At 40.5% G+C, this 144,179-nt stretch overlaps 6 protein-coding genes across 12 annotated transcripts; 2 read left to right on the forward strand and 4 right to left on the reverse strand.

Annotated features, from left to right (window-relative positions):
• Positions 1–18,778: 18,778 nt before the first annotated feature.
• Positions 18,779–40,360, reverse strand: LOC120544696 (protein sprouty homolog 3). Its single transcript, XM_039778641.1, has 2 exons — positions 39,469–40,360; positions 18,779–21,589 (listed from the first exon to the last, which is right to left on the reverse strand). The coding sequence occupies exon 2, from the start codon at positions 21,501–21,503 to the stop codon at positions 20,583–20,585; it is 921 nt and encodes a 306-aa protein (XP_039634575.1). The 5' UTR covers positions 21,504–21,589; positions 39,469–40,360; the 3' UTR covers positions 18,779–20,582.
• Positions 40,361–58,311: 17,951 nt separating this feature from the next.
• Positions 58,312–90,002, reverse strand: pof1b (POF1B actin binding protein). 2 transcript variants are annotated; one of them, XM_039777715.1, is made up of 13 exons: positions 89,315–90,002; positions 86,131–86,208; positions 73,047–73,306; positions 71,968–72,001; positions 71,050–71,130; positions 70,802–70,894; positions 69,421–69,534; positions 68,599–68,751; positions 67,359–67,478; positions 66,372–66,503; positions 64,931–65,004; positions 64,252–64,366; positions 58,312–62,303 (listed from the first exon to the last, which is right to left on the reverse strand). In XM_039777715.1, the coding sequence occupies exons 1-13, from the start codon at positions 89,723–89,725 to the stop codon at positions 62,298–62,300; spliced, it is 1,671 nt and encodes a 556-aa protein (XP_039633649.1). In that variant the 5' UTR covers positions 89,726–90,002; the 3' UTR covers positions 58,312–62,297. The 2 variants fall into 2 exon arrangements, with proteins under 2 accessions (XP_039633649.1, XP_039633648.1); XM_039777714.1 differs by having other exon boundaries at positions 58,312–62,348.
• Positions 90,003–91,229: 1,227 nt separating this feature from the next.
• Positions 91,230–105,037, forward strand: LOC120544113 (putative monooxygenase p33MONOX). Its single transcript, XM_039777685.1, has 8 exons — positions 91,230–91,392; positions 96,675–96,740; positions 98,616–98,791; positions 99,540–99,654; positions 101,282–101,409; positions 101,494–101,597; positions 101,787–101,944; positions 104,451–105,037. Exons 2-8 carry the CDS (start codon positions 96,716–96,718, stop codon positions 104,663–104,665), a joined length of 921 nt encoding a protein of 306 aa, XP_039633619.1. The 5' UTR covers positions 91,230–91,392; positions 96,675–96,715; the 3' UTR covers positions 104,666–105,037.
• Positions 105,038–111,302: 6,265 nt separating this feature from the next.
• Positions 111,303–119,130, reverse strand: LOC120544437 (rho GTPase-activating protein 22-like). Its single transcript, XM_039778174.1, has 9 exons — positions 119,046–119,130; positions 116,628–116,741; positions 116,161–116,368; positions 115,927–116,059; positions 114,622–114,695; positions 113,904–114,025; positions 113,594–113,828; positions 112,123–113,109; positions 111,303–112,000 (listed from the first exon to the last, which is right to left on the reverse strand). The coding sequence occupies exons 1-9, from the start codon at positions 119,095–119,097 to the stop codon at positions 111,760–111,762; spliced, it is 2,166 nt and encodes a 721-aa protein (XP_039634108.1). The 5' UTR covers positions 119,098–119,130; the 3' UTR covers positions 111,303–111,759.
• Positions 119,131–126,593: 7,463 nt separating this feature from the next.
• On the forward strand, positions 126,594–143,689 carry LOC120575591 (dual specificity protein kinase CLK4-like). 6 transcript variants are annotated; one of them, XR_005642016.1, is made up of 13 exons: positions 126,594–126,965; positions 131,670–131,764; positions 132,376–132,535; positions 133,489–133,555; positions 134,320–134,433; positions 134,589–134,755; positions 135,924–136,024; positions 136,203–136,332; positions 136,418–136,500; positions 136,585–136,664; positions 137,347–137,437; positions 137,510–137,720; positions 143,641–143,689. XR_005642016.1 is itself a non-coding variant. In XM_039826388.1 (13 exons), the coding sequence occupies exons 2-13, from the start codon at positions 131,202–131,204 to the stop codon at positions 137,663–137,665; spliced, it is 1,281 nt and encodes a 426-aa protein (XP_039682322.1). In that variant the 5' UTR covers positions 126,595–126,965; positions 131,127–131,201; the 3' UTR covers positions 137,666–138,001. The 6 variants fall into 6 exon arrangements, 5 of the variants coding, with proteins under 5 accessions (XP_039682319.1, XP_039682320.1, XP_039682322.1 ...); XM_039826388.1 differs by lacking the exon at positions 143,641–143,689 and adding an exon at positions 131,127–131,238 and having other exon boundaries at positions 126,595–126,965; positions 137,510–138,001; XM_039826389.1 differs by lacking the exons at positions 126,594–126,965; positions 143,641–143,689 and adding exons at positions 130,606–130,722; positions 131,127–131,238 and having other exon boundaries at positions 137,510–138,001.
• Positions 141,603–143,546, reverse strand: LOC120575592 (glucose-dependent insulinotropic receptor). Its single transcript, XM_039826390.1, has 2 exons — positions 142,574–143,546; positions 141,603–142,328 (listed from the first exon to the last, which is right to left on the reverse strand). Exons 1-2 carry the CDS (start codon positions 143,139–143,141, stop codon positions 141,637–141,639), a joined length of 1,260 nt encoding a protein of 419 aa, XP_039682324.1. The 5' UTR covers positions 143,142–143,546; the 3' UTR covers positions 141,603–141,636.
• Positions 143,690–144,179: the final 490 nt, after the last annotated feature.

Consider the following 144,179-nt stretch of genomic DNA (forward strand, 5'->3'; position numbering starts at 1 on the left):
GTCCGGTACCTTCTCCTGCACTTCTCTATTTTATTTCCTTACCTGTTCTCTTTTGCTAATTTTAGATCCTTTATTTCCCCCCGTTGCCTCCTCTTTTCCACCTCTACCACTTTTAATTTCCCCATTAATTGCTTTCCCTTCCTCTTCTACCCGATCCTTTCCTGTACTCCACTACTTCCTCCGTTCCTCCGACTCATTTCCATTGGTCCTCCATTGAAGTCTCCTTCAGCAGAGGAAGTGCATGTCCTTCTGATTCTTCTCCTCTTCCTCACCCTTGGCGTCCTCCTCCTCCCCCCTCAACCCCCCAGAACTCATTGTAGAAAGTAGAGCATCTGTTTATTATTAATGATGGCAGCTCTGTGGGAAATGGAGGCAGGAAACTAAACTTGTGTGCCCTTTTAGTTTTACAGAAGACCTGGGACCTCTGGCACTAAGATTAATCTTTAACTAATCAGATGGAACAAATCTTAAATGTGTGCCTCTTAAAATCTATATTGGTTGTGCTCTGGCTACTTCTGAATACATTGTACCTTGTGTTATGCTGGCTTTATGCATGGGGGACATTATTATGTTGAAACAGGAATGGGTCTTCCCCAAACTGCTGGAAAGCCTGCTGAAAACACACTATTGTCAAAAATGATGTTGAACATTGGCATTAAGGGGCCTGGACCAAACCAGGAAAAACCCCGATCAAAGGTGCACAAGGGTATGTGTCCATATACTTTTTGCCAGATATTGTAAGTTATGGATGTCCTGTCTAAATGGACGCTATTAGTTTCTGTAATTAGTGTGAGAAAAGGTCTGTTTTTACAGACTTACATTTCCACAGGTGTTGATCGACTGGATACGTTTACTGGTTATTTCTTGACTCTTTGATTTAACTTTGAATTTTTGTGCTTGTTTACAGTTTTACGGGGAGTTGGAGTAAATTCTAGTATTCACATGACAATAATACTATATAGGCTACACCACAGACCGGAGGTTGTCGCTTGACATATACAGCGCTCAGTAGATGAATAATAATTTGATTATGATTCAAATAATTTATGTGAAAATGTAATCAGCTAAAAAAAAGTAACAACTGGGCTTAAAACCCCAAAATGACCCCACAGCAGTCAGCTTGGTACAGTGATTGGCCGGTGTTTCAACTACTGCGCATGTTCTGTTTTTTCTTCACGTCTTCCAAACCTGAGCATGAAATAAGCATTGGACTATTGTTTTCCAGGACTGTTTAAAGTCAAGATGCATCTGTCAATCACTTTCACGGACTTGTGGCTGAGTTGCACGTGTTTTTTATTTCCTGGACACGTCACGGAGATGCGGTTAGCATCGTGGACCAGAGAGGTAATGCTGCGTTCAGAGACATCGGAAAAACTTTTTCCGAGTGAAAACGTCAGCATTAACGTCACTTCCTGTGGGAATCAGAGGTGGGAAACTCGGGCTAGATTTTGCTAACCGAGTTCCCCAGTTGGTGACGCATTGTTGACAACTGACGTTTGATGGAGGTGACTTTGGTTCACTGAACATATTTCAATTACAATAAACTGTTTATTGTGGACAAATGCCTCTGCCAAGAAACATACACAGACATGTTTCAAATGACCCATAAATAGGCCCATGTATAAAAAAACAACACATTATCCGTGTCCTTTCCCGTTCGTTGTCCTGCAGATAACACAAACAAACACCTGTCCATGTGCTGTTTCTATGCTCGCATAAGAAAACAGCAGCAAATCTTTTGTTATTGTGGCCTCCATGTTTTCACACACCTGATGCTGTCATGCAACAAGTTGTTATGCCAAACGCCAATATAACAGAAGAAGAAGAACACGCATCCCGACTATGTGAACGCAGGCAGTCGGAAAAACAACGTAATCACGGAGGCGGTCCCTGTTATTCCCAGGTGGCATGAACGCAGCATAAGACATTTCATGGCACTTAGTGATGACACAGCTGCAAATACTTCGGCCGTTGTTGCTTAAACCAAACAGATAGTAGTAATAGTCATTACCTCTGCTGAAACAATTGATTATAGTCAATGACAGAAATAATGTTTTGACGACTGATTAATTGTGTGGGTCATTTATCAGCACAAATGCCAAATATTTACTGTTTCCAGCTGTGAGGAATTGCTGGTCTTCATTTGTTTTGACTTTTGAACTTTTGAAAGTATGGTTGATTTAAAGAACAAAGAGAAAAGACAAATAGTGATGGGCATTGGCCACTATTTTACCGACTAAATGATTCACCGAAAGTAATCAACTGATTGATAGCCTAATTAAAAAAAAGTAGTGAGTCTGTGTTTGTGACATGACCTACCTAACATGTTGTGATTAGCATTCAAACAACAGTCTTGAGTTGTTGTTATGCTATGGTGTTGTTTATCTGGCTCCCATGTCAGTGTTTTCATGTGTAGGTCAATGTTTTCATGTGTAGCCTATGTTATTGAGTACCAATCATAAAAGAGACCAACACACGAATACAGATATGGGGTGACAGTGGGTGCTGTAGTTGGTGTGTAAGCATTGTTGTGTGTGCATCCAGAAGTTTGTGTGTCCTCTGGGAGAGATATGTAGAGTGAGATTGTCACTATATAAAACGTAGACACTAGCAGGTTGTTTGAGCTTAGGGCTGTTATAAGAGGAAGGCTATTTGTGTCAAATTAGTCATATGTCATGGACCTGTGGCTGGACACTGACAGCTTACAGTGTGATGTGCTTTACTGTTGTGGTTTTGTTGTTTGCAGCCTGCAATATCTTAAATGTACTGTACCCTGTTACAACTTCAAGCCTTTGGGCTAATAGAATGGGGAAATATTAAATTGATATATGAAAAACATAGATATGAAAACATATCTTGACATATTCACATGTGAAAAAGAGGACTAAAATCAGACCAAAACAGACAATTTAGACAGTCAGACTTTTGTTTATTATCATAATTGATGAGTATTTCTGTTCCATCTGATGTTCTCATCTAAACATTTCTTAAAACTATGCGGTTTAGAAAGTTCTTATTTTTCAGCTTGTTAAGCAGTTAAACACAAAGGTTGTGGGTTCTAATCCTTTGTGGATCTTTAAAAATATAATTTGTTGGTTAATGTAATTGAAAAAACAGTTTGGTGGCCATCATGTCTCAATACCACAAGAGGGAGCTACAACCTCACAAAACATTTACGCTTTTCTTCTTTCAGCTGTAGTAACTGAGAATGTGTGTGTGTGTGTGTGTGTGTGTGTGTGTGTGTGTGTGTGTGTGTGTGTGTGTGTGTGTGTGTGTGTGTGTGTGTGTGTGTGTGTGTGTGTGTGTGTGTGTGTGTGTGTGTGAGACACACAGAAAAGATTCCCACACTCTTTTTGCTCCCTGACAAAACACTGTGGGAAGAGAAGGAAGTGTCTGTGTGTTTCCAGTAATTTAATTAAAAAGGGATATGGCAGTTTTTCAGTGTAGGACAACAGGGACTACTTTTTGGTCGTGGTGGTGTTAAGCTGAAAGTTATTGGTTATTGTGAGGTAATTTGGCATTTTTTCCATTTTGTGGATCCAAAAACATTGTCTGCTGTTTGGTGCTGGCAGGTAGTGTACAGTGGGTTTATCAGAGCTTTTCCATTTAAAACTGCTGCCTGCTGGAAATGACACTGCTTGTCTAGACGATATTTATCATCTCAGTGAGATGCTTGAAACTAGGTCTGCACGATATTTAGTTTCATCGTCTACATCGCAGAACGTTGCGATGTTGACGCTAAAACTTTTTTGCTGCTTGATAGACAAGTAAACTTTCACCGTTCTCCTTTTACATGATCGTTACTGGCGACCCTTCCCCTTTAAGACAGGTAGCCGTGTGGTCGGCGTGTGTATGTGACGTAAAGTAATGCCACGTTCTATTTACTCAGAAACTCGGAAGCCGGAACTGGGAATGACGTCATACCCGAGTTGAATGCGTTTTATTTAAAAGTCGGATTTTCATTAGGCTCGTTCGAGATAAACTGCGCCTCGCCTGTAAAGTGGACGAGAGCAGGCAGCAGCAGCCGGGGGCGGTGACGAAAATCCGTTCTCAAGTCAGACAGTTTTCCAGCCGTTTCCAGCAGCCTTCAGGCTGAACAGGAAGTGACAGAAACACTATGGTACACAGTCTCCAGTTGTTTTTATTATGACAGAGTAGCTGTCAAAATGCTTTACATGCAATCTGTTGCTGATTTTAATTAACAACACACTGTAAATGATCCATAGTCTGAACAGATTTAGTCTCTCTGACTTCTAAACATAACTATCAGCCACACAACATGTGTTCTGTACAGAATAAGCTTTTAAATCAGACAAATCACAGTTAAAATCCCTCCATTTCAAAATCAATAAAAAGTTTATATAAAGCGTCATCATGTTGAGTCGATTCTGAACCAATCAGCTGTTAGATCACCTGATAGGCCGGCGTTTCCCAGCATGCCCTGGGTCCGCCTGGGTCTTGCAGTCGGTGGACAAGGGGGTAAGCTTCGCTTCAGAACTCGAGCCATCTATGGCGCCATTTTGTTGCTACCTGGCCATCACCTCCTGTTAGCATTCCGCTGACCGCCATTTTTTTTTTTACGTCACTTGACTGCGAATAACTTTACATCTGAAGCGTTTAAAGACTCTATTTGTCTGTTGTTTATTTCTAAAGAAACACAACAATGTATAAAAGGCTCCATTACCTTGTACCTCACGTTATGGCTCCGTAGCAGACGTTTTTGTAAAAATAGGCTAACGATTGTGTCACATAGTAGAGGAATTACCGTATAGTACAGGATAAGCTTGCAGGCAGTTTGGCTTACATGAGCTGTTTAGGATTAATTACTAATGTTAACTAGCATTTTCGTTAGCAATAATTATCCTGTGCCCATGTTATCTCCTTACATATACGTACACTCTCCGTCTTTGTGAGATTGGGAATGATTGAGATTTTGCTACCAGAAGACTTCCAACTTTCAGACACGTTGCTCACGGCTCTAAAAACTGCGGCCGCCTTGATCTCGTGAGATTATCGTTGTCCACTTGTGCAAGACGGGATCAAGTCGGACACAAATCTAACCGGCATGCATTGGGCGCCGATCGCCGGTGCTCAATTCTGCGCAGACCTGGCTCATCTTGAACGAGCCTAATGTTTTCATTAGCTCTAGCCCGGTTAGCTATTGTTAGCAATACCAGTTGATAACAACGCATTACGCCGTTTTTTTGTGCATGCAAACAGCATGCAACATGTCCACAGATAGAAGTTGGACATGCCTGTGTGAACGACTGATTTAGTGACACAAATAAGACAGAAGTGCTTATAACTTTATGTTACTGCAGCTTTCACAACTGTTGATACAGGGGGCAGCCATGTTGGATTTTGAACTCGGGCTACTGCGAGGTTGTCCGAGTTCCAAGCTCGGAAATCCGAATTCAGGGGGCGTGTTTCCGACTTTGACCTCGGAAAATCCGGGTTCCGAGGTAAATAGAACGCGGCATTAGTCCGACGGGGTTTATTGTTATGTAGAAAAGTACCGCGGCAGCTGCTGCTGACACAGTGATGCACATACTTTACCATGGGTAGTGAAGCTACAGTACTCAGTGTTTTATGTTCGCTGCAAAGACAGAATAAATCACCTGATTAATGCAACGTTATCACAACATCTCCCAGCCATTTTTCATTGCATAAAACTGCTACCAGCCAGGCTAAAGCTAATATAGTTAGCCCAAAGAAACAAGTTGTCTGTCCCAACTAACGTTATGGTTCGGAGCCGTTCGAAAACTAATCTACAACAGCAGTCTGTTTATGATATAATGTTATTTACACTGATTTAAGTGTTTTTGGATACACAGTTTGTTGCTAGTGTGTGACATGCAGGTCTGCATGCACAGCAAACCACCAGTCACAATCAATGTTGATCAATTTATCAAACAAACAAGCAGGCCCCGCTAGTCGACCACAACCTGAAATTTAGAGGAAGCAACATGCATGCATTATTACTATCATTCACTTTAGCCTGGATTGATAGTATTAGGCTATTTGAATACAATGGTGTTACATCAGTCAACCATTGTATTTAACCATCTAATTTCCGTCTCCAAAATCACTTCAGAAGAGTAGTCACAGCGCTTACTTGCTTTGGTGTTTGTAAAGCATTAAAGTTCAACAAAGAAGGGTTCACATAAGAAAAGTTCCTTTTTCATTTTTATTTTTTATGTAGATGCACTCCCCTACAAAATCACCACAGTAGTCGAGAATGATTTAGTATTTCCAAATAGAGCTATTTATGTAATCTTGTAAAAATTAGTCTTTTTTTCATATCACAATATATATTACATGAAAAAAAACAAAATATTGCAATGTCAGTTTTTTTCCAATATCATGCAGGCCTACTTGAAACATTTGGTGATTATAACTAACAGAATAAAATAGGCAATGAAAAGATCTCTCAGGTAATTTCAGACAAGCCTGTGTGTGCTGGACCAGTGACGTGTGTGTGTGTTTGCACTGTGACCTTCCTTTCCTGTGAAGGCAGCAGGCAGTCCGTTACCCAGGGTCCTTGGCTGGGCCAGCTGTCAGGGCCTATGTCCAGTGTTATCCAGCTCAGAGTGTGGGAATGTGAGAACCCCAGTTCGTCCCAGAAGGCTCACTAATATTTGACAACAGACCACCCTTTCTCATCCTGCTTCCTGGACCAAGTGGCTAAATATAATACATCCATGGCCGTGGATTTCCTGCCCTGTCCCAAAATATAGAGCCAAAAAACTGCACTGACATCAAGCATGTTCTTTCTTGGATTTTACTTCCCAAGTCGCTCATTCTCATTCTCATGTTATTTTACATTGATGGCATTTCAGTCATTCTCCCAGTTAAACTTTTATTCATATCAATAATTCAACCTCATCAACATTATAGTTTTCAATCAGAAACTTCAGTATTTGAATCAAGAAGCTTGTGAAAAATAATGTGTGCGAAATTTAGAAGGCTACACCTGCTATATCAATGTGTCAGATACATACAGTACTTAATCAACATTTAGGTTGCGGCTGGGACTCACGATTCAATCCCCATTCAGAGGGCTACAATCATAGACTGGATAAAATATGGATATAGCCTTTGTCACCCACAGGTTTCTAAAGTGAAAAAATTAAACTCAAAGTGGGCGGCTGCCGGTGGCTCCGGCCATCGCCATCTCGGCAATGCCTACGTCGGCTAATCCAAAAATGGGCAAAGAGGTGGAACGTGGATGGGGCTGAGGCAGGCTGAATGAAGCCTAGTCTATGCTTGCCTCCTGTGATGGCAGCCACCTGTCACTCAAAGCGGATAGCCCTCAATTATGCAGAATTTTAAGCCTGAATAAGAGCTTTGAGTTGGTCCAATTGTTCAGCCATAAGGAGCCTAGAGCCCGGTCTTACAAAATTGTTACAGGCGATCATTGACGATTATTGACTTTTTTGCATCGATACATAATCTTTTAATAGAGCATCTAAGAAACGCTACATTTAGTTAAATATAAGTATGGATCGGGATTGGGCCAAAAAACTTGTTCCCTAAATACTGTACATCTTAGTTAAATATTTTTCGACTCAGACCTTGTCACATCTGAATTTTGGCAGCTGGACACTAAAGTGAAAATACTGAAACTTGTAACAGTGAGAGGCACAACATTATGATTCTATATGGATATAAATGACTATGGTACATAATCATTTATCAAAATGTGTGTAATCAGGTTGCTTGGCGTGCAAATGTTATCACAGATAGGACTGATATATTCATGCTTAATTAATTTTTTTTATGTCCTTCGTTTATGAAGCTTCTTTATAGTTATGTTTTGCCTCTAAGTTCCAAGTTTTTATGCTTTGTGGCTGTAAATATACGAAGGCCAAACCCAACCCGCATGGCTGGCTGGCTGGCTGGCTGGCTGGCTGGCTGGCTGGCTGAGTACACACAGCACTTAACCCCATCGCTGAATACCACACCACCACCACCATCAGAAGCAGCAGCAGGCCATTACTGTTCAGGAAATATGCTGAATTATTCAATATCACTTCCTCTCTGCATTCTCTACAGTATGCACGGAGTCTATTGAGTGTGTGTGTGTGAGTTTGTGTGTGTGTGTGTGTGTGTTTCCTGGTCATGACCTACATTAGGTTGTCTGCTTCTGCACACACGATTACAAGAAAACTGAAGTTAACTGAGTTAAATGTCTAGTCTTCAACTTTAAGAAATCCTGTTTTGTACCATTGATGTGGCATAAAGCATTTTGCATATCTTTTTTTGTTACATATAGATTTCTTCTGCATTTTTGCATTTTGAACTGTTCGAAAAAACATATTGACGTGCGAATTGATCGCACGAAAAAAAACATCCCCAGTGTGTAAAGACCTTAAGTTGTGAGTAATGGTCCATCAACATTATATAGTACAATATTAATAACGGAGTGTATCAGTAATATTAAGCTTGGATTACATGTGCAACAAATTACACCACAAAGGTGAAACAGAAACTTTCTACCTGAGAGAGCATCAAGTTACTCTTTAACTATGTCCTAGTTGCCATGCACAATTTTTGTAGAAAGGGAAAAATAAAAAATAAAAAAGTGTTTGGCGATAGGGTTGACAAAATATCATGATGTTGTCATCGGTCTAAACTAAAGAGGGAAAGACTTTAGTGCATGTTTTCAAGTTTCATAGACACTTTGGAAAAAGAATCAAGCAGCTTGTTCATTCGAAATTGGAGGAGTCAAAACACACCCACATAAAATGCGATTTCCTGGCATTGGTTTGTTATCCAGGTATGAAATTTCATGTCAACATCTGTCTCCTCCTACTCATAAACTCTTGTGTTTTGGGGGTTTTTTCGTTTGAGATCCAGTTTCTTAACAAACCACACCACATTTTGGTATTTCTCTCACTTGACCAAATAAAACCAACTTAAGAAGTCTCAAATGTGCCTTTTTATAAAGTGGGTGGGAACATTTTTGAACCAAATGGTTTATCTTTGTCCTTGAAACCCAGCTGCACGTCTGACCGGACGCCAAGTTCTCATTTTGACCACTGGGTCAGCAACAAACATCCGCAAAAATTAATCAACAGCTAATGCTGGTTTTAATTGATGTTATACAAAGATTTTGATGCTATTTTCTCACCTAATTCCACATAAATGACATGATCTGAATGGGAACGCAGTTCTTGTGAATTGCTCGAGTGAGAAAAAGCTGAAGACAGGACAGGGGACGAAAGAATGAGTGTGGGAGGGTGGGATGGATGGATGTGAATTCCAGAGAGCAAGGAGAGGAGTTTTGTCATCCCAGCAGCAGAAACAGGAAGTGAGCTAAAACCTCTCTCCTGACCTTTTGACCCCTGCAGATAACATTCCCACCCTCCCCCATCTCTGCAGCTGTGTGAAGCCCTCCCTCGCTCCCTGGATCTGTCTCTTTTACTAGTTTCCTGTACGCAAGTCCAACTCCATGAATCCCCACTGCTCACAGTCACAGTTTATGCATTTCTTGTTTCTCTTAACTGATGATCTGAAACGGCATTGCCAAAGTGGTTCACAAAATGACTAGCCTATATAAACCAGAAAGTATTCTCACATTGCCCGTAACAGCAGCTATTGGATGGACGTTGGTACCAGTCTCAAAAAGCCTGTATTGGTTGGGGCCTACTGATATTAGCATTTAGCTCAAATTGCTGCTGTGCCAAAGTACAGCCTCACAGACAGTGTTAAAGACTTGGCGACTTTTGTGCTAGACTTTTCAGACCTTCTGAGCGACTTTATTTCTAAAAACGTGACTTGCACAATGACATCGCTGATATGCAAATGAGTGTATGTCTTCGACTTTTAGCAACTTGGAGCTAGTGCCAGCTGCTTTGTTTGGGAAAGAGATGGCTACACTGGTCACAGAATCGATAGCATGGATGTAGACTGAGCAACTTGCACTAGCTGTATGTGTTGTGTTGCTGTGTTTGCTTTTTTGTTGGACATTTGAAGATGATCTTTGATGTACACTCAGTTGCACTTACGGTTTTACTATTTTAGAGAGTTGTTGATTTAACTTTTATCTGTAAGTTAGTTGGTTACCATCCGAGAAATCCTGGCACTGTTCCTAGCTAACAGGTCATCAAACTGGGCACTGGTGAGCCTCAGGTAGCGCTGGAAGTGGCAGTCATCCAGACGCAATTCCTGTAGAAGGTGGTGAAATTCACAGAGCTGTGTGCGCCTCCGGATGATGTTATGAACCCAGACATGCGTTTAGTGTTCCAACATATCTGGGAATTCCACGACAGGTACAAAGAGGCAATAGTGGTTATTTTGGCCATGGTTGATGAATGAAAGAAACGTTGTTGGTATCTACACCGGCGCATCTTGTGAATAATGCAAATAAACACAAATTATCCTGCGGTCAAACTTGCAAGAGTAACGCAAGGTGAAAATCTGCTTTGCCTTTGGAGTAATCACAGCATATGACTGCCGTTCATTCTAAATTTATTTTCTGGGGCTATTAAGTTTAGGAAGTTATTGATTTACAATAACCCATTTAAAGTCACATTTACTTCCTGCCGTATCACTTATTTGACTGAAACCATGTGTGTGAGGTTGGAAAGACTCACAATTCACCCTGCTGAAGTGTCCTTGAGCAAGACACTGAATCCCTCCTAAGCCCCTGACCTCTGACCTTCTTTCATTTGTGTTACTGTGTTTCTTTTGCTTGACCAGTGACAGCTATGAACCATAGTGTTGAGTGCGTGTGAGGCCAATCTCACTTTACTCCGTGACGGTACTCACTGACAGCACAGCTCTAGTATCATCTGTGTAAACACAGAAGAATAGATGGAGCAGATTTTGGAGTGATTGACAGCTGTATGGGTGTTTGATGGACAGGCAGTTTTGTTCCAGAGTGGCTGTGGGACCAACTCCCAGGGTGCACCAGGACAGCGCCTGTATTGAAACAAGGGCCACAGTGAAGATGCACAAGTTTTCGAGGGTGGGGAGGGGGGGCGGCGGCTTCTCACCTCTGGACGCCTACAGCTTTAACAGCGGGGTCAGAGGTCACGGCTGGAAGTGGCATCACTCATCAGCCTGTCTCATCTCTGGAAGGGAGGAAGAGAGAGCTTCTTTTAGTAAATTAAATTACACTTGTGTGTTTCTCATAGTTTGACTTAACAAACATTTGAAGATGTACCAGTCGGCAAGATGGATGTTCACAATAATGTCAGTCTGAACTCTAATGAACATATTCAACAGAAATCAAAATAGACTTATATGGGATATGGGACCGGTTGTGCTAGGGATGCCACGGTTTTCCCACCGGACATTTTACAAGAAAAAATATTTTTAGATTGGGTTTAAATCTGAAATATTGCCAAATAGGTCCTTTTGCTTTTCGCTTTGACACCATATCATTCGGCATCCTCTTGTCAGTCAACTCTCCATCTGAACACGGCACATGATTGGTGAAACCTGACTCCTGCGTCTCCGATGCTGCTGCTGTACAGGGCAGACACTTTTCAGTGTATAATGATTCCACGGGGTGCAGCTGTGCCGCGGTCCGGCTGGGTTTTGTTCCTCGTCCTCCGCACGACATCATACCACACTGGGAGCATTTCAGAAGCATGGGCGCTGATACACGAAACGGGTTTTATTTCTATAAAAAAGAAGAAGAAGAAACAATGGTGGGGGTTTTGGGCAAGTAATGTAATCGGTGTATGTGGCAAGCCTAGTCAGTGCTGTTCAAAACACCAAATGAAGCTCAGCGTAAATTCTTAAAGGAAGACTTCATTCACTTTTCCATCACTCATAATGATAAGCTGTTTCACGGTACGTCACTTGTCAGTAGTAATCAGAACAGCTGTGTTGTTGTTGTTAGTTAAACCAATCAGGGTCGACCATTTGTCGACGAGCCTATCACAGCTTGATACCCTGCTTTAAATCTGCTCTCTCTTCCACGGTTGGCAGTTGTCGTTTCAGGAAATAGAGGCGCTCCGCCTCCTCCCCTTCTGCCACCGGTGGTCACTCGACCTGGCTGGGTTGCATCTCGGCTTGGCTGTTGATGGTCCCTCTATTTATCTCCACCACCAGTGTCTGGACTCCATCAGGGGATTTGTTTGGGGTCCTTAAACCCTTTAGGATATTTGGGTTCGATGGAGTCCAATCTCCAGAGACTCGTACATTTACATGTTGTATGTACAATAAATATGTTCATAATTGCAAAGAAGTCTCTCCTGATTGAATTGCAGATCTAGATTATTAAATGTCTCTTTAGATGTACATACCGTACCCATTGCACTAGATGGGTCAGTGGTCAGAGAGAAGGTGGCCATGGACAGTAGTTTACCTGCAGCAGGTAACTGCAAAGCCCAAAACAAAGGTAAGCAACATGGACGTTTACACACAACAGTTGGCAGTCGAAATGAACGAGCAACCTTCTGTGCACAGGGCCAGCTGTCAGGCTACCAGGTCAGCACTCACATATCAAAGCCCAGAGCTGGTGAATGGGTTTATTGGTAAAAGCTTGCTATGGGAAACATGCATGCATTATTTATTTTCTCTATCACACTTTTAACACATGCACACACACACACACACACACACACATACACTGTCTTCTGAGTGTTTGTGTGTCGCAAAAGACAGAGAAAGTGTGTGTGTTCATTTTCTTGAGTATATTTGCACTTTTATCTGTGCCTTTGCTCATGTATGTACACATGAGTACATAGCATCGTGTGCTGTGGCGCTCTGGCTCCAGAGGGAAGTGTGTGAGGGTGGAAGATGCTAAGAGCTCTGCTTTAATGCACTCTGATTTGAGATGATGAACATAAAGGTTGTTTTTCTTTTTCTCCAATTCTGCACATACACACACACACACACACACAAACACACACACTTATACGTCTCATTTCTATTCCTTTTATAATCTCTCCCTCTCTTTCCTCATCTCTTTTCTCTTGTATGTACATAAAAAAAAACAACACACACACACACACACACACACACACACAACACACACACACACACACACACACACACACACACATCTGTATTCACTGCTCTGGGAAGCCATTAGTGTGACCCAGCCTTGATTACTTATTAATGGGCCCAACAGAGTAGAGTGAGGCGAGGCGAGTACCAGGGGGCCTCATTTATAAAACTGTTGTTTGACTTCACCCAGATCTCACCACAGTTGATTTTATCATTTCTTACAATGTCAGCAAGAAAATACAATTGAGTTATTCCATAGTATTAAACAATGGCTAATTACTGGGGATCTGTTGGAGATAATGTAGAAATGTTTTAATTTGGTTAAGTAGTTGTAATGTGGGAGAAGTTATTTCAGGTGTCCAGGTTGCGTAGACATTGTTAGGTGACTGTCAGTTGGAGCACTTTAAAGGCTTGGATGTACATGGAACATCAGTACAAAAGATGAAAACTGTGTGAAACAATACCTGTTTTCTGTTTTGTTTTTTTAATAAAAAGTCAAAGCTACAAGCCTGTGGACTTCTATGTCAACTATGACTTCCAAGTAGCATTTCAGTGAGAAACAAAAAAATTCTCAAATCAGTTCACTTTCAGATTCTGCAACATAAAAATCTCCCCTGCTGTCTTGAAAGCATTTTCTCCATACATAGGCGGCTATTGTAAAAGAGACTTCTTAAAACTTGTGGAAAGAACACCCAGACCTCGAAACAAGGTTGATTACTACTCTCTGTATCATGAATGGCTGAGAAGGTGTCCAAGTAGAGATACACAAATGTAAATGTGCAACGGAGAAAATGTTTTTGCAGCATTCTCCGCATGAGCAATTTTCATTGTGATTAATGGGTGCCATCTTGGAGTTTAATGATATGTCCATGTTGTGACAAGGGCGCGTAATGAATGACCACATGAATTTCCCCTTGTGGGATTATAAAGTTTACCTTGACCATGACCTTGTTTGAACTCAGTATGCCCACTATGCCAGCTGCCATAGACGGTGTTGGCCGGTTACACATGACTTGGTAACAGGGATTACTTTTTCTTTCAGAATCATGTAGTGTACGAGATGACAGTTTGAAATTCAATAATTTCATTACAGTTTCTAATCCCAGTATCACTCTATTACTTTAACAATTAGAGGGTCGGGTTGTCTTACTGGAAGTGGGGGGTTGAAATCTGTTTTCAGGGGACTTAGACTGCTGTGGAACGTTTGCTTAGTCCGTTCATTTATGCTTCTGCGTAAAATCTACGCTGTAGCTACGTACGTAGATCTGTGGAGACACGGACCCTATGCCGGAACCTACTCTGTAGCCTGACGTGCACCTCTCGAAAACTGTAACTACACGTCGCAGCGATGCACGTCGTTTGGCCATGGCTTAGTAGTGTTGCATTTCCCCCTACTCATTTCCTGGTTGTCCTTCTCCACAAATAACATGAAATCAAGGAGAGGGTTAACTTGTCCTGCTACAGACTTCCCAGGGGAGACACTTTGTTTCTCTCACTATGACTCTAGAGTCGGTACTTGCTACTGCCGAAGCTTATCGCCGTCACTCTCTCACTCGCTCAACCACACACACAAACACACACACACACACACACACACACACACAGGCCCTGCAATTTTCCTAAAGAGATTGACACACACACACACACACCAATGCACAAGTTTAAACTTCAGGCCACTTGCGAAGGCTACGGTGAAAGCTCTGCGTGGAGCATCCGCAGAACCATAAATCACGCTATAGCCTCCACAAGAAGAGGAGAATTGTGACTCCAGGTAACAAGAAATTTGTCGTTTAAGTCAAAGTTGTCTTGTGTACATGTTGCATCTTCTTAGCTGGCATGCTAACATTAGCCAACGAGGAGGGTGCGTGAACCCCGTAGCATCACTGTGAGGATGGGACTCTACATGCCGTGCAGTCACCAGACCTAATCTAGCTGTATATGGTCAATTGGTGGCCCACTTTCATTAGGCCTATTATTTAAATAAACATAAAGCTAATGTCAAGTCAGCAGATACTCACAACAAAATCTGTTTGGAACATCCCAATAATGAAGTGAACCTGCATTTATTTAATTTTTCACATTTAAACAACATAGAAGATGGCTTTGGATTATATTCATGTATCAAATAAATACTGTGTCACTTTAATGATGATGAGATAGAACAATTGTGAGTTAAATCAGTCAAAGCACACGTTTGTTCCGTTTGGAAACTCCTTTTTATTGGTTCATCTTTAGCCAGGAGGTTAGCAGCAGCCACACCACACCGAGAGGAACAAATAAACCAAATCAAAAGACAAACAACAACATCGGTGCTCATCATCTCCTCTGACCACTGTAAAATAAATACTTCACTCATCAACGCCATCCTCATGATTATTGTTACCGCTATTGTTGCAACCATTTAAATAAATATCCATGAAGCAATATCAGCAATGAAAGAGAAAGTGTGAATGCATATTGTTCCATGTATAATATATTCATTTTAGATAGATTTCTATATATATTTGTTCCATATACTCTCCTTAAATTCTTTTACAACATACAAGATGCCAATTTGTACCAAAAGCGACGCTTGCTAAGACACAGCAGGAGAAGGTGAATGGTTATAGTGGCAGCCTGCGTACATACAGCATCAGACAGGTTCCTGACACGAGCTCCGGTTCTGAGGGAGGAATGTCAGAAACATTTGGAAATATTTAGGAAATCTTGGAATTAAAATATCTATATATTGGAACACTTTATTTATACATACAGATACACACGGTGTAGTCAGCCGTGAGGTGTGGAAGTTGCACACCATGTAATACCTGCCATTGAAAGAGTTTTTGTCACAAGTCCTATAGCAATAGATGTCCTTCATTTCCCCTATATCTTGTTAAGATACATGATATTTTAATTTAATTTATTGATGCCACATGCAACTTTCTTCATGATCTAGCAACTAGCTCCCTATTCAGCTGCAAATGTTTTAGCCCATCATTTTAATTTGGATCATTTTAAAATGTAAAAGAAATGTTTTTTGGTAAGTAAAAAGAATTTACTTGTGATATTTAGATATAAACAATATAAAACAGTTTAAGATCAACATAAAATCTCCTTTGAAGAATCACTAATTTAAAATGAGAATGATTGGAAGTGGATTTGCCTGCTACCCCACAATGCACTGCTTGGGCCACTCTGTGTGTATCTGTAGTACATACAAAACATTGCATACTAAAAAAGTTTATGATCAGACAACTGTAAATATTTAAAAGCTACTCTGAATATGGATGAAACTAAAATGGTTAAAACATATGCAACAGTTTCCTCTGTAACGTCATCCAGCTCAGACAGAAAAGTGTGTGTGTGTGTGTGTGTGTGTGTGTGTGTGTGTGTGTGTGTGTGTGTGTGTGTGTGTGTGTGTGTGTGTGTGTGTGTGTGTGTGTGTGTGTGTGTGTGTGGCCATGGCCACAGTAATGCAGTTACATTTTGAAGGTTTTCTGTTCACATTATTGTTTTCAATCACCACAACAATAGAAATATGTTTGTTTCCTCTATCAGGCAGACCAGTTGAACCAGCAGTGTCTGCACATGGCCACCAAGTAGTTTTCTGCTGCTTTTGAAGCGTTTTGTCATTCACAGAGCATGCATGCAGGATAGGATGTGCCAGTGAATGATCAAAAATGGCTCCCATGACAAGCTTCCATCAGCCTTTTGGGAAAGCTTAGTTTCTCCCTTTTTCTACACTGGCATTTTCCAATGCATCCACTCGTTCTGCTTTTGGTGGTTGAAAATGCTGACTTGTGGATGAAAAGTGAACATGTGTGAAAATTAGTTTTTAAATTCATCAGCATTAATGGGGACATTATGCCAACCTAGGTGATTTGTGTTATATATTATGATTTTGGTTGTCAATACTTCTAATAATAATGTCATAAGTAACACTAAAAGTGGAGAAATTTGCAACAATAAAAAGAAAAAGAAAAAAAGACACATTAAAATTGATTGTCCTACCCAGTTGCCAACCTATCTATCAAAGTGAAACCAGCGAGTACAGAAACATTTGGGGCCACATTCACACATCATGAAAACAAACAGCAAAACATTTCTTCACTAAGTCATGCTTATCGTTTAACTTACTATTTGCCTGAATTAAAAAAAATATTTAGGTTGTGATATTGTGACTAATGTTATGTGAGAATAATTATTAGAGAAATCCTAATTTGTTGTCTATTTGTTTGCTTTCAGGCCAGCAGAAAGAACAAGGATGATCATAGCTTAGCTTTTGATACTTGATGCCAAAGATGTATTTTGTCTCAAAAAGTATTCAAAAAGGTTCAAAACCAAGCAATAATACTGAGCTTTACTAAGGGATGTAGCAATGAATTGATGCAGCATTTTCCGAAGTCCTTGTGATCAATTCAACTATTGGGGCATCCCTGACAGCAAACATTGAACAGTAAATAATTAAATGTTCACTATAATGGAAAACAGCCGTTATAATATCAATCTCATAGAAACAAAATAAAGCAGAATAAAAATAGTTATACAGTTAATAGCCCATATTTACATATAAAAATATAGCAAAGTAACATTTAACAAATCAGGTCAGTGTGTGTGTGTGTGTGCATATAGGTGACGGACTCCGACACACACACACACACACACACACACACACACACACACACACACACACACACACACACACACACAGAAAAGTCCATATGCATCCAAACATGACCACACACATGCTTAAAAACATGTACAGTACATGCATACAGACACGCATACACCTGTTGTTTTATCAGCTTTTTCTTCATAGAAGAGCCATGCGCTGTTGTTGCATCAACGTTTTACATACAAATTTAACTGTGTACCTGAATTGCTGAATAAGTTCAGTCGAAGCGAGGAAAGTCATGTTAACCCAAAAAAAAGGGAAGTCCTACTCCTTTCTTTCAAACATGCGTGGTCTCCATTTGACTTAATAGCGACAGCAACATCCTCTCTTTCCTCTTTTCTTTTCCTCTATCAAAACCTCCTCTTCTTTCTCTTTCCTCCCAGCATCCCTCTCTCCCAATCAGCTGTCCATCTGCCAAACACCACAACTTCACTCATCCTGTCCCCTCACTTCCCTCCCTCCCACGCTCTATTCTTCTCCGGCCCATTAAAAGCTATCATGAAGCTAATTGCCTGTTTGATCAACTCTCTATGGACCAGGAACTGGAGGACTTTAGCCCTCTGAGCGTAGGAGGAGAGACGGACGAGGCAGAAGGGATAGATGGGTGTGTGGGGAAAACGTGCCTCTTGTTAGATGGCTTTCGTTAGTTGGGTTAGTTTGTAATTGTATTTCTTTTGTGTTGTACCTTTTTTAAAAGCTCCTTAGATTAGGGCTACGATAATTTATCACGATTACTTGTTGACTTCTGGAAAGATGTTGCAATTATTTAACTTAAAAAACAGTGGAAAAAGTTAAATAAATCAACAGTAAAAAAAACACATACAACTGTGAAATTTGCCTTAATGCTTTTTCTATTTAAACTTTATTTTTTCATTCAGAACACAAGAGAAAATAAGAGTTTACTTGCGAAAAAGAATGAGCTGAATAATTGTTTTTCTCGATTATTCTGTTTTTGTAATCATTGGGAGCCGAAATCATAATCACGATTACATTTTGATTAATTGCACAGCCCTACCTTAGGATGCACTTACTTGAAGGTATCTACATAAGAGTGACATGACACACACATTATAAACAAGTCATAAACGTTTATGACATAATACTTATTTTAGTAAGTGTCATTCGGTTTTTGTTATGACAGTTTATGGTTAGGGTTAGGGTTAGAGTTAGGGTTAGGGTTCATGTGTCATGACTGTGTCATGGTAGTGTTGTGTGTTCAGGACAGTGTCATGTCACTCTTATGTAGATACCTTCAAGTCAAGTGTTATTTTTCCAATTTCTGCAAAATACCAAGAGCAGCCACTGATTTTTTAGTCGGTCTTAGTGGCTCAGAAGTCCTCCAGACTACCCCTAACACCCGAGACTTACAGGAACTGGTTTTTAATGCTAAAAAAAGCTTAGCAAATTACACTCACATGACCATTATTTTCTTCTTTTTTTCTAATAACTCAACTGGTTAGGGGCTATTTAGCCTTAAGAAGTTGTGTGAATGTGGCCCCTGGATCAAAATCTCCTCCCTTTAGTGTAAGTAGAAGTAAGTTCTCCCAAGTGTAACTTTATACAACGAAAATAATTGATTTAGCTACTGCACCTCTGTGCCAACATTCCTTTTGCTTGGGAACGTCTTTACTTTAACGATGCTATCGTTCGTTAACGTATCGTGCTGTTTTCTCACCATAAGTCGTTCTGGATCAAGGTACTAACTGACTGCCTGAATGAGAGTGAGACACAAAGATGGTTCAGAGAAAACAGCATTTGATGATAGATTGGAGGAGAGTGGATTAAATGTTGTCGAGGATAAGGAGAGAAGGATGGAGGTGGCGGCAGTGAAGGAGGTCGGTCAGAGGAGGGAGGTTGGCGACAGACTGACTTCGGGAGGAAACCTGACCAGACCCTCGGCTCCACTGAAGCAGCCGTGCTAAAAATAAGACAAGGGAGGCTTCTTCTGCTGACAGAACAACATACATACAGCTTCTACATACACAGGTTGTTTTACAGTAGGAGGACACACACACACACACACACACACACACACACACACACACACACACACACACACATACTGCCTAGTGACAATGGATGCACCCTCCCTCCGGTTAAATTATCACCCATTCAGCTCTTGGCTGCTAGGGAAAACATTGTCCATCTACCTCACAGTGCTTTTCCTTTACAAATGAGCTTAATAGCATTTAAATTCACTCAGCTTGCACAGTGCATGGCCCCTTTGTTGGTGTCAAACTGTTGATGTGTTACAAGTGTCTTTGTTCTCACTTTATGCCTTGGTGCTTTGCTCCCAGTCCCAGTCAGATATGCACCGTGGCACAACATTGTTTTCTTCATTCATTCATGATCTTATAGCTTTTGTGGAGTTTTCTGAATGCCATTGTGGTCTAAGTCCTCAATCTCTCATGCTTCTTCTGATTATCTCTTTGTAGAGGACAGAAACCTTGTTGGCATAGACCATCCACATCGCCACAGGCATCTTTCCTTTCTGATTTGGTCCATCGCCCATATCTGTGCTCTGTGCATTCTCTTTGCAGAGGGTGGGGAGGAACGAGGTTCAACAATACGTAAGTAGATTTTACACGCCCAGATTGCACCACAGAATGCGGAGAGAGGTGATTTCTGTCTGGAAGTCATGGTTAAGGTTGAAGGGCAGTCCAGCAAAACACGACAGCTTCTTCGTCCAGATGAGTTTTTGTTTTAGGCTATGAAGTCTTCAACATGAACAGGCACAGTAAAGCTTTGGTCCCTCCTGAGCTGGAGATAAAGTAAATTCAAGGTACATTAGGTGAACAACACTTTATGGTTGGTTGGTTGGTTGGCTTGTCGAATGTAGGTAGGTGGGTCACAATGGCATTGTCGTCACAATGTCAGCTGCGGCACAGTTGATTGGCGACAGCGTTGCTTTGGCGACAGCTGAGGGGAAGTGGATTTACCTGGCCCCCATCTAGACCTGTCATAACGGCTTCTCCAGGGCCTTGCTGCGGAGCGAGGGATGACCAGGGTTAGGGTTGGAGGCGGAGATCTTGCGGCACACAGTGTTGGTGTTGCTGCACCTGCAGCCAGGGCGCGTGGTGCGGTCGTGGGCACACTGGCACAGGGCAAGGCACAGCCTGGCAGGGGGGTAGCAGCAGAGGCATGGCAGGCAGAGCGCCAGCAGCCCCATGGTGCCCCAGCGGGCACAAGCGTGGGCTGGAGCACAGGAGCATGGCCGGTCAGCACAGTTATCGTCGTCATCCTGGGCGGAGCAGTGGTAGAACAGGCCTTTAACACAGCACAAGCAGGTGCCATACTCCACAGCACTTTCAGCAGAGCACAGACAGCGCTGTCCACAGGCCCAACAGGAAGGCAGGCGGCGGGGGGCGCAGCACTCTTGGCACTTACAGCGACCACACCGCTCGCAGATGAACGAATGAAGGCCCAGCTCAGCCTCGTCATCTGTCAGGCCTTTACCCAATGAAGCATCAGGCTTGAGTTCTCCTTTAGGCTGAGAACGGACCACCGAACCAAGGCCAGAGTGAGATGGTGTCAAACCTGCCAGTAGCCGCTGGTCGGAAGCTGCACTGGTCCGTGACATGGAAGAGCTTATGGTACTGGAACGGCTCAGGTGGGACAGGTGAGCGTGCTGCTGCTGACTTTGGCTGCGAGGCAGGGCTGAGTGGAAGGAAGCCTGGGGGTAGTGGGGGTATACTCCATTAGGGTAACGGTCATCATGGGCATAGAAAAATCCGGACTGGGATGCCGGTTCCAGCGCCACGGGCCTCTCCACATAGTCATTGTTGGCCCGTATGGCACGTATCTGGTCGAGCGACAGCACTGGGACCTCTTGGAGGTCCAGCCCATCCAGCTCTATCCTGAAGGAATGAGCAGGGTCCATCCTGGTACGCCAGGCTGGGTGGCACCACGGCTGCAGGCCGGGGCTGCGGCAAGGTGCTCCCAACACTCACGGCACATCAGATAAACCTGCAAACAAAGAGAGAAAAGAAGGGGGTTAGTGATGATGAATTTAACTTTCAAGGATTCCATCATGAAATTGCAACTTGTCGTTTATCAGACAAACCTGGTATTATACAGACAAATGCAAGTTTTTTTTTCATTTTATTGCAACTAGCACAACTAGGGCTGCTTTTGTAAACTGTGTATATTCATCCACCTATTATTTGTTTATATGGACAGCTAAAGGAAACATCTTTAAAATCTACAAGCCTTTTTGTCTCATTGTAAGGTTACAGCAGTGAGGAAAATTACCCTTGAATTCCCTCAGAATCCAGACCTAGCACTCTTATGCCACATATATGTTTATAACTATATAATATAGTTTATTATATTATAATATGATTTTGATGAACATAATTGTTATAATGTATTAATCATTTACTGTCTAAAATCTCAAAAGATTTTGAAAAGTCCCAGAGGAGCCTAAATTCTGTAAATTATTTATTTTATGTGACAGTCTGGAAATACTAAGATATTTAATTAACAACAATATGCATCCAATGCAAGGATCCAGTGAATGTTTTTCCATTTTGTACTGTAATTATAATCTGGAACTTTTTGTGTTCACACAAAATTTACATTTATATATCTACTCTTTATTCTCTCTCCAAATGATACGAGAACAATTCAGGCTATACTGTATTCTGTGTTCTCTTTTCCATGAAAAATTTTCCATTTGCTGTGGTAAACACATCCTTTGGTACACAGGAACTGATGGTCTACAACAGAATTTTTTTTTGCCTATTTAGCATGGAAACCAAAGCCACAATTGCTATACACCAAGAAGTACCACCTACAGAAAGTCAAACTGCATCAGCAGAAAACCCAAGTAGGAACTCGTAGTCCTGCCCAGTGTTTGATTGACAGATGAGCTCTGAGAATAGAGCACACAAACACTGAATGCTGTAGGCAAAGAGGTTCACCACATAAAATTTTACTTTTCTTGAAATAAGTGGGGAAAAAATAGAAATATTAACATCTTACCAAATAATCATTGAGTCATTGATTTGTGCCAACAACTCTTAGCATTATAATAATGGTTATTATGTGCTATTAACCAATAAAAGCATTGCTGCTTTCAGGGAAGAACTACATCAAGTAACTAAAGTGTAATACAACTTAAGAATTTTGCCTTGGTTATTGGCAGAGAGGGGACACCACATTAAATGCAGCAAACAGTAGCCTATTACTTTCCAAATATTTAAGCAGCACTTGATTAAAGATGGATTTTGGCAGCACAGCTTCCACTCAACCATCAGCCGTGTCATCATGACCACTGAGGTTCTCCACTGCTCAGACTTCCTCTATTATTAGCCTGCCAGAGCCAAAGAACCATGAGGTCCACACTGTAATTTAGCATCTGTTGAACACAGCTGCTGCTGCCACGGAGGAAACCCACCTGCAGACAGAGAGCCTGGCAGCGTCACCAAGCAGTTACAAAGACCATAGAAGAACTGTAAAGTCACAGGTGTAATTGCAAAACAAATGTTATATAAATATTAAATCAATAAATATAAATCAACAGGTTTAGTTCACGTTAAAGGCTTTGTAAGTTCGCTCAAGCACTGTATATAGATCAGTCCTATTCCGCAAATAATTTTTTATGTGGTTCCAACCAAGCAGCAGCCATGGCTAAATGCTGAAGCTAGTAGAGAGATGCCTTAAGATGTGGTTTCTTCAATGGCTACCAATATCTATAGCTTTATAAAAAAAAAAAAAGTTGCACTATTTCTTGAAAGATGATGTTTGAGAATGTTTGAGAATCATTCGTAAAACTTGAACTGAAATCTGAAAGCATTAGGGCTAATGAGAAAAATTAAGTTTGGCTGTGCTAAGTTGCTACGGTATAAGCTAAATAAAGCTGCCCATATATGAAAAAAATAGGTGGAGCAATATACACAAGGTTATCTCTCTGCAGTGCAATGTAGAGCATTGTGTACTCATTGTAATGCTGAGTGAGACTGCAGTTAAATGCTTAATACGGTAAAAATAAGCAAAAAAGTAAATTAAATAAAAGGTCCGAGTCAAGTTGAATATGCAGCTGATTTGATTTCCTGCTCAGACATCAGATGAGCCCTGAATGAAAAGACTCAGAAAACACAGAGACAGAACACTAGAAAAAAAGAAGAAGAAAAAGCTGACTTGATATCCCTTGATCACTTTGGAAGGAAAATGGGTGTTTTTTTTTATTTGTATGTATGATAAAGACTGTAGAAACCCAACCAACATGTACAAATACTGTACAGTCATATACACACACATACTGTACATGCTCAGCTATACATGCACAAAGAAACTGCAGTCATGCCAAGTGGCCAAGGGGGATAGATAGCTGGCTTGCTCCTCACATGGTGCCGGTCCTCTCAGAGAGTAATGAGGCCAAATGGAAACGCATTAAAAGCAGCTCAGATCATGAGATTAGATGAAGGAGGGAGGTAAGGGGGAGCAGTGTCCACGTGAATACAGAGACATCCATAATACACTGTTAATGTATCAAAGATTTTCTGTCCAGATTCATGTTTTACAAATTGTTTTCTTGTGGTTCACATCTACACTGACCTGCCCTAACAAAAGAGGGTTGAGTCTAGATGGTAACTATAGATTTGTGCAAACTCTTGCAAGAAACCCCCTCCCCCCCAACCAACATTTTTTGTAACTTTCTAATCCAACATTCACACCCACCTCACACAGCTGTAAACACTTTCCTCAGACGTGGTCGGATGGCACATCTACAAACTAGTTTCTTTTGACCAGGATCTGACCTTTTAGACCATTGTGCTTCTCTTCCAGAGCTTAGCCGCTTAATTTATTCCCTTCTTGCTTCCTGTTGAGATGGAATTATTGTCCTGCAAAGTGTGTCTGCAGATCTACACAGATATAGGGGTTGTGGGAAACTAAAGGTCACAGAAAAAAGAACATGCAAAAAAGAAACTTTGTGAATGTCTTTGAACAACACCTGTGCATGCAGCCCAGAGAAGCATCTTCTAGCCCTAAATCATGGCTAATCCTCTGCTGATGATGAAATGAGACACTTAATCAGTTTACTTTGTGCTTTTGCTGGTAATTGCTACTGGTTCACCTTTTCAGGAAAAAAAAATCTTCTGCCAATGTTTTGTTTTGTAATAAACAAAGCCCAGAATCACTAACTTTCGCCCGCAGAATAGTGTAAAATGTGTTATTGACACCAATTTACGTAAAGGTCGATTAATAATCCCAGTGTATTATCACCATGGTATGTGCAGCTAAACAGTTAAATACAGACAGAAGAAAAAAGACAAGCAAGTGGCCTCAGGAAAATGCAGTGGAAAGGCAATAAGAGGGGAGCGGACAGAAGGGATGGGGGACGTGGATGAAACCCAAGAATGGCAATCCATCACTTGTAGGGAAGGAGAGGTGATTAGCAAGGCGGACCATAGAAACAAAAATAAAACAAAAACAAAAAAACGTCTTCCTTTTCTCCAGGCTTTCCAAGGAGAGTCTTTTGAACAAAGCCTGAGCATAAAGGTGCTCTGCCCTACAGTGTCTCTCTGTATCTATCACTCAGTCCCCTCCTTCCAGAGGTCCTGCTATAAAGGAGCAGATAAGAAGGCCCAGGCTGGTTAGATGAGGATGCATTTTCAAATTAGTCCGAGTAGAGAGAAGTCCTGGTGACTAATCTGATCAGTCAGAGCGGTGGTCACGGCTCGCTCATACTCTGCCCGCCTATCAGCCCATCTAATTGTTAAAAAGAAGAGGCCTGCCATCCATTTCCATGAGCTCATATTTACTTACTGATTGAGCCAACCCCCCAACACAGCACAGATACTGCAAGTTATGTGAAAAAGTTAGACTATGCACCTAGGATGGGAAAATGTGGTGCCTTCAAGTTCAACTTCATGTCTAAACTCAAGCGAAACAAACAAACAATAATCAGAAAATGAAATATCTGGTTTCACCTTATTAAATGTGCTTCTTTTCTCCGTTGTAGTGTAAATTGAATAACTTTGAGTTGAGGACTGTTGTTCTGACAAAACAAGACATTTAAAGACATCACCCAAAGCTGTGGGAATTTTTTTCAGAGTCAGTAGTTGTGACCTAAATGATCACTGCCATATTGTTTCCCTTTTTTTTTTATTTTGGACATTATATCTAGCACTGGCCCTGATATCAGCATCTGCACATGAGCTGAATCAGCTGCACTGACAGCTACAGTTGTTTTACGGGTAGTGATGCTCAGTCTGGCTCTGCTGGGGAGTGTCTGCTATCAATAATCGTGTGTGTGTGTGTGTGTGTGTGTGTGTGTGTGTGTGTGTGTGTGTGTGTGTGTGTGTGTGTGTGTGTGTGTGTGTGTGTGTGTGTGTGTGTGTGTGTGTGTGTGTGTGTGTGTTCTCGTTTAACTACATTTGTGGGGTCCAAAAACCGGGAATACACTATACTTGTAGGGTCCGGACAGCTTTGTGGGGCCAAAATGCTGGCCCCCACAACTTAAAAGGGCTGTTTGAGGGTTAAGACTTGGTTTTAGGGTTAGCGTTAGAATTAGGTTATGGTTAGGGTGAGGGTTAAACTTAGGCATTTAGTTGTGATGGTTAAGGTTAGGGTTAGGGGCTAGGGAATGCATTATGTCAATGGCGGGTCCCCACAAAGATAGTGAAACGCTGTGTGTGTGTGTGTGTGTGTGTGTGTGTGTGTGTGTGTGTGTGTGTGTGTGTGTGTGTGTGTGTGTGTGTGTGTGTGTGTGTGTGTGTGTGTGTGTGTGTGTGTGTGTGTGTGTGTGTGTGTGTGTGTGTAAGATTACAAGTGGAGCTTAGGGCAGTGTGTGTTTTTAACGTCACATCTGTGTTAAAGGTTCCCTGTGGAGTTTTTGACCTCAAGTAGTCCACTATGGAGCTGTTTTTCTATAAGGGGGGTACCAGTTTTTTTTGTCATGTGAGCGCACACGAGGACGTGCACGCAGGTAATGCGACACACAGTCCTACCAATGGTGTCACACTATTCCACTGATGAACAGGTGGCGGTAACACACCAATATATGCTGTAGTGTGGCAACAAAATCAGAGAAAAAGACAACTTCAGGCAAATAAACATGGATGTAAACAATGCTGGCTATACAAACGTGCTTTGCAAATATTTTATGATGAAGGAAATTAACTCTACACACTCTACTCATTTGTTAGACCTCAAGGATACATACAATGGGTTTTGGGAACTAACGCTGAAGGTAAACATGAATTTCCTTTTACAAATAAACTCCACAGGGTCCCTTTAATGTGTAAGACATCTTCTAAATAGTAGAAGGGAGAGGGGTCTAAACCTCAGCAGCATTTAGTTCTGATTAAACCCTGACAAAAATTCTGGAATCTTAAAGTGCCTATACGTGTTCAGAACTTACTATGTTTCTCAAAAACTTTCAGTTATGGAAATAATAAACTGAAGTTGGGTTTGTTTTATCTCGAGACACCCTGAGGATGGCAAGTAGGCCGATGCATTGCTCTATGTTTATAATGAATTAGCCCATATTTATTTAAGTCTTTTTATTTCTAACCATCCACTTGAGTACCTTACCCATGGATAAAGGCATTTTTTCTCCATTGCAATAGTTACGATTTTGTTAACTTATACTATAAAAGAAGTCCACATTCATTTTATTTCATGCTATCAGCCATAGGGCTGGGTATTAAGATGTTTTGATATGGGTGCCAATTCACCCAAGTCTCAGTACCAATACCAAAACTGCTTTTTTTTTCCAATACATTATCTGAACACCTTTTTACTTACTAAAAACTCCCCTTCTAAATTGCATCAGCATTGTCTTAAAGGTCCCATGACATGGTGCTCTTTGGAAGCTTTTATATAAACCTTAATGGTCCCCTAATATGGTCCGTGTACTTGGCGGCCAACGGATTTTCGTTTTGAAAGGAAAAAAACAAAAACGAGAACGGCCAGTTTCCCAATTACCATTAGTAAATAGGAAAACCAAAAACGGAAAACAACCCATTATTCGTTTTTTGTTTTGATATTAAAAAACGGAAAACGAAGAACTATCTCGTTATCCAATTGTCTTTGATGTGTTTGTAGATGGAACTCGGAAATTAAAATGTGTGTATAAATCTTATTCCTCATTCATTTTTCTCGTGACCCGGAAGCGATCGTAAGTAGTAAGCGGCTGCATACCCGGAAATCATTTGGACATCAATGAGACCATAGACAGTTAGAATGATACGGACATTAAAATGTTTTTAGACTAGTTTTATATTAGAAAACCGAAAGAATGGGATGTCTTGTGGGGATATAGCAGCTGTGTTGGGTTCACAGTTTGGAACGATGCGGGGGTTTTCTGAGAGGAGTGTGCGGAGGTGGTGTGCTCAGCAGGGACTGTGGCGAAACACAAGTTGACTTTTGTTATGAAGTGGTCACAGGAGATTAGCGCTGACCGCTCTCATTCATCAAAAATGAGTCTACACAACAAGACAACCATCATAGTCTAATAATAATAATAATGAAGCGAAAACATTTTCAAAACTTCTCATTTTCACATAAAAGGTCTCTAATGTTGTTTTGCGCCATTGCTTTGGCAAAGTATCTGTCAAACAAACTAAAATCGAAACCATGATATGGCTTTCCCTTATCAAATCGCAAAAGACTCTGATTTAATACAACAATAGCTGTCAAACAAACAGGGCTATAATAAGTATAAATAAGATATAAAATCAATATAAATGTGATTTTTGGAGGTTAAAAAAGTAACTAAGTAACTTACTCAGTACATTTTAAATTAGTTACTTTTACTAGTAATTTTACTTGTACTTGAGTAAACAACAAAGTAACAGTACTTTACTTAAGTAGAATTTTTTTTTACTTTTTTCACTACTGCTGATTTATTTAAATCTAAAAATTGCATAGACCTAGCCTAGTCTGCATATCGCTTTTAATATGCAAATATTAAAAGCATTTCACTGGCGAAACACAAGTTGACTTTTATTATGAAGTGGTCACAGGAGATTAGCGCTGACCGCTCTCATTCATCAAAAATGAGTCTACACAACAAGACAACCATCATAATCTAATAATAATAATAATAATGTGCGGAGGTGGTGTGCTCAGAAGGGACTTTTCAGGGACTTCTGTCCTGACGGCCAACTTGAAGTTGAAATCGCTGAAGGTATTAGTTTTTGGTTTTTTTTATCAATCGCCGTTTACCGCTTTTGTTAAACATACAAATGAATGCTACGTATCGTTCCAAACTGTGAACCCAATGCAGCTGCTATATCCCCACAAGACATCCATCCCATTCTTTCAGTTTTCTAATATAAAACTAGCATATTCGTCTAAAAACATTTTTGTATCATTCTAACTGTCTATGGTCTCATTGATGTCCAAATGATTTCTGGGTATGCAGCCGCTTACTACTTTTTGCCCAAACATTGCATTGTGTAAAATGTAAAAAACAGAGAGAGTCACAGAGAGAGGGAGCTGGTGTTTCAAGCGGCCGTCAGTGGAAACCTGAGGATGGTTGTGCTGGGGGAGTATCAGTAATGACTGAGCCTCTGCCCTGACACACACACACACACCTTCACTCTGTTCCATAAAAACACACACTGTATACACACTCTCTCTCTGCTTCCCCCATTTACACTGCCAGGTTTAAACTGAGGCTTCTGTCTGCAGTGTAACTGTTTACATATTTACAAGTTAGCAATTGCTTTAAAAATAACTGAATTCAGTTTCCTCAAAAATAGCTTAAAGGTCTTACATTTCATTTACAAAAATCTTAGATATTTATTTCTTTTTTTTTTTCAATTGCTGGCTGTAGGGAGACGTTGTACACCTAAAACCTAAAAATGATTGTTTTGACAGTAGATTGTGAATGCATCAGCCTGTTCAATCATTTTTTGTGCCGTTTGAGTCGGCACCATCAGACCTGTAGCAAACGCTGTCACTACTGCTAGCTACAATAGCTAGGAAAGTCATTGTCTCATAATGGTGTTGGTTATAGCAAACATTTATATGAACTTAATCCATCTATCCACTTTATGCTTGTCCGGGTCATATTAATTAAATTAAATATATCATCAGGAATTATTGTTGCATGCTGCTGGGAAGAACTTAAAATGTGATATACTAAATAATTCAGGGCCATATATTCCCGTTTTGGCTGGAATGGCCATGAAACAGGTATTACATATCATTCTACAGTATGTGGTATCAAAAAGGTATTTTAAAAAGTCTAAAATTCAACCTGATGAACACTGCAGAAACCCGTTTTATTTTCTCTTTAACTACCTTTGTCCATGCCAAATACCCAGTTCTTTTACCTGTGTCAAATAATACCGAAACTAGCTGAGCGCCACCAGATTGTGATAGGCTAGTTTAGAACTGCCGAGTGGCAGAGCATCAGCAGTAGAAAATAGCAAAACAGACGTGTATCTGTATAAAAATGTTTTACTTAAATAAACCAGTGCTAATAAATAGCAAACACACACACAAACTATCTATTTGTCACTATTTAAGTAAAAAAAAAAACTTTCCAGGTTAAAAAGTCACTCATTCAAATGTCAAAAGTAAACGGAAACATATAAACTGTGCTGATCCCTTGTCTGTCCACTGACTCCCTAACTTCCGCTGGGTCTGGACTCGACCTGCCAATGGTCGATTGAGTTTAATGGACAGAGCATCGCTGCATCTCTCACCGGTGACATCATGGTTTCAGGCTATTTTAAAATTGACTGCAGTGACCCTTCGCCTTGGAATGAGGAGGGGTTGCCCTCTCCTCTCCTTTCCTGTCGTCGTCTCCTCTCTTCGTCCTTCCTCTCATTTCTCTCCCTATCCTGTCACCCCCCACATCAGCTTCACTGCCTCCCTTCACTCTCCCCTTTCATCCCTTCTGTCCCGTCCTTTACTCCCTTTTCTTTTCTTTTCTGCTTTTTGGCCTTTTTATGTCCCTATCTTGCTCTCCAAAATATTTACCATATTATTTAAGGAGAGTATAAGTCCTCACAAGAAATAATACTTGCCCAGTGCAGCTCAGCAGTGACCATCACAACAATTGAAAAACCCAACAAGTAGTTTAACCCTCCAAGATCCATCTTTGTCTTTTTTAAGGGGGGTACAGGGGATCTTGGACATAGCGGGTCAACAGTCAATGCATTCTCATGAACGGGTTCGAATGATATCGTACGGAAAGTTATGCACAGTAAAACGTATGATATCATACGAAAACTAGGAGACCGCCGGCTGGTCAGGTGACATCGGCTACAGGGCTACAGAGCAGCAGTTGCTAGCTGTTCAAGCCGCTGCAGAGCTTTGTGACGCGGCTACAGACCTCCGTCACAGCTTGTCGTATCAGCGGCAGTTAGTAGATGTGTTTAGCTGCTACAGAGTTCTGTGACACTGGCTCCAGTGCTCCGGATGGTGCTCCGCATGGTGCGCCGTCAGGTCAGCGGTAGTTGGTGGTTTAGTTACCTGAGAATAGGTGACTGTGCCCCGGTTACAGAGCACCGCGAGCTGCTGGTCACGGTGCTCCGTCAGGTCAGCGGTAGTTGGTGGTTCAGTTATCTGAGAGACGAAAGTTAAATCTAGGCATCGAAACGAGGACACGGAGTATTAAAAAAACACGATGGACTCTTCAGAAAAGATAATTATCTTCACTCGAGCTTCTGTGTGGGAAATTCACCGGACAACCCAATCTTCTGAACATAGCCATACTGAGAAATACAGAGAGAATTGTGTGGAGCTGATAGTCTTAATTAGCTTTGTAGCAACTCATTTGGCAATGGCTGGAATGTAACGGGGCGTTTATTAATATCAAAAAGTTACGCACTGAAGCTTTAAGTTTAGGGAAAGGTTTGTGGTTTGTATTAAAACACGCATTTCCTGGGTGAAAGTCTTCTGTTTTCCCCGGGAAGCAAACTCTGCTCCCTCGCTTGAAAGTCCTGTGTGTTAACGCCCACCCATCACCCCAACCACCTCCCTACTTTTTCAAAACTTTGAAAATCATATGAATTACAGTGCTTATCTTTTCGTAGCTTAACAGATGGTTCATGAGAACAGGCTGCAACAGTATACACGTATGTCACATAGAAGTGGTATACATCTTCTGGAAGCTAGGAGACTAAAGATTAATTTGAGATGCAGCTCAGCATTGTGTGTGTCTTCTTCGAGTCATAAATAAATGTATAAAAAGGCTTAGAACTAGTGGAATTGGTCTCATTGAATCCAAGAGTCTCAGCTATCCAGTCATACACAATGTAAACTGCATGGGATTAGCATAAAGTGGGCATGTCTGTACAGAGGAGACTCGTAGGTACCCAGAGAACCCACTTTCATTCTTGAGGTGAGAGGTCAAGGGACTCCTGTGAAAATGGCCATCCCAGTTTTTCCCTTGCAAAAAACTTTGGAGCATTATTTAGCCCTCTTCCTGAGAAGCATGCATGACATGGATGGTGCCAATGGATGCCTTACTTTATCTAGTTTCGTATTAAAGTAATGTCGGCCAAGATCGCCAGCGGTCCCGCGGTTCTCAGAGAGTTAAAGAAACAATTTTTGGAAAATCTGTACATTTTTCAACAGAGAAGATAAATATTAATTTAACCTTTGTGCATTCAAAGAAAAAGCCAGCTGTCTGACAAATCCAGAGCTGGAGCCAGGATTTTAGAAACACTGAGGTCATGAGTCTAAGTTCCCCCAGTGCTTTCCCACTCCCACTAAGAAATACCTGACCAAACACCAAAAGCTCTGTATTTATTTTATGTTTATTTAGCTATTCTGTTTTATATTCTGTAAATCGTATCCTCTTACATGATTTTGTAAGTGCAGTTTCACCACAGCCTCTCCCAGAGTTCCAGGATATAATTCTGGCAAAGAATATATATTTTATTTCAAATTAACATGTTGTGTGCCTAAAACAGCCACGTAGAGAAATTGGTTCCAAAGAATGTCTGTCTGAATCTGTAGTGTAGCCAGAAATATTGTAATGGTGGGCTTTGCACATAATAGGATGTCTGAAACAAGTCGGGAGGAGTTCTGCTCTATTAGATCCCGTTAGGGATGTCACAATTCTCTAAATTCACGATTCAATTTGACTTTCGATTTTTAAGGTCACCATTCAATTTTCGACTTAAACATTTTCTTTTCAGCAGTGATGGCAATGCCACAATAACAGCCAGTAGAGTGTCACTGTAGTTTGAGTTCTTCAAAATTACCGAAATTGCAATTGTGCACCATTAGTTCACCGAGACACACATGAACGCACCATGCATGCTTTACCTTCATTGTTTGTTTACACAACTCACCCACGGGGCAGGCAAAAATGTTGCCTATTGGTGACTTCAGGTTGTTGTTTTCTTCAGACGTGCCTAAGTAAGCGGGGGTAGAGAGAGAAAAAAATACTGGAGAAATCATCGATCCTCCATTTGATTTCGATAGTAGAAATCAAAAGCTCATTTTAATCACTTTTCAATTTATAATCGGAATCGTGACATCCCTAGATCCCATTTGAAATAACCCTATTACTATCAATTTAATAAACTGTCTCAATGCTTCGGTTTACATGTAGGTACCCTCATTATGCTACCGTTGAAGTCTGGTGCTATTTTGAGCCTTGTTAGGGGTGTAGAAATAGCGATTTCTTTTTACTTTACCAGTGCCCCTAATGCCATCAAAAGTGTGATGGGAGTAATCAACTGTGGTTGCAAATTCTGATCGGGGTGCCGCTATTGTACAAAGTCATCACAAAAATCTTGTAAAAGAGGAAAAATGGCAAAATAACATGTGAAATCAAGAAAACAAGAGTAAAGTCATGAGCTGCATATAAAAATATTTAAACTAGCAGATTCATAAGGTCAAAACAAACTACAGTGCTGCCAGCTTTCTGGATACATATGACTGTGTGAGGCCCGTCGGGCGCTAAGACCCAGGGGCCTTCCTCATGATGCCCTCCGGGAGCACAGCAGGATTGAATGACAATAAACTGGATGAGATACCGGATGTGCCGAATCTGACCCCAACGGAAAGACTGAAATAGACACTGCAGACCAGCAAGTCCAGGCAGGGGGGAGAGAACAAGAGGGGAGGGGAAATAAGAAGCAGTGAATGAGTGAGGGATGGTGATGCTAATGATGATTAAAATAAAAGGGGTGGTGGTACGTTTGACTCAAATTCACAACTTTGCATGGAAATCCCACTTCTTGGCAGCAATTTGGCCTTCTTGCCTGATAAAATGACTTGAACCATTGTTAGATAAATAAAATAGTTGCTAAAGAATGTTTTGTCAATCGACTAGTCATCCGCTAATCAATCCACCGAGCAATTCAGCCCTGGCTGAGACCTCCAGCTTCCAAAGGGGAAACAATTCAATGAATTTGTAATTGGAGTGAATTTTTGATTCACTTCAATACAATTGGGGTTTTTCTTGTGAAATCTAGTGGCCTTTGGAGGAACTAAACCTTAAGACATTTGTACAAACTCTGCTTTGATGGTTGCTTCCTGTTGCTAAGCGCTAACTGCACTAAATGCGAATTATCCAGCTGAAGTTTGATTTACTCAAAATGTTTCTAAATGAAAAGTCTTCACTTTTGCTAAAGCTTTTATGAACTGTAAATACTGTAAATGTCATTCTCAATCAGAAACTAAGTAGAACAACTGAACTATATATACTTTACTGTATTTCTCCATATGTCAACCGTTATCACTTTGAAGAAGACCCAATGTTCTTTTTCTTTCAAACTAAATTGAGTTGAAGGTCAAGGCTGTTGTTTTTTTTCTCTTTTCTTTTTTACAAAGTTTTTACTGTTAATATTTTCTCTTTCTTTCCACAAGTCTGCGGTTCTATAGTGCATTAGTCAATGCATTAGCTCCTCTCTGGCATACAAAATCCCTCCATCGCCATTCACCCCCCTCTCCATCCAACTTACCACCCATCCATTTCATAATTCGTTCATCTATCCGCCATATTCCCCTGTTCCACACATGCTGTCCCCTCCCTTCCATCTATCCATCTATCCATCCCTGGTCAATCCCTCCGCCTAACAATACCACTCTTCTCATCCCATTCACTTTCTTTCTCTCTTTCCCTTCCCCCCCATCAATCCGTCCCATCATTTGCTGCTCTACCCACCCCTCCAGTCCCACCCCAGCGGAGATGGATATTGACATTCTGCATCCGACCTTGAGGACAATCAATCCCAACCCCACATGTCCCCATCACATTTACACACACACACACACACACACACACACACACACACAGCAACTGCAAAAACACAATGAGACAAATGTTAACATGCAGTTAAACAATCGGTTGACTATGACTATTTCACTTTGATCAAATTGGGAGGATCGTTCAGAAATGCGCTCCCTCATGTTTCTCTCGAGCCTCTTTCACACATGCACTGCAACGCTGCACTTATCTAGACATTACCCGGAGGAGCTCAGTGTTTCCCACACATAGACTAATGTGTGGCGGTGCGCCATACAATCAACACCGGCCGCCACATATTGCGTTTCGTTATTTATTTATTTTTTAACGCTATTTAAAACACGCAGTGTATTCTTTCAGCTGCATTTCCTTTCCCTGCTCTCCTCCGTCTCTCTGTGACACACACACACACAGCCCCTCCCCTCCATGAAAACTGGCAAAATTCACAAGTTCATGAAAGGTTGGTATCTTGTGAAAACCTTTACACAATCACTCTGAATACAATGTTGTCAGTGTGTTAATGTTGGAGTCCCTTCCCGATTCTTAGCAAACAAGCAATCGCGGCTGCTTTATAAAGTTAACTTGTCGCAAGTTTGCAGTAAAATGCAGTTGGGTTGTCGAGGTCAAAACACTATATGTAGCAGCTGTTAATCAAATAAATGTATTATAAATAATGCTATGTCATTTTTTTACTCTTACACTGAATGTGTGCTGCTTCAATCCAGATTTTTTTTTCGCGACTGAAAAAGGCACGTGTTGAGGATGAGACCAGCCTGTACCGGAAGTAACAGAGCTGAACAGTCCGACCAGTGTAATTAGTTATGTTATTAATTTGTTTACAATATTTTCAGGCTTCAACCAGTGAAAGACAGGGTCAGGGAGAGAAAGAGATAGATTTGTTAGGCATTGAAGAAAGAGTAGGAGAGGAGGACAGCATCCAACAGCGTGTCCTTCACCCGCGTGCCACAAATTGCTTTCTAATCTGTGGGAAACACTGGGAGGTGTATGTGAGAACGCAAATGTCCGAATCAGTTGGAGCGGACATCAAACGGTCTTTACCCTGCCAGCTCCCTAGTACAAAGTCTGTGTAATATCTGATTGAGCCCATGTGTGAATTAGAGCAGCTTATTGCACGGAGAATTCATAGCAAGCAAGTGGGCGTGTTGATGACATTTCTATCATGCGGCTGGCGCGAAACAACAAACAGAAGAAAACAAACAGTGATGAAGAAGAACGGTCATTTACCTGAAGACACAATAACTGGAGAGACGACCAGATTCGGGAACTTCTGTCAATAAGGGACAACGCTGAAATCACCAGACAAATTAAATGAACGGCAAAAAATGTTTTTTTTACGAACTGGCTACGTGACTGCGGTGCAATCTGCATCATATCCTGCCTCCTGCATGCTCTGCCCAGGCGCCACACCTCGCCTAAATCAAACGTAGTATTTCCAGTAAGTGAGAACGCGTCTGACACAGGCAATCTCCTGTTGTGTGCTATATGTGTAAAAGGGACACTCTGGACAATGTCAGGACCGTAGTCTGCAGACATTGTCTGGAGTTCATATGAGAAAATGGCTACTGATTCAAACATTTGCTTAAAGTCGCCTAGGTTACTATAAAAGTCAGTAGAAACACAAATTGAATTTAACTGTGCAGACTAATAAACTGTCAACCAGGGGTCCGTTTCAGAAAGCAGGTTTAGTGAAAACTCTGAGTTTGTTAACCCTGAGATGAGGGAAACTCTGGGGTTTCTGTTTCAGAAAGAGAGGTTAATCAAACCTGAGAGAGAGGGGCAACTCCAGCTCGTTTCAGAAAGAGAGGGAACTTAACCTCAGAGTCAGTTACTATGGTAACAGAGTCTGTGAACCTAACCTGGTCCGGAGCAGGTTTTCTTCAAGTTTCTCTCAGTCTCCTCCCTCCGACTCTCATTTCCTCATTCAGTCTGTATCAGGCGCATTTTAGCACAGTTTGTTATCTGCATGATTAAAAAAACAGGGTTGATTTATTAACTGTGTCAGGCAGACTATAAAACGTTTTTTCTTTTCTCAAAACATGGCATTTTCTTTTGCCGAGGATCCCGTTGATGAAGAAGCTGTAATTACTTCGCAGGGAGTTAAACATACGTCGGGAGCTGATATTAAGGCCCCGACTATAGATGCATTTTCATTTCCAGATACTAGCCTACCTATTTGAGTGGTATCATTTTACTTCCCAGTCTATCAGTTATGTAGCCTACATAACCTTATCCGTCCTCATATCACTAACGTCACCCATCGTGGACATGCTCTTACATCCCAGCAGATTCTTGTGTCGCATTACGTTTTTTTTAAACGGCAGTTTTCTTTACAACATTGGTGATGCGGAGAATATAAGTAAATACTATATACTATATTGGAACTAACGCATTTACTCTAGCAGCAATTTTCTCCCACGCAAATTCTCTCTCTTTTACAGCCAGCTGCTGTGTTGTTGTTTTTTAACAAAAACATGTTCAAACTCGCTGTGTGTGCGCATGAGTATTTCCGCCGACCGATTTGTTTGTGGTTGTTACCATGGTGAATCGTAGTATCATGGCTCCATTCATGCTGCCTTTTTATTGTGGTGGTGCACGCGCTTAACTCTGAGTGACCCTACTCTGAGTTGATTGAACCAACTCAAATCAGCTGTTCTTCAGAGTTTCCCATATCAGCCTAAATCAGAGTTCAGGGTTAGACTCAGAGGTTGTTAAACCTCCTTCCTGAAACGGGCCCCAGGAATTGAGTCTCTATTCTCTGGACTCGAGTCCAATTCGAGACTCTATTTTCTGGACTCGTGACTTGACTTGGACTCGCGGACTGATGACTTGGACTCGGATATATAAAATCGGACTTGAGCATTCATGAAAAAGGACTCAAACGTTGGATATACTGATATAAGATATTACACTTTTCCTGTTGTGGGCAGAGCTGGGGAGACGTTCCATCCAGGGCTGATGTTGTTTTGGGGGTAACACCCTTTACTTCACCGACAGTATTTAACAAAAGATGAAGCCACCATGTCTTGAGAAGCTTCTTCTTTATTGTTGACTGTTAACTCACTTTACATCGTCTTTGGGATGTCTTTTTTTCTCTCGCTTTTTCCTCACAGCCACACATACGCTTCTCAGTCGGACACCGCTACCGCTCCTTCTCCTTGCTTGACAACACACTCACTGAACGCTGCATTCTCGCTCTTACTTTCACTACTCTCGTAACAAAGGAATTGATATTGATATACTGTATGCAACTGTAGTGCATGATTCACGGGCTCCCTACTACATGTTCACATTTGGAAAATGCAGAGAGAGAGATGCGCCCCGCATCGTGAAGTTCGCCTACACTGATTTTACATTCAATGCTGGAAATAGCACCGCTAAATGTTTAGAAAAAAGTCAGTAAATAAACTCCCTTTGCAATCTTGACAGTGGTGTCATTTTTATTTAATGTAGACCCTCTTTTCTGTATATATATATATATATATATTTTTTTTTTTTTTTTTTGTATATCAGCTCTTTAAAGATGCCAAAGCGGAAATGTAGGCAGTCTTGGAATTCAACACAGACTCAACCTTGATGACTCGACTTGGACTCAAACACTGGGGACTCGAGACTCGACTCGGACTCGAACACTGGGGACTCGAGACTCGACTCGGACTCATACTCAGGTAATGGTGACTCGACTCGGACTCTTCTTTGGTGACTCGGACTTGGACTCGAACACTGGGCACTCGAGACTCAAGTCGGACTCGACAGTTGGTGACTTGACTACAACACTGCTGTCAACATGACTAATTCACTCTCTCTAATAATAAAATGATAGCTTGGACCAATCCGTCCACCAGGGGGGAAGGAGATTAGCGTTTACATGATCATGACTTACATCATTACAAACCCATCCTTCCTTGACTGTTTACCCACCCAACTGCAGCCAAGACAAGAGATGAAAAATGGGGCAGGGAAAGAAATACATCTTGTTGAAGTCACCAGCCGCATTATTGAACGCTATTCAAACAGTGAAGAGAAACGGGGAATTTTGCCACCAGATAACGAGGAGGTTGCCCTCTACACTCTACCTCTCCAAATCTTGTGAGTTTTGATTGGTATTGTCACCTCGACTTGATCTCACAAGACTTTTCCCTAATTTCTAGTAAACCAAAAAAAGAAACCAAAACTTTATCTTAATCTTAAGACCCAGAAAAATGGCAAAATGTGCATCTTTAGCAATGTTTCATAAAAATAGGGCGTCATTCTTTTTTGTGCTTGGTGCAAAATTTCAACATCCTGTCCATCTGCATCTGGTTCCCACCAAGTTTTCAGAGCCACAAAATGCCTTCTAAATTACTTTCAACGTGTCTTTTAGAACCTAGAGCCATACTATGTCTTACTTTACCTCTATCATATTCCCTTAAGAAGTATTTTTCTGCAGTGAAATCTGTAGACTCTTTACAATTGCAGCCTCAATATTAAGTAAAACAAAAGCTTAAAATAGAATCACATTCCAAGATGCAAGGCATGTTTGAAAAGCTACTCAATCCTTTGGAATAATTCCTTACTTCATGAAAAATTCTCTATGGAACTTTTTCATGTCAAGGTCACGCAAATCATCAATAGTTCATCAGCAGATCGTATAACGACAGAATGAATTTATGATTACCTCTGATTGGTGCGAGATCCATTCTGCGGCGGCGTGCTTGGGCGTCCTGGGTGTCTGTGTGCGCCTCTGACAAATAAACTCTACAATATTCCTATAGTATCCCTTTTAATGACTTATAGTATGTCTATGGAACCCAGTGATGAATTTATCTGAAACCTTAATTCACTTTTGTGATTTTTGTAATGTCTTAATCTTACTGTATGATACTGAAGGAGGTTATTTAGCTAAAAGACTTCTATGATATCCACCTACAGTAACTTTATAAGATTACTGTAGCTCTTTTGTCTTAAGGGTGTGTGTTTGTAGGGAGTGAGAAGGCTGGGAGGATGCTCTCTCTCTCAGCATGACGCGCCCCACTCCTCCTCCGCCTCTTCCCGGAGCTCTTCCAGGAGTGCTCTGATCCCAGTACGTCCTCCTAAAGTCGCCTTCTCCTACACCTCCCGAAAATGCCAACCAGTCCCTTTATGCACGCTGCATTGAAGGGCTCCACTCTCTGTCCAAGTTGTAAGGACATTCAAGTTGCAAGAGATGCTTGTGATGCAGGGATCCTTTCAAAAACAGGCACAGTTTTGGCGATTGATTCCTAAATCTGCAGTTTTAGTGTCCTCAGTTGCAAGAGGAGAAGAAGTTAAGTATCTCCATGCAGAGTAGAAGGAATTATGTGAAATACTTGCAACAGTAAAATATTCTTGGGTGTAAAAAAAAAAAAAAAGATGATAAGAGAAAACTGCAGTTTGCGGTTGGAGTGAGAACCTTCTTAAGTCAGAGATTAAACCAAGAATCTTCCTTTTTTTTCCCGAATTAAATTTTTTTTCTTTTGCCGTCCTGCTTTAGTTTCCTCTCCTCTCCCCAAGAGATGAATGACTGAGAGCTGGATGCACTTTCTCTCTCTCCCTTTCTCTCTCTCTCTCCCTCTGTGTGTGTCTATCACAAACACACTCACACACACACTCCAGTCACCCCTCCCCTCCCCTCTCTCTCTCTCTCTCTCTCTCTCTCTCTCTCTCTCTCTCGCTCTCTTGCTCTATCTTTCCCCTCCCTCTCCCATCACTGAATTCAATTCAATCCAGTTCTGCTTTATGAACATGACATGGCAGAAGCACTGAAACAAAAGTTGACATTGTATAAACGGGTGACTGAAACATGATACTGTCATTTTTTCATCTTATTTTAAACTCAAACTGGTACATGTGATGGAATCCAGGAAGGATGTACTTAATTATGGTTAGTGTTGGGTAAGGTTACTTTTAAAAGTTGTTAGATTACAAGATTACTGCCATTAAAAAGTCCCTTCTGACTGAGGAAAGTAGCTCGTAACAAGTACTTTTGCGTTACAAAAGATCAAAACCCCTTTGCCATTCCATGGACATGTTGGTTATATTGTCCAGAGGGCTCCCAGCCTACTTCACGCCTACCTTTGAATGCTAGTGTTGTGGAGCTGTGCTTAGCTTGCAGGTGCTTCTTCAAATTTGAAAAACTTTTTTTCTCTGAGCTACACACTGATGCCGAAGGATTAGATGCCTTCCACTGGTAAAAAGCTACTTGCCAAGAAGTAGGAATAGGTGCATAAACAAAAGAAACGGTGCAAATGTTTAAGGCAGGGAAATGTATTTGAAAAGTAACTGATTGCTTATTGAAAACGTAACTAATAACTTGAATTGCAAAACTAGCGTGTTACGTTACTCGTTACAGTAAAAATGTAATTGAGTATTCTTACGCATTAGTTTGTAACGCCAAAAGAGAAAAGCGGGAGCGATTCATTCATTTGTTCTATAAGGACAAGTGACATCACTGACAATATGCTGCATGACTGTAATATGAACCTCTTCCTTTGTCTGTGTGTGTGTGTGTGTGTGTGTGTGTGTGTGTGTGTGTGTGTGTGTGTGTGTGTGTGTGTGTGTGTGTGTGTGTGTGTGAGTGGATGCTCATGCATGTGCGTGTATGTGCTTTTGTCTCTTTTGGTCTGTGCCCTTACTCAGCAACTTGCAACCATCCGGACTAAAGCAAGACACACCAGTGTAGGCATACAAATGTGCATGCACGCACGCACACACACACACACACACACACACACACACACACACACACACATTAAAGTAACCGGACACTGGTCCCTAATGGGGGGAGGGGGGAGCTCTGTTTCCTGTTGAGGAAAATATCTGAGATGAAACAAACTGCTGATAGAAACACACTGGCGGAAATACAGACAAAGAAAATGTGATTATCTAAAAGAAATCAGTTTTTTTTTCTTTCAAAGTGTGTTTTTGAAAATAATTTTTACAAAATAAACATCCACACGGTAATTCAGAAATAGGATACAAAAGGTAAAATGTCACAAGTTATAAACCAGCATTCATCTGGCTTTTTTTTTACTTTCTTTTGTCTATTTGATCAGATAAAAAACTGACATGTTGGCAAGGCCCCATTTCAAATGCTCTTCCAAATGTAGCCATCTTTTGTCCTTCTTAGGTAGACACAACCAGTGTGCCCTTTACCTCCCTCAGTTTCCACAATCTATTCTGTGTGGGCCGGTATGTGTTTAGTTGGAGCATTCAAGGATCCTTGTAAATTTGTAAAGTCAAGAACATTAACAAATAACAACAACAAAATACATTGCAATGAAAGCCAGGCAGAAACCTCACTATTTTGTTTTACATGTCAGCATTAACGCGTTAATCGCGATGCGATGCCGCCATTTATTAATTTATTTTCACGTCACTCGGCTATTTGTCGTGCCTAACAAGCTACTATTTTGACCTTTTGACACACTTTGCCATACTTCCTTGTAACACATCCTGCTGCTGCAGAAATAGCAACGCAGATTTCGGTGCCTCATTCCCGTGCCACTGATATGCCTGCACTTCTCTCTGATGCTCTGAAACAGACGTTACAGGCAACAGAAACATCACTGCACGTGACACTAGTTAACACTACACTCGACAGCAGCTAACGTTAGCCTACCGCTAGCTAGTAGCTGGATTAAACACGGTTACAATGCTGACAGCTAACGCTAAACGGTGTAAAGTTTGTCTGTATTTCACTGTAGAGGATTCCGACACCAGGATGTAACAATCTGCAGCTGCCGCTGTCGGAAAAACACAGTTCAATGAAACTGGTAACCTACAGCCTCGTGGTGCATTCAAAGTTATTGTTAAATGCCCTTTTCCCATCTGGTGGTTGTTTTTGTTGTTCAACAGCTATTTACTAGTGAAATAAGTTATTGTTATACTTATTACATTATTATTAAATCATTTAATTTTGACCATATGGCCTTAGCAATAAACAAGCCATTCTTTAATGTCGCCAGCTGTTGTTTAGTACCCTTCTTTTTTTTTACTTTCTTAAAAAGTATAGGTTCAGGCACCTTTAAAGCACTGGTACCGTTTTAAAAGTACCGCTTTAGCACCGGTATCCAAACCAAACAATACCCTAATATTGACTCTAGATTCAAATGTGTGACTAGATTCATACATTTTTCTTTTGTTTACAGTAAATAAATAAATAAATAATAAACAAATACAAATCTTTAAATCAAGTTCATAAAGTCACTTTCTTTGCATTCATTTTATTCCCAATCAAGATACACTGGTAAGAATTGCTTTCCATTGTTAATATTTACTTAGAAAACAGTTCTGAAATGCAAAATAATAGAATTTTAATCATGTTATAAAACATGCGATTAATCGCGATTAACTATAGAAATTCAGCGATTAATCACGATTAAAAAAAATGTATCGTTTGACAGCCCTAATAAAAATGTAAGTTGTTATACTCTAAATGACGTACACTGTACTTAATCCTGGCATTTGTTCACAACTTTTTTCATATGTGTATAAAGTACAGTATAGACCAGTCAACGTCAACTGGCGGCCCGCGGGAATACCCGCAGAATAATCATGAATTCACAAAATGTAAAGAGGAAAAAATGCGTTCTGTTATTTATCATTTCAAGCATTTAGAACAAAAACCCAGCCCCCTGTAATTTGCATCTCTATTCACATGCCGGGATGTACAGCGATGCCCGAGCTCCACACACACGGCTGAGCCGAGATGTGTGTGCATTAAAACACGCAGCACCGGACTGGGAACGATACGGACGCTGGAGCAGATGAACTCGCACTAGTCTCTTTTCTGTAAGTAGGCTACAATAAAACCTTTTGTGAGTAAAAAGTCAATACTTATCAATGCACTCACCTGTGTAGACCGGCATAAACATGTAGAAAGCGATATTTCAGTCTGCTCAGTCCACTCTTGTCCACCGCGCTGTTTTACGCAAACACAGCTCTAATCTGCAATTTTTACAAACAAGCTAAAACAAAAGCTGTCGGTTTTTAGTCTAACTGTTTATCTTAGTTTGCCGGGAATCTGGAAATTTGGACAAATTCTTGTAAACCTCACTGCTGGCTGAACAAACCGAATTCTCCGCTAGAGCTAGGGCTATTATAAGACCAAAACAGATACATGTGGACAGATACTTAACAGATACTTAAAGCGCCCATATTATACTCATTTTCAGGTTCATAATTGTATTTTAAGGTTGTACCAGAATAGGTTTACATGGTTTAATTTTCAAAAAACACCATATTTTAGTTGTACTGCACAGCTCTCTCTCACTGCTGTAGATCCTCTTTTCACCTGGTTTCTGTTTTAGCTACAGAGTGAGACCTCTTTTCTTCTACTTCTTCTGTACTATCTTTGATTGCACTCGCACATGCTCAGTAGCTCAGATGTAGATCATGTCAACTAGCTAGCTCCATAGAAGTAAAAGACAGGCTGTTTCTCCAACTTCAGTCAGTTACAAGGCAGGATTAGCTGGGAGACTTCTAAATGAGGGCGCACATGTAAGTAGTTCTTTTGTAGATTATGGTGAACTTGTGTGTGTTGTAGCAGTGCTTTGCTATTGAGAACGGTACCATGCTCGTGTTAGCATTAGCGTTAACGTGCGCACGCTCTACGAGCTAACGGTTGCGGTTAGCCACCTCGTTTCGGATTGTGACGTCACAGTCCGAGCCGATTTTGAACAGCTCACTAGGAGACTGAAGGCAGGACACATTCAGAAACCGTATCTCACTCAAAACAGCATGGATGGATTTTTTTCAAAGTTTGTATGTGTGTGGAAGCACCAGACACACAAAAGAACACCCTAAATCCCAGAAAAAGTGATTTTTTCATAATATGGGCACTTTAATATGCACGTGAATGACGCGATCGTTATGTTCGAGTTCTTCATTCTTGATGATGATGATGCTGGTTGTATTATTTTGCAACAGCATCTTTCATTTTAAATGAAGCATACATGACGACTGCATAGCCTGCTTATCAGTCATTCATCATTAAAGCTGGGCTTTTCCACATCTTTGACAGTGACATGTTTACCCGACAGCAGCCATTTCTTTCTGCAAGCATTTTCCACCAATCAGGACGCTGCATACTACAATAATGTTTCCATAATCACAGACTTTAACCATCACTCCTCAGTGAACTGCTTCCTAGTCTGAGATCATTTTGTAGTTAAAGAGCCAGTTATCAGTATGTATGAGTTTGCTCACACTAATACATGTAAAAAAAATATAGCATTAATTCAGTAAGAAAGTGGAAATTTCGAACAAGAATAGGCGTATTAGGTATAAATTAATTTTATTTTCTTTATTTGAATGTCCGGCCCCCAGAGTGTCTGCTTAGAAAAATTCTGGCCCTTGAAAAAATGTAGTTGATGACCCCTGGTATAGACTGTTGATAATGATGCCTTAGCAACCACGCAAAACACCTTAGTTACCATCTACTGCAGTCATGCCCTACCAAACACCTAGCAACATCCTAGCAAATGCACAGGCAGAATTTTCTAGCTGGCTTTGGCTCTATGGATGCCAATGTATGTTCGTCCACTACTTTTTTCTATGACTTTTCCACACTTTGTTTTCCCAATATCTCAACAGGATATGTAATATATTTAAAGATCATATCCTGGTAGTAGGAATCTGTTGCTGGATCCGTTGTATCGTTTGTTTCAATTAAAAAGTGTTTTAGTAATCGAAAATGTGTTACCTTCTCTGGATAATTTAACTCACCAAGTAGTTTCCATGTGTGGAAAATAAAAGCTAAACCTGGACCCAGTGAGAGAGTGTGTGTATGTTGTTAAATGCAACACAAACACGCACACAGACCCAGAGTTTGTACATTAACCTTTTTGTGGAAAGAATTTCCTGAAATATTGCTTCTCTAACATGCAACTTGCATGCCAATTAGGCAAAAACAACTAAATGGCCAGGGAGAGAGAGATTGGCATATGTTCTGGGTCAGGCAGGGATCAATGTCAAATGGCCTGGTTAACAGCATACAGCTGACAAAGTCATTCATTTCTGCCGGCGCTCAACTCTGGACGCACTCTTCGTGTGTGTGTGTGTGTGTGTGTGTGTGTGTGTGTGTGTGTGTGTGTGTGTGTGTGTGTGTGTGTGTGTGTGTGTGTGTGTGAGAGAGAGATCTGGTTGTGTGTCATTGTGCTGCAGTAACAAATGCCTGCTGGATGGGGAGGAGGCACTCCCACCCAAGAAGCACATGAGTGTCAACTTGCACAACACATTACAGCATATCTCTCACGTTAGCAACACTGCACACGCATACACGCACGTACGCACACACACACACACACACACACACACACACACACACACACTTGCTTTTCACTGGATGCTTTTCTGAAGTGCCTGGCTAAACAACAGTCAGGCATGAAGTTTCGTGATGCTGCAGCAGATATTAGCATTGTGTTACAGATTTTTAACTCCACAAGTTGTTATACAAAAACATGAAGAACACCCCTCGCATTGTCCTTTGTTGTGTCACATGCATCAGGCTGTTCTCATTCATTTTGTACTCATACCTACGGAAAGGCATGCAGCGAAGTTTATATAGTAAAAAGTCCATGTAGGGAGGAGGTCGGGTGGATGTTCATGTTCCTTTTGGTGCCAACCAATAGCCAACGTTGACTAATTTTAAATTACTTTTGTTCGGTAACATACGTACTAACGGCATGTACGAAAGTTACGTAAGAAAATTATTTTACTTATTTTAACCCAAACCATGACCTTTTCCTAAACCTAACAAAGAAGTGTTGTTACATAAACAGGTTCTGCACTGCAGGGGTTCACGCAGGTGCACTGATCACTCGTGCTGGACATTTGTAGGAAATACACGAAAAATTGTGCATAACTTTTCGTCAGAAGTCATACAAACCGATATTTTGCATGCATGTCACTGGCCAAACTGGTATCCAGTAAATGTGGCTGATTTATGGATTTACAAGATTATTTCACTACTTTTCTGGTTGGGTTCACTTGCCTCTCACAAAGCTCCCACCCTGGTCACCCCCACACCTTCTAATTGCTGCTGATATTTGGGTGTAGAGAACAGTAGAGCCACTGATCCATTAACTGACCAGGCCCAGCTTGATTGGCTCCGGACAAACCCCTGAAATAGCAGGATTGGCTGTCAGCCAAGCGCCCATTTCCTGTGTGTCTGAGAGGAGCTCTCCAGCCACCGGGGCTCAAATGCATTTCCTGACTGTGTATAAAAATGACCAGTTGGGTGCATACATTAGAGAGAGAGAGAGAGAGAGAGAGAGAGAGAGAGAGAGAGAGAGGCATGATGGGAGTGAAAATTAGTTGCAAAGAGACACAATGTGAGACAAGCAGGGGAGGAGAGAGGAAGATGGTGTGTGTGTGTGTGTGTGTGTGTGTGTGTGTGTGTGTGTGTGTGTGTGTGTGTGTGTGAGAGAGACAAAGAGAGACACTGATGGATGGATCAGGAGATGGGGAGATAGAATTAAGTGAAACAAACCAGAGCCGAGACATTAAAAGAGAAAGAGAGATATATAGGGAGGAGGTTTTCTGCAGGCTCGCAACCTACAGTATCTCTTACAATCTAACTTCATTACACACCTATACACTGCAGGTCACTCAGTGCACCTTGCCTTTCCCAAAGACATAATGTTGATTTAAATATGTAGGAAGGGTTTTCCTGAAAAATCAGATGACCAAATGCCTGGAGTCAAACAACTCGACATAAGTGGCTGCAGAGTTCATTATAGTTTGCAATATGAAAGTGTTCAGATAAATGTGAAAAATACTGACCACTTTACCTCTTTTTATTTTTTTTTTTTTTGTGATAGTCTCTTGCCATTTCCTTGAATTTGTCTGAGGATTTTGGCGTCGGCCTCGGGTCGTCACACTTCAGTGTGACTTTGGTACAGTGTAAAAAAAAAAAAAACATGCATAAGGATATGCAGGTGTCAAAGACAAAATCCTCTTGCTGGGGACCGAGGTAACATTTTGACCACTGGCTACTTTGGCAAACTATATTCACTATAAAAATAAGGGAACATTTCAAACATTTCTTTATTCCACTGAACATACACTTTTCCAAAAGGCAACAGCTCACAATAGGCTAAATTACTAAAAAAGCATTTCTTATGTGCTCGCCATGTTCAGGCCAATCAGGTTGTTGTGCTACAGTACCATAGACAGTAAAAGTAATGGACCAACAGATCCTGTTGCTCTGGACGGAGACCAGTGAAGTATATTAGATACACTTATCTGGTGATGGCTGAGCGTTACTGCGCAGCTGCAAACTGAGCTTGCCGATGTAGATGTGACATGAGCAACCTGTCTGAAAGTTGTAAGTCTTCTGGTAGCTGTGCCAAGAGAAATCTCAATCATTCCCAATCTTGCAGAGATGGCACAGGCTAATTATTGCTAACTACCATGCTAGTTAACATTAGTAATTAAACTAAACAGCTAATGTAAGTCGAAACTGCCTGCGAGCTTCTCCTGTACTGTATGGTAATTCCTCTACTATGCGATAGTAAGTCGCGTGGTTATGACACAATCGTTAGCCTATTTTTATAAAAACGTCTGCTAAGGGGCCATAATGTCAGATACAAGGTAATGGAGCCTTTTATACATTGTCATGTTTCTTTAGAAATAAACAATGGACAAATAGTTTTTAAACACTTCAGATGTAAAGTTACCCCCTGCTTACCCCCTTGTACAGTACATGTAAAGGGCACATATTGCTAACAGTGTACGATTAAAAGTGTCCAAATGGGACCCGGCTTGTGAACTTTGGTTCCACGTTACGAGCATTCATTTACATACTGTATAGTCTGGGTTCGGCTGCATGCACCAGACCATGACCTCCGTAAGGTGACAGTTCAGCACTGATACACAAACTGTTACAGCCCTAGTAGAAATTAAGCAAATTATTGGCTGTCTGCCCATGAACCTGAATGACACAAAAATTACAATCTTCATACAACTCTTGGTGGCTCAAGCAGTTCGACCTGTCTCTTTGGGAAGGCAACTAACAAGGAATACAGTGTTTGCTGTCACTCGGAGTGGGAGAAAAACCAGGTTTATAATTCACTGTGAGAGGGATTATCTGTTGAGAACCAGACTGTACCTGAGGTTAAGTTTGCGCAGGAGAAGCTGAGAGCTGTGAGAGAGAAACAACACTATGTGGCCTTTCATCACACCATAAAATGTGAATGGGGAGCTTCAAATGTGTATTGAGGAGCATAATTACATCAAATGGATGAAAGATGAGAGCTGTCAAAGCTTTCCTGGCAGGGTGGAGAGATAGAGGAAGAGAGATGGGGGAAGAGAGAGAGTGCGATGACTGCCATGACTGGTGGAAAACTGAAAATATCCAGACTGATTAGATGCAACCTGGACAGCCATCCGGATCTGGTAACCCAAGAGGGTTAAGCTCTTACATATGTAGCAACAGATCCCAGCGGTATTATTGCTGTTGTTGAAAAAATGAAAAAAACAGCTATTAAAATAGCATGTTTGAAGCTGTTTTGAGGTTACAAATTGAATTAATGTAATGGTCTCCAAATTAGGATTTAGTCTTCTGGTTTCAGTAGTTGGTAATAGTAATGCTGGTTTTAAGATATGTCAACAGTTTTAAAGTGACATCTTATCACTCACATCAAAATACAGATGGACCATTCATCTTCTACAAATTAGTTTACACTCATAATCTGAGCCAGAAATCTCCACTTTGGTAGCACTTACATACACAAAACTTCCAGTTTCATTGAGGTTTGTGCAGAGGGGTTTGATCATTTATCATTCATAGTCAGATTTATAGAACATGTTATTTATAAAAACAGGGCGAAAATTGTTGTTTTATTTTATGGCTGTTGACAGTACTTTCTGATTTATGGAGCGATAAAAAGAGAGATCTAAAATGCCCTCCGTAAAAACATCAACACATTCACTCTAATATGTCAACAAAATTAAACAAGAATTTCAAACTTGGCTTCATCTCGTGTTAAGAGTTCTGTTCAGGAAATTAGCACATATTTAATTAGACAATGCCTCATTTGCATATTTAAACATAACATTTTAGAAAACTTGTCATATAAAATATGATGTGATGTCGTAATGTAAGTAATCAACTGGGGAAGTTTCATGGGGATATTAGTTAGAATTTTTTACCCCATTCACCGGTAGTGTCTTAAATGAAGTTTGTTCCTGCAACATCAGTGGTCAAGTGAAAGCTTCTAGAAACAGGGACCGCTGCCTTATTTTAACCATGAGATTATTAGACTGAAAAAAATGACATTATATTATTTGGCTGACGCTTTTATCCAAATCTGCTTACAATAAGTCCATTCCACCTAAAGGTGAAAAAGAGAAGAGAAATATGAGAGAAAAAATTGAAACGCAAATAAATGTTAGAAAATATAATGTGATTATTTCAAAACTTTATTCTGTACTGCCACTAGATTTGCATCAGTGTGAGCTGCAGGCTTTTCAGCTCTACAAATGCCTGGCTGTGCCCCAGTGAGGGGAGGGGGGGGGTGATGATTTATACACGCGCACACACGCACACACGCACACACACACACACACACACACAAACACACACACACACACACACACACTTCTCGACCCCACAGCCAGGCAGGGGGCTTCGATGGGTCGCTGACCCCAGGCATGGGGCCTGGTTTCTGGGAGAGAGAGGTCGATAGGCCTGGCTGTGTGGGGCAGAGGGGGTCAATAAGGGCGAAAGACAGAGAAAATGTGATTTTCATTTGCCTTATTGTTGTATTTGACCTATTCCACATTGAAGATGTCCTACTTTTTCATAGATAAAATCATTTCATACTTTGTGTGTAGTCTTTTTATTGTTAATAATGTCCATTTCATCATTCAGGTTTTTGCGACAATAGCTATAAGGATGAACAATTAATCTAAATTTTATCGAAATCGGAATATGGACTAGTCTAGTCCATCACAATATGGACTAGTCTAATATAGACAAATATCAAAGTCGCCCATTGCCTCCAATTTTGTGAATCATATCGCAATATCAATCAAAATAATAACAAATAGATATGAGGATGTATCACTGTGTAATGGAACTTCTTGCTGCATTCCTTTCAAAGCATTTCCTTTCTGGGTCTCCTCCCGTCTTTTGTCATGCACATGCACACAAAAAGCTGATTATAAATTTGGTTACATGTAAAAAAAATTATTTCATTTCATGCTTTGAGGCCTAATGGAAATAAAGAAATACACATTCATGTTAACAGTGAGTTTGTATATTGTAATATTTTTACAGTAGGGGTAAGCTGATAAAGCATATTTCCAGTTTCTGTATCCTATTCACCTTTCAAAAAGTCTGATTTAATATTTATCTTCTCTCAAAATTAGTAGCTATGAAGTCTTAACAGCCTCCCAAAATGTCTAGTTCAAATCATTAACAAGCCTCTCTCTGTGTTGCCATCTTTTGTTGATGAATTCACCCTTTTTTGCCAATATTAATATCATACTTCCATTCATGCTAATAAAGCATATTGATCTGATTAGAGAGAGAGAGAGGGTGAGAGGAAGAGAGAGAGAGGCAGACCTTAGTGCGTAATGGGGAAGCATTGATTATGGCTGTTAACTCTGGCTCTTTGATGTGGATAATGCAGTCTCTCTCTTCCTGCCTCTGCACTGCCTTTACACTCTAAAACCCCCGGGCCTCAGAGGATATTGGGTTTAGAGAGAGAGGGAGAGAGCGAGAGAGAGAGGGGAGAGAGAGTATACGTCAGACTTAGTACATAAGCTGCTTGAATGGGACAGAAAGAAGTTGTAGAGATGTAGAGAGCCTGAGGTTGTGTGTAAGAGATTATGCTAACCTTTTTGTATGTGAAAAAGACAAACGTGCACACACAGGGGGAAAAGTGTGTGTGCAATATTAAAAGTGTTTGTGTGTGGGAGAGAAAGTTGAAGATTGTTCTCCCAAGAAAAACAACAGCAGTTGTTTCAACAAAAGCCCCCAAAAGACACGTGTTTACGTCAGGCCGTCCTCACCAAAAAACAACTAACAATGAACCATATTTACGTTTGTTTGTCAGTGACCTCTAGTGGCCGTAGTAATTATCGGGGGGGCAAACAAGGAAGGAAGGTGATGAATTATAAGAGCCCCAAATTCCACGTACAGTAGGGAGGAGGACGGGGTGGTGGATGTGTCAAACAAACACAGGACCGTGTGAAACCAAAAGTCAGTGCTGACTTAGTAATGGCCGTGACTCATTTTAAGCCAATCCATGATCTTTCCCATTCCCAAACCAATCATTTTTGTTGCCTAAACTTGTAGTTCTGTTTCACAACGTACCGTAAGGCCGGCCACACACAGCTGCGTGGCGTGTTCATATTTCGGCTCCCAGTTAGAGCTTACACACTGCCCGCGTGACACGCACACGTCTCAGGCGCGAAAACGCATGCATGGTAGAAATAGAACCGACGCCTATTTTTCACGTGACACGCAAGCATTTTGGAAGCGTTTCCAGGCAAAATAGAATAGGAAAACATTTTTTATATGTCATTTTGACATGAATACATATTCATAAATGACATGTTGATGTTTGAAAGCCTGTAGTTTTTGACTTAAATGCAGATATAAATAAATAAAAATAAAAAATAATTATTGATTTTCAAATATTGCACCTACGCTACAGAACAAAATATTCTGTGGCGTATTTTGCCGTCAATACTGCCGACGTTGTCTTTGCTGTAATCAAATCAGTATATATTTATGTTTAACATGAAGTATAGCCTACTACTGCTTGAGTGCAGTAAATCAATGGGAAACATTCATGTGTACAGACAAAAATCCATGCAGCTGACACGCAACAGAAACGCCACGCTCACGCCACGCAACCAGTGTGTGGCCAGCCTAACTACGTCTTTAAAACTGCGATGTTATGTTAAAAAGGATGGTCACGTGATTAAAACTGTCACAGCGATCATGTATTACGGTGTTTAAAATGGCCACCGTGCAGCCAAATTACGGTCATATATAGGGGAGAGTGGGGTAAAATGAGCCAGTGGGTAAGTTGACCCACCCCCTGTTTCTAGGCATCTATGCACATTTGGCGTTATGCGACCATACATTCTGAAGGACTCCATAATTTCTATTTTGCTTTGAAGAGGAGAAGCACATGGGACAAGAGGTAAGTTGTTGTTTTTCCACAAAACACTTTTTCACTTGTTAAAGTAAATTTTCTGCATTGCAGGTATACTAGCTGTTATGCCAAAGCAAGCATGTATCTAGGTCTAAAGTTGTGTATGGTACATGTTGGTGATTTGTCAACATATAAAACCATGTGAATCATTAAGCTAAAGGTTAGCCTGAATTGCTAAGCTAGGCCGTTTTTACCAATATGGTGACTATGGGGCAAAGTGAGCCAGATCATGTGGGGTAAATTGAACCACAGCTACAGCCTTCAAAAAAAACTACAGTCGAGGGGGTTCTTTTACAATCTGACCAAAAGTTATGGACAGGTGACAGAATTAATATATTCCATAATATCAGTACAATTGAATGGCAACTATAGTAAGATACAAGAGTAAAGTACATTTACTGTACAAGAAATTGCCGTGTGTTTACTTATCAGCCACAGTTACCAGGATATGTATTCAGGGCTGTTTAGTATGATTTTAGCATTGCTTGAAAAGCTTAACAATTCAGATTTTTTTCATCATGGCTCTTGTCTTTGTTTTATAGGTTCAAATTCCCTGAATGATGTGCTGAAGAAGCTTCCTAAACCTCAAAAGGTTGGAGGAACTCATATTTCCCATTGATGGATGGAATGTCCATATATTTCTTGCTCCTGAAAACTATGCTGGCAGTCCTTCACTTAACAGAAATGTTTAAAACTATTGTTCACCAATACAAAACAATAAAAGATTAAAGGGAAATTTGTTTGTTTTGTGTTGTTTGAGGTAACTTTAAAAAAAAATAACATTGTTTGTATAGGTAAGTGTATTATTAAATACTTTTTTTTAAAGAGGAAAGTTATGTTTTTAAATTATGCTTGCATTAAAATGTGAAAAATAGGATGGTCAATTTACCCACTGACTGGGATCACACTATGAAAAGGAGTTTTTTTTTTTTTTTTTTTTTTTTTTTTGGTTTTTTTTTTTTTTTTTTTTTTTTTTTTTTTTTTTTTTTTTTTTTTTTTTTTTTTTTTTTTTTTTTTTTTTTTTTTTTAACTTACCCGAGTCACATGAACACTTTTTTTTCTGAGGTCATATTTTCAAGGCTCTTTGTCATAGTTGCATTCTTATATTTTCAGTTGATAGGCAACATCCCAAATTAACATTAGATGTCTTCATTGTACTTCTGTCTCAATTTCCCTTGCCTGGACATCCACATAAGTAAAAACTGGCTCATCTTACCCCACTCTCCCCTATATGAAGTTGGTAGGTTTTGATAAAAGGTTGTGCAAACTATGTGAATTAGGAGAACTTGAGAATGAATCACATTTTCTTTTGTATTGTCATTATGATAAGTTAAGAACACCAATCTAAAGGTGTGGACACACAGGGCCGTTGACAGAAAAGCCAGTCGAAATGATCAGTGTTGGTCCAAAAAGTGCCACAGAACACACCAAAAAGACAAGACGAGACGAGACGTAATACATCTCTATAACAGCAGGTAGCGCTAATCTGTATTGTTGAAATGAACCGTCAGCTGATTTGACTAAAGCGTCACATGGGTTTGTTTTCTCCGGAAATTCCAAGGAGGTTAGCTTCGCTTCAGAACTCGAACCTCCTATGGCGCCATTTTGATGCTACAAAGCGATCACCTCCCGTTAGCATTCCACTGACTAGCATTCATTTTGACGTCACTTTAAAGACTCTATTTGTCCATTGTTTATTTCTAAAGAAACACGACAGTGTATAAAAGGCTCCATTACCTTGTACCTCACGTTATGGCTCCGTAGCAGACGTTTTTATAAAAATAGGCTAACGATTGTGTCACTTAGTAGAGGAATTACCGTATAGTACAGGAGAAGCTCGCAGGCAGTTTTGACTTACATGAGCTGTTTAGGTTTAATTACTAATGTTAACTAGCATTTTAGTTAGCAATAATTAGCCTGTGCCTATGTTATCTCCTTACATATACCTACGCTCTCCGTCTCTGTAAGATTGGGAATGATTGAGATTTCTCTTGGCACAGCTACCAGAAGACTTACAACTTTCAGACAAGTTGCTCACGTCACATTTACGTTGTCTCTCTCAGTTGGAGGCTGCACAGTAAAGCTAGCTATCACCGGAAAAGTGCTTCTAATATCCTTCACTGGTCTCCGTCCAGAGCAACGGGATCGGTTGGTCCATTCTTATATACTGTTTATGGGAAATTCAAAGCCAGACTGCCATGGCGGCCGTTCAGAATACAATCTCATATTGTACTAAAATAGTTCACTGAAACATGTTTCTGAAAACATTTAAAGCGAGAAATAGGCCGTGCAGTTGCTGAATCTGTCTTCATTTCAGATGGTCAGTTTAAAAGATTTTCATCAGATTTTGAGAGACTCTAGTCACCTTATTCCGCTCGCCATTTCCGGGTGAGTCCCGACTGCCCTGCCGCCGACTGAACATGTCAGGTCGGCCAAAATGAACGCCAACAGCACCCCAGACTGACGACGGCACGGGACACACCGAACAGACTCAAGTCACCGACCTCGCCAGACTGTCCAACGGCCGATAATCGGCCCCTTTACATGAAATGTCTGTTCAAAATCCTGAAATGTTCTGGTGTACTGATGATTAAATTTAACATATAGTAGTTGGCGACTTTTGTTTCTAAAGCATGGCAAAAAAGACAAGAAGGTTTATTTGTTAATTTATTGTTGCTATTTTGGTATCTGGTCCCTTGCTGTAAGTAATGGCGCCTTGTAAGCCCACGTGGGCTGGGCATACTCTTTGTGTGCATGACACAATAATAAAATTAAAATAGTTATTATAGAGCCACAAAGTCTGCAGAGAGGGAAGGGAAGGATGGATGAATGGGTCAACAAAATGTTAGACTTTGACACAGGAGATTTCTGGTTGTTTTCTTGCTCTCAACTTTTTGCTCCCTCCATCTGCTATAGCAAATTTGTCATACAGTATATTATTAATATTACAATATTTTTTTAACAATGCATCAATGTCTGTGAAAGATGTCGCTAATAGTGAAGAATCCACAGATAATATCACCAGACTGCAGCTCCCCTGAGCTCTTTGCTTATTCTCTCTCTATATGTCACACAAATATATCTAAAAAAAACAAAAACAATAGCACAGCAGGTAAAGAATGCTAAGAGTTACTGGAAGAAACATTTCTGCTTCCCAGCCTGTTCTTCTAGAGGAGCACTATCACGCCACTCTGCTTTTACCATCCAGAAATTCACATTAAAGAACATATTATGATTTAATCCAGGTTTAAATAATTTAAAACATGTTTTTTTGTTTGTTTTAGTTTGTTTTTTCAGTGTAACTCCTTATATTTAATTCATGAGGCCTACATAGAATGAGCTGCATAATCAATTCAGTCAGGAAATGTGTCAGTGGGGAGAGAGGAAGCATGGTGAATGATTTCAGCCATATCATGAATTCAGACCCAATGACAGTTATAGAAGGGCACTCGGAGAGCACAGACCTCCGCCAAGGCCATGGCCTCTCGCAACGTTAACGAGAAGATTTAAAGAGTTAAAGATTTGTTTATCCACCCATGATTCGGATCCGCTCCAAACTTTAATGGGTTCTTCCTTAGCCCATGCTACACCTTTCCACCAAGTTTCATTCAAAATGAGACAGTAGTTTTTCATATAATTCTGCTGACAAACCAACAAACTGAACCAATAACATGACCTCCTCCCAGAGGTAATAATAGACTTTTTCAGTCCATGCTATATTTAAAGACTCAAGATGAAACATAAACATGCATGAACTTTGTGTAGTGCAAAATGGCAAACTGTAAATATACCTTACTGTACAGATACTTTTACCAACCGTAATCGCAAAATGAATAAAATGAGTTTCATTACCTTAAGGACTGATACTATATTTTCCCTTTCAAATAGACTTTTTTTTCCTCCAAAACATGAATCTCCCATTTCCAGAATCTCAAATCAGATTAAACAATTTGCTCAGTAACCGTAATCAATTATAGCACTTAATTATTGATAGTCTGGTCACTAAAATCTCTCTTAATGTTGTAATCTGTTACTTCATGGGCCTGGTTCTATGTCAGAACAGTCATGGCCGCTTGCAGCTTTGCTCTGTGATGGTTTGAGCTTTCTCTGTGGCCATGTGGGCTTTGAGAACAGTGACTGAAGTCAAAATGGTTGACAAGCAGCCAAGTGAGCCAAGCCCTACAGAGCTGTAATGACCTCATTCTCTGCCTCTCTGCTCCACTCATTGACCCCGAGCGAGGAGCGAGCTGCTGAGAGCGTCTGGCTCCCTCTGCTGGACACACTTAGAGTTGCAACATTACCCAAGGTCCCTGTAGAAATACAGTAGGCTATGTGATGCAGTGGTGATGTACAAGTCTCCTTGCTTTTCACCAAATGCTTGCTAGGATAGACTCCTGCAGCCAAGGACATTTAAAGGAAAAATATGAAGGAAAAAAGTGCATGTTATTTGGAAGAAATACATGCTACTTCTGAAAGCACAAATGTAATCCTCAAAGTAGATCTATTATGCTTTTCCCTTATTTTCTGTAAATATATAATGGTACAAATGGCCAAAGCTTCAAATAATGAGGTTCATGTATGTAAAAGCAATCCCTGTGAGCAAAAACCTCACTCTGCTACCAAAAGTTTTTTCTACTCTCGTCTCGAACTGACGTCAACTTGTGCCGGATTTCTTTATATGGTCATTTGCTCCAGGCACATTACTGCAGTGTTTACATTAGATACACTGCCACACGTAGCTATATGCTAACTTCAGGGAAACCTGTAATCATGGTTGCAGATGTTAATTTCGGATTTTGATACATTGTTATATTAAAAATATCGAGTAGAACGTTAAAAACAAAAAGGAGGCAAGAAAGGAAGGAAAATGGGATGAAAGAAGGAAACAAGGGAAGGAAAAAGGAAGGAATGGAATAAGATTTTAAAAAAAATTAGAAAAACAAAAGACAGAAAGCAAATATTTAGGCATTCATTTGTCCATTCTTGACCTTTTGGAACAGTACATGAAACAAAATGAGCTCAACGGTCCATTTACTGCTTTTCTGGGCTCTCGCCTATATTTCACAGTCTTTATTCAGTGAATGGAGCTGGTTTAGGTGAAATGTGCTTTAAATCTCTGAAAAATAAGTGGGCCTTTTCAGATTATGTATTAATTGAACATAAAAAGGATATAGAGACAGAAACACACACAGCGATAAAAACAAAAGTAAAGAAAGGGATACATAAGTTCTTATCATTTGGGTGAAATTCTCCTTTAACATGACCATATTGCTTGTGTGATTGTGTTGACCGTGCAGTAAACAGTTCAGTAAAACAGAAAACAAGTGCACTTTTGCATAGATACATTACTGATTTTAATCACAATCTATCACAGCTGAAACATTTCTCATTGGAGAGGACTGAGGCAGTGCAGCCGGGCAGGCTAGCAGCCCAGATCCTCCTGAAAAAAAAATGTTTGCATATGAAAATATATTGAAACGCATCTATTTGTAGATTAACTACAACCAGTTAATTTAGCTCTGTATACAATTTATTCTCAGCTGGCAAAGAAAGCAGTATTAGGTCTCCTCAGAGATTACCCAGAGAGCAAACAAATGTAGGCCTTCAGGCAACCAAAGAGCCACCATTGGTCCCATGTTGCCAAAACATTTTGAAAATGATCAGAGTTGATAGATTTTGACCAACTGACCAGATGATAATGCTATTTTGTCAACCAAACCGTGATGCTGGCCCAACATTAGCTTGTTGCTAACAGAGTAAGGCACTTGAGGTCCCATGATAGTCAAGACATTTTTTACATGCTTTCCACCGAAATTCGGCTCCGTGTCCACTGGGCAGTTCTGTTCGGTCAGTAGTGTTAATCACATATTGAGGGGGAATGTCGGCGCAGTATACTATGTAACTAGGACTACAGTTGAAAATTAGCCGACTGGCTAACACTGCCGCATTTACAGAAATGTTGATTAATGCGCTTTGTCCTAATAAATAAATAAATATGTCTACAGTATGGCTGAAACATAAGCACGGTGCTATAGTTAAATATGATCTTTTAACATACTTCAGCATCTTGTAACTGATGCTGCAGCCTGTTAAACCAGTTACAGGACATGCATCTATAAATTGGATCTGTTGCACAAACTGAAACTATTTCCACGTAAAATTAAGTGACGACTTGAAACTCATCCTGACCCCCTACCAGCAGTAAAATCATGCAAGGGCCTTGAGCATAATCCATGACTCGGACAGACGAAAAACCTCCAGGTATAGGTGGAAGAACAAAACCAGCAGTCTGTATCATTGAACTGATTTCCTGTCTTTACCTGATAAATACTACCGAAACAATTAGTCTGTTCAACAAAAACTTATCTGTAGGCTTTATGAAACGTACATAGGTAGAAACAGGTTTTACATTTTTCATTTATGGTATTTATCTGTCCAATTCTAATGTCTTACATGTCAATGGTCAACATGGCATCAGGGTAAAGTTAATAATGTCACAACATAGAAACTGCCATTTGTTTAGTTTGACCTGCTGTTTATAGTAATTAGTCATCTCTATGTGATCAAGACGAAATAAACATAGACTCCGACTGTTACCAAAAGGAGGAGAGTTGCATATTAGCACATATTGAAAGTTGTGTATTTGTCTGGAGAGACAGACAAGAGATGAATAGAAATGCTTCAGAAAACACTGTGTTGTATGTATTTGTGGTTTAACCAATTTCCCTGTTATCTCTGTATAAGTTACATCTTCTTATCACTATCAATACATATGCAGCTATCATACGTATATAATGTGGATGAAGTTGGTTTGGGAACCACAAATAGATGCTTGTTTTATTGGCAATAGGAAGGTGAAAACATAAATGTCTGCAATGTAGCAGTCTCTATGTTAAGAAGACTTTGAGGCTCATAACAGCCTAAGTGTAAAGTCAGCTAGTTTCTGTGTTATTTTTTCCGAAAACTTTCTACCCAGAACTGCCATCAACCTGTGGATCTGAGAAACAGGGCGCAGACCCTTTTAAGACGAACTCTTAGTGGACATGAAGCAGCCAAACATGCTTCCTTATGGAAAAAAAGGCCGGAACAGAGGCAACCAGGAAAACTCAGACACAAAAAATCTCAATAAAAATCTTACATAATATTGTGCTTTAACAGTTTCTTCCACCATCATAAAACCCCATAAAACCATGCTCCAGTTCCACCCACCGCTGTCACACATAAACACATCAGAGCTACATGTGAACAGCGCATACCCATGCACCTCGGAGTCTATCAAGACATCCCAACCTTAAAATAAAAAGCTTTTTAAAAACTATTACACAGATAGAAACTACCATTTAGCACAAAAGCAAAGCAAACTACCTGATTAAACTACAGTCACACAGAAGAAAACATTCACTGATCGTGCCCATCTTACAATATATATATATATATATATACATACATATTTACATGCAGAGTAGCAATCATAGTAACACATCCACTTCCTCATCCCCTGAGCTAACATGGCTGTGGTGGCTTTGAGGAGGATCTCATGCTACATGCTCGATGGTGCCAGTCTTGTCTAAACGTGCATTAGTGACAACTGGAAGCTGAGGCGGCGCTTGTTTGGTAACTTAGGCGGCATGTGGTTCTACACCAGCACATCGTCTTCCCTTCAGTAAGCCCCATGGCGAGGACATTTGTGAAGTAAAGACCAGAGCCCTCAGCAAAGGATCAACTAATGATGAAACAGAACGGTCCTGAACTATATTATATGAAAAACATGTTTTGGGCCTGAGTGTAGCGTTGTAATTGATCAGATGACAAATTTTCTAATACTAACTTTACATTTTAAACTTTCCCAAATCCATACAATATCATAATTCTATACAGTATGTACTACAATGGCTACTAATCGACATAGAATACTGTTTTAGCTCTGTTTTACCAACGTTAACAGGAAATGATTCAATACGTACGACATCGGATGCCATCACTGCAAATTAAACTTCACAAAGAGAAAGCAAATTGTTTTGTTTTTTTAGAAGTAATACCTTTTTTTGTTTTTTAAGATATTTCAGGAATCTCACCATCATCCATGTTTAAATTATTGTTTATTATTATTATTATTTATTGTGAGAAGCTCCTCTATTTATTTTTTTTGTGCACAGCTTGTTGGAAAACATCCACCACACTCGCAAAACAACTGTATATGTGTACATACTGTCTGGTTTTGATGTGTGGATACATACTCAAAACCTGCTAAGAATTAGCATGTAGTATAGATTTGGGACACTCCATCAATTTCACTTTGTTTGGCAGCTATCTTTCATCCAAGCATTTTCGGGATATCCCCCTTTTGATTCGAGGGAAGACAACATCCAGGCTTGAATGCAGCCTTACTGTAATTTATGAGCTGCCAAGTAGGGATGGGACAAATAATCAATACATTTATATATCACAATACAATCTCCTGTGATACTGAGACCAAGCTGCAACTTTCTTTTACTCCAGAATGTTTAACTCTGAACCATTTGGCCTTTTCCTGGTTTGTGCCTCACATAATTTTTCACAGTTGTATGTGAAATGTCCTCGTCATGCAGGCAACAAATACAGGAAACTCCTAGATTTTTTTCACATATAGTCTACCACTTCTCTTCAGTTACATGCATTGTAATGTATCACAGATGACTGTCTTGCACTATATCACAAAATCACGTTTAGTGATTTGATTGCAGGCAATGTATCGTTATTTCCCAACCCTACTGCAGAGTGCTAATCATTTATTTGCCTGGTCCAAACACATTCTTCATCGAAATATTGTAGGCCATGTTTTAGTGTTATTGTACATAGTCAGATCAAGAGATTGCATGTAAAATTTGAAAAAGAGTATGTTAGAGTAACATAGACTTTTATTTTTAACAACCTCATACACATTTTCCTTCACTTAATCAAGCAGAACACAGTTATAAAGATGATAAAGTAGAGGAAGTAGCTGTTTGTGCCAATTAGTAAATCATCTCAGCTCAGATTTTTTTAACAAAACTGTCCTCTGTTCAAATCTCAACCAGTTCCCAGTTGTCATGATTCATTGCACCACCTCCTGGCTGTAGCATAGATTTCTTTCCTTGTCATATTAAGCCCAAATAAAACGGGTACCAGCCCAATTTGGTCAAACCAAAGATTTGAACCAATGATCCAAAATTTAGGGGGGTTGGGGGAGGGATTTCAACCACCACCAACCCTGGGAGCCCTAAGGATGAGGGAGAGAAGGGGAGGGGGAGGAGCATGCAGAGTGGGAGGGTGGGTGACGTCTGGGTCTTCTTAATCATTCCTGTCGGAGAGAAGCAGTGTGTCTTTAAGGGGTTGTAATGATTTCCTGTTTTGAAATAAAACACAGGTACAGTTGTTACATATTGTACAAATGTTGAGTCATCTTTAAAAAGAGAAGTATGAAGGTGTCGGACGTATGTTGGACTACGGAAGCCCTGAAAGGCAAGTGAGGGAAAAAAAGATTCTGGTGATCAATTTTCTATGTCTGATCTCAATTGTTTTCTCTCCTGTGTCTCTCCTGATGTTTACTTAAAAACAGGTGAAAAAATGTTTATGCCAGGATAATCTTTCTAAGTTCCTTTATTTCATCTGTGAAACAGGTGGGGAGTTTGGTTTGTTGTTGTAATACTCATTTTGGCCACAACAGGCTGAAGTGCACCACTATCCCATGTTCTAAATAGGATTAAAATACATTTCTAGCCAAATGTACATTGTGTTTAGAGTGCATGGAGAAACTCACCTGGAAGAAAACATGAATGATTTTTGATCCTATTTTAAACCTGGGGTAGTGGTGAACTTCAGCCTTTTTGACTTCAGACTTTTGAGTAGAACAGGCTGGCAAGATAACCTGCATGCACCTTACATGTATTAATTTGCAATAAATGAATACACCTTGAGTAGTTTGGGATGATGCATTGCCCCTGTAAGGCATACTATTAAGGGAAATATTAAGTGAAATTCAGAAAGAAAGTTGTCAGTCAGTGTTTTGGGCTGATCTTAGAGCACACAGATACTGTTAAAAACAAGATAACAGTGCTGTTGTGCAGTTTTATCATTATGTTCTGCATATGCAATGCATATCAGAAAAAAAAGTCAGCTGAGTTGGGATGAGTCTGAGACCAACTGAAGTGGATTTTCACCAATAAATCCAACATTTCTCACTCGCCATAAATGCAACACAAAGACTGTATGTTGCAATAGACAGCACATTTAAATTTATCTTAGATATTACACAGATAATTCTGAATCATTGGACACAAAATACAGATTTAAAATCATTAAATTGCAAGCTTCCACCTAAAACCCTGCAGCAGCACCTTTTTACTACAAGGTGCCTCTAGTTCATCTGATTACAAATTGGATGATTAGAACAAGTTTTTCCTTACTTACTAATACACTACTTTTACTATATATCACTATTATTGGATATTCAGTCATAAACATATAAAGTTGTTACGGATGGCACAACATTTTTTTTACCAAGACCAAATCAGACATAAGGCAGATATAGTGTATGTTGGTATTGGTGGATCCAACCTGGTGCCATTCATCATTCAACCATTTGTGCTGTATCATTTCAACATGTTAAAAACTGTACATGCTTTTACTCCTGTCCAAAACCTTTTCTATTCCAGTTTTGTTTTTGTGTCTTTTCCTTACTTGGAGTTAAAATGTCCTACCTCTCTTGAGTTGGCCTTGAGCCTACAATAATGTGTGGGCGGCCTAAAGCCTTTATACATTTTAGTGAATATAATAGAATTTTTTTTAAACATTTACAAATTTACAATAATTTGGTGACCCCCCCTTGCACTAAATCTGAGGACCCCCTGTTGAAGATCTCTGTTCTAGAGTATAAACCTCTCAATCTCACTCTGACCTGTGTCCCACATTTCATTATGTCAGTGTTGAATGTGGTGCGACTTGGTGAAGGTGGTCTGTTGGCAGAGACAGAATTTAACACGGTGTCTCAATGCCAGCAGGTTTCTCAGAATGAGTCTGCTCATCATCAAACATCTCCCATACAGCAGCGGTGCCCAATGCCTGCTGTTTCATTACACCAAACATTATTAATAAGCAAGACTCCTGACACAAAGTCATCCATGAGTCCTAGTAAACCGCTCACTCGGGTGCTTGTCGATAACATTTTACCATGCAGTATGTTGCAGTATGCTGAGAAATAGTAGGTGGCTAATATTATCTTATCTTTTCCCCCTCCCTCCCGTGTTTACCTGCTTGTACATCTCCCCAGTTTTCTCGATGACGATGGTCTTGGCTTCTTTGACGGGCGAGGTGACGTTGTAGTCGTCGCTCAACAGGCCAAGGAGAGGGTACTGGTTCCTGTACCTACACACACACACACACACACACACACACACACACACACACACACACACACACACACACACACACACACACACACACACACACACACACACACACATTGGATGGATAGTTTAACACTGCAGGGTAATATAATAATTTGGTTTTTCCCTTTTTTTTTATTCCTCTCCTGGACCATAGGTTTAGTTATTTTTACCATCTTCTGGCTCCATCTTTTTACTATCAAACAATCACCCGTATAATAACGTTCTCTTCTGTGTAGTCAGCTTGCATATATATACTGTGTTAAGATATATCCACTCAAGCTGCATAATCCACTTCTCTCCTGTTGATTTGTATGTTTCAAACTATTGTTGCTTTGCCAAGTTATCACTAAATATGCTACTTTCAGCATTTAAACTGCTTCTTTTATTAAAGCAACTGTCCAAAATATATGCAATTAACTATAATGTAAGACATGAACAAACAGCTAATTCCTAGATTTCAGAAGCTGGGACCTTCAAATATTTTGCACATTTGCATGAAAAATGGATCTGTGATCGCAGGTAGATTGCTTTGATATTGTACCTCTTTGTGATGATGGTCTTGGTGACTTGGTTCTTGGAGCTGTCGCTCCTCTCCTGCATCAGCTTCCTGATCTCCTGAGGGCCACAAAAGGTCAGCAGAGTTAGCAGGTGAACACCTACAGGTCATCCCTGTTACGACTAGTGTGTTTCATAAGAATACAATGGGTAATGCATGTTGAAGTTCACAAAAATAATATATCTGCATTTATTTCTTTGTGTCTCTCGAGTATCAAAAACACTTGAGTACCGAAAGTTGGTATTGATCGGTCAGATTTGTAGTCTTGTTTATTTTATTTTTTTAAATGCAAAAAACGTGTAATTAGCTGATTTGTTTGTCTGTGTGTGTGTGTGTGTGTGTGTGTGTGTGTGTGTGTGTGTGTGTGTGTGTGTGTGTGTGTGTGTGTGTGTCAGCACCCTAAGGTGACATGGCATTCCTGAGGTTAAATTTACTGACAGCCCTCTTCAGTTGGTGCTGCACAAAAACAAAGAATGCAGTCGGACCTGAAAGGTGAAAAGTAATCAATGAAAGCTCAGAAGCCTAGGAGAGTGAGAGATTGAGTGTGTGTGTGTGTGTGTGTGTGTGTGTGTTTCTTTCTATGTAAACCGATCACATTTACCAGCAGGGTTGGTTTTTATGATGTAAACACTTAATTCCAGGTAAGTCACACACTTTCTTTCTGCAACAACAAACAAGAATTAAAAGACCAGAGGTTTTGCATGTATCAACTCATCATGCATTCCAGGCATCCATTGGTTTCCATTCATTTCCATACATCCTTCAATTGGCAAACTCTTGGAAATTGCTTGAGTATTGTAATCCATCACCATGGGCATCAAGTCTGTATTTTGCAGTCAGTGTAGACTTATCAAATCAATCTGCACTTACAGTGCAATACTATGTAATGACAGTGAAACTGTTAAAGAGCAGTAACTGCAGGGTCACATCTCTGAGTTCTCCCCATCCACATGTACTTGCTTTAAACAAAAGCTTTTGCCAAACTAATGTAATAAAAAATAATGCAGACTTGATGTGGATGGAAACCAATGACTGTCTGGAACTGAAGGGAAACTAAGTAAAAGAAAATACCACAACTGTGTAGCCTGCAGTCAAAAATGGTTGACAAAAAATATAAATACCGGATTTGTATTTAAGGAGCTGAAACATGCAAACTAGATTTGCTTGTTTTAGGATTAAAATAAATGAAAGAAAAATTTGTTAGAATTCAACTTTTTCAAAATTCCTTTTTAAAAGAAGCAGTTTTGAACAAACTGCCTCTGATCTCGAATGCCCCCCCCCCCAAAAAAAGGTTTGCCTCATTTAAACTCCAGGTGCTGATGAGATCAGCCAGTCCTCACAAAACTACATTTAATCAGCATCACAGAGAACCGGATTCTCTCCCTGAGCAACAGTGGCTGTTGGTGTGTTAGTGTATGTTACAGACCTCCTCCTGTCGGGTGATGGTGGTCTGCCGCTGCTGCAAAGTGGCGAGCAGCTCTGAGATTTTCAGCTGGAGACTCTTGTCTGAGGACGAGTTCTCGCTGGTGACCTCCGTCCTGATCGTTGTTATCTGGTTCTGGAGGGAGGATGGAGAGAGACGAGGGACAAATGAGTAAAAAGAGAGCTTAAAGTGCTCATATTATGCTTTTTGTCTTTTCCCCTTTCCTTTATTGTGTTATATATCATTTTGTGCACCTTATAGGTTTACAAAGTGAAAAAGCCCAAACTCCACCCCAAAGGGACTTACCATCTCCAACAGAAAACACTGTTCACAAACTGCTCCAAACAGCTCTGTTGTAGTCCAGCCTTTACTTCCGTGACAAACGTGCATCACTTTGTAACACTCGTTATAATGCTCGCCTAGCTGCTAGCGTGGCGCGCCCTCATACTCTCTACGTCTGACTGGCTAGTAGTCCTTACCTAGCTACTCCCAACAAAGATGGAACAGAAGTGAGATGTCTCACTCTGTAGCTAAAACGGAGAGCTCAACACACAGGGTGAAAAGAGGAGCTGCAGCAATGTGCAGTACAATAAATATATGGTGTTTTCTGAAAATGAAACCACATAAACCTATTCTGGTACAACTTCTAAATACAAGTATGAACCTGAAAATGAGTATAATATGAGCACTTTAAGTAAGCTGTTCTTACCACATCTGTTCTGCAAGATGTCGTCCCTGAGGGTATTTTTAGCACAATGTTTGTCTTTGTGTGTGTGTGTGTGTGTGTGTGTGTGTGTGTGTGTGTGTGTGTGTGTGTGTGTGTGTGTGTGTGTGTGTGCGTAGCCTGTCTTGATGAAGACAGGATAAAGTAAGGCAGGCCTTCAACCCGCCCTGATTAAGGCACGGTAGACCAAACAGTTTGTTGAATACAGCAATTTCCCAAGTATTTACAATTCATCCTGAGACATTTGATTATCTTTTGATTCTCACCCGCAGCCTCTGTATCTCCTGGTCTTTTTCTTGTCTCAAAGAGCTGAGCTGATCTTTGTACTGACGTGACAACTCCTCTGTCTTGATATGCAGGCTGGTGCTGCTGCCCTGGCCTGCCAGCTGCAGGACAGATTGACAAGAAAGGAGGGAAAGAAAAAGTGAGTCATCATCCCTGTTGCAGAGCTAACATTTCCTGCCTCAATGTCTTGATATCAATTATTTGGATCGCCTTATCAACATTTAAGTGTCTCAAAAAAAAAAAGTTTGGAACATGGAAAATGAATCATTTTATCTAGCAATCATGTAATAACTTCTGTTGGATTGATTTATGTCAAAAGCTGGCTTCTAAAACTGAAATGTAACGGCAGTCACAGATCAAAGAGCCAGTTAACGGTTTAAAATGCGGACTGCCTGCAGCTTTTTTTTCTAAACCCACGGATTATGCAAGTATTTTTTTACTAACTGTTCTCCAAAGTCTAACCCCTCATCTAGACCGCATACATCATGTCAGCGGCGCACTTGACACTGAAGCGTCTGTCTATACCGGTTCTGTCTTGTCTGAGCATTTCAAAGTGTCCAGCAGCAAAGGAGCAGCCAAACTTCTGTGCCGTTTTCCTTTGACACTAAACAATGTTCCCCCTCGGAAAAAAAACTTTCCAGAACGCTTTACACATTTATATAACCATTGATATAACAATTACACAATACAGAATAAATGAATAAACCACAATAAAGGAGAAAACATGCCATCACAAACCATAAAATCCAAGTACAAGGAAGATAATAAGATTTGATAAAAGTTGATAAACCCTAAAATAAGTTGTAAAATGGTAATGTTTTATTGGGTATTAACCTCGCATTTATGTATTAAAAAAATAAAAGAGAACTGAAATGCTTCAGGTCACTTTTAGGCTCGTGAGACGGGGCTGTGAGTCTATGGAAGCAAGTCTGCACAGAGCCGGTGCAGACAGCTGCACAGATTAGAATAAGAGGGTATCGGTTGCGTGAGATGTGCAAGTGAAAAACATGTCTGACACGCCTGCGGTACACGAGCGGGGTCAGCAATAATCCTTTAAGCTGCGTTATCAAGAGTCTGTCAGAAGTCAGACGTTTGCCAAACTTCTAGACAGCTCAGTGCACCAGGAAACTTTGTGTCCTCTATCGCAGGTAACCTGTCCACCAGTTATTTGTTAAGATAATTGATCAACACACTGGGAGGGTCAGACAGGTGGCGTGTTACCTTCTGTCGGAGTATCTCATTCTCCTTCTCCAGCGCTCTCATCCTCCCCTCCATCTCTTTGATCCTAAAGTCGCGGCTCGAGTCGCTGTTTCGGGCGCTCAGGAGCTGGCTCTCCAGGGAACGCTGGGTGCTGCTGCTTTCCTTCAAAGACACCTGGAGAGGGAGGACACAAACACACACACACACACACAAACACAAACACAGGAAGTCAGAAACACCCAGGTTAAACTTATTTGGAAGAGAAAACAAAGGCAAACTAATTATGACCCAAACTGTGTGTTGTAAACATCCAGACGTACAGTAGTTGTGCACACACACATACATTTCCTGTGCAATGAGGGATTATTTCCAACATTTCAGGTGCAGGCGCTCCAAATAAAATGGGTCAAATAATCTGACTTCTCGCGGTGTCCTCCCATTGGACTTCGTTATAGCAATGTAGCCACATTCCCAGATCTTGGTGAGTACAAAGTCATCATACAGTAACTGACAGGAATTATAGGATGGAATTATCCTTTTATATGTATCCTTTGTTGTTTGTAAAATTTAAGACCCCAACATGTGCTCACACACGCGGCTCTCTGCATATACATGTTTTCTTTTAATAAGATACAAAAGAATACAATGATTACTTTTCAGTGTTGTGTCAATTGTCTGTGCTAAATTAACTTTCTACAGACACCAGGGCCTGCAAGGCATCCTGGTCTATTTTAATAAAAGTAAATACACCTTCAGTGATGACATAAACACCCTGATCATTAACTTTACTGTGAACAAACACACACACACAAACACACACACACACACACAGGTATACTGTACCTGGAGCTGTCTGTTGTTTTCTCGGACGGCCTCCAGGAGGCAGTCATACTGCCGAGCCTGGTCTGCTTTGAAACTCAGATCTCTCTCCAAAGACTCCTTGTCACTCTCCAGACGCTGTGACCACAGAAAGACAGACATATCTTCATTTGGACAGTAATACATTGGCATCATTTTTCAAGTTTACCAAAAAGAATCTTTGGGAATTGGAGAAGTGTTTTCTCTGGGGTGGGTAGAGGAATTGGAAACCTGTGATATTCTTGTGTTTATGTCTCTTTTTGTTTTATAAAAAGAGAGTAACAACAGAACATATTTTTCGTGCTAATTTAAATAAAAGTTTAGAAATGCAAGCACACAGAGATACTGACTCCACCACACCATATTAACACTGGCAGTAATAAGCTGTTATTATCTGGCCGCCTATCGTCTAAAGCAGGGATCTTCAATAGGTCGTCCGGGGCCCCTAGAGGGTCCTCAGAGTCAATGCAGGGGGGGCTCCAAATTATTATTCATTTTTTAAAGTTTTTTCAAAAGTTTAAAAGTCTTAACATGAATCCAACATATTATTAGCAAATATAAACCCCCACTGCTTCTTGGCCTATAGTCAAGGTAGTCACTAAGGCCATCCACAGATACTGTTAATCCTAAGGATTCACTGTCACAAGTATGTTTAACATTAAAACATGATTTACAGTAGAAAATCATGCCAACAATTATTAGGCTATTTTAATAGCTTGGTATTCTATCAAAAAAGGTATGTATAAAGGCTTTAGACTGCCCCACATTTTATTGTGGGCCCAGTTTAATATGCAACTTCATTTTATACAATATATGTAGTAGGGGGTCCCTGCTCCATCTCTCTTTCAGTTAAGGGGCCCTTGGCCTAAAAAACGTTGAAGACCCCTGCACTAAAGCATTCAATTAGTTCACATAATTGTTTGCAGGCTCTTATAATGTGCTGTGCCGGCTGTTTGGGACTGTTCTAACCTGAGCCAAACTGCCGTAAAGATCTTCTAGATCGGACTATTAATAAGAACTTTACGTATATGTTGCTGAAGAAATACTTTTGCATTTTTAACTACATCAAATCTTTACTTGTTTTAGTACTTTGAGTAAATGATCTGAATAGTAATTCCACCACTGCTTAATAATTAATCTTTCCACGATATGATAAAGCTTTTTTTTAGGCAAATTTAGGGAACCAGTTTCCGATGATCTGAGTGCTATGCTGCTTGATGCTGCTGACACGTTTGTTTATTTTCTACTGCCACCGTGAAGTCCATCTGGCTTCTTTTAAAGCTGCAATTACAGAGTCAGCGGTTGGGCCACACAAAGGAGGGAGGAGTTTTTAAATCTCAGTAATGGTGACAAAACTAGACCTTACCCGCAGGTCCTCAGACATGTGGAGGAGCTCCTCTCTCAGACTGCTGAAGGTGGACAGCAGTAAGCGCATGCTCTTATCTGCAGTGAGACGAGTCTGACAAAGAAACACACACAGAAAGATTAATTAACCCATAAATGATGTGCATCATCACAGTATGTCATATTCTGGCCAACTGGAAAGTGTGTTACAATTACACAAAATGTATTTCAGTGTCGTTTTATTGGAATAATGATCAATAACTCACTCACCTGCAGCAGGTAGCGGATTTGTTGTTTGGTCAGTTCACTGGCTCCTTTGGGAAGCAAAGCCTCCACCTCCTCTCTATCCACCTAAACACACACACACACGCACACGCACACACACACACACACACACACACACACAATAGAAACAAATGAATAAAACTGTCGCTTGTAAAATAAAGGATGAAGAAAATACTCTCCCTTTTAATTTGTTTACACAGATTTGTATATTTTTGAGAAAGTGTTTGGTCCCTTGACCTCTACTAAAATAACCCATTTGCACTGCATGATAAACTGCATCATTATCATAAAAACTTGCATAAAGCATGTCTGTTAAGGGAAGACTCGTGGGTACCCATAGAACCTATTTTCACTTAGATATATTGAGGTGAGAGGTCAAGGGACCCCTTTGAAAATGGCCATGCCAGTTTTTCCCTCGACAAAATTTTGCCCAACTCTGGAGCGTTATTAGACCCACTACCCAACATGCTAGCATGACATTTGTTGGTACCAAAGGATTCCTTAGAAAAACTGAACCTGCTACAGCCTCTAAGAGATAGTATGTCAGCCTGGCCAGCTGGCGGGCCGTCAGAGTTGTAACAGGTTAAATTACAAAAATACAAGAACATACAGTACACACAAAGAAAAGTACTGGCTGAATATTTTCAGTGAAGAATCAAACCACTGAAACAAATGTCCTGACAGTTCATTTCTGATTTTTAAACAGAAGCTAGCTGAATGTTTTAAATTTTTCATCATGAAAAATATGACCTTGGATTGTTTTTACATGTATTAATCTCATATTCTTCAAAAGATAGTTTAAATACAGGCTCTAAATGGACTTTGAACACAGATGAAGGTGTGTCTGCTGAGCTCTGTTCAGATTCATTTATCAGATGTGTGTGATGCCGGTTCATTTCTCACCTTGTAGTCATTGCTGGGATCCAGCTGGTGATTCCTGTAACACAGAGAGGAAAGACAAACAATGAGGATAGCGTGAGTGAGTGTGTATGTGGGTGTGTGATAAGGGGATTACCATCATCAGTTAGTAAGACATTAAATTGGGGATGGGAGTAAGTACAGTATGTAAAAGAATTGTATAATGCTGATATGCTCATGTTCATGACTCGTAGCAAACTGCATTTGAAGAAAATAAGACACCTTAGTTTGTTTAGTCTACTCAGCGCCGAGCCCATTACTGAAGAATCTTAAATCTACAAAATGTGTCACAAATACTTAGTTTCATTTTTAATAAACGGGGGAAATGTGCATTTGTTGGGGACTATTTTCAGGACATTTTATCTACATTAATAGGTTATAATATAATTAAAAAAAAGTAGGTAGGTACTCACATTTAGAATGAGTACCACTACCAGTACCAACTAGAACAGTTAATTAAGTCCAAAAGAAATGCTGTAGCTCAGCAAATAAGACCAGGAAAAAAAAGAATCTGACAAAATCAACCACAACATTATGATCCCTCACAATATCTCTCTACGGTTATGTCGAGATAGATATTGTAGTAACTGATTCACCAGCTTTTCAGTCATCTTGATTTAGTTTTGCTTTGTTCTATTTATTCACAGTGCTGAAAAAACGCTGTGCACTAAACTGTTTCCCTGTGTGTTGGACTTCCTCCTGTGGATGCTGAGAAAGTATTAATTATTCCTCTCTGATGTTGATGTTACTGTATCCAGCCCTATGAACAGAATCACACCTCTGCAATTCTGTGAACTATAACAGACTTCAGTGGAAACGTCCGAAGGATGTACAGGCGTATAGAGTAGAAAAATGACCTCCCTCAGCAGATGCTTGCTTGTAAATGTTTGACGTCAGGATTTGTGGTGTGGCCAACCCTCCAAATAAGTTCTTAATCTGTAAGAAAACCCTGCATGACGTCTAGAAAAATATCAATTTATTTTCTTTTATTTCATTTTGCGTGACTGGGGACATCATGTATATGTATATATATATATATATGCCTAAAATGCACATGTACTTACTGTCCACGGATCTTGGACACGTGCTCGGAGATGCAGGAGTGGATGTCACAGTTCTTCCTGTAGACATCGGCCAGCAGCTCGCCAAAGTAACGCGTGTCCAACTTGGTCGGCTGGGGAATTTCCCTCAGCTCGGTCTTCACTTCCGTCCTGGAGATCTTCTCCAGCGGCTGCTGCTTCTGCTGTATGATGTTGACAATCTCGACCTCTTCCACCTCCACCTGTTCTTCCTCTTCCTCCTCTTCCTCCTCCTCCTCCTCCTCCTCCTCCTGGAGGAACAGGACAGAGACAGATTTTAACCACTATGTATTTGCATGTTTATCTTTTGTGCCTGAATGAGATTAGTTAGTACATTTCTGCTTTTCATGTTTTGATCCTTATAAACTGTATGTACAGCAAGTTTCAGTCAGGACACATGCATTGCTAACTTATACATTAATAATAGTGTTCCCAGTGTCTGCCGGATACAATACAAGTTGGGAAAAAGACATAAAACAACAGTGACAAAGATCACCAGCTTGATAGTGACATATTAACAGATGAGGTCATATTGACGTAATAGTGCACAAGTCCACACTTCACCCAGTGATATCTACACTATGTTGTGCCAAAACAGTGTGTGTATGAACATGTTTTTGTAGAACAAGTTCTCATTTAACTCAGATAACAGATGACCAAGGACATGTAATACAAAATGTCTTTTGGATGTTAGTGTGATGATGTAATGTTTCATCATTAGTTTGGATTCTCTGATCCTGTAATTAACATTAAATTAAGTAATTAAGTTAAAATGCATTACAAGTAAACCCCCTCCTCAGCATTCTGTCAAACAGGATCATTTTTAAAAAGATCATCTGAGGAGCAGATTTAGTGGCAGCTCACTGATAAAACCGGAGGTCTCAGGATCTCCACCTGCCATCCGGCACAGTCCACGCTGCACCTACGCATGATCTGAGCCAGTGGTTCTCAAGCTTTTTTTTTAACAGTTTTTTTAAGCCATGTAACCAGCGCGAATAATTTTTGGTAGGAAAAAAAAGTCTATTTAAAGAGGAACAATACAGCGATGTCAGCGCTAGATTTACTAAATAGCCTTGTACCTGGAAACATTTAAATGCTAATGAAAAAAGGCGACAAAAACTTTTTTTTTAAACGACAAAACCTTGGAAAAAGATGGTAGAAAAAAGGATGTAAGGCAAGAATACGCCTCAAATGCAGGACATTGATTGCATGAGATTAAGTTTGTCTGTATGAGTTTGTAAATGGCAGCCTGTGTCCTTTTTGTAGTGTGTACATACTATTTTTCATCAAACTGTGATAACTGTGATTAAATTCAGTATATATACGTCTGCCATATGTTGCCACCCCTCAAAAATTCCTGCCCCCCTCTCGCCACCCCATAAATATTTTTCTAGACCGCCCATGGTTCCTCTAATTCCCTGAACTGTCACAAAAGCAACACTAGGGTGACAAAAGTGAAAACAAATTCAAGTAAGTGACAAACTTAAAAAAAGTGACAGAAACTTTGAAAAAAGCAGAAAAAAACTGAAAAAAAGAGAAAAAAACTTCAACGAAAAAAAGACAGTAGGAAAAAGGAAGGAAGAAAGGTAAGAATAGGTCAAAACAAGTGACAAAACCTTCAAAAAAAGGAGACAAACTTGGAGAGGAAAAAAATACAGTAGAAGTAACTACAGCCTTGTAACTGAACACGTACCCCCATTTGAGAAACACTGATTTAAGCCAAACACACCAATCACCTCCTTTTCTCTACATGTGGCTAGCCTAGAAATCTAAAAGCACCCTAGCGGCAGCAAATTTAATTTGCAGCCACGGGGGTCTAGGCACTCTCCGCTGGCTTGCGAGCTGGAAAAACCAAACTCTGGTCAGGCCAATCACATCGTGTATAGAATCGGGCGGGCTTATGGCTGCTGCTGCTGGGAATCAGCTCCCTGATATGACATGAACTACTACGACCATCATTTGAAGTCACTATTCCATTATCTTTAAAGTGACTATTATTGACACTGTTCATCACATCCCCAACCGACACCGTCAGACACCGCCTACCAAGAGCCTGGGTCTGTCCCAGGTTTCTTCCTAAAAGGGAGTTTTTCCTCGCCACTGTGGCATTGCTTGCTCTTGGGGAATTATTAGAATTGTTGGGGCTTTGTAAATTATAGAGTGTGGTCTAGACCTACTCCATCTGTAAAGTGTCTCGAGATAACTCTTGTTATGATTTGATACTATAAATAAAATTGAATTGAAATTGAATTGAATTGAACAGCGGTCTTCTGGAAGACTTTTCTTTGAGAAAAGAACAAAGAAAGGCACAGAAATCATTCTTAAAAAAAGGAAGATGTGTTCGGAGTTTTGCCGACTGGATACGGCAACAGTAGAATCTATCAACTAGCTTCGCTACCTTCTTCGTTGCTCTGCCTGGTTGTAACGCTATCCTATTACGTGCAGAGGGAATTTGAAAGACAACCGTTTATCCCGACCCTCAGATTGAGCCCTGTCAATGGTGAGTTCCCAGACCCAACATCTTGATGTGGGTCTGGCTCGTCAGGCACTTACATTTGGCAACAGAGTCGAGTCAAATTGTTGTTGTGTAACCTGTTATCTAACCCCACGCTGAGCTGCCTGCTGTGAGTACTCTTCACACAGAAAGCACTTTCACTCTCTGCAAACACTCACACCCTTTGTTTGCTGGTGGTCCACGCCCGAGATTATTTACAATGTTTGCATTGACTTGATTCAACCTCTTTTCTTCTATTTTTGGCTCCTGTGATGCATTTTGTTACAAAACGGGTTGTTTTACAAATCATTTCTTCTCAGTTACAACCACGCCTTCAGTATTCTCCTGTAGCTACAAGACGACCTGATTTCTCATCTAAGCAGAGGGAAAGCCCTGAGTTGGATTAAGTCTGATACAGAATGAAGTTTTTAATTAAGTTTGGCACTTCTTTTTTTGTAAAAGAATGGTTGGTTGGGTTTTTTGACAGGCCTGTTTGTTACTTTTAGCCTGATTTAACCCTCCCGTTTTAAGGATACAAATGTAATCCAAGGGTGCAGCTGTTTTTCTTGCAACTGCACCAAGGCCCCTACCTGTCCCTCCAAATGCAATATATCATTAGAGTGTACAAGCTTATGACATTAAAATATGTCAAATCTGCACACCAGAAAAAAACAGGTACATGAAGCTGCTTATGTGTCCCAGCATGCATCTGCCTTAACATAGGGAGTGTTAATCTTTAATTCTAGCATTCAACCCAGCAAAAAACCTTAATGTTTAAGAGATGTAACTGAAATATTGAACTATTACAGGCCCAGCACTAAATTAAGAGTCAGAGCTGCATGCATTGTTATTTTAAAGCATTATAGATAAGCATTATAGAAATGTTAGGTTCATACTGGCATTTTTTTCCTTATGACCCTTTAATTTCATCTCACTTTTATTTTATAATGTCATGCTTCTCTTAAGCTAGCAAGCTCAACAACTGCTAAGAGATTTAGCCAGTAAACTCCTAACTGCATGTATTTCTGTGTTTATTTACAGCAGCACTTTGGGGTTTTAAATGTAGCTTTGCAAAAATCCTGAAGCAAAGTGAGCTTTGAGCCAGCCAGCTCAGTTCCCTTCCGATCAAATGTGGGATTTTAAACTCACATTCCCTAATGGCTACACTAAATGATCTTAATACTCCTTTTCATCTTGGGATACAAAGGAAGTTCATACTAAAAAGATTAGTTACATTCCTTTGGAAACATCAGGAAAGGAAGAAATGGAGGGATTTATATACCCTATATATATTTCCTCACTTATGAGAGGTGACTTGGCTTTATTTGGTTTTTATCTTGGTTTCACCCGTAACAAAAGAAAGTCTGATGTCATGCCTTCTTAAATATCCAAACTGTGGCTGTGCAGAGCGGTCCAGCCAGATTCCACATGAGCCCCCGGGGAAGATAAGTTTACACCATTGGAGGGCCACCAAGGCCCGCATGGAGCCCTGCAGCGCTCCAATGTCATGTTCAGCTTCTGTTGACACTCTGTGGTCATCTTTTGAGGCTGAAGTGAGAAGTTTTTATAATATTTGTTTATCCACATTAGCAAGAGAGGGACAAATAATTGTACGTAAAATGTAAAAAAAAAAAATGAATAAGATATTCAAAAGCTTCCTATATAGGATTGCTGCATCTGATTGCATAAGTGCTCCAGATAAACTGATAGTTCAGAGTATAGGAAAAGAAAGACTCCAGATGCCTATGTTTCCCGTCTCTGTTTCAAAGTGTTACTGAGTGCACTTCCTGTAGCCACAACCCATGTAGCAGAACCAATGGGAGAAAGATAAAAAAAATTTTTATCACTACCAGAAAAACACTGGCACGGCAGTTGAGCTTCAGTATTTTTGTCAAGGAACACTACAGAAGGGAAGAACAATATAGGCAGGGAGGTGGCTAAACGCTTGAAAGATCCCAGGAACACTGAAATTAGCACCTGTGGATTTATTGTTTTATCAAAACAGATTCCGATCTCACAGTGTCTCACAGAATAAAGGCTTGGCTAAGGCAAGGGACTCAACTGACACCCCACTCTGGTATCTGACCACGTGAGGTTGTAAAGCCAAACGCTGTCTGGCTGCAGTGAAGTTAATGTGAAACTGGGAGTTTGGTTTATGATCCTGCAGAGCTCAAAGGTCACAGCAGGACCAACAGTTGGTACTTCTGGGGCTATTATTACTGCAATGTTGTTGTTGGATATTTATTGCGAACAACAAACAAGTGAGCAGTAACACAGTAAGGCTAAGGAGTATAGGTATGTGATTACATAGAGGTGGGTGTGTCTCAGCGCTGCAGGGCTGTGGCTGCTACGGTAACATGCCTGTCATTCCTGCAGAGAAAGGGAAAGTGATGACGGACGGTTCGAGGACAATCAGCTCATTAGCACATTGTTTATTTTTAGTGACATTCATCCCATCCTTTCAAAACTATTTTTTAAGTGGGGGTTTGGGTAATAATTTACATGTACAACTTTTCTGAGTTCCTCCTACGAATTACTAATCTAGTCAATTAAATACCTGAAATACAAAGTGATTTTGTTGCATCAATTCAAATGTCCTGTAAATCCAATGTTGCCATAATGTGTTCCTGCTCGCTGATTTGCAATATTGCCCACCACTGATTTATAGAAATACTAAAGACATAAAAAACCTTGGTAGCAAAACTATAGCAAAAGATTTGATGGTGACAAATGTCTATCTCATGGCATATATTGTACGTAAGTCAAGTCAATTTATTTATATCTATAAAGCCCAAAATCAAATAATCACAAATTTGCCTCCAAGGGCCTTTACAATCTGTACAGTGTACGATATCCACTATCTGTAGACAACCCTCATTTTGGATAAAAAACTTAAAGAAAAAAAAATAATTAGAAAATGAACAAAAGAAAACAGTATTTTGTAAAGCTATGTTCTATATTTCATAAGGAAAACCTCAGAAAAGAAATCGTAAAAACATGTTTACAACCCGACTAATAAACCATCTTGAAATACTGTTCATGGGTTTGAGAATCGTTGGCTTGAAGGACACAGAAGCTGTAGAACTGTAAGACTGAAACTGAAATGTATTCATTTTGTTCATGTCTCAGTTGGACTCTGACAGAGTGTATTAAGCAGCTAACTTGCAGATGCTAAATTCCATGGATCCACTGCAGACCTGAGATCATGCTGCTGTGTAGAATGTCTGGGAGGGAAACAACAATATTATGGTGATGAGAGGTTAGTGGGTTAGAGATGCAGCTGAGGAGAGTGTGTGTGTGTGTGTGTGTGTGTGTGTGTGTGTGTGTGTGTGTGTGTGTGTGTGTGTGTGTGTGTGTGTGTGTGTGTGTGTGTGTGTGTGTGTGTGTGTGTGTGAACATGGGTAAAAAAAACTATCAAAACATTTCCAAACCTTTCAGTTTCTGTCTAAATTGAGTCCTACAAATGTACTATTTTGAAACACATGAAATAAATTTACCAATTTTCTACACATAAGTGTCTGTATCTTTAAAACAAGAAGATTGAGTTCGGTCACTCCACTAGAAAACCAAAAAACTAAACTTGATTTTAGACGACACTAAGTTGATTTGTATTGGAAACAATACTGAAATGGCAGATTTTCTTGCACTTGGGTGAGGAAAGTAAGACGAGACACTATGTCAATAATCTCTCAATGTTCACAACATTAATAGACAACCATTTTAAAATCATTTATGAAGCAAAAATGTACATAATTCTCTGTAACCAACTTCTCAGATGTGAGATGTTGCTGCTTTTCTTTGTTTTGTATCATTGTAAAAAATAATCCTTTTGGAATTTGCACTTTCACATAAAAAAATAAACAATTTGACCTCTTTGGAAAACTTGTAATAAGCAGTTTCCATTTGTTTTCATTTGATAATGAATTCTAGTTACAGCCCTAAATAAGTTTGTCTGCAGTATATAGTTGTTTATATAGTGTTTTAACCTCCCCCTTCCATTTGACCAACAAGTTAATGGACTACAGTGAGAGGTCAAGATAACTTTCTTTCTTTTTTTTCTTTTCTTACTGTCTTTCACTTTGTCTGGAGGCAAATGAGATGAAACGTCAGGTGTTCTTTAAGGCTCAAAAAGCAGCACCTTCCTGTTTCAAACGCAAACAAAAATCACTTAAAGTCTTATCAGGATCAGAAGCTCACTGATCTCATTTCACATCTACAGGCTGTGAAAGGAGCGTCCTAAAACACCAGTAACCCAATACATTGTCACCTCTTCACCATGTCAGGTGTGTGTGTGTGTGTGTGTGTGTGTGTGTGTGTGTGTGTGTGTGTGTGTGTGTGTGTGTGTGTGTGTGTGTGTGTGTGTGTGTGTGTGTGTGTGTGTGTGTGTGTGTGTGAGAGAGAGCGAGAGAGCTGGGCTCTCAGGATTGTGAGTAACCCTAGAGGTTGATAATGGAGAGACAAGAGACTTTACTACACCAGATTTCAGACTTTTTGTCTGTAACAGCAGCAGCCAGTGGAGCAGATGGCGTACAGATGGGATAAGACAAAAACATACAGATAACTTTCAGCTGCAAGAATCTGCATGAAAACAATTCAGTAAGCTCAGTCAAGAGGGTGTGTGTAAATGTAGACAACATTCTACACAAGCAACTTTTGCAAACACTGTATCTTTAAAATCATCGGCTGCCTCTGAGGAGCTAGTCTACAGTATATCCACGACGTTCCACTTCCGAGATTGCTCTGTTGCCGTCGGAAATTCCGCCGGATATCACTCTTTTCAGCCGGATGTCCGTTACCTTCCCGTTTTGTTTGTGTTGGAATTTTGAACTCCGGTTGATTTATGAGTAGGGCTGGGTACCGAACGTCGATACTTTTATGGTATCGAAAAAAATACTTCAATCCTATGAGTATCGAAAAAATTCTTTATCTTTCGGTGCCAAATTTCGGTTCCAAAAGCGTCTGAGCGCGTAAGCGCAAGCTTATCTGTCCTCTCTGCATATTGACACAGAGCGGAGCTCCGACCAACACACACTCACACAGAGAGAGGTGCGGACGGAGTAAACTGTCTGCAGTTTTGTTGAAGTCACAGAGAGTCACGGTTGGTTTCCAGTGTGGTTACAGTTTTTTAAAACTTCACGCAGACAGCGTTTGCTGCGATATGATATTAATGGCGAGCCGAAAGCGGTCGCGGTGCTGTTGACGTTACACTTCCTCTTAAAAGCAGCCACAACGGTGGTTTCTCTGCCCTGATGACTGACTGACGGCACTTTTATTAATGTTACTCTGAATGAGCAGTTTTACCAGAATGTTTTAATTTTGATAACTGTTTTGATTCACAATTAAGGTGGAAAATAAAAGCTTTGTGTTTAATGTATTTTTGTTGATGTTGAAATGGATTTTAAAACATATGGTATCGAAAAAAGTATCATTAGGAATTGGTATCGAAAAAAGTATCATTAGGAATTGGTATCGAAACTGAGGTATCGAAATTGGCACCGGATCGAAAGATTCTGAACGATACCCAGCCCTATTTATGAGGACTATGGTTAACTGCTCCTCAGATTGCTGCAGGGTAAATCCAGACAGCTAGCTAGACTATCTGTCCAATCTGAGTTTTCTCTCGCACGACTAAAACAACTTTTGAAAGTACACACGTTCCACCAAAACAAGTTCCTTCCCGAGGCTATTTTGCAGCGGCACCACGGCTTATCCCGGAGCTTAGCGCATACCCATGACGATTGTGATTGGTTTAAAGAAATGCCAATAAACCACAGCAGGTTTTTGCTGTGTGGACTAGCCAGACCCTCCTCAGCATGAGAAAGAAAAAAAAAAAAAAAAAAAAAATTTTTTACTTTTATATTTTTAAAAAAAAAAAAAAAAAAAAAAAAAAAATAAAAAAAAAAAAAAAAAAAAAAAAAAAAAAAACTGTGGAAAAAAGGGGCAAAAAAAAAAAAAAAAAAAAAAAAAAAAAATTTTTTTTTTTTTTAACAACAAAAAAAAAAAACAAAAAAAAAAAAAAAATCAGGTGCAAAGCTGTAAATTTAGTTGGGTGACACCTCAAAAATGACGCACTGTTTAGCGTTCTTCCCTCAGGACACAACGTGACGCCCTCATTCACCGTCCTGTAATTAAGTCTAAATACTTTACAAACCCTGCAGTGGTGAGAAAAGCTTCTTAAGAACCAGCTGAGCACAGACAAACAAAACTATTTTTAAAGGGACAAGGGACTTTAAAGCTCATCTCTCAGATACAGATGACGGTTTCCATCCTCACAGTAGCAAGCATGTCTGTCAATCCTGCTTAATCAAGCTTGAACCTCAACCTGCTCAAGAAAATCTCACACCTTTCACTCAGCGTTTTTGTCGGAGCAATATGGCTTTGACCTTTGATCCATTCCAAATTGATTGCTTACACAATGACAATAGATGTCTAAAGTTAAAGATTTTTCTGAGCCTCAGATCGACACTTCCTCACGTGTAAGCTCTTTTCACAAACACCGTTGCCTTCATTGAGCCAAGTGAATCATTTAGTTACATTAGCTTTCCTCTTTTCAGTGCTGGTAAACTTTAAACTAGAGCAGCTGCTAATAATGAAACAGAAACCAAACTATCCAGATAAAACACAAACCAATGTCTGAAATATGACTGTATGCTGCAGCATTAAGGAGAACTAAGGGGCTTAACCCAAACCAAGAAAAAGAAGAAGAAAACAAAAACTGCCCAAGTTCACAAATATACAAAAAGTATATGTCGCTTTAGCAGACATGTGAAACAATTGTTGTTATAGGTTGGTGGTGTTTTATATTTTTTATGGAGGCCCATGAACAGATTTAAATAAACATAAAGCTCAGTTCTTTTGTCTGATATTCATCTTTTGCTATGTGGAATCCCTATTTTACTGCCCCAGAAGAAATATTCAAACACCCCTCTGCAGGTGATTAATATCCTAACATATACAGTTATGGCTCTGGCTTGTTCAAACCTGTAAACTTCAGCTTCCAGCCGCAGGCAGAGCTGTCAGGAATGGGTCGACCAATTACTGAGGAGGCTGACTGACTGACTAACAGTGTGGCGTGACATGATCCAGTTAGTGAAACCCTTTACTGTCAGGTGCTAAGGTTTTCTTCTGTAGTTACAGTTTTAAAACTTGTCCTGCGAGTTTTTCTTCTCTGGTCTGCCAAGTTCACGAAGGAGTTTTACATTAGGGAGTTAGCTGGAAACAAATTGTATGCAGCTAATCGCAGTGGTTACCATTCATTTCCGAGGTATCTTGATCTCTGTAGGCCTCAGTTGCAAATCAGAACTACGAAACACTTGATTTTGAGCCCGAGGCGAATTTGTCAAACGAAGCTGGTTTTTGGCTTTGTTGGTTTACCACACCTTCCACTCAGACAGAGAGTCACTGATCCTTATTAATCAATCATGTTTTGTAGCAACAATCCAATTTTTCAGCAACTGTTGTCTAAAGACTTAAAGACCATGAATAAGAGGCTTAATTCAAAACTACAACAACATCTGAAGAAGTTGTCACATCGTTGAGAAACCACAAAAAGTCTAAACTTTGAGAAGTCTTAATAAAATCTAAATCACAATTTTTTAAATGTAAAAAAAGTTCAAAAAGAAAAAAAATCCCTCCTCTAACCAAACTGTAACACCACATTTTGCAGGTGTTAAGACAGTTACCATTAATGTGATATTTTGCATTTGTTTTTCAAAGAAAAAACAACACACAGTATATGGTATGGATTCATATTATTCCTGAAAATTAAACATTTTCTGTCACAGGAAACTGACTTGTTTTTAAGGTATAACTTCAGCTACAGTCAAAACGCATTAGTCATATTTAAAGCAACACTAAATGCAACAAAGAGAAATACCGGACACCTAAAGATTACCAACCTGACAGCTAGGGCGTATTATTTGGTGGTATTATTAATTATTAAAGCTAAGGAACGCCATTTATATAAGCATGAACATAACATAAACTTGGCATTCAGCTTGAACTTTGCTGCGTGGAATATGAAAAATGGTTCATTACCTGTGATCTGTCAAGTTGAGGACAGCCTCATGGACATGATATTTTTTTGTTATATAAACAAACAAAATTGGTTAAAGCAAGTCATTTTGCATTTTCTCTCATTCTCATTCTATAAAGCTGAGACAAATTCCATATTCTGTTAGCGTTCAGATGCTGTTGGTGCGATCTGACCTGGGGGCACGTTCAGCCCCGACAGTACGTAGCGAAATGTTTAAATGTATTTAAACTGCAATGGTGCTGCTTGGAACACAGTGTTGTGTACGCAAGTGCACTACCTTTTCATTATAAAGAGTTTACATAATCATCGCTGCTGATCGGGTAACACTTTGGACACCAACCAAACGCGAGAAAACTTCCTCAAAGCCTGTTGCACACTGTTTTGAAGAAACACCGCTCAACCCGAAAAGCGTAGCAAAACGGCAAAACAAAAAATCGTTTATTAGATTTTCCCTGGGTTCCACCGAGCACAGCTGATCACGGCCACTCTACGTAAAGGACTTAGGTATTTCTGTAGTGATAGATATGTATATTTTTTATTTGTATTGGTTTACATCTAGAACGTCTACACTTCGTCTTATTAAAGAGCTTCATCTGTGAAGCTCTTTGAACTGCACTAACCTGTATGAAAGCTGCCTTACTATATATATATATATATATATATATATATATATATATATATATGTGTTTTGATTGATTGATTGGTATATGGTTGTATAGTACTTCATCCCTTCATACAGTCACAGGGACGCTCCCTCCAAATCTATCTGTGGTTGCCGCAGGGGTTTTTTTATTGCTCTTGATGTATATCTGGGGTTTTTTAAAGCAGTAAAAGAAATTCTCATGAATATAAATTTACCGTTTTGTAATTACACTTTATATTTTGACACCTTTTATTTCCTGGAACCCTGTCGAAGTTCAGTGAGTCTGCCAGTCATTAAAAACAGATTTTACTAACACTTCTGCAGCTATGGGTCTTTTTTACCTGTTCTTCCACACACACAAAAAACACTTTTAGCACTTCAAACTTGCGTGCATTACCAGTGTGTCTGTTTTTACTACAAAGGCATGACGTGAGACGAGAAACTCCTCACTGCTATTCAAGAATCCGAAGTTTCCAAAGACAGAAGTCACACGGAACTACAGGACCCTCAAAATAACTTCCGCTGTCTTAAAAATGAATACATGATAAACTGAAACGTAAAAATCGAATCCCAACCAGGGTGAGAAACACTCCTTCTCCACTCTAACAGGAAAACACAGAGGGGTGTGGTCAACGAGTCTCCCTGACAACCAGTTTCGTCTGACTTTGTAACAATAAAATCATCAAAAGAAAGCCTTGTTGAGAAAAGCTGACTGGCAGATGAGGCGTCACAGCCCAAATTATTTTCTAAAGATACAGCTGACACAAGACATGCTGAGTTTGTGGAACCAAAGACAGATTAGGTGCAGCAGCGACTTCAGCGCACACTCCACAGATGATGTTAGGGGAAAGATTACAAATCTCACAGTGGAATATCACCTTGGGCTTTGTTTCTCTCCATTCTAACATTTTATACACTCAACAATTAAATGTAAAGCTAAAAGAGTCAAATCGATAATGAAAATAATCATTAGTTGCAGCCATAAGGTGTCTAACTATGCTGCCAAAATGATCACTGAGATCAAATGAAATGTTTAGTTTAGGAGAACACCTGCGGAAGAAGGTATTTCAAATATTTTTCTCAGAAACGATGGACTGCAGATGAGACTGTCACTCCAACAGAGGAATTAAAATACAAATTACGATTACTTTGTACCGATACATGACTTTCACATGACAAGACAAACAGCATCAAAGCGCTGTCAAAGCTGCTATAAATCAGGTAACCTCCCAGTTTTGACAACAGCCACATATACATGACGCTACAGGTTGAAATAAAAAGGAATGCACCCACACACAGCAAAGGCCTCTGGGAAGTGGCTGGACACACCCCTATTTAATACCCACCCCGAATGGTTTGTCAGTGTTGCGACAGTTGACAGTCCAGTGATTATGAACAAAGTGCTGTTGTAAGTACGTGAATGTGAAGGCAGGGCGTAGCTGCACAAAAGAGCATGCTTGTGCAGTGAATCGCCCCCCAGCTGAAATGAGAATATAAAAAAAAGAATAGTAAAGAATAAAAAGACACCTGTTGTGCTACTGAACATGTTCCCATGTTGAAGGTTTCCTGCTGCTGTGTGTCTGTACTGAACAGATGGACTTTTCACACCCCTCTCTGCATTTTTCTTCTTCTTTTAGTTTCTCATTTTAAAGAAACAGCTCCATGTACGGCAGAAAGGTTGTACTTTAAACTGTGAATCATTTGAAGAGTTGGCACCAAGGCACAAACCAAACTGCCGCCATTGATTTGACTCAAAATGGCTTCAGTAGATGTACGTCGTATGTATGTCTTTACTGAGGGTTTCAGTCATGGGGAGGTGAATTTCTAGTGTGTATTGTGTGTTGTGTGTGTGTGTGTGTGTGTGTGTGTGTTTGTGTGTGTGTGTGTGCGTCCTTGCCTCCTCCTCAGCACTTGGCTCAGGGCTCTTGATAGGACTGGACGACTGACTGAACACTGAAGACTTCCCGCTGATGCTCTGAAATAACAGAGAAAGGAGGGAGAGAATAATGAGAGACTGTCAGATTTGAACAGAAAATAAACTGCAGACACTAGACACACAACACATGGCATCATCTTTATGTTTTAAAACCATGCTAAAGTAAATCAATAGAAATGTGGATTCGGCCACTAAAGAAACATATAAGTCTTTACTGCCTTAAAAAAAAAAGTAATGGATTGGAACTGATCAATGCAATCTAACTAAGCTGAGCCGATCCAGCCAGGTGGAAGAATGTGTTTTTCTTTAAATGTTAGGGTGTGCCACCTCAGCAGAGTCAGATTAGGTGTGGCACTGTGTCTCAATCAAACACACCATGAGCATTAAGCTCCAAGTGCATTGACTCAAACAGCAGAACTTGCATGAGTATATTATTGGAAAAAAACAAGCAGTCACAAAGGAGATCCAGAAGGAATCCTGAAATATTCTGCTGCATTTAATACTGGAAAGAGATCAAATCAAACCAGGAGCTGAGGAAAGACTGTTTTTTATCAAAGAAGCAGAGGAGAAAGATGGGGAGAGAAGATATTATTTGAATGTGTTCAGCCAACAGTGGAGACCTTGTGTAAACCATCCCAAGGGCAAAGGGCAAAGCATTCAGGAAGCGATGATTTATCAGAGCAGGGAAGAGTTTGGCAGATGCAGAACTAGACAGGCGCTACATAAAACGTAATCAATGGAGAGGAACAGTCAGGTAGACCAGAGATAAAAATAAGATGTGACAAACTCTGAGGCCTGCAGCACAGTTTGTTTTGATCAATAGGACTACACAATTAGTAATGCCACATTATATCTTGGCAGTGACACAGTGTCTATTAACCGGTTATTCAACTGGCAAAGGTCAGGATTAAAACCCAATTAATAGAAATTACATTGTTGATACCTATGGTACCTTAGTTTCAGTACCATAGCTGAGGAATATGAGTAAGTATGAGAAAACAGGACTTTGATGTCAACTTATGATACTTGACAGTAGAGCTGGGCGATATAGAGAAAATCAAATATCACGATATTTTTGACCAAATCGATACATCGACATTGCAGCGATATTGTAGGGTTGGCTAATGGTGCTTTCACAAAATATTTACACAATGAGATTTTTGAAAAACATTCATCAGTAATGTGGATATAATGACTAAGTGAGTAAAGGCAAAAAATAGAACAGCTAACACAGTCTGGTAAGACATCACTTTACTGTAACGCATCCTTTAAAACCAGAAAAACACAACACATGTCTGCCATGTGTCATATTGTGATATTACGATATCCAAAATGTAAGATATATAATATTGATATTTTGTCCAGCCCTAATTGACAGCTGCAGACATACACATCATAATCAGCACCTACTACTATAACAGCACCTGTTGTGGTTTGATAGCAAGCCCCAACTATGGATAACGACTGCGTTTTTTTTCTTCTTAAGATTAATGATTTGGGCCTTTTTTAGCCTTTTATTGACAGCAGTCAAAATTGACAGGAAACATAGGGAGAGAGAAGGAGGCGGAATTAGGGCTGCGACTAACGATTATTTTCATCATAGATTAATCGGTTTGTCTACAAAATCTTATTCTCTCCTTTATGTATTAAAATGTGCCAATGGTGACACGTGGAAAGGCTCCCATTGCCACATGAGCTCAGCCTTCTGTCCATCATATTCACCCATTTATCTCTAATCATAAGCTGTGAAAATTAAATGCCCGGTGTCAGAATTTATAAGTAAGCGCTATATGTGAAACATGCTTGCACTGCTAATGTTCTTCTGACAGCTGCAAAGCGGCTCCCTCTGTTTTCACCCTACAGTTGACCTCTTTCCTGCTCTGGCTGATGAAACTGATCGTGACTGACGAAACCAATAAACTATCGAAGACGTTTAACAGCCAACTGAGATCATCGGTTAATGATTTATGTGTGCACGCTTTCGCCCATTTACCAAGAATCAGTCATGAAATCTGAGCAAGACTATCAAGTCTGGACTGATTCAGCTCATTTATTTATGTGTTTTTATCTGTTATCAAGAGACCACACAACAGAGTTTCAGAGACTGGAATCTGGTCTTGTACTTTCACAACCCCTCACCAAACTCTGTCCAATAAACAAGCTGCTGAATGTACTGTATGAATGCATGTTGATGCAGTTCAGATGCGTAAACACCAAGCAACTGAATAAATAAAAACGGACAGAAAAAATGGATACTACGGAAATTTGTTTTACTGCTCCTCGTCCAACTTGACCAACTTACTTCTAATCATAGCTGAGACACAAGTCAACTAAATGGCTGCTTGCCCTGAAGCCTAGAGGGGCCCCAAATTACTTTATTACTCCTGTAAAGTCTGTTGGCTCCTTTCACATAATTTGAGTATTTTAAGTAATATTTTCTTATGTTTTTGTACTGATTTTATACTTTAACTTTGCATAAGAGGGAAATGTGTACATTAAACAAGTAGTTATCAATGCATGGTGGTATTAAAGTTAGTTTAAAAGGTGGTTTATTTTTGGTGTGCATAGTGCAAAATTAGTTTTAAGAAAGCCAACTGGCCTGCCAGAGTTTGATGGGGGGGGGGGGGGGTTACTCAAACCAGCTTGTATGCTGTCTCTAAACCACATTCTTTGCCATTTTTAATATCACTGTTATGCAAGTTTATTAAACCCTTTCACGGACCACATAATATGAGCTCTGACCTGCAGGTAAAGGGGTTGAAGAGGGGAAAGTTTTCTTCCAGCCTTCATTTAAATAATAGATAGAAGATAAGATAAGATAGACTTTAGTAATCCCACATTGGGGACATTCCTGTGCTACAGCAGCTCAAAAGAAAAAAATTTACACACATCAGAATAACACAAATACACATTAAGTAGACATAGGAGAAAAAATATACATAAAGTATAAGAAATAGAAAAAATAGAATTAGTTATAATAATAGTAATACACATAATAAACATATTTACACAATAAACACCCATATATAAACAGACAGTATATAAACACAGATAGGTTAATAGATATTAAATATTAGATTAGGCTAATGATAATGGTTTAACAGGCATTTCCATCAGGAGAAGAAGCTGAACATATGGGGCTCACCTCGATGGTGCTCTGCTGCTGGTACATCAGGTCGGCGGAGTCCTGGCTGCTGACGCTCAGGTGGGACATGCTCTGCAGGTACACCGGGGACACCATCTGCTGCTGCATCACCATGTTAGGCTGCTGGATCACGTAGTAGGCCTGCTGCTGCTGCTGCTGCTGAACCGGGATGTAGGACTGCTGCTGCTGAACCGGGATGTAGGACTGCTGCTGCACCGGGACGTAGGACTGCTGCTGCACGGCCTGCTGCACCGGGACCAGGTACCGCATCGTCTCATAGTTGCCGTTCACCGCGTACGGCATCGGGGACACCGACCCGGAGGAGATCACCGTGCTGGTCACCGGCTCCGGAGAGGCCACGTTCACGGTCCGGTAGGTCGTCGTCCTTTTCTGGGTCGTTTGGACAGACATCTTGATGGATCGGCAGAGTGGATCAGCTCTTGTAGACCCCCCACAAAAACCGAGAGAGAGGAAAAAAAAAAAAAAAAAAAAACGCAGAAAGTTGGAAGTCAAATTCTCAAATAAGTAGCCTAAAGTCACAACCCCGCTGGTTCCTAGGGTTGTGTGTGTTTTTCAGCGGTGGAGAATTTAACCACCCCAGTTGAACTTCCTTCTCTGCTGGGCAAACTGGAGAGGAAAGTCCGGTTAGAGGAGTTACTCCATGGAAAGGAAGACCGAAAGACTGAGGGAGGTGCTCTGCTTCTCTGTATGCAAATACTGCTGAGGAGGCGGGGGGTCAGAGGAGAATGTAGCTCACAGCTAGCAGGAAGTCCTACCTGGTTGCTCTGTCCTCCAGGTGCTCCTCCCACATGCAGGTGGAGCGGACACTTTAAACTGCACCAAAATATTAGTTTCTAGGTCATCATTTAATAAAATGCTTGCATGGGAATTTACATTGTCATGATTTGCTGTCAGGGGTAGGCAAATAACTGAATTGAGAAAAACAGCCACCCATGATTGTACTGTCACAGCCATCGGCACAGTAATTCATGCATTTGCCAGTATTTCAACACCAGTATGCCTTTCTCAAAATATGTTTAGTTCATAGCAGTGTATGATCGTCCTGCTCGACGCCCAGTGCTACTACTACTATTATTATTATTATTATTATTATTATTATTATTAGCCTATTATTATTATTATTATTATTAGCCTATTATTATTATTATTAGTCAACAATTGCTCTTGGGAATTGTTGGGTCCTAATTATAGAGTGTGGTCTACCCTAGACCTAGAAGTTAACGTTATAATTTGACACTATAATCCTAAATAAAATGTAATTGAAATGTAATTGAACAATTTAATAAACACAAATATAATGCAATCATACATTGTTAAATAATCCAATACTTTCTTATTACATGTTATTTCTTACTGTTTATTTTCCCAATGACATTGGCCCCTAAATTTCATTCCAGCAGTTTACAATTGCATGGCTGCAATAGCCTACTCTATTTTGAAAAGAACCAGGATGAAATAAGATTTCATAATAATGAGCTAGGTTTAAAAAAAAAAAAAGATTACATTTTTTTTCTCTATTTAGTCATTTAAAAAAAAGGATTTGTTTAATAACGTTTAGCTTATTTTTGGTGTTGGTGTTGCATGCTGGTTTATAACAACGACCAGAACCATTATAGGATACATCTTTTTTAATTGGATTATTGTATTAGTCTATATTTAAGGTACATCTGTGCTTTTCTCGTTGTGATATATAAATAATAAAAAATATCTCGTGAAAAAGGTGTATAATGAAACCAATGAAGCTGAATGAATGAATAAATGTGTGTGTGTGTGTGTGTGTGTGTGTGTGTGTGTGTGTGTGTGTGTGTGTGTGTGTGTGTGTGTGTGTGTGTGTGTGTGTGTGTGTGTGTGTGTGTGTGTGTGTTTTTAAACTCTACTCTCGCGATGCGCAACGAGAACAAGCACCGTAATGTACCACTCCATTGAGGAAGCGGCTTTTATTTATCGGACACAATAATGGCTACAGCTATCCGACGACTCCGTTATTTTCTGCGCGATCCAGTCGATATTGGTGGGTCACTGATGTCTCCGTCGTCCTGAAGACGCCATTACCTCCGGTGAGAGAGCACAAGGCAGTCTACGCACGATGTTGTCAACCGTTGTTAGTCGCCAGCTTAGTGGCATCTTGTCCTTCATCCAGCCCCGACTGGTTCCGCTAGCTGAATGCGTCGACCATACCAGCAGCCACCAAACTGCACCCTGGAAATAAATAATTGAACGAATCAACGCTTCTCGGTTGACGTATGTAAATGTTAAACCTCGACTTCAGACATTTTGCGAATCTATAGCAGCCATTCTTCAATTCGGGATGAGTTCAAATTCACCAAGCAGTACCTGTCTTTGTAAAAATGTAGCTAGGCTACATCATAAAATTGGTTTGTGTTTCCTCCCCTACCAGCATATTAACTACTAGCTACCAGCATGAATCTTGGAAACACATTTTCTTAGGTTATTCAGATATGTGCTACATTTAATATCCTAGCATATCACGTGAATATTAAAGGCATTTGACAGTACATTACGTTATACCTGTTACCCTCATTGTAAAATAGGCTACCTTAAAATGCCGAATGTCGTGGATGCGGAGTTTGTTAAATTTACTTGCTCTACCTTTCAAACGATCCAGTTTAGAATGTTAACTAGATAAGCAATATACTGGGTTCTAAACTGTAGGCCTAAGAGGTCGCAGCTTGTTTAGTTCGCCTCATCTGTGATCTGTTTCAAAACCCTAACCTCGTCTCTACCGTTCAGGGAGGATGGTGTATGTGTATTTTACAGATATATTATCTGGTGTGTGTGATCTTTTATGAATTTGTGAAATTATATAAAATGTTTAATTTGAGCTAAGAACTATTTATTTAACAAGCTGATTGAAACAATCTTGTTGAGAAAAGGCATAACTTCTAATTAAAGGCCTATTCATAATTTAGTTGACAATAAGTGAGCTGTAATTGTACAAACGTATCGACCAAATGTAAGCTTTTACTTTGGAGTAAACCTCTGTTCGTTGTCAGTGATGCAGCGCCTCTTCTACTGCTGCAGGAGTTATGTAATCCAGTCCGTCTGCCATCATCCGCTGGTTATAGCAGAGAATAACCTCCCTTTGTCATGCATCTGGTCAACACCATCTTTTTTTTAATTTCTCGATTGTTGTAATATCCCTTTCTCTGTTCGACTGAATGCATTTTTGAACTTTTTTGTGAAAATAACATAAAAGAAAACAATTTAAGGGGAGACACTACATGTGGGGTAAACTGTACATTTTAAAGGGGTGATAGAATGCAAAACCGATTTTACCCTGTCATAGTTTAATAACGACAGTTCGGTGGGTAAATAGGACATACATATAAGCTCAAAATCCCATTGACACCCTTTTACTATGAAAATTTCATATTTTGAAACTGCCGCTGAAAACGGGCGAATCCCAACAAAGCTGGAAGTTGACGTCAACCTCCCAAAAACCGGAACCTTTGTCAGCCCATGGGTGTATTAAGAGAACGGTCACGCCCCAACATTTACATAGGCTACACAACTGACCTGAGATCAGTTAGTCTTCTGAATCTAGGTCGTGTAGATCTCAGAAAATGTATACATTGTTCATATGCTATTTTACCATTAAATTCACTTCTGAGACTTTTTATGCGAGAAATCAACTACTTAGAGGTCAAATATGGGCCGCTTTAACGAAAATTGATGTCTAATTGCAAATTTTGTTCGACTGTGTGTCGGACTTCAGAGGCTGGTGCTGCCTGTGTTGCTGCCTCGCGCCCGGCCTGCCTTCCTCCACAGACCCCGGCTTGCTGTGAGCCCGATTGAGCTCGGCACGGTTGCTGCAGCCCACAACACCTCATACCCCGCCAAAGTCACCGTTTGGGCTGGTGGACTACTACCAAACGCCGCTGCTCTGACAGAGCTCCAGGGCCTGATAACTTCTCCTTCCTGCTAGCTAGCTAAATGCCCGGTGTTGTGAGTGAAAGCGCGGTCAGCGAAGTTTTTTACGCCAGAATTCTCTTACCACAGATTCTAGTTAATCTTATAATGTGTGTAATTATAATGTGTTGAGTTATTTAAACAAACGATTGGGAAAATAACCCGCTTGTCCGCGAGTCTCATTGATAGAGCCTGCGGCTGGATGGAGCTCTATCAATGAGAGCTAGCTAGCCTCCTCTGAATTCCTCTGGAATTCACAAATATTCATTATCTTGAAATTCGGACACCGTTGTTAGCTTTATAAAACATATAGTTAGATGTTGTATAAGTGGCGTGACGAATTCAAACTGTGAATATACTTCATTACGACCAAAAATGAAGCTAACTAGCCGCAATCTGTACACATAGGATTGAAGGGACAGTCGCAGCTAACGAAACCCTTACAGCTCACAAATATTCATTAACTTGAAATCGGACACCGTTGTTAGCTTTATAAAACATATAGTTAGATGTTGTATAGCTAAGTGGCTTGACATGGGTGTAACATGTGGTAAGAGATTGCTGGTGTAACAAGCTCGCTGACCGCGCTCACACACGGGCCATTTAGCTAGCAGGAAGAGAGGAGATGCAGGCCCTGGAGCTTTGTCAGGGCAGCGGCGTTTGGTAGTAGTCCACCAGCCCAAACGGTGACTTTGCGCTGGTATGAGGTGTTGTGGGCTGCAGCACGCGTCGGAGCTCAATCGAGCTCACAGCAAGCCGGGGTCTGTGGAGGAAGGCAGGCCCGCGGCGAGCCAGCAACACAGGCAGCTGAACTCCGACACACAGTTTTACCAAATTTGCAATTAGCCATCCATTTTCGAAAACGGCCCATATTTGAGCTTCATATAGTTGATTTCTCGTAAAAAAAGTCTCAGAAGTGAATTTGGTAAGGAAACATTGCAGTGTCTGGAATATGAGATTCTGTCGCGTTTCTAATGTCTGTGTATTGGGGATTCGCTCAACCAATCAGCACACGACCTCTAATGCGTGTGTATGGCGAAGTCGCTCAACCAATCAGCGCGGCGTCTATAGTGTGTGTGTGTACGGGGCTAAGGCTCAACCAAGCAGCGCAGCTCATCTAAATATTCATGACCATACCATATTTGGAAGAAAAGCTCTTGTTACAAATAGGGCCAAAACACAGGGATGCATAAGGGCCAATAAAATATCAACCGGGCCATTTTCAGCCCAACTAATGTTACATACCCCATTAGGAGACCATAAGGAACAGTGTGAAATACCCTATATAATCATTCTATCACCCCTTTAAGAGATACAGTGCCTTGCGAAAGTATTCGCCCCTTTGAACTTTTCGCTTTTGCCACATTTCAGGCCTCAAACATAAAGATATAAAACTGTAATTTTTGTGAAGAATCAACAACAAGTGGGTCCCAATTATGAAGTGGAACGAAATTCATTGGCTATTTCAAACCTTTTAACAAATAAAAACTGGAAAAAGTGGGCGTGCAAAATTATTCAGCCCCTTTACTTTCAGTGCAGCAAACTCTCCAGAAGTTCAGTGAGGATCTCTGAATGATCCAATGTTGACCTAAATGACTAATGATGATAAAAAAAACCCAGCTGTGTGTAATCAAGTCTCCGTATAAATGCACCTGCTCTGTGATAGTCTCAGAGGTCCGTAAAGCGCAGAGAGCATCATGAAGAACAAGGAACACACGGCAGGTCCGAGATACTGTTGTGGGAGAAGTTTAAAGCCGATTTGGAGATAAAAAGATTTCGCAAGCTTTAAACATCCCAAGGAGCACTGTGCAAGCGATAATATTGAAATGGAAGGAGTATCAGACCACTACAAATCTACGAAGACCCGCCGGTCCCTCTAAACTTTCAGCTCATACAAGGAGAAGACTGATCAGAGATGCGCCAAGAGGCCCATGATCACTCTGGATGAACTGCAGAGATCTACAGCTGAGGTGGGAGACTCTGTCCATAGGACAACAATCAGTCGTATACTGCACAAATCTGGCCTTTATGGAAGAGTGGCAAGAAGAAAGCCATTTCTTAAAGATATCCATAAAAAGTGTCGTTTAAAGTTTGCCAAAAGCCACCTGGGAGACACACCAAACATGTGGAAGAAGGTGCTGTGGTCAGATGAAACCAAAATCGAACTTTTGGCAACAATGCAAAACGTTATGTTTGGCGTAAAGCAACACAGCTCATCACCCTGAACACACCATCCCCACTGTCAAACATGGTGGTGGCAGTATCATGGTTTGGGCGTGATTTTCTTCAGCAGGGACAGGGAAGATGGTTAAAATTGATGGGAAGATGGATGGAGCCAAATACAGGACCATTCTGGAAGAAAACCTGATGGAGACTGCAAAAGACCTGAGACTGGGACGGAGATTTGTCTTCCAACAAGACAATGATCCAAAACATAAAGCAAAATCTACAATGGAATGGTTCACAAATAAACATATCCAGGTGTTAGAATGGCCAAGTCAAAGTCCAGACCTGAATCCAATCGAGAATCTGTGGAAAGAACTGAAAACTGCTGTTCACAAACGCTCTCCATCCAACCTCACTGAGCTCGAGCTGTTTTGCAAGGAGGAATGGGGAAAAATGTCGGCTCTCGATGTGCAAAACTGATAGAGACATACCCCAAGCAACTCTACAGCTGTAATCGCAGCAAAAGGTGGCGTACAAAGTATTAACTTAAGGGGCTGAATAATTTTGCACCCAATATTTCAGTTTTTATTTGTTTAAAAGGTTTGAAATATCCAATAAATTTTGTTCCACTTCATGATTGTGTCCCACTTGTTGTTGATTCTTCACAAAAATTACAGTTTTATATCTTTATGTTTGAGGCCTGAAATGTGGCAAAAGGTCAAAAAGTTCAAGGGGGGGCGAATACTTTTCGCAAGGCACTGTATCACCATGATACTTCTCCAGTTGATTAATTGCATTCATTACCTGTTTGGCCTTAACATTGTTAACCTGTTAACCCTGTCAGTCGGTCTAACATTACAAATGCATACAATAGGCTACCAAGCATTGTTCAAGCTCCCAAAACATAATTTTGAATAATTTTTACGTTTGCAAAGATTCCTAAAATGCTAGGCTGAATTCAGATTAAACTATAGTGTAATGTGTGTATAGTTTCTATTTGTTTTGTTTTGTTATAAGTATCTTAGTTATTTAGTTCTTCAATGTTTAATGTTGCCTGTTTGTATCTCTTCTACATTGCTGCTGCAATCTGAGGCATGTAGATATTTTTGATAAAATATAAAGGGTGATTACAGAATGAATTGGGTCTTGCTGCTGCAGAGAAGACTTTCAGTCTATGGTTTTCTGGTTTTTACCTCTGTAAATGTTAATAATGCGGCAACCCCTCCATGTTCTTTTTTTCCAGGTCCTGTTCTGGTTGATCTTGTTCATTGTCTTACTGAAATCATGTCTGGCTCAGGGGACTTACCAGGTTAGTATTTAACTTAAGGTGTGTATTTAACAAGCTTCCTGAATTTTAAATTGTATCACTATGGCACTCGCACTAGTGATTCCTTGGTCCGAAATATTCCGTTTGTTAGGACAGAATTAGGCAAAACTGCATTTGAGTATTATGCTCCATATAAATGGAATAACTTTCAGATTCTAATGAAATTAAGCCTGATTCTATTTAATCACTTTAAATGTCTCATGTTTAAGAGTCCATGTATTATAAATGTAGCCATGTGTAATTTGAGTTGTTTAACATTCTCCAGTTGTTTTGTGTACTGTGTATTGCAACTGTATATTATACTATTAATTACTATGTTCAGTCAATTTTATATGTATTGTAATTTTATATGGCATGTAATTAGGGCGTCATTGGAAATGGCCCTTCCTGAATAAATAAAAGTGATTTTTATATATATATATTTATATATATATATATAAATAAAAATAATAATAATATTGCAGCAGAAGTCATCACGCACAATTTGGTCTGGGGCTGTTTTGGCCACTTAGTTCCAATGAAGGGAAATCCTAATTCTGTGGAATAAAACATTTGAAGCCTGTTTTTTAACCGCAGGAACTTTCCCCGGGGACTAGGGACCTAACTCGTTGCGTTTTGGCCACAGGGACCAGCGTCTAAATTAAGTTTCGGGGACATTTAACCCCCTAAAAAGTACCTGCTCGGGGCAGTAGTACTTTCTGGAAGTACAGGAACCTTCGAACTTGGGTTTGCAGAGATGACCGTCGCTGATTGGTCAATCACACAGCGTGGCTGCTTCAACTTGTGTACCACTTTTATTCATAAAACAAGAAAGTACTTTAGTATTTATTTATGTTAACATTTATTTATACTTTTGTTTATACTTCTATGTATAATCTTTTTCTTGTGCAATAATTACATCCAATATTTATGCTAGTGCAAAAACTTACAGCCATACCCTTGTAATTTTTACATTTGTTATTAGGGTTGGGTAGCAAAACCGACGGAGGTGATACTAAAAAAAGTACCTTAGCAGGTACCAGGGACGTTTTTTATTTTTTTATTTATTATTATTTTATTTTTTTTAATGGAAAACAAAAAAGGCAAGCAGGTACCATGTAATGGAAAAACGCCATAACGTATATGCCTAATCTTCACAGGTCTTTAGACCTTGGTGGAAACCCAGGTAACAATGGGCTGAAGGAACCTTTTTAGTTCTTTGAAAATTTGTCCCTGGGACTAAAAGTCACAGCTCTAGACAATAGAGTGCAGTGCGCTGAGCTTTGTGCCAACAGTTTGTGTTTGGCCTTTTCCTGTTTGAATATGACAACGCCCCGTTGCACAAAGCCAGGTCCATAAAGAAATAGTTTTCCCATTTAACAGCTTTGGGATGAATTTGAAACGCTGACTGCGAGCCAGGCCTTATCTCACACTGATGCTCTGGTGGCTGAATGGGTGCAAATCCCTGCAGCAAAGCTCCAAAATATGGTGGGAAACCAGAAGAGTGGAGTCTGCTGTATCAGCAGATTAATGTCCATGAATTTGGAATGACATGTTAGAAATCACGTATGGGTGTAATGTTCAGGTGTCGTGTGTTTAATTCTGTAAACCTTATTCTTCGCAATTGCATTTATAGTAACAACTTAGATGTGATGATTAAGGCTTTGAGAGTCCGGAAATGATTGGTTTAGATACCTTGAAAGTGCTTGAAGTTTATGCTTCAAAAGGTGTACGAACCTGGAAACTGGTGAGGCAGTTAATGACTCTCCTCTTTCTGAGACAATAATTTCACTTTGTCTCTGCCTCGCCACCCGTATCAGAGTGATACGCTGTCGGGAACAAGAAGTTAAGAGAGAAACCTGTTGTTTGTGTCCTTAGCCTTGGAGGGTTCAGGGATGGGCGGGATGAGGCTTCCCGTCGGGATGACCCGACGAGCCCTCAGCTACGATGATAACCTGGAGGCCCCCATGTCCACGCCCCCCCATGACATCAGCATCAACAAACTGTGGAGACGACCCGTCATACCGGATAGGAAGTTTAACCAACTAGCTGAGGTAAGAAAGAAAGAAAGAAAGACAGACAGACAGACAGACAGACACAGCTGCTTTTACTATTACAATATCCTGTTTTGTCATCAAGAGGATGAGTGTGATGCAGTGTGTAGATGATGATGATAATTAGAGCTGCAAAGATTATTTGATTATTTGTCAACTCTTAGCTTAACCGCTAACTATTTTGATCGATTTGATTTTAATCGGTTTGAGTCATTTGTTATGAAAATGTCGGAGATTCCAGCTCCTTCAATTTGAATACTTCTAGTTTCTTCTCTCCTCTGTGACCGTAACTAAGACTAGTGATGCCAAATTAAGCTTTCGTGAAGCATTGTTTTAATTTTCGAGCCCACTAGATGGCGCTTTTTGTTAAACGAAGGGTTGAAAGCATACTGAGCTGCCATTCCTTGAGTGTTTTTCTTCAAACCGAGAGCGCCATCTAGTAGGCTCAGAAAATAAAGAAAATGCTTGACAAAGCTTAATTTGGCCATCACTAACTAAGACTGAATATGTTTGAGTTGTTGACAAAAACAAGACATTTGAGGACATCACCTTGGGCTTTGGGAAACACTGATCGACATATTTTTACCTTTTGCTCAAATTTTGGAAAACCAAATATTAATTGAGAAAAAAATCGACAGATTAATCGACAAAGAAAGTGATCGTTGGCTCCGGCCATGATGATGATGATGATGATGATGATGATGATGATGATGATGTTGAAGTTGATGATGTTTTTTTTTCCCACCAGGAGGATGAGAGTGGTGCAGTGAGTCGGTCTAAAGTGACGGACAGCGCCCCCTCCAGGTCACCAGTTGTAGTGAAAACCAAGGCCTCCTCCATCATCATGAATTCTCTCATCACCAGTATGTTACATCTGTTAATGGCAATAATATTCATCTATTTAAGAAGGACCACATGTATTTTATCTAAGCAAAACTGAGAATTAATAATTCCATGAGCAAGTAAAGTAAAAAAAAAAAGGATAAAATAATTGAAGAACAGAAGAAGAATAGTTACAATTGAACATTTGTTAAATTTGTTGTTCAAGCCAAAGCAAGTAATTAATTAACCAGGAAGTAATGAATTCATGTTTTTTTTTTTTTTAGTATCTGTCTTGGTAATGCTACAGTAATACTCTTGTATTCAGACAACGGGCAGAACAAAACCATCCATAGATGTCCTCCTCGGGAGCTAACTTAGAGTTAACTATGGATGATACAGAAAGCCGGTATAAAACAGCCCCTGGGGCAACAGTTTTAATGACTGTAGTATTGATAAGATTCAATGTTACCGGTTCTTTTATAGTTTATTCTTTCAAGACTTCACTCAGTATTTTGATGTCAGGAATATCTTTTATTTTATTGACATTTTGGATTTGTTTCCTGTGAGATATTGTTGAGTTTATATAATTACTTAGCTGTTGTAAAACTGCTGCTCTAATACATTTAGTTATATTTCAAATACAAATAAATTCTAATCCTGTTCTGAATTTAGTCTTTTAAATAACTTATATATTTTTAAAGCTATTATTTATTTTATTGAGTATTGATAAATAACCGAACCGATAAGGTGTATTGAAAAGATTTGTAGAATCGATAAAATCCTAATGATACCCATCCCTAGACATTATTTTGGGACATATAAAGCATACAGATTAGAGTTTAGATTCTCTGCCCGAGCCAGAGTCCGAACTTGACCCGACCCCCGGGCCGGGCCCTTGATCAAGCATTTTTTTTTTTTATCATTATTTTATTAGCCTAATTAGTGGGGAGAAAGCTGCCTCTCCAGCTTCTCCTGTAGCTCTGGGTAGATGTCCTGCACAGACTTGAGTGTGAGGTAAACTGTGCTAAATCGTGTCTCCCCCATCTGTAGCACTGTCTTCAATAATTGCACAACCACGAGTCCTTTGCAGCAGATATATGGTCTCTGCTATATCCGGCACGTTGTCGGCCAGTGCGTCGGCATGCAGACCGTGGCGAAAGACATAATTAATTAGGTGATCGAGACAAACAAGTCTCCTATGCAGTTTACATGCTTCGTCCTTGTTGCGTTATTCATTAAGATAATTTTAAACAGATTTCTGTAGTTCAAACAACTCAGAATTGTAGTTGAAAACCAGTTATAATGACCCACCTATTAAAAAATTGTCACGTTTAAATCGGGCTCGGGCTCATAATTACAGGACACAACGTGCACGGGCTTGGGTAGGGTCGGTCTTGATTTTTTTTGGGCCCGATCTAAGCTTTAATACATATAGAAAGCTGAGAAGTGCATTACGGTGCAGGAGCAGTTCAACAAGATTCTGTAGAGATTTGGTACCTTTTTATTCAACATGAACTCTTTATTATAGTCACTGGGATTCAGGATGCCCTATGACCTTTTTAACCTGTTAAATCCTTGTAAATCTACAGGGTTTGAATGTTTGATATTTAAAGATGGAGTGTCACTTTATAGAACCATTAAAACAATTTTTTTCTCTCTCTCTTTCAGAGCAGACTCAGGATAGTGTGTACAATTTTGAGCAGAGGGCCGGGCTCACCGACACCAGCTACACTCCCCACAAAGGCCTCACCGCTGAGGAGACGAGACACCACCACCGCATGCCCGAATCCCTCCAGGTAAGATACGCACGCCGATGGCAGTCGGAACAAGGCCTAACAGTGGACTAAAGACTGAAGCCTTTTGTTGTTGTCGCGGTTTAGAAACTGCAGATCCAGAGCATGGAGGCCAGAGAAGAGCGACAGAGCTCCTCCACCCAGTCCACTCCATCCAACACACCACACAGCTCCCCGAGACAACAACGCAGGTACACACACACACACACACACACACACACACACACACACACACACACACACACACACACACACACCCATGAGTCTACTGTCCTGTGGTCTAAATCCTGTTCATGAGTCTGTTCATACTAGAAAATGGGATAAACACTGAAAATCTATAACCTGTTTAAGTTTTACACACTGTTTGTGTACTTGTGTAGGGGCTGGTTCGGCAGTACCAGTTCAGATGTCAGCTCCTCCAACAGCAGTGTGGACCTGGCAGGAGGAGACCTGGCGGTCGAACGGTGGAGCGTGTTCGGGCCTCGGCCGCTCGTCCAGAAATCGACTTCTGACCTGGGATCAGACTCTGCCACAGCAGGTAAACAGCATCGCCCTACTGCGGAGCACGGAATCTTGACAAAAAGAGCTTTAAGTGCTCCGAAATTGAAGGATTATGTTAATTGGTTGTCAGCTAAGTTCCCATGGCATCTTCAAACCAAACCGAAATTTGAAACACTCCAATAAAAGCTCAAGGCTTCAAAGACTCCCTTCTGTTTGTCATAAACAGAAACAGGATTTGGGTTAATGGGTGAACAAATGACCTTTTAGACTGACGGTAAACACTGATTTACTGTGAGTCTGTTCACTTATTGGCTTTTGTGATGTGACAGTGAAGCATAGATTTTTTTTTTTTTTTTTTTTTTTTTCATCCCAGTGATATAAAAGTCAGATCAGACCTGTTTAAATTCAGAGCACGGACGGCTGCTTAGACACATTTACATTTTCACATGTGGGACGATTCAGTCGTTTTGGAAACTATCAAATTCTTTTTTCCAGGATGACTTTAGGTAGGTAGGTACAAAAAAGTAAAATAAGTTTGTGTGGATGGAAGGAATGACGAAACACCAATGTGTAACTTCAAAAGTTTTTGGCTGAAAGTGTTTTTAGATTTTTTTCATCTACATAACTGCTTGATATTATTCCCAACGTGGAGAGAAACTCCCACTAACCCTGTTGTACCTGTGTAGTTTAATCTTCCTTCACAGATGGCTGGATATTGACATTTACATACAATAGAGGCTGTAACAGTACAGTGACAGACTAACTTTCCTTGCGGTGCTCTTCACTTAAAGACAGGTGATCCCGTTTAACAGAATATGTTCATTATTAGCAGGAACACTTTATTCTAACTAGAATGCACTCAAAACTAAAGAATTAATGAAGAAGACCAAGAGGATAGTGACGGTTTAATCCAACCCCATTCCCCTCCACCCCTCACCTTCCTCACCCAGTTTTTGTAATTTATATGCATTTTTTGGTTCTTCCTAGTGTAGTTTGTACAGTCTACAGTTTCTGTGTGATAGTATCCGTTGTTACCAGTTTGATGTAATGTAAACAATATCTGCTTTCTATATGCAGAGTTGAGAATTCTCTCACTCTCTTAATCCATAATTTTCAGTCTTACAAAGACATTAAAGCCGCCAAGCTGGAGAGTGGGTTTGCGGGAGGAAAGCGAAATAACAGAATATCTAGAATTGACAGCATATAGTAGTTTGGATGTGTATGTATATACAGTATATCATTTCAATATGAAATGTTGTAATGTAAAAAGCCATTTAAGAACTTGTTGAAGAAATGGATAAAAAGGAAAGTGTAATACCAGATACTATTTACTTAATAAGTAAATAGTAGCGTAATAAGTAAAAGAGCTTGAGGCAAAAGTGTTTAAAAAAAGCTGACGTGAGGCCGATCTGTCCACCAGTCAGTTATTATTACCAGTCAAGGTTATTGAGATAGTTTACAGACTGCAGTACCATCAATTTGTGGAGGTAAAGCATATTAATAGATGCAGTCAGAAATCAATTCCGATTTCCGATTTTCTTTGAGTTAGGCCAGCCGATACCGATTTTAGCCGATTCCGATTTCATTTGTTCTAACCACTTTACAGCACACACAAATATTTATTTTCTATCTTTTCTTTAATAGAACATTTTACATTTTGCAAAGAACATTTTTTGAATAGATAATCGATTGCTATAAAATAGAACAATATAAATTACTCCTGGTGTGGAAAATTCACACACATCTAAAGTGCAGTATAAATATATTTCTCAAAACACACACGCAGGTCTGTTTGAACGGTAACATTACCTGAAAACATAAACGTCACCACTCATATATATATATATATATATATATATATATATATATATATATATATATATATATATATATATATATATATATATATATATATATATATATATATATCTCTTGCAGCCGGAGGGCAGAGGGACCGCAGCGTTAGCTTCTTGTCTCCTCTGGGGTCTGATAAACAGTAAATTCATCAAAGTCAGGGTGCCCAACGCTATTTTCCAATAAACTGTAGCTGTCAAATTTCACGGGACCCGGGACACTTATTCAGCCTCAGAGGGGAGAGAGAGAGCGGCTGAGATCAGTAGAGCAGCCGGCCGTGTATAATTACGACTTTATAAGATTTCATAAACAGCTTATTGAGCTGATGTTGCGCGATGTTAAAATCATGCTGCGCCCGAGTGCATTTGACCGGCATAAAATCGGCATATGTCAGACTGACCTGACATAAATAACTTCATAAATAAATAAACAAATGTGTGTGTGTGTGTGTATCTATTTGAGAGATGTGTGTGTGTATGTATATATATATATATATATATATATATATATATATATATATATATATATATATATATATATATATATATATATATATATATATATATATATATATATATATATATATATATATATATATTGCAAGCTGTTTTTTGTTATTTATATCCTTTGAGCCTTGTGTACTTTCTTTGCCAAAATATGAGAAATCATTTTCTTTTCTCTTTTCCCAGGTGGCTTTGCGCTGCAGGCATATCGCGGTGCCCAGAAGCCAACCGCCATGGAGGTGATGAAGTCACAGGCCACGCGTCTGGCTGACCACTCCGCCGCTCAGACAATGGCTCCTCCCAAAATGGAGATTCCCACAGTGGATGGTCGACGGGAGGGAGTGCGAGCACACAAGCTCAAACCCAGAGACATGAACGTCCTGACGCCCTCTGGCTTCTGAGAGGACGCACCACATCTGTCAGAGCTGCTCATCACTCAGATGCCAAAGGTCCCATGAAATGACAATGTCTCTGTGTTGTTATGGGTTTGGGATGACATTTCCATCCAATGATGTCATCGTAGACTTTTGGGGTCAGCAAATCTGTTTCATTACAACTTGGGTCTCATTTTCGTAGTTTTGTATATAATTCCTGTATTCTCACACAACGGTTCGCACATTTTCAATAATATGACCGTTCTATTCAACGTTGGGAAACGGCGACCGTTACGTGATCGTAGAGCTGGGCAATATATCGATATTATATTGATATCGTGATATGAGACTGGATATTGTCTTAGATTTTGGATATCGTAATATGGCATAAGTGTTGTCTTTTCCTGGTTTCCTGATGTCATTTTCTGAACTTACCAAACTGTTCTATTATTTGCCTTTACCCACTTAGTCATTATATCCACATTACTGATGATTATTTGCCAAAAATATCATTGTGTAAATATTTTGTGAAGGCACCAATAGTCAACACTACACTATCGTTGTGGTATCGATATCGAGGTATTTGGTCAAAAATATTGTGATATTTTATTTTCTTCATATCGCCCAGCCCTACGTGATTGTTAACGTGATTGCTACATTTAGGTCCCAAAAGTTCTGAAAAAAGATCATGGTTTGGGTTAAAAATAAGTTACCTTCCGTATGTAACTACTTAACGTAGTGACATTGAACTTGACGTAGTTCCGTACGGATGTTAACTTCCATAACTTAAAACAACAACGTTGACTTTTGGTTTCGCAGGGGACACGAGCAGCGCTCTCCCGCGTGAATGTCTCGTGTTTATTCGACCCATCAATCCACCCCAACCTCCTTCCTGCACAAAACCTTCTTTTATACCACATTACCTGGCTGCCCCCTTTGCTCCCGTCATGATTACAACAGCCACTATACGTCACTGCCTAACACCACCAATATGGGTCGTAATGATTACGTGGGTTAATATACAAATTAGAGGTGTGAATCTTCACTGATCTCCCGATTCGATTAGATTAAGATTATCATGTCAGCGATTCAATTCGATTCGATATCCCGATGCGTCAAATAAATTTTTATATTAAAGCCATGTAGGATATTTAATTCTTTTCAAGCTTCAAAAACAAAACATACTGTAGTGCTCTAATACTAAATAAATTGGATGCATAAAACTACAGCACTGAGCACATGACAAAACAGAATATGTAATAGAAATGTTGTTAGGCCTACATTAAATTGTAAACCGAAATAATCGATTATGAGCCTGCCGATTATCGATGCAGCATCGTCCATGCCCACGATTCGATGCATCGATTATTTGATTAAGTTCAACACCTCTAATACGAATTACCGTGCATTACTTTTTGTAAGCATGTGTACGATCAGTGAATAAGGACAGCCTGTCCTGTTTGTGGAAATACTCAACAAGGTAATACCTGTCATCTGGGATAGTGGCAACATTATCAAAAAGAAGTCCGACAGGGCACGTTGTAAACAACCCCCCCCCCCCAGGTTAGACAAATATATTTAGCAGAAAAAAACAAAGTCCTGTCGTCCTTTTTGCATGCAAAAACTCCAAGCCATTTCGTGGGACCTTTTTTACAAGCAGCTCCGACATTCAGATCACCACTGTACTTGTGACCGTCTTTGCCATTGAAACTGCTTTGCGGTGTTTACCGTGTCGCTTGCCTGTAAATTCATACTCTCTTAACTGTTACATCTAGTTGCAGCGTGCTGGCATCAACATGGGCTCAAGCCAATAAATTCAACTTGAACTTCCGAGTCCAGGTTACCTGGAGAGCCTGACTGACTGACTGATCTTGAGGACTTTGTCCAGCTAAAGGTAAAGATGGTGGTGATCCTGGTTTAAAATGACCCTCCTGTAAATGCACTTTATTCCCACTCTTCCCACCGTAGAGTCCACATGCTCGATTATCCAACCTGACCCAAAACCTCTCGTGTTACAAAGCCCTTCAGAATGCAACGAAATGTGAGAAAACCTCCTCTTCTTCAGTGTTGATAGTCTTTACATCCTGTTTGTCTTTAAACCGTATCATTTATCTTCCTAAAGGTGCATTTCATTAAGCAAGGTGGGAAGAATAAGTCTAACCAATTCCTTCAGTGTGGTTGAATACGAATCAAACCAGCAGTGCAAAAAGATCTGAAAACAATTCAACACTGAAACGTTCCACTCATTTGTTTTGCATTCCACTTTCTATAGATGTTTTAATTTATAGATTAATATTGTTAATATATGCTACTCTAGCAACAGATTTTGGTTCATTACGGATCAGAAGATAAAAGATGTGTGTGTTTAAAAAAAAAAAAAAAAAATCGGAGCTACATGTGGCCAGGACTCTCACACTGACATGCTGCAGTGTTTTCAGATTGCTGGATTCAATCAAAATGGAACACTTAAAAGAACCAAAAAGAAGAGTGTTTAAGGCCTCTTTTAGTTTTCAGTGTGTGAGCTCCGTTAACATGTCTGCCTCTGTTTTCTACCAACGGTCAAATATATAAAGAGTTTGTGTTTCTGATGAGTTTTGGTGCTTAACCGCTGCAGTGAAGTGAAGAGATAGATGGTGTGCACACCGCAGAAACCTTGTGTCACTCAGAATAAGTGGAAGAGCTTTTCACAGACACCCTTTTGCTTTTGGCGTTTAAACATAAATGCAGTCATCAGTGCAAGGAAATGTTGAGAAAAATCTTGTCCGACAATACCAGAAAATAACTGAAGTACAAGGTTTTGTTCTAGAAACTTCAATGAGATTTCAGCGGTTTGAGTTGCTAAGAGAGGTGTCAACCATTCAACTTAGTGTTGTAGCAAAGACTACCTAAACTAAGACCAAGTCATGACTTCCAGACTGCATCAAGACCAAGACAAGACCAAGACTTCAAGGGGTTGAGACCAAGTCTAGACCAAGACCAGAGCAGTCCCACACTGCAAGACACACTTTAAAATAAAATGTGGAACATGCAAACCATAGGCACTCCTCCGATTGATCTGAAAGATCCACATTGTTTATTCCCTAAAACACCCACGGAAAGCAAATTTAAGGTTCCTCTTAATTTGCCTCTTTTACGTGTGTGGATGTATAAGGGTACCACGAGAAATGTCCTGATAAAATAATCATTGCAGAGGTGAATTTTATGTGTAGGTATTTAATGATGTTACTGCAGTTGTGATCTTGACTGGTCTTGAAATAAAATCCTGATTAAAAATGCAGTCCATCCGAGACGAGACCTTCAAAAAAGTAGTCTTTAGTACTACAATTCTACAGTACTAGTTTACTGCTAATAAATGGGTCTTTATAAAAGGTTTCTGCAAGATGATGTGTGTGTGTAGAGCTTAATGAGCGCTGCGATTCATCTGTTAAATGAAATGTAGCGCCTGGCTGATAGTTGTTGTTATCATTTCACTTTTATTAAGTGGAAGCAGACTGTTTGCTGGTAATAGATTCTATGTGTTATGTGACACACAGCAGTGGAAGTAAAAAATGTCCCAGTCAATCGCCACCTGTAACTCTGCTGTGTCAGTCAGATGTTGTGTTGGATACAGAAGACTAACACACTCTGCTTTCAGCAGCTGTAAATATTAAATGAATATGACTGTGTATGCTCCGTTAACGTTTATGTTTAATAGTTTGTGTTCACAAGTGCTCTGTGTTTAAAGTGTGACACTGTTCCCTTTAAATCTCTACCTGACTGAAATATAAAATATGTATCTCCTGTGTGTGTGTGGTGGTGTGACTGTAGTACAAATTGACTGAATTACAGTTTCTGTTTATCTGTTTGACATTTTTTCAGTTGATGATAAAGAGACATTTTCCTTGATTTATACCGTTTCTGTGTTTCTTTGCCAAAACCTTTTTCATTGTGTTTTTACAACAGATCTTGAACGCTAATTCCACTCTTCTTCCACTGAGTTTGACACAGTAGAATCCTTAAAGTTTAAAGCTTTAGTGCGTAACTTTTTGATATTGATGAATGTCCGTTATGTTCAAGCCATTGCCAAATGAGTTGATACAAAGCTAATTAAGACTATGAGCGCCACAAAACTCTCTCTGTATTTCTCAGTATGGCTATGTTCAGAAGATTGTGGCGTCTGGCAACTTTCGCGCGCAGAAACTCAAATGAAAAATAATTTCCTCTTCTGAAGAGTCCATTTCTTTTTTTAATCCTTCATGTCCTCCTTGGCTACCAGCAACTGTGTGGAGGAGGGGCGGCGGTCACGGAAGGCTTGTATCATGTGGACACGCCGACAGTTTTGTTGTCGTTACTTAAAATTCTTCATGGGAGCGACAGAAACTATGTACTATAGCTTTAACTGTTTACCTCCGCCAAGGAAGTCATGTTTTCGGCTCTGTTTGTTTGTCTGCTTTTGTTTGTCTGTCAGCAGGAATACGAAAAAACCACTGGCCCAATTTTCATGAAACTTGATGGAAGGGTTTAGCATGGGCAGAACACATTACATTTTGGAGCAGATCCCAATCACAGGGTGGATACATTTCACTTTCTTTAACATTTTAAGATGGGGCATGTGTGCTGCATTTCATGTGGTGTTGGAATAATCCTAAAAGTTACTTCTCAGTCATAATTCCTCCATCGTCAGCCAGCTTCCTGTCAGTCCTATCCTCCAAATCCGGAGATGTCACAGAATTTGGACAAAAAAATGTGTCCAATTGTATTTTTTATCCCGGGTAAACCAGCAGTGATAACCAATTAAATCAGATAATCTGTGAATTTATAGCCAGCCCCACTGGACACATGCATGTTCAAAACTGACAAATACACTGAAAGAGATTTGCTGATTATTATTATCAGAGTTTATTTTTGGGTAAAGCGTAGAGAGTGTTTTATTGCAAAAGCACCTTCATGCAGAGTAAACAAGACTTCTGGTATCTTTATGTTTGAGAGGGTCCGGGTACACTTTCAGTCTTTGCGATGCCTCTCAAAATGTAAAAACAAAAACATCTTCACCCTGCTTCTGTTGGAGTGCACTTTCAGTCTATAGGAATTCTAAAGCAAGTCAGTCTAGTTCCTGAGTTCCTCAATATATATATTTTACTATAGTGAAAAACCGTGTAGCCAGATCTGTATCCTAAAGTAAACCAGTTATGCTCCAATATTACCGGTTGATTGATATGTTGTCCCTCCATTTATCAGAGCAAGGACAACAGGACATGAGTCATGAATTCCCATTGAAATTGGTCCTGAGTTGTGAAAAACAAAAGAAACACAGACATTGAGATTTTCCACAAATTTTCCCTGTGCTCTAGCTTATATTAGCTGACCACTTAGTACAACTGTCTGTATTTCGGGGTTAATAAATACATGAAAAAGGCTAGTGTTTAGTACAGTGTCTGCTGCCTTGATGAGGCAAATGGTGGTGGCGAATGGTGCTTGAATTTCCCACATGGAATTCAAACTTGTTCCTTCTTTTCCATTTAGATGATACAGTCTATGGTAGGAACTGAAAAACTACATCTCTCTGTCTCTGGAAGATAACTAAGTTTTCTAAAGCCTTAATGCAGAATTCACAACTTTGGCTATGCTTTTTCCTGTCCCAGATACATTATTGTGGTCAGAGACTGAAAGTCTTGTGTCGGAAGGGAATGAACGCTTTCTCTCGTCACAATGGATTGTCTAGTTCGAGCCGTTCCGAGACGCATCTTGACCTTGATGTGTGCTTTCCCAGACGCTATGACAGTAAACATCAGTGATGTTTGGTTGAGTTTCTTGGAGACAAGTCTGAGACGGTACCCACTAAGATTGTCAGTTAAACATGGGTGGGAAAAGGCGGGAGGCAGCGAACACTCAAAAACAACATAACATGGCTTTAAAAAAGGCAAAGACCAACATTAGTGTTCCATGTGTTATGTGGACATGGACTGATGGACTCTGACCTCGAATTCGGGCAACATGCACTCCAGTAGCTGTTCTCTCTTACTGAAATAATCTTGAAATCTGGGATCAGTTGTGAATGTCAATGTGACACTACAAAACATCTTGTAGTGTGAGCAGCAGTACAACAGTTCTGACATCTTGAAATATAGTCTGGAGGACAAGCTCTTAGTTTCCTTCCTCTTCTAGATCTTGGTTGTTCAGGAACAGTTTGTTTTCTCAAATGAGACCTGGCTTCATGTGGAAAAATACCTCGACTCAGGCTTCCTGGAAAGACGTATTTGCATAAAAAAAGAAGACCCTTAAGGCCCAGACGGCTGACCCTCGGCAGAAAAGGCAGTTGGACTGATCAGTCTCCCCGAGTTGGTCAAAAAACGTGCCTTGGAACACACCAAAGCGACGAGATGTAATACGTCTCCATAACAGCAAGCAGCGCTAATCTGTATTGTCGCCCAAAAATGAAAACCGGCAGCTGATTGGAAGAACGCGTCACATGGGTCATTTCAGATCGACAAAGGTCAGTTTAAAAGATTTTCGTCAGATTTTGAGAGACTCTAGTCACGCTCATTCCGCTCCCCGTTTCCGGGTTAGCACTCTACCAATCAGATGGGTCATTTGAGTCCGACTGCCGTCAGTGCCCGCCCCGCCGATTCTACATGTCAAAATGAAGGCCGACGGCCCCTCGGACGGACGACGGCACAGAACACACCGAACAGACTTGAGTCACTGACCTCGCCAGACTGTCCGAGGGCCGATTATCGGTAGGCTTTAGAGTGTCCATCAGTTGCTCCAGTATACCAGTCCAACAGCCCCTAGATGGGGAAGTCCAGACATTCACAGGTGAAGAAGCTTGCCAACGTCCATAACTATCTCTTTAAAGTTTAACTTTTTTGCATTCTTCTGGTAACCGTGAACTTAAGCTACTCAGCCTGAGGCTAACGTGAAATTACACAAACATTTATTTATTTAGATTGCCTTCTGGATTGGACAATAACATTGAACTTCGAGGAGTTGGATCTCCTGTTGAGATCTTCTTTCACTCTTTCTCACTGTTCATCCATCCATCCTTCTCATCAAGCTCTGTGCAACAACAACTCCTCTCTCCCTGTCTTATCCTCCGACCTATCCAAACCCTTCAAAGAATTCATCTATCTTTGTATACATCTTCAAAGACTCGCTCCTCCTCTTCCTCCTTCATCCCCTCCTCTTCTTTTGATATCTCCATGCATTTGGAAGAACAGCTCCATCTCTCTCTGCAGCGTGTTGTTTCGGAAGTCGGCGTCTGCTTTGGCTTGCTCCATGTTGCGGATTTTGATCTCGGCTACGCTTCGGCTACACTTCTGCTGCTCCAGACTGAGCCGTAGTACTGCAACCTGCCGCTCCAGGACGTCATTACAGCGCTCCAACCTGCAATACATACAAATACCATATAGTACATACACTTATACAACAAACACTAGTAGCTAAATGTCACATTTGTGAAATATCAGGCCACTTGTATACATGTCCTCCTTGTGCTGGTGTCTCACCTCTGTATCCTGGCCTGGTACTCAGCCTTCTGCTGGGCCATCTGCTGCCGCAGCTCAGCCAGGAGTGAGTGAGTGTCCCTGGGCTGTGAGTCAGGCTCAGGCCCCTGGAGGTCTGGAGGACCAGAGGGGAGGAACACCTCTGAGCTGCCCGTACTTAGAGGGCTGTCACTGAGTACAGAACAGGAGGCTGGGGAGGTAGGGTGGTGGACGTTGTCACCATCATCATCATCCTCATTATAATCATCATCAACGTCTTCATCATTTTCATTGTTGTCTTCATGATCGTCATTATCACTGTTTTCCTCTTCTGCTACCTGACTTGAAGGTAATCTTTTAAGTCTCTTTGGTGACACGTCCGGACTAACCGCTCCCAATGCATCACTGCTCTCGTCCAATGGTAGAATCTCGCAGGAAGACCATGAAGAGGATGAGTCCCTTGTCTGCCCTTCCTCCTCTACCTCTACCTGCTCTTCACACATTCCAATATGGCCTCCTGAATCGTTGGTTTCAAAATGTCCACCACTGACGTCCTCCATCCTCTGACGTAGAGACCCTTTGTCCAAGTTGTCATAGGCAGAAAGGTTGCTGTCCTCCTGAGCCTCACTGCTGCCCTCGCTGGCTGTTCTTGGCACTGCACCCTCTTCCTCTGCAGCACCAGAGCTCCAGAAGCCAGCACTTGCCTCTGTCGGGCCGGGCCAGGCCTTTGCCCAGCCCATGAGCATCGGTCTGGGCTTGGAGCTGTCTGGCAGTTGGTCTTGTAGCTCAAGGCTGTTTGTAGAGGCTTGAACATTTGCAGAGGATGGTCCTTGGCCCATGTGGTACTGGTGATAATCCATATTGTGTCTGTCAGAGTGGTGCTGAAGGGGCTGACTGGAGGAGGGCAAGGGGTAGAAGCAGTTCTCTGGGTGTGAGGAGGTGTAGCGATGGCCGAGAAGTCTCTTCCGGCCAAAGGATACATCTGATTTGGCAGCAGCAGTGTAGATGCAACTACAGAAAGCAGGGAAAGGGAGGTTAGACTTTCAAGATGATCCATTTTTTACTTCTAAAATCACTGCACTTGCAAGGACCAATTTTACAACAGTATGTGATAAAATGTTTTATCATTTAAGGTAGAATTGAACATTAAAGATGGATGTGTGTGAGAAAAGGGATGTAAGTAGGAAGAAAATGTTATTGGTTTGGCATGTCTAGGACAAAAGAATAAAAGGCCAGGAAAGAGGAGGCTCGGGGGGGGGGGGATCCATTACTTGTCTCCCTCTCCCTCTGTGTGAATGATGTTCTCGAGTTATTCCTATTGTGTTTTGTTTTGTAGGCACTTGGAAGTTGCTAGTTGCCAGAGCACGCAGATAGACTGTGAGTCTGTGAGATGTAAATCAGAATCAGAATATTTATTGATCCCCTCAGGGAAATTATTTTGTTGGAGTTGTTGTGGGGTTGATGGCGAAGCTTTGTTACAGTTAGTCTGTTGCACCTGGAGTTCTGTTCGTCTGCACCAGGCTGTCCTGGCTCTCCGGACCGCTCAACGATGAGAGGCATAGACAGCTGGCGGAGGCAGGGCGACGGGTGGAGATGAGGCTGCCTCAGAGCACTTGGTGATGCATGTGAACCTCCAGGTGGACGGGCGGAGATGAGTGGGGGGATTTTGGCAAACAGAGACTCATGCTCTCTGATCAGCTCCAACATCAGCACCTGGACCAGTACTGCACCTAGGACACACGTAGAGACATTAAGACATTCTTCAAAAAAAATGAATAATTAATCAATTATATTGTGCTGTCTACCTCCCATGATGCTTTGTGGGTCTTCAGCTTTGGCTCGAAGGATGTTTGGCCCAAACACAGTGGCCAAGTTCTGACCACTCATCTTGTTGCTGCTGGAGAAACTCTGGACCTCATTTAGAAACCTGCATTTTAAATGCTGAAATCAGTCAACATACATTTCCACCACCCATTTAAAGCATAAACAAAAGACAAGTTTAACCATTAATATTATATAACATAACACTTTTTTTCAAAACAAGACAAGTACTTTAAAGGTGCCCTGCCACACCATTTCATTACTTTGTGGTAATGTCTAAAGTTCTACCGTGGACTGGAAAAAATGCCTTGGTTACCTTGTTTCAAGCCATTCTAGCATAGTATAGAAAGCCTACAGGAAGACTCAGCTCGATTTCTGCAAGTTCTCATTAATATTCAACAAGCTAAGCTGTTTGAATCTGATTGGCTAACAGCTAGCCAATGAGAGACTGGCTGTCAGAATCCTTTACCCAGCCCAACTGGGCGAGTTAATGAATAGTAATGAGCTCAGGCAATATGATATCAGACTGACCAGCTTTTGTAATTGGCCTGATTTCTCTGCTTATGTCTTTTCAGTGGCTAGAGCTGACAAAGGAGGAACACATATGGACCTAGTAAAGGAAGTAAAAACGGTTTTGTATGGCAGGGCACCTTTAATGAAAACCTGGCTACAGACTGTCAGTCTAAATAACAAGGTGCTTACTGGCAGATAAAGTTGAGTAGGTTGAAGTTTGCAACTGGCAACTCATGAAGAAGATTCCTCAACTCCCCCAAAACCTGAGGGGGGAATAATAAGAGGATGGGATTCAGGATAGGGGGGAGGAAGAAAGGACGTTTTTTTTTTCTTCCTTTATTGGTGCCACCCATAGACTGTATAATATTAATGGACAACGCATCCGGTTCGGCGAAGTGCTGCAAATGCGGAAGTGCCTTAAACCTGCATTCTATCTGAATTCCAGCAGGGGGCGACACGTGCGGTTGCAAAAGGAGGTCGGTTTCTGTAGAAGTCTATGAGAAAGTGACCCACTTCTCACTTGATTAATTACCTCAGTAAACATTTTCATAATGAGTTTATGGTCTCAATTGCTAGTTTTATGTCTTCTGCAACACAGAATGATGATTTTTTAAACTATATCTCGTTGATTTTAAAATCAACGATAAAGCGGGGGTATTTTAGGGCGTGGCTATGATGTGATTGCCAGTGAAAGTGGGTAACGTAACATAGAGTGTAAGCAGCTCCTCTCTCACTCCTTCTTGTCTAAAATTGTCACATCCGCAACCAAGATGGCTGCGCCCGTAACAGCAAACTCGACGACGGCAGATCTCCACAAACCAATGGGTGATGTCACACATGCGCTGTCCATTAATATACGGTCTATGGTGCCAACTGCTAAATGTTGTTTATATATTTACTAGAGGGGAAAGTTTATATGCTACTGTATGCCATGTAAGTGGCAGCAATTAACCAGCTAAAGAAGATAGCTGATGTAAACATGAATATAAATAATTATAAAAAATGTATTTATTAAAAAAGGAGGCTTTGCAAATGTTTTTGTTCAGCCTCATTAATAAACTGTAAGAAATACTGAAATTATAGATAACTGTACCTTTTAGAGTAACTTAAAGCGATATTTGAGATTTTTTGAAGTTGGGTTGTATGAGGTACTTCAGTGTATTACCGGACTTTTGTTCAGTGGCTAAAATATGTTTCGCTGCTGCCCTCGTCCAAAGCAGCACATTGCTTAGCTTCCTTGTCAATACTCTTGTCTGCTTCCCCAAACTGGGGGCGTGTTGACCGCCATCTACTGTAGGAAATACACTTACTATGGAAAAGTACCTCATACAACCCCACTTCAAAATATCCCAAGAGCAGTGTTCTGTTGCCCTTTGTGGTTGAGCAGGCAGGTGAGCCAAGTTAAACCACTAGAGATCAGCATCAACAAGATTTCCAGGGGGTGTTAAGCTGCTCTATGAATTGTTTGACTATTGTTCACAGAGCTGCAGTTACCAGTGTGCGGTCACTCGACAGCTTCTGACCACAGAGCAAGAAGTCCTGGTATCGTCTGTAAGGAACCAGAGGCTCCGGCAGCTGTCTGAGGTAGAGCTTCAGCAGTGACGCCACTGTGTGGACGTCTGTGCTACTGCAGGCAAAACACACAGCAAGCTATAACTTCTTTTAAAAACCTTTTTAAGAACAAGTGATCAGAAAACATTACAGTACAAAAAAACTGGGAGATTGTACCTGTCGAAGGAAGGTCTCTCCCCTGCATCAAAAGCCTCCTGCAGCTCTTTGACCAGACTGGCCTGTCCCGGCTGGCGAAACAAGCCCACTTCATGCAAACCACGCTCCCTGATGAAGTTCACACACTGCTCCACCACTAAAGGAACTAAACGTACCCCATAACGTCGCTCATATAACACCGTCTCCTCCAGACGCTGACCAAAGACCCCTGCAAGAGAGGAAGATATTTAATAGAGCTAAGTTCCACCATCCAATCAGAAACAAGAGGTAAGGTCTTTGAAAATCGTTCACATTGCTAAAAAAAAGAAAAAAGAAACCAGAATACAGAGTGAGACATGTAGCTGGCCTGTCATATTGCGTGTTTAGGTGACCTTAGTCTGGAGTACAAGTACCTGTGGTGTGGCCACAACCGTACTCCACAGTGCTATGTTGATTGGTCTGGCAATGCTAGACTAAGGTGTACTTACCTGTGAAAGGGATCCAGACCCCCTTGTTGAGGCTCTTCAGCCACTCGTCACCTTGACCGGCACTGTTGGAGAGGAAGAAATACGAGCCTGGGCTGGCCAACACGTCTCTGTTACCTGCTTATACACAAACAGGGCTGTTTTTAGGGAGCTTGTCCAAGTCAAGCCTCAAGTTTTTATAACTAAGTCAAAATGCAAGCCAAGTTGCAAGTCAATCACTGCTGACCATTACAATTACACAATGCTAATGTAGTCTACTTCAAGTGCATTCAAAAGTTTTCTGTGTGGTTTATTGTAATAGTGTACCTTTTTATGCTAATGTGTTATGCTAGTAGTGGCTAATGAAGCTTTGAGCCGCTAGCCTCAAACAGAGATGAGGAGCGGGCTACCCACAACCACAGATTTTGTTTCACATGTAAACAGACTTTGAGGAGTGAAATTGGCACACTTCCCCTTTATGCCTTGTTTCCACAAGGGTTTCTTTGGGGTCCATAATTCCGTCAAGTATGCAAAGTATGCCCCCTAGTGTTTAATGCAAGAAAATGCTAACTTCCTGTGGAATACAGTGCATACGATCTGTCCGAAGTGTGCTTCAACATACTGGAGGCAAATTCCAGTCCAAAAAAAAGCAGGACGAGTTTCACAAACATTATAACAATATTTAGGTTTAGTTAGGCTTAGGCACAAAACTACTTGTTTATAAGAGAAAGAAATATGTTGGTCATGGTCAAAATGTTACAATGCACATGGATGCTACACTGTAAAATATTACAGACCCATTTAGTTATGTCCACTTATTTCTTATTTTTAACTGAACCAGCTTATACAAGTTGTCGATTTTGAACTCAACTTTATGAGTTTTTGAAAGTTAAACTTGCATTTATTCGTTGGGTTGACTATTTAAAAAGATTTATGTGTTGATTAAACTTAGGTATGTAAGTTAAGTTATCAACCAATTGCAGTCAGGACTGCTATTGGTTCATTGGCTGGCCAATTCCCATGATGCAAGGCGGTAAATAGAGTTTTGTTAAAATTTGCTGAAAAGTTTGCAGTTTGTTCGAAATACAAATGTAACTTTATGAATTACGTTTATTAAACGTGTGTTTAGAATGTAGTGTTTTGTTGCCTGGTAATTGTCATTGTTGTGCTGGTTTACATTTGTAACCATGAGTTAAGTGACTGTTACGTTTGGTAAGAAGAGCTGGAATATTACAGTGTTAGACGTTGAGCAGTAATGAGCTTCCTTCAGCCATTAATCTGCGGCGTGTCACTTCACTAGCGGCCATTTTATGTCAAGTGACACAAGATCAGCAGAGAGGCTGCTATTTTGCACGGGGCCCTGGGGTGGCCCCACCCACGGTATCTCCGCTATAAATGTGGTTATGTTGTTTTAACTTGAAAGTGTGAGTTGAAATAAAGAAGAAAGGTATGTCTGTTATACTAGGCAAGGAAGGTTTCTTGCATTATTAAAGAAAATAAATGATTTGTTTGAACTTAAAGTAGGAAGTTAAACCAAGTAATACAAAGTTAAATCAACTAAAAGAACAACTTTAACAAAACTAGAACACTGTAGTTACATCAACCTCATTAACTTTAATTTCTAAGTTGAAACAAAGGCAGTCTTCAAGTTGAGTGAACTTCGATTTTCAAGGCAGCAAGGGAACTTGCATTTCCAAGTTAAACTAACATGAAATTTATTACCGTGTAGAGGACTTTGTCAGGTAAATGTATATAATTTTAGCAAATGCTGTCTTTTTTAATGTGAGGTCAGTGTCATATTTGATTACCCACCTCCCCCTGAAATTTGATCCTGTCCGAATGGGGATTAAGAAAGTAACACCACGACCAAAGACATGGTGTTACAAATGACATGAATCTTAACAAAGAACAAAAAAGTAACATGGGACCACCCATGTCAAATTTCTATTAACCCCCACAATCAGCCACCATTATAGTACACCCACACACACACACACACACACACACACACACACACACACACACACACACACACACACACACACACACACACACACACACACACACACCACATAAGCTACATTCTCTCGCCCACCCATCCCTATCTTCATCTCATTAACACACTTATCCCCATCTTCTTCCCCATCTCCCATCCTGCACCACTTTCTGTCCTCCTCAAAGTCACATCATACATATATGTATGAAACACACTCACTCACACACACACACACACACACACACACACACACACACACACACACACACACACAAAGTCACCTCATCTCAGATAGAAGACCCTGAGTCAGCATTTAACATATAGGCCTATCACTGAAGGGCAACACACAATCACACACAGCTAGAGTTCTGGAGGGATTAACAAACAATATGTTGATGGCATGTACTGTATGTGTGTGCGTGTGTGCGTGCGTGCATGTGGCTCACCTTTGTGGCCTGTACTGTCATGTTTCCAGGACTTGAAGCAGCTGAGTCCCATTCTGCAGCACTCCTGCTCCGGTTGCTATGGTAACAGTTGTAGATGCTCAGCGTAACTAAGACACAACGATGTGAAAGTTTTTTGCACCTGACTTGTGAAAGTTTAGAGGGTGAGACAGCAGCGGTGCATAAAAAAACTGCATCACTTATGGTTTTTCTTTCGTCACGCTTCAGTCGTGGGCCCCTATTACCGCCCAGATTCCTAGTTTTAGCTATCGGACTTAGGCAGATTGTGAAAAGTTCTTTGTTTTTAACATCCTGGTAGATGTATGGCCATGAAAAGTTGTTCCTGGGGGGAAAAATCTTTTTATATAAAACAGGTTCCTGGATGGATTTAAGTGGATATAGTGTCTTTTTAGTTGATATATTTACAGAGAGGTCCTTTGTAGATGTTTAACTTTACTTTGAAGAACTTTAATGATAGGTTCATGGTTCCTGGTGGATATAGTGCCTTAAAAAAAGAGATTCCACTTAAATAGTCAGCCTTAAAGAGAAGTGGATTTTAGAAGCTGGAACACCTTTAAAAGAGTGAGAGGAGAATTAATATGTAAAGCCTAAAGGGAGGTTCCAGGTAGTTATACAGTTCCTGGTGGGTTTTTAATATTATCATGTAGATAATTCAGCCTTAAAAAGAGATTTCAAATGGGCGTTTACACATTTTTGAAAGGTTTCAGGTAGAGTTCCAGTTAGTTGAACTTGCTTGATGCATAGAGGTTCCTGGTGTTCATGCTAACCTCAAGTTTGCTTCGATTGACATAAAGCCTTGAAGAGAGGATCCTGGTAGATACAGAACCGTTTTTTGTAAGGTTTACACCTTAAATAGAGCTTTTTCTTGTGGATGTGGGGCCTTACAGAAAGATTTTACCTCAAAGTGAGGAGTGTCTGATGGGCACCGAGCCTTAAAGGGAGAACTTTGGATACAGGATCACACCTTTAGGAGCAGTTCCTGGTGGGCAAATTCTTGACGAGAAGTTCCAGGGCGTAGTCTTCAAACGAGGTTCTGTGTGGAAATACACTTTAAAGAGAATATCTTGAGGAGAGATTATTGGTGAATCAGCCTTTAAGCGAAGTTCTAGCTGAATATGGAGTCACAGAGAGAGAAAGGTCCCAGGAAGTTGCAATCTTTCCCAAATAAGCTCTTCTCTGACTATTATTATAATATTTTCTCTTTGGATGCACATGTTTCAGTTCATTTACTCAACAAAATCAGCTTTTTTCAGCATCCATCCTCCTCCTCACAAGAGCCACTGAAAACAAAATGTCTCACTGGTTTCTGGAAAAAAAATCCTGACATATACAAGTTCAAAACGTGTGAGAGACATAATTTCAGCCTACACATGTGCAATGCTGCTTAGTGAGCAACACAACCTGCAAAATGTTCCAGGTTGCTTGTTGCAGAAAATTCCTTCATAAAGGATGTGCTGGTTTCTCTTGGTAGTACTTCTCTTAAACATCAGCATTTACCACAAAAAGGATCATTTAGGGTGCATTCTTCCATATATCCAGAACCCCAGACACTGTCTTCATTTGTCCTCTTGATGCTTTAAATTTGACAGAGAATCCCTTTCACATACACAGACTCAAAAGCACGAGGAGTAAGATGTCTGACTTTGTTTCCTTTCTTTGGAGTACATCATGATTACTTTCCCACTGTATGAGACACAGGATTAGCATCATTCCACCTGTCTCTTTCTCTGTACTTCTCTCTTTCTATATTATATGTTCCGTCAGCAGCTGACGAAAAGTTAAACCATCCAAACATTTTAATCTCTTTATCCTCGTCTCTTCCGGCCATGAAGTCAAACTACTCCATCGTCCATCAGGATGGAGACGGTCTTAGTATTGGCTCCTGCATCCTCCCTCCTTCCTTGTCTCCCTCTCTGTCTTTTGCTGTATTAGCTCTTTAACTGGCCCTGCTCCATTTCCAGAACACAGTCTACACATCCGAATGTCCAAGTCTTTGTCATCCCCGTCCTTCTCCTCCTTCGCTCCGTCCCCTTTGTCTTCCAATCTGTCTCTCCCGTTGTCCCTCTCTTTGTCCCTGTCTAGCTCGTCCTTCTGTCTTGTTCCAACTATCCTTACCCTCTCTCTCTCTCTCTCTCTCTCTCTCTCTCTCTGTCTGTCTGTCTGTCTGTCTGTCTCTCTCTCTCTCTCTCCATTTCCCAGCAGTGTGTGTGCCCCCTTGTTGCCCCCCTCCCCATTTACCTCATCAATAACCATGCTGTGTGTGTGTGTGAAGGGTGCATTAGGAAAATTGGTTCTCTGCGACGCAGCGCTGTTTTACCAAAGTAATCACAGCTGAGAGAGAGAGAGAGAGAGAGAGAGAGAGATGATCTGGCTCAAATTCTGCTGCTGCTCAAGTATGCTGCAGCACACACACACACACACACTGTCACCGTGATTCAAGTGGACATAAAAGCGAGAAAGGCTTGTCGGCCCAGTCAACTTTTGAACTCAATTAAAGTATTAGGATCTCTCTCTTCCTCTCTCTCTCTCTCTCTCTCTCTAAATACAGTCCAATTCAATAAATTAATTGGCCTAAAGTACAGTTCAGTATATAGTGTATTGCTAAAGCTTTGTTAGAATCAATACAAGCAATCAAATATTAAAGACAGTTCTATCACGACTTTATTTAGGCACACCCCAAAATTGACTGTACCTGTAGTCCTATTTATCAGTCTAGATTGTTTATTGTTTCAGTGAGTTGCCCAGTGTTGTATCCAGAGAGATGTCTGCCTCCTCTCCAATATAATGGAACTAGATGGCACTCTGGCTTGTGGTGCTCAAAGCACCAAAAAAATTAATTTCAACAACTCAACAGCAATGTCTCTTTTCAGAAATCCTGACCTGGTTACTTAAGATAATCCACAGACCTGGTTGTAAGCACTTTCATGTAGGAATTATTTGGGGGAAACTGTCCCTTGAATAGTTGTCCTGCCTACAGGCTTAACATATACACCAGACGTATCAACTACATCATCATGAGTGCAGCCATGTGAACTTTACAGCCACATGTCTTCATTGCACGTGTTATCCCAACGCCACGGCCATTGATCAGCTGCTAACAGACTCCACTCTTCTGGTTTCAGGGTTTGCTCCAATTCAGCCACAAGAGCACCGGTGAGGTCCAACACCGATGTTGGCTTATAAATTCTGGCTCACAGTCGCTGTTCTAGTTCATCCCAACGGTTTTGGATGAGGTTGAGAGATCAAAGCTCTGTGCAGGCCAGTCAAGTTCTCTTACACTACACTGGGAAAAGAATTTCTTTAGTGACCTCTTCAGGCTATACAGAGGAAATATCCAAATATGATATGAATTTACCAGGCAATAGATAATACTTATTCAGTTGGTGTACCTGTTTGCCTGCCTCTCAATCCAACAAGTCCTCTAATTCTCCAACTTAAAAGATAAAATAGGTTGTTTGTTATTGCCTTCCAAAACAATCTAAATTATATGAGTGTTGTCTGGTCTTCCACCACTTAGGGCTGCTCGATTATGGAAAAAATCGTAATCACGATTTTTTTGGGGGGTCAATATTGAAATCAGGATTATATAACACGTTTACCCATTGACTTTTGGAAAGATGTTGCAATTATTTAATTTAATTTTTAACAGTTAAACAAATCAACAGTGAAAACAACTTGAACCGCGAAATTACCCTTGATAGTCATCCTCATTTTTTTCCCTCTCATTCAGCACACAAGACAAAAGAAGAGTTTACTTGCAAAATAATCGTTTTTCTCGATCACTCTGTCGTTGTAATTGTTAGGAGCCAAAATCGTAATAACGGTTACAAATTTGATTATTTGCACAGCCATATCACCACTATAAGGTTTGCGTAGGTCAAAAGTGCAGCCCAGGGACCCTCAGGGCTCCGTGGCATTCTTGCCAGGGGGTCCTTGAAAAGTTTTCAGATTCATCAAATTATCATGATGTAAAAAAAATGGCTTCATAGTTCAAACTCTAATATTTTAATTTTCCAATCTATAATAGTTCATAAATCACATTCTAATCTAACGAAACTATAACATAAAACATGTGCCTACTATCTTTCTAATACATTTTAATATCTTTCTAATACATTTAATACGTTTTATTTCTTATGTTCTTTCACATAACAAAGACTATAGAGGTGTCAAAAATAGGCTTCATCAAAATATTTAAAGTGTCATTCATGATGGGGTGCCCAGTATATTCTCTGTATTGTAAGAGGGTCCTTCTCCAAAAGGTTGCTCTAAGATAGACTCCTACAGGCAAAAGAATACCTGGATGACCAATAAAGACCTAACTTGGTGTTATGGTTAAAAGAAACCAATGTTAACTGTTGGTAGGCGACAAGATGCAATCGCAGTCTCTGTGTTAAAGTCAGACGCTTTGTTAACCCAACAATCCATCCTGACACACTTAAATATTATGCAGTACATAATAGTAATAATAGTATTTGTCCATCTGTTTGTGTGTCTGATTGCGAATTCTAATCACAGCTGAGAGCTTTCACATCTGTCTGTCAATAGACCTGGCATTGGACGGAATACTCTTCATTACAAAGTGCTGTGTGTGCCTGCGTGCGCGTGTGTGCTCTTTCACTAAATGAAATGTGTCACCTCCTCTCCTCATCACATTGACTGCATGTCTGTAATTAATCACATGCATGGAAATATTGCTAACCAGGAGCAGTAAACCTCTGTCACTGTCGAGACAAATTGACCTCACTATGTGCATCTTCCAGAGAAAAACAGTCCAACAGCAGGGCCCTCAAGTGATCACACACAATAGCTACAGTTTAAATCTCTTAAATTTATAAATGATTTAATCAGGAAGTTACGCTGAGATTGAGATCTCATTTGTGAGACCCGAGTACCGAGAAGAGGCCAAATTTGGATTAAATAAAATATTAAATATATTTATTTAAAACTTTTTTAGAAGAGGAGAGCACTTGTGCTTGCGATGGGGTCAGCATCTAGTTCCATAATTTGAACTATGCTAGTTAAAGGTGGGGATATTTTTATTTTTTATGTTTAGGACAGAAATACAAGCCTGTGTCGGTGGTTGATGTGCGTCAAAGCCATCTATCACCTTTAACGTCCACGCACCAAGCTGCATTCAAACACCTGGCTGTTAAAGAGGCTGTTTACATAATTGATAAATTTATATAGACCATGACACATACCTGCTTAGCAATGACACAAATAGCAGCACATATTTCTTTGAAAGCTAATCATTTTTAAGTGACTTTAGCTGTTAGCCTTCGTATCTTTAGTGTGACTGGTGCTTTTTAGATAAATGCTAAATATATAGAAATATCTTAATTAAGACAACATAATAAAAAGGCCACAGTTAGGCTTCCCGTTCTTTGCTTTCCAAGCTGCCTACTTTACTGAAAGTTATTTGCAATTCATTACCTTTTAAAACTTGCATATTGGAAATGACGTACTGAGAAACAAAATCTGATTGTACCAGTGAGTAAAACTTGACAGTTCAAGATAACAAGACTGGATTTACAGTAATAGTCATTCGACGATTGTCCCAAAGCGATTGAGAAAAACTGTTATATGCATGTATATGACTTATCAAAATGTTCAAAATACACAATGTGTTAAATGCACATTGTTGTTCTTCTTCTATGCAGTCAAGTGGTATGTTATTGGATGTTTACTGTTGCAGTCAGTCCCTCATCACCAACAAATTGCTCCACTTCTTGCCACACACAACACTGATGTCACTGCAGGAACTTTGGCAGCTGATGGAACACACCACAAAATATGATGTTGTGAGGATCTGTGAGGCGTCTAACTTCCAGCCTGTCTGCCACACTGTTAGCCATGGTCTTTTAATGTTAATTATAGTTGTGTGGTCAGATTTAGGCCTGTTGCAGGTTGTAAAACTAAATATGTTATTGTGAAAACATGACCTTTAACTGGAAACCCACTGCATTTTAAAGGGAAGTTACAGGCTGGTCATTGCGTCCTTTGGTTGCTCCACGACTTTACTTCAGCACAGTGAAGCTAGTTATAACTATTCTTTTCTGACCCAAGGTGAGCAAGATCAAACAAAAAAGAATGTCATTAAGGCTACTTTAAAACAGTTGTGTTTTATCAAATCAGATCTTTAAGACAGACTTTCCACACTGTTATTTGCAAGGGATCAGATCGAATTTGTCTGTCCCGATACCAATAACCTGCATGGGTTGCTGTGGTAATCGTCAGCAGTAACTACGTAGCTACACTGGCGGTGCAGCTTTCCAACACAGAAGCATGAGAAATGCAGGTCCATCTTTTGTCAAGTCGCAGTGCAGAAATCACACCAGACAAACTCAGCAAATGTGGTTGCTAGCCTATTGGATTCCGGGTCATGTCTAGATAGTAACCAAAGGTTTGTAAAAATCTTGTGAGGTGGTTGAGGTTAGGCATTGTCCTCGAATGGTTAAGGTTAGGCTAGATCGTCATGCAGCAAGTCTTGCTAGAGTTTTCGCAAATCTGGGGTTACCATCCAGACACACCATGGATTCTGCTCAGCAATTCCATCAGAATGGATTCCAAATGTGGTTTGGACTTGATTTGCAAAAATCTAAATTCTTGTGGTTTGCTGTCCAGACGTTCTAAAAATCAATCTGGATACAATTTGGATATTCCAAAAAATGTGGGATGGTAGTCTAAACAAGGGCTAAACCCTTCTAGGAAAGGCCCACCCTTCAATAGCATTCACACACTACTATTGGCCAGGCGTCCATGCTTACACAAGGTAACGTCACCCGATTTGTTCAGGTCCTATCCCCTGACCAATCAGCTATCCTAACCTTAACCACTTGAGGTCAATGCCTAACCCCAACCAATCGAGCTGCTTCGTAGGGCAGGCCTTTCCTAGAAGTAACGTGGGTTAGCCGAGAAGGACTAGCCCCTCTGCCATGAGTGCATTTCCTTATGCTCTGTGATACAGTTGGCAGTTGTAGTTCGGTAAAAAGAAAAGAGTTTTTCAAATGTATTTGTCGGCGCTTTGAGCACCACAAGCCATCTAGTTCCATTATATTCGAAAGGAGGCAGACTTCTCTACGGCTCCAACACTGGGCAACTTACACCAAAACAATCTAGATTCATAAAAACAGTAGTACTACAGGTAGGAGGAAAAATATGTATTGTTGATTTGGGGTTGAACTGTCCCTAAATGAAGTTGTTATAGAATAAATGTAGGGTTTAGCCTAAACTTTTCATAACCAAATAAAGTTATACCACATTGAATCTCAAGAGTGAAAACAACATTGCTCCAACCGATTTTAATTACACTGAAACAAGACAACATATAACAGTGTAGGACCAACAGTTTAATACCTGGGTCTGATATGAACTGTGATGACACAGTGTACAGATGTTAACTTTTCTTCACTGACACTGTTTTTGTAATAACCTTGCACCCACGTGATGTATGTTTAGCTTCCCTTAAAAACTATGTTCCTCCATCACACAATCTCCTGCATCATTTTGCATCAACAGTGCCAAATCAGACACAGCACACTATGTTTTCTCCTGCGGGATGAAAGAAGAGCCCCTGCTGGATCAGGCCAGGGGTCGAGGCTGGAGCAGCTCCCCGTGTCCCTTTTCACTCCAGCTGGCTGAGGATTTTACAACCTAGAAGTGCGCAGGAATGTTCACGTCTTGGTTTTCTGTGGGACATAATGTTTTATTGCACGGACGCCATTTCTCTCTCTCCTTGTTTGGCAGCTATGCAGCGTTCCAAAAAGTGTTTGCAGATTGGTACGGAGAAGATGAAGAAGAGGAGGGAAAGTTTCTTAAACAGACCAACTGGAGACCAAACAGCAGCGAGCCAGAGAGGAGGAGAAGCAGAGGACAGCACAGCTTCAATTGCTAAGTCAGGTAAGCAAAAAAAACACTTTCACTAAACACAGCAATGCAAGTCCAGAGCAGGAACCTGACATTACATCAACAGGGGGTTGCCCTAAAGTTGGCAGTAATTGATTTTCATGCCAATATTCAAAACTTTCAGCTATAAACAAGTATATTATAGCTGCTTTCGCTTGGATTGTAATAAGACCAAATCAGTTTCTGTGTTTCAGTATCACTGGCATGCTCCATTAATTAGTGCAGCTCTTATGTGTGGTTAGGCATAGTGCTCATTGTTCGAGCTATGTGGGCTGTTGTTAGATTTCATCTAAGTGTATTTTAAGCCATATCAGATTAACTGTTATCTAAAACTGATAGGGCTGAATAATCCCCTTCAATTAAAGGTATCAGTCACCTATCTCAACCATCTGGATTGAATTAGATCACATCCCATTCAAAGTAGCGCCAAAGCTTTAAGAATCAGAAGGGCCCGAGGAGAGTGATTTCAGACTCAGTCAGTTGTCCTACACTTGGGTCCAGAGCAAAAAAAATAAAAAACTGTCCTTAGTAGAATTGTAGGCTTTAGTTATTTGTTGAAACCAGAGTTCATGTTTTCATGGTGGGAAACAATCCAAAAAGACAGTAACACAGACAACAACAATTATGGAAGAAAAAGAGTGTGGCAGAGAGTTCTAGCATCGCACTTTACATACTGCAGATCAAGAAAACCATGTCTTAAAACATCTTGATGCATAGACATGGAATGAAAAGGTAAAATAAAATGGAGCTAAAAGGAAAAGTTACAGCACTGTGAAACATCAGGAGAGAAGTCAATCATGAATCAACCAGTAAGAGACACACCTAAATCGGAGAGGTACAATGTAATGTTCTGTATTGTGGAACATTTTGGATAAAAGCAATCCAATCAGTTCAAAATTTGGCAGCTATGTTGCAGAACTGTGTTATGATTGCAAAAACAAAATGTTCAGAATAGATAAAAGTGCTGATTTAATGGCTCCGGCTCCATTGCAATGGCAGAATTTATAGTCATCAGCGTAGAAAGAAATTGTAAAAATGATATGATACAAATGTCATCAACACACTTGCTCGCTGTGAATTCTCCAGACAATGACCTGCTCTATTACACATGGGCTCACTTGGACATTACACAGACTTTGTACTCGGGAGCTTGCAGGGTAAAGTCTGTTTAATGCAAATGTTGTTGTTCAACTGATTCAAAAATTTGCGTTCTCACATACAGCTCCTCCGGGTAAAGTCTGGATACATTCAGGGTTCCAGTGTGTGAAAGGGGGCTTAAGAGTCTCTAAAGGGGTGCTAGAGGCTCTGTAAGCGGTGCTTACTCAGAAACCTAGAAGGTTTAAAACTTTTTTCCACGTTAGTTTAGTGTGCTAACATTTACTAATTAGCACTAAGTATAGCTGAGGCTGATAGGAATGTCATCAGTTTTGCAGTTATTAAGTGTTGGACAATTTAAAACTATACAAATTATAATTCTGACCTGATGATGGAGCTAGTTAAAAAGTTAAGGGATCACCAGAGTTATTAAAATTCAAATAAAGTGTGACCCCAATTTATCCTTGGGGAACATAAATGTGTAAACCACATTTCATGGCAATCCCAATACGGGCAATACTTGCCGAGACATATCACTCAAAACCAAATGTGAATCATATGGTGGTGCTGGAGAAAAAAGTCAGTGGATCCCTAGAAGTAATCTGGATAAATAATTTGGGAACCATGGATAACTGTACAAAACTAATGTATCTTGTTTTGACTGGATAAGTGAAAAGTTTGACCTGCTGGTAATAATGATGATAAGGCTCTTCCCTCTTTTCCACTCTATAAAACCAAAACATTACAGGCAAGCACTGATTCCTGAAGAATACCACACAATTGATTTGCAGAGAAGGCTGAGCTCCATGTGCCAGGCAGTCCAGAATTTAAAGCATTTCTGTGAACTAGTTCTAGACACATCAAGTTTATTGGTGGCTTGTATGGTCTCCCTTGTTTTGCAAGCTGTATGCACTTCTCCACTCCGGTCAGTGGTTGGTGAGTAGTGAGTGTTAGAGGATCTTAAGTGAGTGACAACGGTCCTGCATGTTGTCAGCAGGAGTGAATCGTCCTCAGCGCAGATTTACAGGCGATCAGAGACAGCTGAGCCGTGACGCATGGTTTAACACTCCTTCACATCGTCGGCTATAAAAAGCAAAGCCCCTCTGCATTATAGGCCATTCAACCAAAAGATCTTAATATTTCAGTAACAGCACAGTAAAAAAACAGGTTATATATTTTAAAAAGCATTAAAAAATGACAAGCTATTTATTTCAATGTATTGAAAATTCTTGCTAATTCCTTACTTTTACCTTCTTGGAAAATAAATAAATAGGAATTTGCAAATCTGGCATTTTCTGCAGGTTGTAGATGGCATTGACATTTAACATCTGTTGCAAAGGTAAAAAAAAAAATAAAAAATATAAAAGAGATATACTGCAGGAGTGGAAGAGGTGATGAAAAGATGAATAAGAAATGATGTGGAGGGAGAGAGAAACCCCCACTGTGAATGGCATGTATGCTATTTGTGGAAGAGGTGACAGGGAGGGGCAGAGAGAGAGGTTTTCATGGCATGACGATTTACTAGAAGCAAACTGTAAGCTTGTAGACATGTTGTCAAGATGTCAATCTCCAGTTGAAAACCTGATTTACTTGAATTAAAAGACAGAGTTCATAAGAAATGTCTGACCATATGCTGTATTTTTCTTCAGACTAAAACCAACACTGATTTGATTCTATTACAAGTATTGCCTGTGTATCCAAAGCTTGACATGGCTCATACATCTGTGCCAGTGTCCATTGTTGTCTTAAAACTATGAAAAACACATCCGTGAGCCATGAGTGACATGTTCCTTCATGGCCATGGTCATACTAGTTTATTTTGAGCATACAGTACATACAGTACGCTGCCCAGCTGCTCGAGCACTATATGCTGAAAATATACAGTCCACTATGCAGTATTCACTCCTGTGTGAGTAATGTTTGCTAAAAACTACAGTGCCCAGCTGAATTAAAAAATTGCCTAGCCCCTTTAAAAATATAACTCCATATTGAGAACTGTTCTTAAAATTGTGAGTCTTCAGAAGTTCCATATTTTAATGATAGCTAACTTGAAATCAAATCACATGAATGTCATGGCATCGTTGCTTTGTTCATGTATTTCTATGTCCTGTTGATATAATACTCTAAACATGATATTCTAGTTTCTATTCTATTTAATTTTGCCATATCCGATGACTGCTCTAAAAACCTAGTTTCCCCACAGGGACTATTATAGTTTCATGTTATCTCCTCGCCCCTCTGGAACTTGACTTGCTGGCTGGGGGGGTCGTAACTTAGCCTTTTCCTAAAGGCCAGGGAAAGATAGCGATAGAGCCAGGGGATAGAGAAACCAATAGGTTTGTAGGTTGGAGGATGTAGCACTATGTATGGCTTTGGAAACAGGGGTTAAAGGAGACTGAGAAATCTTTGTCCCTGTAGAGCAAGGGCAGTGGAGGAGGGAGGGTTTGAGTACCAGGCAGAGGACGGGGGAAGAGCAGAGTTCCTGCACCTTTCTCTGCAGCCAAATAAGACATTTAAATTGAATGGATTTTGTTTCAATTTAAACGTTTCCACCTTTACAAAGTGTGGCAGAAAAGCAGAGACCAGAAAAATACCAGAGGGAGACACTGAAGAGTTTGTGACCTTTAGGATCCATTCAGGTGCAGCAACTGATCTTGTAAGTTATAATGCTCCCTCTAAATATTTGTAGAAGCACTTTGCTTGTAAGCGTATGGAACAGCATGACATTTGTCGAGTTTTGATATTCAAAAATGCATTTTTTTGTCTTCTTAACTAAGGTTGGCAATAAATGTCATTGAGTCTTTCCAATTTAATCAAGTATCTTGATCATTATTTGATGGATTTCGGTGCCATTTTGGTGCGCACAGAATAAATCCCAATGCCACTGAGATATAGAAAAAAAACACACTGTTAGCATGCTGAGGGTATTGTCATTACAACCACTAGTTGTAAGAATCTATACAATAGCAATGTTGTCTGTCCATGTTTTACGCATCCTGCAACTTTGGTACTTACTGTAAGCCTTGTCTACCTGTGTGTTTCTTCTTCTTATATGTTCAGTTTTCCCCAGACCTCCAGTAGCTGGAGCAGAGGGAGCACATTGGGGTTACAGAACAAGGTGTGTAGAGCAGTACTATGGGCAAGAAGGACAACGTATACGGATCTTGGAGCGGTAACCTTATTTTCTTTCTTATTTTTTGGGTCATTTAACTTATATTTATGTCTAGTGCAGCTCACACTGAGTCAGTAGGCTATGTAGGAGCGTCTTACTCAAGGACACTTCAACAAGTAGTATGTGTATGAGATGAAAACAGTAAAACATCGTAAATAGTCCACTGTTTCTCTGCATTAACTGCTCATACCTGCTCATTATTATTCATCTTAGGGTGACAGTTAAAAGGAGTTTTGGAAATCCTGCACGTTCAGTTATACTGCAAGAAAATAAGAAAATTGAATATAAGCTCTGCTGTTTACCTCTTCATTAGCAACAGCTTGTTTGATTTTTACAAACAATCTCAAGAAATAAGTATACAGTAATATCTAATATCTATCAAATGTACTCACGCAGCAGTAAATCAACTCTGTCTTTCTTTGTGCTGGTAGATGGTGATGACCTCAAAACAGACGTTCATGCTGACAGAAAGACTGGAAGATTCAACCAGAGGACACCCGGCAGCTCCTTAGAAACTGGTAACTCGGTACGACTCTCTTCCTGCTGTTTATCCTCCTCTCATTTTGATCTTTTGTCATAGTTTGAATGGAAATATTTCCCAGATCATTGGTAAATAAATGTTGTTTGGACTTCAGGTAGACACATCAGCTATACAACTAGAGTAGCCAAAAATATGGGACAAAATCTTTTAATCTTTTTTATTTTGTTCAACTGTTTGCTAGATATTGTGAGAGCTTTCTATAGAGGGACAAATTCATTACCATAAAATCTGAGCCAGACTCTCCTATTTCTTATATGATTTCATCTGTGAATTATTTTGGGGGGGTTCTTGACACTTGATATGGTTTTATCTGAGGTTTTTGTTTTTTTATTTGGATCTCCATTAGCTTCAGCATAAGCTAAAAGCTATTCTTCCTGGGGTCCTACAATCTGTCAGTAGTGAACTTTCCCTGCTCTCCTTACTCTTCTTGGTGTGATTTAAGTTCAAACTGTCACCCATTGGAAACTAACGTGTTTCAAATTGTCACCCTGGCTTTCTCTTGCACTGTCTTGTCCATATGTCTTGTCAACCTGTGTGTCACCATGCGCACCCCATCGCTTCATCTTGTTTGTGGCATGTGTCAACACTAAACTCAGCCTGAAGACAACTCGCTCCCGCTTGAATGTGCTTTTCCTGGTGACATGGCTGTCACTGCTGATGATGATGGAGTGAAGAAGAGTCACGTAGGAAAGAGCTGCGAGGACAACGAAGAGGGACACCTGGACTATCACATCGGCCTTGTGATGAAAGAAAGATGTACTCGACACCAGCCTTTGTCTTGTCCTTGTCATAGCTTTGATGTTTTTAGAGAGATTTTCATATTTAAAGGAGCAGTGTGTAGGATTTAGTGGCATCTAGCGGCAAGGTTGCAACTAACATAATAATAATAATAATAATAATAATAATAATAATAATAATAATAATAATTCATTACATTTTATATAGGGCTTTATCATAGACTCAATGCGCTTCAGGGGTGGGGGGGGGGACTACTCTCTATCACCACCAATGTGTAGCACCCACCTGGGTGATGCATGGCAGCCTTACGACATCAAATGCTCACCACACATCAGCTCGGTAGAGAGGGAGGGGAACATGTTTTTAGTGGTGGGGGAAATGGAGCACTCAGAGAAAACAGACACGGGGAGAACATTCAAACTCCACACAGAAAGGCCCGCTACCTTCTTGCTCTGAGGCCACAGTGCTAACCATTGGACCACTGTGTTGCCTTACATAATACCACTTTCCTCACCCCTCCCTTTCCAAGTGTGTAGTAGAACCTACAGTGGCTTCAGGTAAAAACGCAAAAAGCCCTCTCTAGAGACTAGAGTCTTTGGTTTGGCCGTTCTGGGCCACTGTGGAAATATGGCAGTGGAAGGGTGGTGTGTAAATGATAACCCTAGACCTCAGCCATCTAACCATAGCATGGTACTGCCTTTCAGGTGTTTATGTGAAATTTGTTATTCCATTGTGGCCAATAGATCCCACTAAATCCTACAATCCACTGCTCCTTCAAGATATATATATAGTGTATATACCTTATATATATATATATATATTTTTTTTTTTTTTTTTTTTTTTTTGCCTCCTTCACATAATCCTTTTGTGATGGGTGAAATATTCTCACATTTTTTTGCATTTACATTTGCCTTTTAAGACATTGCTGCTGACACTGTTAAACTAATTAAATGTCTGTCTGTCCTTCCCAGATGAGGTGGTATCCACACTGGGAGTAGGAGCCTTTGGAAAGGTTGTGGAGTGTATTGATAGAGACAAGTAAGCCTGCATGCTGATTGAACCATGACCAGGCACTTAAGGATGGCAATACTGCTTGTGATAAGTTTCTCAGACTTTTTTTTTGGTCTCCATCCACCATGATGCAACATATCCTCATATCGTATGATATCTTACGAAACAGTGTGCACACTTTTTCGTGTGTAATCCTACGAATGTCCAGCAGCACAAGCGATCAGTACTCCTGCAGCCTATGCAGTGCATAACCTGTTTAGGCAACAAAACTACTTGGCTAGGTTTAGGAAAAGATTGTGGTTTGGATTCAGATAAGTACGTTTGTTACTTAACTTACATACATGCAGTGGTTAAGTATGCAAGTTACGTAACGAGACTAAGCTGAAAAAGGTCAACGTTGACTTTTGATTTCACAAGGTATGCAATAGCGGAGTCCTGAATGAAAGTTGTGTTTTTTTGACTGATCCATCCACCCCTACCTCCTCCCTATGCGGACTTGCTCTTTATACTACGTCGCCTGACTTCGTCAGAGGCAGCCCTGCATGTCCTGGCTGCACGATTACATTGGTTATATACAAATTAAATAGGAAGGTATAAGTATGAGCAGTGAATAAGAACAGCCTGCATGACAATATCCTGATTTATTAGCCAACAAGCCTGAAACCAGAAACAGTTTAATCACCATGTAAACTGCAGAAGAATTCATTTTTGTGGCATAAGTGCAGTTACTTTTCACTACTTGCAGTATCTTTTTCTGCATGTCTGTGTACACCTGTTTGTATGTTCAACAGAAAGGACCACGTGGCTGTGAAGATTGTGAGGAACATTGAGTGTTTCTGTGAAGTAGCGAGGTCTGAGATCGCGGTGCTGGAGGAGATCAACATCCTGGATGATGACAACAGATTGTGAGTGTAGCTGCAGCAGTCCCTCAGAGTAAAACCTGGGGGGTGAATTTCTTCTCTAAAACCATTCGATTTTATCTATCATGTCCTTGTATTAGCTACGGGCTAACACAACTACTACGCCTCATGTTTATGGATCATTGACTCTCTCCTGCCAGTGCCTGTGTGAAGATGCTGGACTGGTTTGAGCATGACGGTCACATCTGCATCGTGTTTGAGCTGCTCGGCCTCAGCACCTTTGAATTTCTCCGACAGAACAAGTTCCTGCCGTTCAACGTGGAGCAGATCAGACAAATGGCATTCCAGATCTTCAGAGCCGTCTGCTGTGAGTCAAGTGTGTGTGTTAGCCTCGTTCTACCAGCCATGTGTGACCTCTGACCCGTGATCTTGTCATTATTGATAACTTTTCATGGTGGAGAACTAAGGAAAAAATATATATATAAATACAAAAATATCACAAAGAAGATTTTATGTTTGGCTGAGGTGGAAAACTTTTTATTTTTTGGGGGGGCTTTTTTCCCGTTATTTCAGAGTGAGACTGGATAGACAGGAAAGGTGGGAGAGAGATGGGGGATGACACGAAGCAAAGGGCCTCAGGTCGGATTCGAACCCGGGCCGCTGCAAAGGCCTCAGCCAACGTGGGGCGCACGCTCTCACTGGGTGAGCTAGAGGTCACCCCTCTGAGTTGGAAAAGTTAGTGCAGAAGTACAGGACTTTTTCTGCCAGGGAAAGCTCTTTGTATTTTGCAGTATACTGGAGTTGTGATGACATTCTTGCACTAGTGCACCAGAAGTGATGCGTTTTACATCAACCAGCCAGAGCTAAAGGGGTCAGGAGCAGGCGGGGGGTCTGAGAGATGATGGCGACGGAGCGACAGCTAGGAGTATGGCGGATAATCCTAATAGGCGTCGTAATAGGCGAAACTTATCTGGAATCTGGAGGGGATGCTGCAGATAAAAAAAGAAACTCGGGGTTCAGAGGAAGGATTACAATCAAAAAACAAGAAACGATCAACGGTGAGGACAAACACGGATCACAATTGGTGTAGCTTTTCCTTGTTGGGAGAGCACTGACAGAAGAGAAGGGACCAAGGGCAGATATAATGACCTTATCTGACGACTCCATCCCTCTGCCTTTTCTTTCCCTCTGCCCTTATTTGCACGCGAGGACTTGAAGAGATCGCTCCTGGGGGCGGTGGAGATGCAGCGAGCTCACCTGCAGTCATACGTCATTGTGTCGACAGTATTTGTGTAATTACTCTCACTGCCAGAGGCGGGAAACAACAGTTCCATACTGCATGTTTAATATATTGGTAAAAACATAAATATCTTATTTCCATCATATTTTCCACATTATGAGGTTTGACTGGCGCTCTTTTAATTATGTAATCTCATTGCGCCCTCTTCTTCTGCAATGGTTTAATGGCACCCGACTGGAGAATTAGTGCCACCAACTGTTTAGCTCAATGCTCAATGTTTTTGCGTGTTTCACAGTCCTGCATCGTAACAAACTGACCCACACAGACCTGAAGCCAGAGAACATCCTGTTTGTCTGCTCTGACTACGACCTGGAGTACAACAATGTGATGGTAAAAGTTCGTAAAAACAAATAAAACATGTCATGCTCTCATTTCAAGGTTTGTCAAGCAATGAAGGATGTTTACGTGTTGTGTGTGTGTGTGTGTGTGTGTGTGTGCGTGTGTGTGTGTGTGTGTGTGTGTGTGTGTGTGTGTGTGTGTGTGCGTGCGTGTGTGTGTGTGTGTGTTTTTACAGGAGTGTGAGGAGAGGAAACTGAGGAGTTTTGATGTGAAAGTGGTGGATTTTGGCACCGCAAAATTTGACCACGAACACCATGAATCCGAGGTATCAACACGCCATTACCGAGCTCCAGAGGTCATACTGGGTATACACACACACACACACACACAAACTATATTTGCATGTCAAATGATCTATGTTTTTAGTTTAAACTTTGTGTTTGTGCACAGATCTGGGCTGGAACCAGTCTTGTGACGTTTGGAGTTTGGGCTGCGTCCTAATGGAGTTTTACCTGGGACGTACACTCTTCCAGGTACACACACACACACACACACACACACACACACACACAGAAATAATTCTAGGTTTTTTTTCCCCTGCCTGTCTGTTGTTTCAGACCCATGACAGTAAAGAACATCTGGCCATGATGGAGAAAATCCTGGGACCGATTCCCCCCCACCTGCTGAAACAGACCAGGTATACAGGACACATATATAAGGGCGAGCAGATTAGCCCAACTATCCATTTCTCTAGAAAGATCCTCCCTGGCTCCCAAAGTTCTCCCAGGCCGGTTAGGAAGTGATCTGGGTCAGCCTTACAGTTGTGGAGGCATCTAGGAGGCATCCTTATTTGGTACCTTTGGCACTTCTGCCCTCACATTAACTGTACCCTGGAATTGCACTTCCTCCCTACCTCTAACACTGAGATGAGAAGCCTAAATGCAACCCATAAGCCAAGTTTCTATTCAAATATAGCACAGTTGTCTGTGTTTCTAGCCACTTCTGTCGTGCAAAATTTGTACTCATCAGTCCAAAAACATGTAACGTTTTTGTCTGCCGAAAAGTTTAAAAGATGCTACAATCATATACAAATGATTTACATAGTGTTTGTTTAGACAAATTTAGAGGATTGTGTGCCTGCAGGGAAACAACAAAACATAGCGGGGGTGAGCATTGTTTCCATCAGTTTCCATGGTGATGGGTGTTTCCTTCTTATGACTGAAAGCACCACAGGTTATCTGTTTATGCCTTTTTCTTAATATGCTCTCCACGGCTGCAAGTGTGACTTGAAATTGAGTGCCAGTGGGGAGGATGTAAGTCTATCTTACTTGCAACTAACTAACGAATGACCCCATGTGTATGTGCTGTATTGTGTGAAGAAAGGAGCATTATGTGCACAACGGGCGTCTGAATTGGGACGAGTCGAGCTCCACTGACGAATACATCTGGAAACACTGTATACCTCTCAAGGTACATAGATCAGCCAATCAGCTGCAGCCGTGAGGTAGCAGCAGAAACTCAGAGTAACTGTCTGTTTCTCAGCAGTCCATGCGCAAGAAGAGCGAGGAGGAGAGTCAGCTGTTTGACCTAATCGGCTGCATGTTGGAGTACGACGTCTATAGAAGGATCACCCTGGAGGAGGCACTATGGCACCCGTTCTTCAGCCCAATGAGGATGCAGAAGCCGCGCACACGCTAGCACATGCATGAACACACACACACACACACACACACACACACACACACACACACACATTCAACATATGCCTCAGGCTGTGAAGCAATGCAGTTACTAGACTGTTTGGGTTTGTAGTTCTGAGTTGATGAGTTGAAGATTTTCAGTTTCATTTACAGTCATAACAGTTCTACAGAGCATTCCTGTCTACTTGAGATCAATTTGAAAACATGCCAACGTGATCCGTTTGCATGTCACTGTAAAGAAAGTCAAGTGTAATGCAGAGTATTTTTATTGTGTTTTCCTTTATTGATTCTTAGTCATTTTTGTCAGCAGTTTGTTAATAAATATTTTACATTTTGGTGTGTCTTAATTCTGCTATATACAATTAATTTCTACTATGTTTTTGCTTGTGCTCATACATCATCAGAGGTGGGCAGAATATCCCAACCCTTACTTAAATTAAAGTATGAGTATGAAGTATGTTGATTTCGGTAACACTTTACAATAAGGTACACAAAAAAATAGGTAGTTAATGATTAGTTACTGTTTTTGAAAGAGTAACGAATGATTAGTTACTGTTTTTCAGAAGGGTAGTTCTGAAAAACAGTAACTATCCTTCTGAAAAACAGTAACTAATCATTCGTTACCCTTCTGAAAAACAGTAACTACCCTTCTGAAAAACAGTAACTAATCATTCGTTACTCTTTCAAAAACAGTAACTAATCATTAACTACCCATTTTTTTGTGTACCTTATTGTAAAGTGTTACCTTGATTTCTTGAGTACTAACAGAAAAAAAGCAGGATGCTAAAAGATTAGTATATGCTGTCAGGCCTATGGGTCTAAAGTGTCTGGGCCCCCCTGGCCTTCAGAATGTCACAAGAGACACACACCGACCATGAAGAGATTTAAAATGACCACAAAGAGACACAAAATGACTACAAAGTCTTGTGTGGGAGTGTTCATGCATTATTCCAAGGTGGGAAGACTGTGATGTGTTCAAACTACAAGCTCTTTTTAGATGTATGCACAAATAATGCAGCATGATCCTGCAGGGCACTGCTAAAACTCTTTCTGTATAACAACATGATGTAAAGAAAAAGAACAATTGGCAAATAAAATCTATTTCCAGCTCAGGGTTTATGTAGAAGATGCAGTCTGTCAGTCTTAAGTAAATGTTAGCAATATAACCTAGAACTCCCTGACATCATCTGGTGAAAGTGCTCTGTTGATACAGGCTGCTGACATGTAAAGTGGACAATATTTATCAAGATTTAAGCAGCCGAGGAAGTTTCCATGACTGAATAGTTACCCAGCTATGAAATATTAAGTGTGCAATAACGACCGCTTGGATGAACTGAAGGCTTGTCTGCTGTCTGAGAACCATCAATTTAAAGCTACTAAATCACATGCATGTTATAAAGCAGTATAAAACAAAGCAGGTCCATGGGCCAAGGCACACAATTTCTGCATAATGCCATAGCGAGTCTGGCTCATTACCTTTGCTGCATGTTATTTGATCTGTTATGAATCAATCTATACTTGACACAAAAGAGGGACCAAAATCCAAACGCCAAAAGATGGGACTCAAAAAGTGTTTATTTATATTTATATTCTGGTGGTAAACGTGGACATTATAGAACTTCATGAATTGAGGTGGCCCACATGCATGGGTGGATTACGAGACAATGGGCCCCTGGGCACATGCAAATGTAATTTTGACACTCATTCAATGTTTCCCTTTTATCAAAGAGCACACCCAAAAAAGGTCCTAGCAACTGTCAATTCCGCAATTGAATCTACTATCTAGATCTAGATCTATCTTGAATTCCTGCTGTGGTATATTTTAGGAAGGCAGTGACCAGCCAAAAACCCAAGTGCAGGCAAAAAGTAGCCCAATCAGAGACTAGAACCTGTCCAAATAATCATAAAAGTATCCCAATTTTTAATTTTCACTTCGGAAAGAGTCAGAACTTCACACTCCATGGAGAAAGGGACACTAATGTCACTGGAGAAAAATGAATTTGACTTAAATTTCTCCTACTAGTTGGTAGTAATTCTTAAGTAAATTCTTAAGGTTCTCTGCTTGGCCCTTTGCTATTCAGTCTGTATATGCTTACTCTTGGTAAGATTATTGGTAGTTTTGAAGATATATCTTACCATTGTTATGCTGATGACATCCAATTATATTTATCTTTTAGCCCTGATAGGCTAGACAAACTGTCAAACTTGTTTAGCCTCCATTAACAAATGGATGGCTGACAATTTCTTGTAATTAAATTCTGACAAAACTGAGGTGATGATCTTTGCCCCAGACAACATTACCCCTATGATTAGGCAGGCCATTGGGACTCATTCTCTGACTGTAATGCTGTGCGAAATCAGGGTGTCATTTTTGACAAATCTATGTGTTTTAACAGTCATGTGAAGTCTGTGGTTCGTTCCTGTTTTTTCCATCTCAGGAACATTGCTAAGATTAGATCTGTGGTTTCTAAAAAAGAGATGGAGATGCTTGTTCATGCTTTTGTTTCTTCACGTTTGGATTATTGCAATGTACTGTACACTTGCTTAAACAAATCTTCCTTGGACAAACTGCAAGTCGTACAGAATGCAGCAGCAAGACTTATTTAAGACCAGCAGGAGGTCGCACATTACTCCTGTGCTTAAGGCTCTTCATTGGCTACCGATTGGTTTTAGAGTGCATTTTAAAATTACCTAAACCATTACCTATAGAGCCTTACATGGCCAAGCTCCCTCGTACATCCAGGAACTACTGCACTCCTGGTCGTTCTCTGAGGTCTTCAAGCCAAGAACTTTTAACTGTTCCCAGAACACGTTTTAAAACAAGAGGTGATCGTGCTTTTTCTGTGGTGGCCCCAGGGCTCTGGAACTCTCTCCCTTTAGCCTTGAGAGCTTTGGATTCTGTGGAAACCTTTAGAAAACACCTGAAGACTCATCTTTTTAGACAAGCATTTAATTAGCCATATAGCTTTGCACTTTATGTGTTGTTGTTTTGTTTTTGTTTCACTGTAAAGCACTTTGTGACCCCTCTTGTCTGTGAAAAGTGCTATATAAATAAAGTTTACATACTTACTTAAGCAAAAATCTATTTTAGTTAGTTTTTTTTTTTACTTTGAACTCATTTTTCAGCCCACTTTCTTGTGGGTTTTTCCCTCTGAAGCACATTGTCCTCTGCAAGTCTCTGCTGGATATCAGACTTGCAGTAAGTGTGCATAAAGGGCTCAAAATGTCAGTAAGCACCCACCATGCACTGATTTCACAGTGGGACAGGCCTGAACCCTTGTGGACTTATCAGGAAACGCATGTCAAAGTCTGTGAAACTGGACCGTTGAACACTTTAGTGCCCCTTACTGCCACTGACCTCTGACCCCTCTGGTTTCACTGGGAACTATGAAAGAAATCTTTAAATTATACTGTAATGCTGTCACTATTAAGTGCCTCCTACTTACTGTCACTAAATTATAGCCATAGCCAGTAGCATGGCTAAAAATAAGTCATAATAAACCAGAATGTTCCTTGAATGCTGCATATTTGTTGTGTTCACTGGCAATATATTCTACATATGCATGAATTCAAACACATGGTAATAGATGGTCTGAAAGCAAAAGAAAGGGAGAGAAGGTTTTGTTATGACTTTAAACTTTATTAGCTGTCAGATGAGGATCACAGTGGGCTGAGGCCCATGTAGTATTGTGTGCATTTGAGATGGAGACAGGACTTTTCCATGTGAATTATAATAAGTGTTGCAAATTTAATTTGGAAAGTAATACTTTATATTTTTACTTTTGAAAATCACATTGATGATAGCCATGTTTTGTTGCCACTGTTTCTCTGGTTTCCCAGTTTCTTTAGCTGAATGGTGTTTTAAGCCCCCAACGTCGACTTCAAGGCACCCAACCCTAAACTTAACCCTAACCCTAACCCTACCGGGAAGACGACATTGGGGGCTTAAAACACCAAACACCGTTTCTTTCACAAGCTGGTCATTGCAGATAGCGGCACAATGTGAGCCTTATCGTTGCCGATAATAGGTTGCAACAGCAAATGGTTGAGGGTATTTCCACCAGATGCATCAGCTTGAGTCAGCACAGGTGGCTGCGGGTCACATCTTTCTGTGACACCTGGTGGTCCAGCGGCCAACGACCTGCTTATAAAGCAGGAGAACATGGCTGCTAATTGCAGCCGCACCTCTCTTTGCCAAAAGGCGTACACCAGAGGGTTGATCAGTGAGTTGGACAGTCCCAACAGCCACAAATAATTCTCTAACACGGCAGTGAGTTCACAGCTTTCACACAGAAGGTGCACTATGCATGCGACAAAGAAGGGACACCAGAGGACCAAGAAGCAGCCCACAAGCACCCCCACTGTCCTCAGGGCCTTGACGTGGCTCCAGTAATGGCTCCTCAGATGCTGATGCTGCTGATGATCCCCGCAATGTTGATGGCAATGGTGGTCAGCCGTCCTGGAACCAGCTTGCCTAACTTGACATATCTGCTTCTGGTGGCTGCAGGCGATCTTCAGGATGTCCAGGTAGATGTAAAGGAATACAGAGAGCATCGGGAAGAAGCATGCGCTGAATAACACGATCATGCCCACCTGGTGAATGACGGAGAAAAAGGCACAGAAGCCGCCATATTCTTCCGCCTGCAGCTGCCGCACCATGACTGAGGAACAGAGGGCATGGGTTATTTGCTATACGACACTTCGATCAAGACAAAAAGCAATGTAACCCATCGATATGCTGCCAGTAAATCCTGTCTGATAAACCTTCAAACTCATGGATGTAGGCTATGTCTCAAACTTGATATCCCAGCGGTACCTGGGACAACACAGTGCCTTCTGAACACCAGCTGCTTTTACCACAACACACCATATATTTATTAAGCAGTTGTATATTTTAAGGTCTCACCTGGCAAGAATCCCATAGTGAGGGAGCTGATCCACAAAGCCAGCAAGGACCCCACTGCTGTTGCCTTCCCAGACAGCTGGGAGTACCGCAGGGGCATCTTGATGGCTGCGTAGCGGTCAAGTGAGATGAGGAACATGGACATAATAGATGCTGTGCAGGGTGATGTCACGAAGGCCATCCGCATCAAACACCGGGTCTTGCCTTGGGCAGGAGGCGTGGCGTTTGTGGGCGCATCGTCAGTGACCTGGTTGTGCTGGTTCGGAGAGTTGTTGCCGTCGCTGTTAAAGTTGAAGTTTTCTGTGGCCAGGCCAGTGATGGCCACACCCACCAGGGCATCAGCCAGTGCCAAGTTGAGGACAAAGCACCAGCTCTGGCTTCTCTTCCTGAGGAGTAGCTTAAGTAGAGCGGCTGCCACCAGCAGGTTGGTGGAGGTGATGAGGCAGGAGGCGATGCTCAGGGTCACACCCATCACCCAAGGCTTCACGTCACTTTGGGTTGTCGGCTTGTTGGTGTCCATGCTGTTAGGAGCCATGCTAACAGTGGTCTCTGTGCTCACAAGTCCACTCATATATGATATAACAAAAACACACAGCTTTTAATGTGAAATCCACAAAGCTGACATTGCTGCGATTAGAGACTGTGTTTTATCCTTTACAGTCGTTCATCACAAAATGTGGCACTTGCACCATTAGAAACTGTTAGAAGAAATAGAGATGTGCAAAAATGCTCCAACACAATCTAGGTTAAGACTTCAAGAAAAAAAACTTCAAGAACTCTAACATCTGACGGCACTTCACCACAAGATGAAGAATCTTATCAGCTAATATCGTCCTTTTACGTTAATCCAATGTCATGTAATGTTTCCCCGGTTACTTATGTCAACGTTTAAGGAAGACAGTCTCGCTAAAACATCCATTCGATCTCACCAGTTTCATCTGTGTCCTAAAGATCCCTTCAACAAAGGCAGAAGGACAGAAACACTGACAGCATTATCAGCAGTTATCGCTTGTCCCTCCCCTTCCCACACACACACACACACACGCACACACACATGCACACACGCGCACACACACACACACACACACACACACACACACACACACACACACACACACACAGTCTATAGACACACTCACACACAGCACAAACACATACATAACCTTCTGCTGCTCATCCGTTGCTTCTGTTGCTGCTCTCTGGGATTGACCCTTGTCCCAGCTGCCTGCCTGCTGGCTCTCTGTCTATTTTTTATCATCAATTTAAAATATGTAAGCTTATCATTTGTATCAGAATTTTCTTTTTTTAAACTGAGGCTCGGAAAGTGTTCCAAACCTTAGTAGGCTACATACAGAACAAGTTTAAGATTACACATTTATAAGGGCATGGGGAGAAAGACCAACCGTGTGGCCACTTTTCATGTCAACACCACACAAAGCAGGTTAATGATCTAGAAACCCTATCATTTCTATTAAAATGTTAAATATAAATATAGATTATTACACCACCATACAATGATATGTTAAAGAAAGACACATCACATGACTTTGTCATTTACCTCTAAATCACAGCATGTTGGAGGAACAATGAATTCCACTGATAATAAATC

This window comes from Perca fluviatilis, chromosome 16, assembly GCF_010015445.1.
Source record: "Perca fluviatilis chromosome 16, GENO_Pfluv_1.0, whole genome shotgun sequence".
In the NCBI taxonomy this organism is placed as follows: Eukaryota; Metazoa; Chordata; class Actinopteri; order Perciformes; family Percidae; genus Perca; species Perca fluviatilis.

Excerpts from the sequence above, each read along its gene's own strand:
- LOC120575591 (XM_039826385.1), top strand. The coding sequence starts at position 126,767 with ATGTTTTATTGCACGGACGCCATTTCTCTCTCTCCTTGTTTGGCAGCT. Across the intron at positions 131,765-132,375 it reads CCTTAGAAACTGGTAACTCG|CCTGAAGACAACTCGCTCCC; the intron begins GTACGACTCTCT and ends CACTAAACTCAG. Across the intron at positions 136,501-136,584 it reads TGGGACGTACACTCTTCCAG|ACCCATGACAGTAAAGAACA; the intron begins GTACACACACAC and ends CTGTTGTTTCAG.
- LOC120575592 (XM_039826390.1), bottom strand. The coding sequence starts at position 143,141 with ATGAGTGGACTTGTGAGCACAGAGACCACTGTTAGCATGGCTCCTAAC. Across the intron at positions 142,329-142,573 it reads CACTATGGGATTCTTGCCAG|TCATGGTGCGGCAGCTGCAG; the intron begins GTGAGACCTTAA and ends TCTGTTCCTCAG.
- pof1b (XM_039777714.1), bottom strand. The coding sequence starts at position 89,725 with ATGTCTGTCCAAACGACCCAGAAAAGGACGACGACCTACCGGACCGTG. Across the intron at positions 68,752-69,420 it reads AAAACAACAGACAGCTCCAG|GTGTCTTTGAAGGAAAGCAG; the intron begins GTACAGTATACC and ends CTCCCTCTCCAG. Across the intron at positions 67,479-68,598 it reads ATGAGATACTCCGACAGAAG|CTGGCAGGCCAGGGCAGCAG; the intron begins GTAACACGCCAC and ends TCTGTCCTGCAG.
- LOC120544437 (XM_039778174.1), bottom strand. The coding sequence starts at position 119,097 with ATGGGACTCAGCTGCTTCAAGTCCTGGAAACATGACAGTACAGGCCAC. Across the intron at positions 113,829-113,903 it reads CCCACAAAGCATCATGGGAG|GTGCAGTACTGGTCCAGGTG; the intron begins GTAGACAGCACA and ends CGTGTGTCCTAG. Across the intron at positions 112,001-112,122 it reads TACCAGGCCAGGATACAGAG|GTTGGAGCGCTGTAATGACG; the intron begins GTGAGACACCAG and ends TATGTATTGCAG.
- LOC120544113 (XM_039777685.1), top strand. The coding sequence starts at position 96,716 with ATGTCTGGCTCAGGGGACTTACCAG. Across the intron at positions 96,741-98,615 it reads TGGCTCAGGGGACTTACCAG|CCTTGGAGGGTTCAGGGATG; the intron begins GTTAGTATTTAA and ends TTGTGTCCTTAG. Across the intron at positions 98,792-99,539 it reads AGTTTAACCAACTAGCTGAG|GAGGATGAGAGTGGTGCAGT; the intron begins GTAAGAAAGAAA and ends TTTTCCCACCAG.
- LOC120544696 (XM_039778641.1), bottom strand. The coding sequence starts at position 21,503 with ATGGACCCTGCTCATTCCTTCAGGATAGAGCTGGATGGGCTGGACCTC.